Source organism: Plectropomus leopardus, chromosome 22, assembly GCF_008729295.1.
Source record: "Plectropomus leopardus isolate mb chromosome 22, YSFRI_Pleo_2.0, whole genome shotgun sequence".
Taxonomy (NCBI): Eukaryota; Metazoa; Chordata; class Actinopteri; order Perciformes; family Serranidae; genus Plectropomus; species Plectropomus leopardus.
In genome coordinates, this window is record NC_056484.1 from 14,825,247 (window position 1) to 14,929,546 (window position 104,300).

The 104,300-nt window shown below is 39.7% G+C and overlaps 4 protein-coding genes across 4 annotated transcripts; 2 read left to right on the forward strand and 2 right to left on the reverse strand.

The window, feature by feature from the left end:
- Positions 1-1,151: 1,151 nt before the first annotated feature.
- Positions 1,152-72,956, forward strand: LOC121961500 (proton myo-inositol cotransporter-like). The gene is made up of 10 exons (XM_042511507.1): positions 1,152-1,783; positions 15,160-15,319; positions 16,721-16,926; positions 46,229-46,337; positions 64,101-64,264; positions 64,347-64,467; positions 68,532-68,657; positions 68,815-68,933; positions 69,680-69,832; positions 71,178-72,956. Exons 1-10 carry the CDS (start codon positions 1,213-1,215, stop codon positions 71,402-71,404), a joined length of 1,956 nt encoding a protein of 651 aa, XP_042367441.1. The 5' UTR covers positions 1,152-1,212; the 3' UTR covers positions 71,405-72,956.
- A 1,964-nt stretch (positions 72,957-74,920) lies between these two features.
- LOC121961100 lies at positions 74,921-76,874 on the reverse strand. The gene is made up of 6 exons (XM_042510963.1): positions 76,817-76,874; positions 76,692-76,740; positions 76,509-76,536; positions 76,313-76,407; positions 75,327-75,978; positions 74,921-75,201 (listed from the first exon to the last, which is right to left on the reverse strand). Exons 3-6 carry the CDS (start codon positions 76,516-76,518, stop codon positions 75,032-75,034), a joined length of 927 nt encoding a protein of 308 aa, XP_042366897.1. The 5' UTR covers positions 76,519-76,536; positions 76,692-76,740; positions 76,817-76,874; the 3' UTR covers positions 74,921-75,031.
- Positions 76,875-76,962: 88 nt separating this feature from the next.
- Positions 76,963-80,372, reverse strand: LOC121961706. Its single transcript, XM_042511767.1, has 7 exons — positions 80,315-80,372; positions 79,222-79,354; positions 79,071-79,128; positions 78,843-78,951; positions 78,610-78,701; positions 77,215-77,342; positions 76,963-77,140 (listed from the first exon to the last, which is right to left on the reverse strand). The coding sequence occupies exons 1-7, from the start codon at positions 80,370-80,372 to the stop codon at positions 76,963-76,965; spliced, it is 756 nt and encodes a 251-aa protein (XP_042367701.1).
- Positions 80,373-81,616: 1,244 nt separating this feature from the next.
- LOC121961364 (ATP-binding cassette sub-family D member 2-like) lies at positions 81,617-99,885 on the forward strand. The gene is made up of 10 exons (XM_042511320.1): positions 81,617-82,710; positions 84,137-84,317; positions 85,189-85,310; positions 92,214-92,376; positions 93,099-93,193; positions 95,163-95,308; positions 96,576-96,721; positions 98,828-98,912; positions 99,314-99,439; positions 99,681-99,885. Exons 1-10 carry the CDS (start codon positions 81,766-81,768, stop codon positions 99,883-99,885), a joined length of 2,214 nt encoding a protein of 737 aa, XP_042367254.1. The 5' UTR covers positions 81,617-81,765.
- Positions 99,886-104,300: the final 4,415 nt, after the last annotated feature.

A 104,300-nucleotide genomic window follows, 5' to 3' on the forward strand; every position in this document is an offset into this window, starting at 1 on the left:
TTTCAGTGTGTGTGTGGCATACCTTGACTGTGTATGTGTGTTTATTAAGTTAACATGCAATACTGAGGTCAGTCCTACAGAGGGCAGCCGTTTTCCTATTATGCCATAGGCAGCCTGTTTTACAGTAACAGGTGAAGCAAGGTGATATGAAGCCTATTACAAATGTGTGTCACCATTAAAATCTATGTTATGTAGACATATATCTATGAATATGTTATTCTTCAAGTTTTACAGATGCTTTTGTTAATTTTCCACTCTAAAATCTGACAATCTGATTATACAAAAAAACCTACAAAACGGATTGCCTTGAAAAATATAAGTAAATAGCTATGACATTTAATCTTGATTGATGTTTACTTTATATCTAATTGTAAGGTGTACTTGAATTTTAGTTACATTTATTTAAACTTTGTGAAGTTTTAGCAGCTTTGTTGAACCAAGTTTACTGCGCCATGTATCTATATTGTCCTGGTTGGATACTAGTCAATCATATTTGTATATTCCTAAACATGTTAAAGAACAGAACAAGCGAAGTCAGACTAATTTGATCTATTGAAGTTGCTAACACGGTTTCTTTTTTAGTTGCAACAACTTGACAAAATGAAGCAATTACAGCTAAATTTCAAGTGAAATAAAAAACATAAATGAAGATTTATAGTTATATGTGCTTTCCTTTTTTTTCCCAAGCTTGTGCCCAAGTAGATATTGTCATTATTTTCATAAGGCCTATGCATTATGATCAGTATTGGCCTACAACAGACTTGTCTTTTTAAACTGCTCTGTATTTCGGTTGTTAGTGCATTGTATTGCTTTCCATTTTTTGTGTAAACTGTCACGTTTTAATTGAATTGTAGCACACTGAATGCTCTCCACTCCAGCATCATGCCTCCAAAACATTTCTTTGCGTCATGCCGACGCTCGTAGTGACGAGCTGCTCCACTACACTCCTCCTATCTTACCTTTCCTCCCCACTCCTCCTCAACTCTCCCATCAGCACCACAGGGATGTGATACACTGACACACAACGAGGCTGGAGAGCAACTTTATTCAGCAGCCAGCGTTATATTAGGGAGTGGTTGTGGATAGCCAACGCGGCAGTTAACTCCAAACTGAGGGGGGTGGGGTGGGTAAATTAGTTAAGTGTGTTTTTGTTTTCTTTTCCTGAGACATCAAATACAACTAAGCAGCCCTGTCCTGTGTTGTATTTCCCATATGTCGCGAAAGCAGGTCGACCATGACTACAATCTCCGTAGTATGAGCAACCTGATGGGCGAGCGGTGGAAGAAAGTGAGCGACGGAGGAGAGCGGAGTCTCATCAAGGCTCCGTCCAGCGCCAGCATCAGCAGCCAGGGCGCCTCCGCCGCCACCTCCACCGCCGGGGCTCCGGCCGCACCGAACCCCGCTTCCACCGGGGACCTGGAGCGGGCTGCCCGCAAGCAGTTCCAGCAGGATGTCACGCCCGGCTTCGTCTACGTCCTGGCCGCGTTCTCCGCCCTGGGGGGCTTCCTGTTCGGCTACGACACCGGGGTGATCTCCGGGGCGATGCTCCTGCTCAAGAGGGAGCTGGACCTGAGCGCCCTGTGGCAGGAGGGGCTCATATCAAGTACTGTGGCCGCGGCCGCCCTGTCTGCCCTGCTGGGCGGCTTCCTCAACGGGCTCTTCGGGCGCAGGGTGTGCATACTGCTGGCTAGCTTCTTCTTCACCGTCGGGGGGATCGTGTTGAGCACCGCCCCCGGCAAGGAGGTGCTGCTGGCGGGGAGGCTCATCGTCGGAGTGGGGCTTGGTAAGACATGTGTTCAACATGCTCCCTGTCCCTTCAGTCTGTCACTGAGCCAGGTGCTTGTTTGAACATTTTTTTTTTTTTTTTTTACTTTTCTAGACAAATTTGCATTTTAACCTTGCAGATTAGGGTTGTTTGGAAAGCAAAGTTAACTTGAAACCAGTTAGGGACTGTTTGTTATTTATGAGCGGGGAGGGGTTGGTGCTAAAACTAAAACACTCATTCCAAGTTGTCAAATATCGCCACATCGCAGTACAGTTCATGTCTACATATGACACCCTAGGTATCCTCGTGCGTCTGTTGTTGACCCTCCAGGACAGCGAGTCAACTTAATCCTGTTAAATGCATTTTGTCTTTTCAAAATACACTTATGTTTTCACAGGAAATGCACATTACCTTTTCCTAAATTACTTAGTAAAACACCTAATTTATGTTCATTTCCTGCACCTCAACCATGTGGTTAGGTTTAAAACAAACAAAAAAAAAGGTTTGGCTCAACATTGATAGTGGAAACGAACATCAGCTCCCGGATGAAAGTCCAGGGTTAGCCGGACCCATCCATTGCTTGTCCCGCCCACCATATGGTAACTTTCAAGCTCTGTATATTAGGCCTAAGTCATTACCGTCAGTGTTTTAATGTGATGCTGTCCAGTGGCATATCATACTGCTGCGACAGTTGCTACCCCACTAACCAGCGGTGTAGAATTTTGCTGTGAAATGTTGCATCCAGCCATATTTTTAACTCATGCCAAATGCTGGTGTGCTATATCGGGACAACAGGTGCTGTCTGTCAGCATATGACTCTGCAGCGAAAGGTTCTATCAGGCCACATTACTAACCCTATGGCAACATATCATAACGCTGCAAAAGATGGCTTTTGGTGTTGGTGTCTCGCGCTGAAACCACTGACAAAGCAGCAGGATTCAACGACTTTGGAATGAGAATGGGTGGTGGAAAACAGGGGAGGCATTTCAAATATTTTTGAAGAACCACAGAGGCTTTGATGTATTTTGATTTGGCCTAGGGGATGGACATTCAACTTTAAATTATTATATTTTATTTTTATTTGACCTTCATACCCTTTTAACATCAGCATGTGATTTTCAGCTTTTAACTTAGGACATAGAACATAGACTGTAAATAAAGATGGACCACGTGCCCCCACTTACCCCATGGATGTATTATTTTTTTCTTTGGAAAAATTTATTGGCAACATGACAGCTCCCCCAAAGTGAGGGAATTCAATATCTATCGCCCCCTGGTGTCTGACTGCAGTACAGGTCCTAAGACCCGCCCTTCCATGTTAGTGAGTGGGCATAGGCTAAAATACAAAGTTAAAATACATGCCAAATAATTTTTTTCCCAAAGATGGTTTCTGTCACTGAAGGTAGTTATCATCACCATGATGTTTGTTCAAGTGTTTGTTTTCATGATAAGTTCGGTTTTGATGATTTATTAATTTATACAAAAGGGGGCTTTTTCCGCAATGATTGACATCCGTGACAGCCAATCCTTGCGCTCGCATTCAATGGAACCGCTCATGATTGGTCGGACGCGTGTTCGAGCGGGAACTCCCCCACCGCGGATATCGCTACTCCGCCGTACTGCGCAGATTCAAGGGTCTCAATCACTCTCGCAAGATGGCAACGCTCGTACCCGGGACTTTTTGGACATATTAACCTCACTTCAGCCTAGCGGGGGTAAGTGGGGGCGCGTTGTCCATCTTTATTTACAGTCTGTGACTTAGGGTGAGTTTATAAAATCTAATATTGGCTTCCTTGCCAAGTTACTAATGTTATCCTGGCTGCTGCTTCCACTGTTGAGTATGTTACAGTTTGTTTGGTAAAATGGGCACAGATAGCTCATTGCATTTGGATCCATACCTAAATTTGGGTTGAAAATACAAAAACATGGTTATTTATGGTGGGGGGTGGTCATGCATTTCTCAAGGAAAAATATTTTCAGCTCCAGGGAGAGTCATGATGAAAACAAACAAACTTACAGCCACCAGTCCTACAAAAAAAGTACAGTCCCTTGAGTTATCTCACCCCACCGGCAGCACTAATGTGATACTGTATTGATTTCAGCATTAACTTTCCCCCTGCACTTGCTCCCATCACAGAGTTCAGAGGTCACAATCTTAAGTGCACCTCAAGGTCTACCATTTCCCCCCACATGTAATGGCTTTGGTTTACTTCTCTCCTCTCTGCCTCTCTCTGCCTCAGGCCTGATATTTGCAATTACTCACAGCTTCTAATTACACAGCGCGACCCTCTGCCTGCGCAGGCTGCATGCCACTGGCTGCTACACAACTTGCTGTCTTTATTATTACCATCATTAAGATTATTATTTGATTTCGTTGGGTGCCATTTAGCAATAACTCTGAATGATGAATGAGATATTGTCGCAGCACGCCCAAAAGGAAGATGAACCTCAAAGTACACAGGAGACTTTCAGTGTCAACGAGGTCGCCTTAATCAGACTCTGATCTCAGAGTTACATTTATCTGATTGGCCCCATCCCTGCTTCCTACCCTAGAAATGCACCTTTTCACACTCCCTTCCTTCCTTCCATGAATATTTCTCACTCTCCGCTTTCTCCCCTCTTGAATCATCCCCTCTCGCTGCTCTCTGCATGCTTTTACATGCAGCGTGCCTTTTGATCCAAATTCAATGTACCCCAAATTATTTATAGTGGCTGCTGTTACTCATGAGTCACATCCTCAGTGGATGGGGCTGTTAAAACTGGCTTTCCAGGCTGAGCACCACGTCGATGGCACTCTGCTTTGAGAGTAGTGAGCGCTCGATCTCCTCAGTGATATGTGGAGGAATTGCACACCATTTTCTCTCCTAAATCAAACACTGGGATAGGAGATATATGAGAGGAGGATTAATTCTTTAATAAACACAGTGTAGAGCACTGTGTTCCTCTACAAACTAAAGCTCTTAATCACTGATGCTTGAATCAAGATTTGCCTTCAAACCCCTTTTAGTACTATTTCGAATTCTTACTGTGACAAATGGCTGTAATTATGATTCTTGTTGTGTGGTATATAAATCAACCTTTGTATAATTAGTATATGTTCATTTATCTGGCACCAGGAATGATGAATGTTTGTTAATTTTCCCTCCGGAGGGAAGTTTGTGAGGGCATTGCTGTTGGATAAATGGCGAGAAAAGCTGGAGATAATGATTTAAAGGGAAATACCTGGATTGCTTCTGTCTATCTGATTAGCATTTGCATAATTAGTTTTAAATGCATGATGTTTGCAGCGTGAATCGGTTTTGTTGTGGTGATAAAAGATGTCCAAAGTAAATGAAAAGCCTAGATGTGAAAGTAAAGTTTGTTTTGATATTAGGTGATTGACAGGATGTGCTGATATGAAAACACTCGACTCGGTGCAATGAAACAGCGCCTAAAAACTTTGACAAAATTAAATTAAGGCCTCATGTTTCCTGTGATGGGTGATATACCTACAAGTCTGTGAAAAATGTTGTTTTCTTTTGAGAAGAATTAAACACATCAGAGAATGACGAGACTTGTGAAGGGTCCAAAATGAGCCCTAAAATATTCAGATACACTGTATGTATACTCATAAAAACTTAAATCAGCTTTACCTTTTCTTAAAACAACATCTAAGCAAAGGATCATCTCTTTCTGAATTATAACTCTCCAAAAATGATTTCTTCTGTCAACTAGAGAACTCACAGGGAATTTTACAAAAATAAGCATGACTCCTGGTAGAGGGAGGGTTCACTTTTTCTCATGAAAATAGATACAGTGTGCAATTAGAAACATGGTTTTAATTTGACCATTTTTTTCCAAAACCGGATTACAGAAATGTGGACATGATTTTAGAAAATATCTGTCCCATATTTAAACCTGCCCGCCCCCATCCATCATGTCCATTCGCACTTTCCATCTACTTGTTTATATTTTGCATGTAAAGCACTTGAATGACACCTTATAAAGATTAGTGAGTTCTACTCAAAACTGTTGACTCGAGCATTATCTTGGCTTGAGAGGATACATTTGTAGCAGCCTGTGTGACAGCAACACAGTCGCCAGAAAAAAATGTTGGTAATGCACATTTCTACAGAGCACAGATACATTCGAATTTTGAAGTCGTGGATGCATTGAAAAGTCTAATTTCAACAACTCTGTGGTTAGGTTTACATACAAAAACCACCTGGTTAAGTGTAAGAAAATATCATGTTTTGGCTTAAAATATCTGGTTGCAGGGGCACAATCCTGCCTGTAAACCATGTCTCGGTAAAAATTCAACCAAATTTTGTAGCACTATCCCTGCTGGAAAAACAGCGATGGGTCACTCAAAAAAGCCCACATTTGGTGCCTAAAGAGCTGCTTGTAAACAACAATTGCTCACTAAAACCGAAACTTTTTTGTTGTTGTTGATCTTGAGCAGTGGTCTGCATTGGTCTATAACTTGGCAAGCAGTTGTAAGATATTATATTATATAAATTTGACATGCATTTTTCACAACTTTCCAACTTTTATCTACAGAACAATCTGTCTGTTAATCATAAAAAGTTATAGATTAATCGATAATGAAAACGATTCTAAGTTGCGACTCTACACCTTTACTAAGTTATGATTCAGGTAATTTACACATGCCCCAAATGTTGCTGCTTTCATCCATTTAAGAATCTCTGGTGCTGTTTTGATTATGTAGTCTTGTTGTGTGCTGTTCAGAATGCTTGCATATCTGTTGCTGGTGGAAATGGACAGTGGTAATTTTCTACCACACACTTTTTGGAAAGATAATTCATGGACAGTCACCAACCGCTTTTTTTATGGAGATGGATGCCCATCAGAAGCCAGTTTTAATTTGAAATACAAGCTCATAATGGCATGTACTTCGAAATCAACCCAAACAATGTGCCAGTCTTTGTTTGTTTAAAGCCACCATTAATGAGGGAAAGACAGAAATATTTCCACAAATTTAAATATATAAATAAAAGATGCCTTTTCTCGAAGAACATATGAAATTAAGATTGAAAATGCTGCAGCAACACTTTATTTACATACACAAGCTTAGGTTGTTAATATGTGGAAGAACCTAATCACCTGGTTCATTTCAGTCGTTATATTGTCAAGTGTCTGTTTCAATAGAAGAGTCCCCTCCCCTTCTGCCATCGCAATCTTTTCCCACACAACCATCTTCATTACAAGCACGCACGGGCCGGCCCTGATAGATAATGAAACACATTCTGGCACCACAATTAGCTGCTGGAGACGCTAATAAAGCAACATTTTTCATTCCAAGCAATTATTCCAGCCAAGCCCGTCACCTGCACACTCATATTAACGTGACTGCTGGAAAGCCAATTGCTTAGCATTTCTGAACTGAACTCGCCAAAAAGGTCATCGCAGCTGTTTGTCAAACCCGGAAAGGCCATATACCACTAAACCCTGCCTTGCTGTATTTCTACCCAGAAGCATCTGCTTCGTCTGCTGCTGGCCGGTTATTGTTGATCTGACCTTTGCCTGAGCTCAGCGACTGGTGTGCGTTATGAGCTGCTAGTCTGAGCAAACAGAAGTTATTGAACCAGACTGGATTATGTCCTCTGTTTTTCTTTTGATGAAATGAATCCTTGTCAGTCCTTTCAAATTCAAAGATTTTCATGCTTCACAGTAGATTTGTAGAAAGATGTTTAAATCTTGGAGGAAAAATTGACTCGTCTGTCTTGGTGTGTGATATGTGACAAGTTTTGAGTTTTTATTCCAAACTGTCTTCTGGTTGGTTTGTGATTTCTTAAGCAAAGCAAGGATGACTTTTGAGTGACTGAGATCATGGATTTATAAAGAGAACTGGAACAGCATTTGAGCCAGGACTCTATTCATGCCTTTGAAAGATGCTCAGTGTCACATGATGCCAAAATGTTAAACTACGGCTTATTAAATTACCCGGATGATCGGCACTGTTTCCGTATCATCGGGCCCATAAAGCAGGGGTACTAAGACTTCCACGAGCTGAGCTGGCTACTTCTGGTTTAGCACTCAGCTAACTTGAGTGGGGGATAAAATGATTTAATCGTGTGGCTTTTTTTAGACTTTCCAAATGTTATTGGACCAAATTGATCGTATCCTAGGGACATGTGTCATTTCGTGAGGGTTGTGATGCTCAAAAAATGTATCCACAGATTTACAGATGTGTCTTTCGTCATGTCAGTTATGGAAAGTATTTTTGGACCCAGTGCCATCACATGATGGGTCCTGAAGTTGGTTGGTCACTACAAAACTTGGCTCTAAAGTCTGGTGCACTTCTTTGGGGTCTGGCTGGGATACCTGAGCTAGCAGTAGCATCTACAGCCAACTAGCATTTTTACTGCTGCAGGCTTTATTGCAATGTTGTTGTTGTTCTCATAGACCATACTGGTGGCTTGATGATGTTGTTTAATAATTTTTAATTAAAAATGCAGCAGTGTCATTAATGCTACTAGCTCACATATTAATAAATTATATGGTGCATATTTTGAAGGCAGGTTCCTGCTGGTCACCAACATCATTAAACACTGATATTTGGCTCGGATTTAGCTTATGATGTCAGGTGATCAAATTCAATGTCAGAACGTCTAATGCCAACCTCAGTTCGACGTAGAATACTAATGACAGATGTTGCCTGTATTATTTTTATTTTAAGTTTTTAAGCATTTAAATAATCATCAACCTGATTTTCAGTCCAACCAAAATTTAACATCTGGCCAATGTAAGAATCCAACATCTTTCTGATGTCATACTGACATCCACTGCCAGCTGGTTAGCTTTCAACAAGTCTGTATGTACTTGTTTCTGCATGTTTCAGATTGCATTGATTACATTCAAATTTGTCTTAGAACTACATTAACTTTACTCTATTTTCTCTACCATGTCATGTGTCAAGTTCTTAAGACTTATTTATACTCCCCTTACATACAAAAATTGATATGATCATAAGTTTAACAGACTAGTTTTTCTGGTGCCAACCAGTGAGGGTATCGATGTTTAACCTAATTCTTTCTTTCTGCCATTTTTAAAATGTCTTTGTTGTGTGTCCCCTAAACTACACTACACTACCCCTAAGATTATGATGGTACTGCTCTGTTTCATCCATATCCATTAGCTTTTAGAAAATTTACACAAAAATAGGTTAAATAAATGCAGAGTACGGACAAAGTGCTCCATCCATGTTCATATTTGCATCTAATGTTGAGCCTTTAGTGTTTTTTTCAAGAGTCTCCCTCTAAAATAATGGAGTCTCTCTGTGTGGCGATGGTTAGATTTAAAGTGTTGAAATGGCCATGAAATGTTTTGAGAAATCTGCTCTGATGCCTTCAGCCTTTTAGTTAGTCATAATCCATTCCCTCACACGTAGGCACATAAATGCACAAACATGAGCATGCACCCTATCAGTGTGTGCATAATCGTGTTTTCTGGCTAAATCATCTAGCAGTCGCAAACGTTAACTCGTTTTGTCCTTGGAGACAGTCGATGAAGGGGCCGCATGAAAATAGTGCAGTTAATTACATTGTGATAACATTTAATTATCACCTGGAGGTTTGATAATTAATTGGCTGGTTTATATAATGAAGTCACAATTTTCATCATAACTAGGTGGAAGCAAAGTGTAGACTTAATGGGGAGTTTATGCGCATATTTTAAAGTCAAGTGTTCAAGAAATGAGATGTTTTTGGCTTGACATTTGTGCATTTTGAGAGTTTTTCCCCCCCAAAAAATGGTTTATAAGAATATGAAGTCATTGAATTAAATATTTTGCAAAGTGAAATAACATCATAAAGACCTCCAAAATTGGAGTTACATGGTACTTTATGAGATCATTTGTCTTTAGATACACATATGTGCAGTGGGCAAAACCCAACATGAAAAAAAAGACACACTTGACTGAATCTAATGAAGAGAGGGCACAACCTCTTACCCATCTGAAAGAACAACAGCTTTATTTGGGGGATTTTTCTCTTTTCCTCATTCCACATTTTCAAGGATGCTCCATTAGCCCCTAATTAGCTTCCTCCATCACAACCAGCTACTTAGTACCAGAAAATGTCCTGCCTGTCTCTTACATCACAGTGATGGAGGCTCTAGTGAAGTATCTCCCTCGTACTCTGATCAAGTGAGTCAGTCTTGAGCTTTGTACTACGTGCCTAGAGGCTGCCTTCACAAGACCAGACGGATTCTTTGTTTAACTGTGCTGTGCCGCTCTGAGGCTGAGCCTGACCAGACGATGACTTTATGAGGGTGTGTGTGTTTGTGTATGTGTGTGTGTGCAGAAGGGAGGCTGGTAGCTGTCCCCTGGTGCTGAAAGAAGAGCTCATTAACGAGAGAGGGAGCACATTGCAATTGTGTTTGTGAGGGATTCACATTCAAGCAAGTGCAGAAACCTGGCCTTTGGTCGAGGCTTGTTTTCAGTGCAGCTCCAGTGGAGAACTTCAGAGGAATATGAATGTTTGAGTCGGCTTTATTTGTATCAAAATAACGTCACTTGAATCAAAATATGTCCTCTATGCAGTTATACTGAGAAAGGACATGAACAACACAAAATTAAGTCTAGTTTGTGTTTCTAAGATGGTGGCATAGTGGCACATTTTACTTTTTAGATTTGTCACTATCATCAGCATCATGACACACCATGAAAAAAAGAGTTAAAATTACCACCCTGCCTCAGTTATATGCCTCCCCCAACTGGTTAAGTTTCAGTTTGTGTCACTAATTCAGTATCAGACCAAATGTCTCCCCTTCTGTTCATTAGTTATGATGTTGAATAATGGCCAGAAAACTTTTTTTGCAGAATATTAGGATGTCACAGTGAAGTCGACCTTTGACTTTTGGATAGTAAATGTCATCACTTCATCATTTTAACCTATTTCTGTGAACTTTGTGGCATAAATAGTGTATGAATTCTTGCATTATGGCAGAACATGTTTTGTGAGGTCACAGTGACCTTAAACTGCCTAATTTTAACTCAGGTCATCCTTGGGTCCAAGTGAACGTTTGTGCCAGATTTGATGAAATTCCCTAAAGGCCTTCTTTAGATATTAGGTTTTTTAAAATGGGACGGACGGACGGACGGACAAACAACCCGTAAACAATGCATCCGGTCTTTTGTTACAAAAAGATTTTCATAATTGTGGCTGCACCAGCTATGGGTCATGCAAACTTTGCTACTAGCCATTTTTGGTGTGAGATTCAGGAAAGGTGACCACAGAAATACATAGTACATCACCAACAAGGAATGACAGCCTTGAAAAGCTTTCCACTTAAACTTACTGGAATTTTTCTTTTTAAATCATAAAAAGAAAAACCAAGGACATAATGTATAAGTGAAATTATGCTGCATTTCCAGTGCATGGTGCAGTATGGGTCTACTCAGTTCAAATGTCTTTGAACTTTTTTGTTTTTCCATTAGCAAGTTGTGGATAGCATCTGCTACCTTGTACTTTTTTTGGTACTTTCTCAATCAAGGTTCCAAGTAAGCTGAGCAGATACTAGATACTAGAGGGTGACGTTACAAAACTGCAAATCACTGATTAGTCAGAGACAAATGTCACTTGCGTAACACCGGAGATCTTGCACAACCCCACCATTTTAAAATCGCCAAGCTACCATGAATAGCAGCAAGTGCAGGCGTTTCTCCGTTTGGTCACAGATGAAAGAATCCAGTGAGAGCTGGATGAGGCAACATGCATTGTGTCCCTGGTACCAAAAGTGAGTCGAGTCGAGCAGTACCATGCAGTTAACATTAGGCATCAGCAGTAGCAGCCTACAAATGAACAATACATTCTGCATTTTAAAAGCCAGTGCACAATGTAATGACTGTGATGCTGGACTCCCAGCCGATAACACTTAATTTCAAACAGTCAATAGACTGAAGCAGAACTGTACAGTATTTGACCTTTTTACTGGCCTGTAATAATATTAGCTTTAATGGGCTCTAAGATATTTTCCCTGTGACCACCTGCAGCAGGATGTGAAATGGAAATGATCCATTACTCAGTAAATACATCAACATCAGCTGGAGTATCTCACTCAGAGGCATATGGACTGTGTGTGGCAGCAGGCATGGCTGGATGGAGACAAGCTGATGCTACATATGGCTGAGAAATATAAAACATGGAGGGACACTATAGCCAGAGTCCGGCTGTATGAGGTGAATACAAACAGAGGCATTACAGCACATAAGGATCTTCAGGACATGTTTATGTTAAGTGTGTTAAAATCTGTGCATGTGTCCATATGCCTGTGTTCATCTGCATAATGTCATCTGAGTAAACACCCACAGTGCAAACACACACACACACACACACACACACATAGTCTGAATGTAGCTGTCAGATAAAAGGAGCCCAAACAGATTTAATGGCTTTGGGTGTTTGCTGTCTCCACTGATGAATTGCTCTGTAGATCATTACACTCAAACCTGACAGTTATACTAATATAATATACCTAATTTTAAGCATTCTGGATCAAACTGCATTCTGTGATGTAGAGTAGCATTTATTTGAGGAAAAAGTGTAGCACTAGGTCCACTGTTGTTACTATTATTGTAATAATAAAAGATGATTGGAGTAAATTCTTCTGTGCTGGCGACAACAATAGCTAATGGCATTATGTTTTTGGGTTGTATGTCCATATGTACGTGTGTACATGCATATGGACATGCGTATGGATGTACGTTCATCCATCCCATCTCAACAACAGAATATGTTTTTGATTTGGCACAAACGTCCTCTAGAGCTCAAGGATGAACTGATTAGAATTTGGTGGTCCGAAGTCACTGTGACCTCGCAAAATAGGTTTTGGCCATAACTCAAGAACTCATATGCTAACTATGACAATATTTCAAACAAATTTCTAATAGGATAAAATTATGAAGTTATGACATTTTATGCCCGAAAGGTCAAAGGTCAACTTAACTATGACATCATAATGCAAAATCACTTTTTTGGTCAATACTCAACGTCATAACTCAAAAGCAGAAGGAGACATGCTTTTACATTTACATTACATTTAGTCAGATACTGAATTGGTGACACTAATCTTGAGTGTCTGCTGATTGTTTTAATCTTCTGTGCTGCTGGACTGAAGATGTGTGTAAAAACTTTCACAGTTTAGGTATTGCAGCTTCTTTGGAGCAACATCCATATTTGAAGCATTGTCGTCTGTCATGGCTACATGAGTCTAGACAGATGTAAATATGAGCTGCAACTTGATTGGTTTGTGAAGGAACACAACTGCAACAAGGTTTTTCTGGTTTTAATAATGGATCATTACAAATCAGTAAATCAGGAGAAGACATACATTATTAATCTCTAAAGGGAAATTCACACATGCACAAACAGGATCTATACACATGCATCAAATGGAAAAATGTGAAAGCAAAGGGGCTGCCTATGGACAGGCAAATTGTCACCTCTCCAGTACTGTACTCTGTAAGGGGACCTGAACTGGCAACCCAATTCGACTTGGTCTAACTGAACTGGGATCTAATAAGAGGTCAGGTGTAAGGGGTACGTGACAAAACTGGTACGCTGCATTTACTACTAACATTAGTTGTTTTAAAAGTCCTACCTCTACAGTTAACTATAACATAGATGTTGGGTTTCCTTGTGTCTGATTTTCACTGAAATCTCTCAAAAGCTTATGAATGGATTTACATCGAATTGGCCCAAGCAGACAGGCTTCATGCCAAAGAGCAGTTGATTAGATTTCGGCGGTGATCTGGATCTCAGATTTCCGCCCTCAGATGATAATCCTTTTTTTTTAAGCCATAACTAAGATGAAGACTTGACTCTAAATCCTTAGGGTATGTTTGCACGAGCAAGAAATCAATTTAAAGACGCAAGAGAGCAGACAGATATCTCTGGGTGTAACAGCAGTCTGGAGAGCTGCACGGCGTTGGCAGAGTCGAGGAGTTCCTCTCCTCTGAGCATTCACTGAACAGTAAACCGGGCGGAGACTAGAACAGAGGGCTTTGAATCATGACTGCGAAGTTTTCTCACAGTGCAGTGTGGGGAAAAGTCTTTTGTAGTTAACGCTCTGATGTTGTGTACTCCTTTAGGAAATGTAACAGTGCTTTGAAATGTTGATGATGGTGATTTTCTTTCCCAAATCGCTCTCTCCTGTGGAGGTTTTGTAAAGAAAACAACAAAAAAGAAGTGCTCCTCACTCTTGATTATCGATTTCCCTTCCCAGAGCTGCCACAGTGTGGTGCCCGCTCGGAGACTGGTTTTCCAGCAAGTGGTTGCCATAGCAACAGGTAGCCACGTAGTCATGGCGGCCGACGAGGGCAGGGTGGTGGCAGCAGGGGGGTGTGGAGGGAGAGGTGAGGAGGGGGGTGTACAGAAAGCAGTGGCAGACTATTAATAGAGCTTATCAGGAGCCAGCTGCAGAAAGCTGAGGTCTCATGGCACCTTGTCAGATACATCCGAGGCAAACATACTGTTTGTGTACTGTAGTGTGTGTGTGTGAGTACAGGAGCGTGCATGTGACTGTGTGTGTGTATTTGTGCGTGCAAATGGATGTTTTCCAGATCACAGCAGTGCAGAGACCATTACTGAGATGGACTATACTTTTTGTTGGGGGGTCTTGGCCCCCCCCCCCCCCCCCCCCCTGTCCACATGATGTCAGTGTTGCTGTTTGTTGAGTCAGGGTCAAAAGTCATTACAGATAGTTGACATAATGATAATCAACCATACTTGTAATGTTAAGGTCAATCACTTCGTAATGGACGTGATTTTAAAGTTGCAGTTTCAAAATCTAAAAATCAGTCCTTTTTATAAAGGTAAAGAGACCCGTGTGGACCAGTCAGGTCACACTACAGACAAGCTGCAACATCCAGCGCTGGAAAATGAAGCCCACATGAAGTGCCAAAAACTGCCCAACTTTACAGCAGAATAAACATGTTTACAGCCTGATACACAAAAAAGAAGTTTTGGTCTCTAAAGCTAATTTTTCCCTTCAGGATAACTGTACAAGGGGCGTGTTAACATTATTTTTGGGAGCATGTTAGCATGTTGATGTCAGCATTTTTTCAAGTACAGCGCCACAGAGCAAATAGTGTGTGTGTTAGTGAAGCTTTTGAAGATTAAATGTGTTAATAATCTAGTCTGATAATATTTAGAATAACGTTGTTATATTTTTCAGAGGGTTAAAGTCAGTTGATGAAGATGTTAATAAAATGTTTTTTTATCATGGTTTAGCTCATTTGCTTTAATGGATTCATATCTGGTACATGTTTTTATTTATGTCATAATCAAGCCTGTATTTCCTTTGAGAACAGGCAACATCTGCTGAACACGGCACAATCTCTGAGTCACCGCCTGCTAACCGTCACCTCTCCATCTCTCTCCTCTGCTGTGTAGGTATTGCCTCTATGACGGTGCCGGTGTACATCGCTGAGGCCTCTCCGCCCCACCTCAGGGGTCAGCTGGTGACGGTTAACACCCTCTTCATTACCGGCGGGCAGTTCACTGCCAGCCTGATCGACGGCGCCTTCAGTTACCTGCAGCGCGATGGCTGGAGGTCAGACACACAGACACACAATTCACACAGAAGATGTATTAAGTTACAATTTAAACTAATACAGGGATACATAATATAAAATGCCATGTTATATGTCGTAGTAAACACACTTTACACTTTACAGAGGCTGCAAAGATTCTTATCTCCTGTCATGATTGATGGTCATATAGTCAGATGTATGAACGTCTTTTCTTTGGGTTCTTATCATATCAAATGCCAGAAAAAGTCGGGTTGAATCAAACCGTCATTCAAAATGTCAACACATGCATGGGTCAGCCCCTAACATTTGCCGTGTGCTGCTGTGCTGTACATCTGAAAGATACAGTATGCCACTTTCTCCGCTTTTTTTTTTTTTTACCCCTTTTATCGGTTCCCTTCTTCCCTCTTTTCTGCTTCTTTTCCTGCAGTCACACTGAATGCACATTTACAGCCTCTGGAGCGTGTGAATGTTGAGCTGCAAGATAAGAATTGTCCTTTTTGCAAGGATTTGCCTCAACCACAGTTCTGATTGAGATGGCGGCGATCATTTAGAAGCTCCTAGATTGCTGTGATTCATACATGATAATGGCTTTTAGGAGACACTTACTGAGTTTAGAGTATGAATGTTGTCTGACTGACATCTTTGCCTGTGCAGGAAGAAAGCCTTATATGTCTGGCTGTTTACCTCAGTAAAAATATATGGATTTTTGTACTCTCTTTAGAGTTCTTCTACTTATACCTCTAGAAATAAAGCCCCTTAATTTTTTATTATCATCACAGTCTTTTCCCCCCTTATCCCTCTCTCTTGTACCCTCTTATTTTTTGCCTTCACCATGTAATATTTTGGATTTGTAGAGCAACCCTTTTACAGAATGCGTTGAACCCTGATTTTGTGCACAAGTGAATACAGAGAGGCAATTTTCCTTTCAACATAATAGTCTAATGTATCAGTGGTTTTCTGGTATTAGAAAACAACACCTGAGTGATCAAAGTGTATGTTCATATGTGCCCGAATAATTACTATTTTTACAGTGTATGTGATATTTTAACTGCTCACAGGCAACATGAGTATTTTTTTTTCCCTTTTTTCAGCACTATCTGATACATTCAAGGTCAGATATACATGCTATTTGTAAATGTTACGGTTATTTTAAGCAGAATGAATAATAATAAAGCCTTGACATTTTTCCCCAGTGTTCAATTGTAATGAAGTAAACCACCTGATGCTTGCTGGCAAATAATTCAACACAAAATAAATGCTTGGGAAATCTTACTGCAACCTGTTTCTGTGATATATGTTGAAGGCATTGTAATTTGCGTTGCATGCAAAGTTTCCCAATATAGCCAAAAACAAAAAACATCTAGATATGAAGTTTCTATGATTGTAATTTAATTCCACTCTCCTCCTCCCTCCCTCTTCAGGTACATGTTGGGTCTGTCGGTGCTCCCCGCTGTGCTCCAGTTCATGGGATTCCTGTTCCTGCCAGAGAGCCCTCGCTGGTTAATCCAACGCGGGCTGACCCAGAAGGCCCGCCGCGTGCTCAGTCAGATCCGAGGCAACCAGAATATCGACGAGGAGTACGACAGCATCAAGAACAGTATCGATGAGGAAGAGGACAGTGGCGGAGGTAAGAGGAGGGGTACCAGTCCTGTTTACCTCATGAATCTGTTGTCAGCTCTGCAACTCACGCTTAACGAGTGCAGGCTGCACCTTTTGTTTGCATCTCCTTTGATGCATGGCGTGGCATGGTGGTACACGGCTGTGAGTGGCTCTCAGTTGATGATCACTGCTGTCAGCTGCATGTTACACACATCTCTACCACTGGGAAGCAGAGCCGAACACTGCCAACCAAGTTGCCTTTAATGACTGCGAGCTAATAAACAAGGATGTAAACAATGAAGGATTAAAAATATGTCTGAGATCAGCTTTGCAAATGAGGAAAGAAACGCTCTTAACTTGTGTGTTTGGTGTCAATACACACAACCTGTTTTGGTAAGAGGCATTGTAATATTTGTTTGCTTACACAAAACTCCATGGGGTACCTTTAACATCTGACTGACATAAAAAAAAAATACAATGTTGAATGTCAGACTTGTAACATTTAATATAGTGACAGAATGAAACAGTTGTTGAATATGTGTGCACCTTTATGATTTTTGTTGAATTTTAATACTTTTTAACAGCTAGAAAGTGTCAAAAAGCTGTTGTCCCATTCAGAAATGTTTGGACTAATACCCAGATATCTTAGTTCAAATGTGGTTGAAAGGTATCATAATTACAGGTACATGTTATGAAAAATGTATACAGCAAAGTAGTTCAGTGTCAATGAGGTGTAACAAAATTGAAACTCTATCATCACCTCTTAGGGTAAAAAAAAAAAAAAAGCCTGTGACGCAGTTTTTTTAAGGTGTTTTATTGGTGTAGCGTAAAGTGCTGCAGGTCAGAGGTCACTAATAATAACACAGCATTAGATAACATCCACAGCAGAGGCATACAGAGCTGTGGGAGTCAAAAGATGATTGGAAACATGTTTGAAAGGGACTGGCTAATTCCTGGGATCATGCCATTAACACCTCCCAGCTGACACAGTCACCCTGAGCCTTGAAGGCAGCAGCCTCCTCTTCACTCACTTTGATGTTCTCCTCAGTGAGCAAGGCTGATTAGACAGTTCATGCTCCCCTCCTGCTGTGTGATGAAGTCCTTCCTACTCAAGCAACAATAAGTCATTCAGCTGCTCCGTTGCGTTCCCTTGACTCCCGCCGTGATGATGGCGACCTGCCAGATCAGTGCGAGCAGTAATGTGGCATCTTTTCTTTTGATTTTCTGTTGACGTGGTTTCTCTTTTGTCCGTCTGCTCATCTGCGGTGGCTTTCAATGCTCAGGATATCTTTCTTCTCTTCCTGTGCGACACTGAATGTTTCCTCCTGCAGCAACAGGTGTTAGGAGCAGTTTATTGTTGACGCTTTCATGAGCTGGATGTTTGAATCAAGGCTCAGTTGTTCGGACATAATCTGATTGGATTTTGGCTATCAGTTTAGATCTAATCTTGAAAATTGATCATTCAAAGGGAAACAAGGATTCCGATATCGGATTAGATCTCGTAATCAAGTTGTGGTTTGGACCTGAATTAAATATTCAGAGCATGTTGTTCAAAAAAGGTTTTAATAAGATTGTGACACCTTTAATCCAAAATAAAAGAAATGGTGGATACAGGGTGGAATTCAGAAACAAAAATCTAATAAAACTAACAAATACTTATTTATTTATATTTTGCACTTGATTTGTTTAGCTTTTATAATGATAAAGTTGATCAATAGATATTAGGCGACCTCTTTCTCTCTCTCTCTCTCTGTCTCTCTCTCTCTCTGTGTCTGTCTCTGTCTCTCTGTCTCTGTCTCTGTCTCTGTCTCTGTACCTCAGACCGGACAGTAAAACTAAGCAGTTCTTATCAAGTATAAACCAAGTTTTGGTCACTGTATTTGTTATTTCTCAACTATAATGTCTTATATTTCATTGGACTGTTTGGCTGTGATAACAGAATTTGTGAACAGGGTGCCATCAAACCAAAACTAAATATTTATGATAAAATATGAACCAAGATTCGGTTAGTCCATTGCTAGTTCTTGCCTTAAATGTTTTCAGGATGATAATTCGGTTTACACTTAAACTGTAATTTAAGACTGTTTGTTACCACCCGGCCGCCATATTGTTTCCTGTGTCAAACAGCCAAACTTGCATTGTGTCCCCCATCTGCAGGAGTGTCCATTGGTCCAGTACAGTACAGTGCAGTGCATTCTGGTAGTTGTCAATTTTCTACCTCATGAGCAAAGCAGATGCCACTCTTCTGCATAGACAGCCTAATTTTATGAAAAGACCATCCTCCCAGCAGTGAAATACTTTTTTCATTATAGTAAAGTGAAAGAAACATATAAAGGGTTTTTCCTCCATCAAATAAGCTGTCAATGTCCAACAAAAATGTCTTCATTTTAACTTTAATTTACACTTTTTGTCACCATTCTATTTTCTGCTCTTAAAATCAAAATACTCAGAGTGACTCCACCCTTTAGTTCTTTGCATAGCTAGTAGCCTACATTTTGATATGTAGTCCCATAAAGCACTGCTTTTCTGGATTTGTTAATTTTGAAAAGTTTGTTTCCGGATCAGGGCGATTTAATTTTATGTTTCTTTCTTTGTAAAAGCGACAGAAAATTAAAATGGATTATCCGATCCTGGATATCAAACATTTTCAAATCCAGATCATTGTGATCCAGATTACATTTTTTAACAGCTTTCAACAAGGTTATTCAGTGCTGTAAATAGAGATCCTGAGTAGAAAGGTAACTATACAGAAAATGGAGGAGGTCAATGTGATGAATCAGATAGAAAATACTTTCTTCATGGTCAATTATTGTGTGAGCTGACCTTTGCTCGATTGCTGGGATGCTGCTGTTTGGTGCAAAAGGCTTTGTCAGTGTGAGCCGACAGTATTGAACGAGGTTGTCAGAATGACGGCCGACTGAGCTTTATTAGCCATTATTGCTGTTTCATACCACTTGTGACAGAGATGAAATGTTCTTCATTTCAAAGGCTGTATGTGTGTGGTACACTGCGATCTGATCCTGCAAATCTTTACCCACCTCTAATCTCTTTTCAATCCTGGCTCTCACCGGTCCACATGCACACGTTTGTATTTACGCACATTCCATCACGCTCTTTATCTGCCATCTGTTTGTGCTCGTGTGTGTGAGAGAGAGCAAGAGTGAAATACAATCAAATCCACAAAAGAGAGACATAATGCACATTCACATGCACAGAGCATATGGTGTCATAATTGCTTTGTCGATTTGAATTTGAGTCTAATCCCAAAAAACAGTTATTTACTCTGCTGAAGCCTCACTGCAGCTTTCTGGGGCCTTCCTATCCAAAGTCTAGTTATTTTATTTTTTTTTGTCATAAGTTGTCCCTTGAACAGATGTTAAGTTATCTATTAAATTAACAATAAAACAAGCAACATTTAACATCATAACAGATGAAAGCTGTTAAAACATCAGACACACACAGAGGATAAAAGCTAAAAGAATAAAGGTAACTGACATGCAGATTAGGAAATGTTTGGAGGGTGGTTTGTTTGTTTTTAGCTTTTCCAAACCTCCAAACACAAAAAACATGTATAGGAAATGGAAATTGATGTGATTCATTGATTGTGTATTAGCTTTAGGGTTAGCCGCAAACATTAGCATGTATGGCTAAAATACGCTAGCTTACAAGTAGATCCAGTAGCCAGATCCTCGATGGTAGCAGCTATATATGTGAGTGTAGATTTTTGATTTAGGGAACCAATTTCATCAAAAAATTGAAAATAAAAACACCAAAACACAAGTTTAACTTGCTGTGCTTGTCTAAGTATTCAAGCTAAACGGCTAAGTTGAGTTGGTACTACAGAGTATCTATTCACATTTAATCCATTGGTTTTAAATGTTAGTTCACAAGCACATCTGGGTGAGAACGGCGGGTTTTAACCATGTTAAAAACAAGAGGCAAAAGCGCTGCAAAACCAGGGAAGCCCACTGCGGGGCTCTGTGGCCAGCGACAACTTCCCAGCGAGCAAAAATTATCACTGCATGCTGAGCTGCCACAATATTTTCAGCGTCTGGTCTATTTTATGTTTTTGTATTATTTTACTGCTAGCTTCGTATCACTGCTAGACAAGCTAGATACACACACGAGCTGACAGACAGACAGAGAAAATTAGCTCTATGTGTGATTACAAAAGAGCAGAACACACAATTGCGATTTAGTCCACTACGTCACCCCTGGAGATTGATCAGACATTACATTTTTTTTGTTGTGTCTGCACATTGTCTGTGTCTAAAAGTTTGTATGTAAATGTTTTTGTTTTTGTATATGTGTATTACTTTCTCTACTGAGATTACTGTTCATCTCAGCCTGTCTGCAATGAGTAGAGCCAGGAGAGTAATGCAGGAAAAAAAAGACAGAGTAGTGGAATAACAGGCAGGAGAGGACAAGTGGGCAAAAGGCTGACAGAAAAGTAGAAGGAGAGGAGAGGAGAGGAGAGGAAATTGGATTCATCCTGCGACTAATCAACCTTGACAACAGAGAACACCATGTCTCTGGAAGGAGCGGCATCCATGGGTCCCCTGAGTCCATGTGGCCTGCCGTGAGGAGACGCCCTTATCTCTCTCACACACACATAATCACACACTGATGTATAAAAACACACACAGGCTGCTGAGTGTCCCTCTTGTGGGACTCTGTGTGTGTCCAGCAGTTTCCTTTTTTTTATTGTAACTCCTGTAACTCATCGCTGCAGTCATCATCAGTTACTGTGCACCACCAGAGGCACAGCAGGCAGCCTCCTCACACTCGCTGCTTGTTATCGTGAAGCCAGCATTTAACACTTTGATTCGACACAAAATGTGAGTATTAGCCCCCATGTACAGGCTTTTATCACACTTGAGTTTGCTTCATTTTTTGTCTTCTCTGTAATTCCAGTTACCATGGCAGAAAATTGAACAATGTCTCTGGTTTCTCGCGTTCCCAGTATACTGCATCGTTCATTTGGTTTTGGTTAGAATGATGATGGAGCTGGAAGATTGACTTGGCAGCACGCCCATTGCACATTGATTGCAAACATACCAAATGAGTTCAGTAATGTTTGTTGCTTTTTACGGAACTCGCTAACTAGCCACTTTCCAAACTGTTGCACTAAAACTTGACATTGACTGGCTATTTCTTTTCAAATGTCCAAATGTATTTTACGCACTCTGCAACCTAATTGCCCCAAGTTTATGCTGTTTGATCACTAACAGCAGAAAATGGATGTGTGGTTGTGATCTGGCTGTAAATTCACTGCTTATTGGTCAAGGCCAGATCCACGAGCATCTATTAGACTCAGCATGTGTGGTGTGAATCTCCACTTAAAAAAGTGAAATGTTGCAAACACTGACTATCAAAATAAAGTGTTAGCCTTTTTTCCTGATACTAAATAAAAAAACAATCACTGGAATGATTAAACGCTATTAAATTAAAAATACTTTTAATTACAGCATGTGTGGAGCTCAGAATCAATAATAAACCAACTTATTTTCTGGATTCAGCTTGGGATATAAAAGATCCATCATAACAATGCCAAGTTGATTTGGAAGTGTCTTTGAAGATTTGCTGTCTGGTGTCAAGAAACATGCATCAAAGATTTATTTTTACCAAGCAGCAGCTTCTTGGCATGAAACCATCTCTGTATAATAGAAAAATCCTACTGAATTCCATTCATATGAGGCTTGAAGGCAGCATTTCACAGATTTTCATCTCTCTTTCAACCTTTATTTTGATGGCAGGAGTGCAAGCAGAGGGTCAGAATTGTGGCCCATCAATGCAGTGCAAGATTGCTTTTACCAACTTACTGCAGTCATGACAAACTTTTTAGATTTAAAGGTGGGGTGTAGGACACTTTAAGGCTGTTTTATTTTGAAGTCTCAGCCCAATATATGGAGGTTTTTGAAACTTCTAACAGATAAAACTTTGCGAAGAATCAGGCAGAAAGGGCAGACACGACATGAAACAACATGATTTGACCTTTACCGTTTACTTCCACTCTGCAGTAGACAGTGTTACTCATGTCTCTGCTCGTTCTCTCTCCCAAACTCAGTGCGGTTCTTATATCAAAGTGTTGGTCTCAATGTCCCTTATGACTAAAGTGAATCTTCTGTTAATGTGTGACAACCATCTGTGCCACATCATTTCATGCCTGCACTACTAGTATGTTTGCAATTTACACGCTCTTTTTAGGGCTGGCGTATGACCTGGAGACCAGCTGTCTCCTAGCAACCAGACAGACAGATGGAGAGGACAGAAGGATTGATAGACAGATGGAGAGAGATTTATCAGGAAGGGTCAAAACTATTTATTTGGTTAGCGCATCTCCTAAATTGGCTCGCTCATGGTCCAATCTGGAAAAAGTAGCAAAACAGTGCACACCATCTTCAGAGAGAATACGCCTCAGGTTAGATGCTGCCTTCAGGCTCGATATGAATATTGAAGTACCATTGTTTCATTTTCTAATTTAAAATGAGCAATTGTTTGGCATTAAATGCCACTTAACAGAGAAGATTGGTGGTCATGATGATGTATAGCCTTAGAAATGAACCAATAACATAAAATATATTACAAAAACAAAGAAGAAGAAAAGCTGACTAAGAAGAAAAAGTAACCAACTTGAAAACATGAATAGCTCTATCTTGAGCCAGTGTTTAGTTTGTCTATTGTAGGCTACTGTAGAAACATTGCAGGGCAACAAGCATGGCCATTTCTGTAGATGAGGACCTGTTTCCTATGTAGATAGGAACAGCTCACTCTAAGGTAACCAAAACACAACAATTCTTATTTTCAGGTGATAGAAAATATTCTTATTATTTCATAGTCCATTTCTGCCAATATACCCCCCTAAATCCTACAGGCTGGAACTTTAAATATCCATTTCTGCTCAATGGTAGATATGAAGACATGGACAGAGCTTTCTGTTCGTACTCTGTGTCCGTGTCGTCTGTACTTCTGCACGTTTGCAGATGAAACAGAGCAGTACCACTGGATATCTTGGGGGTGGTGTAGTGTAGTTCAAACAAAAGCATTTTAAAACTGGTGCAATGGAACAAATCAGTGATACAGTGAAGGGAAATATCCATCCACATGTTGTGGTGTATTAATGGCGTCACAGACCAAAGCTGTTTGTAATGCTGCCTCAGTTAAAAGGTACACTATTGTGACCTCCTCCTTCATCTCCATGTTTGTTGCTGTGTGAAATTTTTGACTGTGATGTACTTAAAGGGAGTATAAATGAGCAGGAGTTTGCAGGTCCTCCTTAAGATGCTCTGACTCTCACATAAGTGGGAAGAAGGCACTTGTTAATCTATCTTAAGAGTGTCTGAAATTAGGATGCTTTTAGGGACCACCTCTTCTTCTTAAGAGTGTTCGTAAGATTGATATTACAGTACAATCATATTAGCTTGAAGATGTTTTTGTAAAGTAAAAAAAAATAAAAGAAAGAAAGAAAAACAAGCTCAAATGATTTTCTGTCCAACATGATAAACAGTTGCACAAACATGACTGTAATAAACATTAAAGGTTGCAGGACAATGTGAAGGCCACGATGTGAGTTGAAAGAATAGCAGGCGTTCCATCAATTTGTCTTCGTTGCCCTTTAGAGTACTCATTAAGTCTGCTGTTACACTGCAGCCGAGGATTCTCACAGGAGAACCTGGTTCAGTCCATAGTAAACCTTTTTCCCCTGAAAGATCTGCTCCTTTGCTTTGAAATACTCCGCTGTGATTGGCCCTTGGCCCTTCTTACTGTGGTCGGTGGCTCTACTCATCAGGACTTTCAGACGTTAACCTGTAGTGTGAGTGTGTGTTTGTGTGTGTTTTCTCACCTGGAAAAACAAAAACGCACCGTGCCCCTTTGCTGACATGTCGGTTACCATGGAAACAACACTTCTCACTTCCCAATTCCTCTCCCCTCAGACGATTAGAGTGTGAATAAACCTCCTTCTCTCCCTGATTCACACACACACACACACACACACACACACACACACCCATGCGCACTTAACACATCATGAATTTCTTAAGGTGCAAACAGCCCAGCGGTCAAAAATATGGCAGGGATTATTTTAGAACGAACAGCTCAACACATATGTGGCTCATCACCACATCGCTATCATCCCCTGTCACAGTCAAGTCAGTATCCTATTTAAGGCACAATGTATATGCAATGCAGTAGAGATTTGGCAGCATTTGTTTGCATTTGTACTAGAAAGTATTTTTTATGACTTTTATGAATGGAATAGCTCATGAATGCCTTGAAGGAATTTCATCAAATTTGGCTCAAACGTCTACTTAACGATGGGCTGATAAGAATTTGATGGTTAACAGTCACCTTGCATCCGTCTCATTCTAGTGGACGCAAGATGTCAAGAACCACTTCAGAATTTTTTTTCAATTCAAAGAATTACTTCGATTTTTACAGTCAAATTTTAGGTCATAGTGACCGGACAAAACAGGTTTTTGGCTATAAATTAAGAAACTGTGCTAAATATGACACATTTTCACATGAAATGTCAAATAGGATGAAATGGTGAAACTGTATATCAAAAAGGTCAACTTTGTTGTGCCATCTGTTATTTAATGTCTTAAGAACAAAAGAAGTGACATTTGGTCAGATTCTGTATTGGGGACACTTGCCTCGGTGCCCATTTTGCAACTGCTCTAATGGTATAGATCGTCTGTGCTGCTGGGTCGAAGATGTGTGTGAAGCATCCATGTTACACAAAAACATACACTTATGGCCCCGTCATATTTCTTATTTTTGCTCCTACCCTACTTAGTTTTCAAGTGACCATATTTGGAAACTGTGAAGGAGTGAGAAGTAGATCTGACTGAGAAGCTGAGGAAACTAGAGATTTTGTTATAAAACATTGGCCATCATATATATATATGTATTTGGTGCTTGTGCATGTCACATATAATTCAGGTTGTGGACCCAAATGCAGAATTGCAGGCAGGTTGTATTAAACAAAGAGCAAGCTTTAAGAGAGCTTTTAGCTGTATAATCTCCAAACAAGCAGGAAACAAAACTCAAAAGAAATACTGATGAAAACTAAACTGAGAACCAACCATGAAAACAGTAAGGAAACCAGCAGGGAACACAGTGAGTAACACAACGGTGACAGAGGACAAATTGACAAAGGAAGTAATCAGAACAAGGCACAGGTGGAGCAGGTGGGGACAGCGGTAAAAAGAGGGAAGCGCAGGGATTGGTTAACAAAAACAGTGTGGCAGGGAACACGAGGGAGGAGAAAACCAGGCTAATACAGAACAGGTGTGCAGGGAAGAGTCTGGGAACAGGGAAGGACAAATGAGACTGATAGAAGACAGCTGTGACAGAAAACAGGAGGGAAGACCTAACACAGGAGAAACATTAAGGGACAGTGAGAACAGGTGAAGACTGTACAACTAGCGAGGGACAGGTGAAACTAATCAAGGAAACACTAAGGCGGGAAAATGTAAAAAGACAGGAAGTAAAACCAGACATGACACATTGGGAGTGATATACTAAAACAGGAAACAGAGCATGTATAACATGAATAACATGAAACAAGGAAAAACATAGCAGAAAACCCTAAAACAAAGTTCACAATATAACAGAATATAAACAAAAACCTACACTGTAAAAAATGTCCCTAAAATGAACAGCGAAGTGCTGTAAAAAGTAATGACATCATGAAGATGTAAATAAAAAAACAAAGAGACAGTGTTCAGTTTATAGTCATATTTTGTAAATCACTGAACCAAACAAAACTGTTATTTTTAAAGTAAGAATATGTTGAAATGATGATATTTCCTTGTAGAATTTACAGATTACTGTATCTTAAACACAAGAAAACTGTAATACAAAAAGAATAGTACAATTCTGTTAAAATCACTTGTGACAACGTGTTAAAATAAGGGTTTTTATCAGGTACAAAGGAAGAATTTGTATTAAATTTTACCATTCATATGTTATACTTTACAGATAAATATGTAGCCTACGAATTGATTTTTATGGATTTTAAAACATTTGAGTGTAACATTTGAATGTTTCTTAAAACTTGAACTTTCCAATTGAACTGATAAAAAAAATAATTTTACCTACCCATGACAACTTTTTGAAATCGAAAGAAAAATACTAATGAATTTTTAATGTGTAGGTTTTAAATTCTTATTTAATTTGAGGGGTTTTACATATAAGGTGGCTGGTGATGGAACTGCAGAAATTTGTATTTGTCCTCCAGATAGACGGTGTAAATTTTACGTTTTAAAAATATTTTAAATGCAACAGTGATTTAAGGCAGTTTTAAATTATAAAATGTATGGGTTGTTCTGTAAAGTTGTTTACATATTCACTGTATAACTATTCTGGCAACCAAAGCTGCCATATTTTTCCATAAAAACAAAGGACTTTTTTTTTTTACAGTGTACCCCTAGATGTGAACTTATAAATGGAGGGATAAGGGGTGTTTTTGGATTGATCCTAAATGGTCTTCACAGCATATATTATATTACTTTGGACAGATGTGCATGTAATTGGCACTTTTGACTGTTTGAGGTACACTTGGAGACAGTAACTCTGGTTACACAATAAGGTGACCTTGTTGCTTGCTTAAATTGACAGATTATTTTCCTTCCTTGTCTTGAAGCTGGTGATTTCCAACAGAGAATACTGTGAATGACTTGTTGTATTTTTGGTACTTAAACGTCAGGCTTATATGGAAAGAAAGATACAGAGACTCTCTGCGCCTCCTTCATCTTTGGAAACTTGCTCAAAGATGTGGTGATGATGCGGTGTCAGCCCGAAGTCAGTGTGCTCTGATTACCGTCTATTCAGCCTGAGAGGTGCAAAGGGGAAGACATGAGGAGAAGAGGGGGGAGGAAAAGCAAGGAGAGGGAGGAGGGGGTTGAAGAGAAAGAGAAAGTGAAGTGGAAAATGGAGGTGTTGGGTGCAGCAATTATGATGGAGAAGTGATATTGCAGCAATATTGCAGACCAATTGTGTCAGCTGTTATATTGCCATTCTTCGTGAGAAACTTCATAATACACTGTATTGAACCCATTGATTTCTTTGGAAGGCTTGTTTATAACAATTCTTGTTCCAAGCAACACTGAGCAGACACAGATGTAACCTTACAAAAACAAAGGTCATGAGTGGACGTGAGTGATGGAGGCAGTAACAAGCAGCACACCACTTTACCTACAGCTACATGGCATGGGGATTTTCTTTTCATCGTACAGCAAACAAAGTTAAAGCAAAAGCCAGACACATTTTGTTTAATTATGGAGAGAGGATTATTGTTAAATAAAATGTTCAGTAGACTAGAAGGAGAATATGTTTTCTACGTCAAACAGATGACTCCTCTTAAAGCGATAGTACACCCAATGTCCATCTCTTGAGTATGAAACACTCTCTGGATTTAAAAGGCCGCTGTAAAAAATGACTACCTTCATCATTGTTAGAATTCCTTATTTGTTGTAACTAGGATGAGTCAGTATATAGATATTATATCAAGATGTGATATGTGACTATATATTATCTTAGATTTTAGATATTGTTATATCAAAAGTATGGTCTTTTACTTGTTTTAACCCTTTGAAACCTGAACAAATTGGTTTCTTTTAAAAGAAGGCAAAGGCAACAAGTCATTTAACGACACTCGGCCCAAAAAATAGCAAAAAAAAACATAGTAAAAAACATTATTAAAATACTACCTTAAAATAAGCACACAAAGAAAGAGTAGCCTTGGGATCTTTTTTGCATGTCTTTTGCATCTTTCTTTCTCGCGATCACCTGTTTCATCTATCAAATAAAGGTGAAATTAATGGAGCTGAGGGGAATCCAGAGTTGGGTTATAATTCTCTGTGGGCTCATCATTACAGTCATCCCCTTTCATATGACATATACTCATTTGGTCCATTGTGAATGTGACATATGAATTATTGCGGCTGTAAAGATGTGGCGTGCAGCTTCCCTTTAAAGAAAGTTTACTTTCAGTCTGCTTATCCAGTCTGAACAAATCAATTTGATTTGAAAAGGACAGATGAAAGAAATCATTCAATGTCAAGCACTTTTGACAGCAATTTAACACACTGCAATCAGGGATTACATAAGACGTCTTGGTAGGCAAACAGCCACAGGCAGTGTTCAAAATGAGTGGGGACATTGTTTAAAAATGAATACGGCTTCGTATGAAAGCAGACAATATTCAGACTGATTTAAAGTTGAGACTCTGTAACATTACATACACGATCGCAACATCAGTCGAGGTGCGGGAATTAAAATGAATTTTTTTCAATTGTTTGTGGTCCAAAGCAATCTCCTCCTTAACCTGCTGTTCTGTTTACCGCAGCTTGTTTTTAACCAACTGTTTCCAGGTAATCAAACGGTACACTGCGTTAGCCATCAACAAAGTGTGCTGCATTTAAGTCCCTGTTTATATTTCTGAATAATTAATTTTTATGCCATTGCCATCGCTGCTTTTTCTCACTAACACACAGGCACAAACATGTTGCACACACACCTGATGGATGTCTGAGGGAGTTTTAGCATCTACCTCCATCGTAGTCCTTATTCTCCCACTGATCATTAATAATTCAGGATATTTGAGCATTTCATGAAACTGCGCTGCTGCTGTGGGCCTGTTTAAACCCACCAGGAAATCATAATGAGACCAGGGCTACACACTGAGGAGAAAGTGTTTGGAGTCAACAAGCAGAGAGTTCAGTATCTTAAATTAAAGCGTAACTTGTCTGTTTAAAATCTAGTTTTCTTTATTGGTCAAAATGGAGCGGAACAAAAGGTTTGAGGGATTATTTGGGGAATTCAACTTGTTACAAAAAATCTAGCATTACTATACACCGACCTTGGCTGCTTCGCTCTCAAATCACATTTAATTGAATGTAAACATGCTAGAGGCCCTGTCTTCTCTGCTAATCTACTTTTCAATAAATATGCTTTCTGCTCGAGTGCTTTTCATTCCCGCGCCTTGTTCCGCCCCTCGTGCTCGTGCGTTAACAAACCCAGTTCTGACAAATATGCTCACAAGGGCGAAAAGAACAAATATTTTGATATATGACTATTTAAAACGACATATTTCCGCTTGTGGTGTCGTGAGTCTGAACAACAATGAGCTGATTGCGGGAGTTGCAGGGTTGAGAGCAGGAAAATGAGACCAGAGTCCCAACTGGGAAATTATTGTGGAGGCTGCATTAGCAGAGGATGCAAAGCAAAGCGAGCTGCTCCTGATGAAAGCAGAGCGGGGGGGATTAGGGAATTATCTTTCTCTTTACTTCAGTAATTGGTTTCTGTTGAGGCCCACTTGTAAGTCCAAAAACAAAAGCATGAATGCCTTTAGCTCCTGATTCAATATTTTAATGTTGTTACAAATGATCAATTGACTATTCATCAGATGCAGAAATTCATTGATCTGTATGTATTAGCAGGCATTTGTAGGTGTTGCTCAGTGTTAATTGCTTTATGTTGAAAAATCCATACACTCAATGCATGTTGAGGAGCACGGAGATTGCTTTCTTCAGCAGAAGAAGGTGAGCTTAACATTTCTGAGAAGTGGTCGAGAAAGACAAATCAGCACACAAATTTGAAAGCCAATAGCTATGAATGAGTTTCTGATGATTCACTGATGAATCTGGTAATGCATTTTCATGACTAAAACAGGATTAACAAAGAAAAATTGAGCTTTAAAGTTTGAGGGCCTCGTTGCATTACAACAAGGAAGAAACCATATTGTCAAGAGGAAAATAAAAGATGAAAAGAAGAGTTTAACATTATGGATATATTTTGGTTCACTTCTCTCAACAAGTAAGTTTTATCAAAGCTCGGATAGTCAAGAAATAGATTCAAAGGTGCCTGAAAACCATGCAAACCAAACAAAACCGTGACAACAAGTCCGACAATTTGATCCAGGACACTAATAGACAATGAGATGTAGCGGGGGCAGTATCCATTCCTTTTTTCATTCAAATTAAAAGTGGGGAATATTGCCATGTGAAGGTTATTACTCATCGTCTGCTAACTTGGGTTGTCAAGCAAGACTGTACTTTAACTTAAAAAATCAATCTTTTCTTGTCTTCCTGCACCATGTTGTTGGGTTTGCATGTTTTTGTTGCCTTGATGGCTAGAGTTAAAGTGTCCCCACCTTTTTCCATTTAGCTTCCAGTTGGCATTTGGCATTTCAATGCGGAGCTCAGAGCGAGGGTAATTGTTTCCTTTTTTTCCCCAGTCTTTATGCTAAGCTAGACAAAGCTAAGCATCTCTTGGCTCCAACTGCATGTGTTTAAATTTTGTTTAAAAAGTCAAAGTGAAGGTCCAAATCACACATTTTGTTGTTAATATTACCCCAAAGATAGATCCCTTGATGAAAACAGTTGATTTTGGTAGGGTTCTGCCACCACACGTTTTCACCACTCACTCTTAGCAAAAAGGCAAAGGCGGGTATTGAGTTCATCAGAGACTTTATAAAGGTGTACTGTCAGTGTGCTGCAGTTCTTCAGCCTTGAATAATCGTCACTCTTGTCAGCTCACAATGAGGGAACAAGAAACAAAGATTTTAAAAGGATCCACTTTCACTTATTTGAATTGCAGGGCTCAGTTTAATTGAAATAAGGGCTACTTTAACACACAGCAATGTTCTTCTGAGGATGCTATTCCAGGGTCCCAGTTTCCATGTGCAAAGACAACAATGAACCATGTGACTCATGCAGAGATGCTTTATTTAATTTCAATACGCTTGTTGAATTGGTATCTTTCGGGTACAGAGGCCCCAATGAGCCCTGAGTGAAATTAACAAGCACAGTAATGGTTACGACTGAAATGTTCCGTCTGTAAATGTGGTTTTATTAGGTCGGTAAATTATCTTTGGCTAAACTATTATCCAAGTAGGTTTTAATGGGAAACTGCGAATTGAGAAATTCAGATGATAGAGGTAAGAGTGTCTATGCTTCCCGTTTGCCCCAAGCTTCTCTGACTCACACTCTTATTTCTTCGGATGTGCGTGTGTGCGTGCGTGCGTGCCCCTAAGGAAGACCCCTGTCATTTGCATTAGGGCAGGTGTGCTGCTGGGATGTCATGAATCTCAATAACTCAGTAGATTGATTACCAGCAGACTTCCAAATGGCTCCTGAGATTTTATTACTGGCCAATGGGAATGGATAGATGGATGAGGTTGTTTGTGTGTGTGTGTGTGTGTGTGTGTGTGTGTGTGTGTGTGTGTGTGTACAGGTTTGTGAATGCAACATTTGTTATTAGAATATATATTATATATTGAATCTGTGTTAATTTTTATGATTCTGTCTCTAACCTGGCAGTATTACACTTTATAAAGTTAGTGTCCACACTGCTGAATCATTACAAAATTAGATCAACTCGTATTCTCAAATGTAGCCAATTTTGAATTTTAAGGCAGCCCAGACACCAAGTTTTTTGTTTTTTTTTTACTTTAAAACAAATAGTTTTAAGTGCCAATGAATTTTTACCAGTCACATGACTATTTACTTTATACCTTGACCAGCTGATCTTGTGCAAAACAAACTAAACTTACTGCTTGTTGCTTTGACCATCAGTAGTAGTTAATGGTAAGACTGCTCTAAGACTATGGCGGTCCTTAACACCATGTGTTAGATTGAAAGATTATTAAACATTTGCTGAAATGCATTGGTTACAAGCATGGACTATGTAAAAAAATGGGGGTGGCCACTGTGATGTCACACAGTGTCTGACTCACAGACTGCAGCAACGCCTTGCAGACAGCCTGTCACTCAAGTGGCTACACCCTAAAATATGCTTAACTTTGAGCCTTAATAAAATGGCTGTTAATGTGTAAATTCCTCTATTGGCCATAAAGGAACTGCAGGTTTTGGCACAGTGTGGAGTTACTCTTTAAATGAAATAAAACAAAGGAACATTTTTCACTACTAAACTAAAAATAAATCAAAAGATATCTGTGATCAGTTTAGGTTACTCCCTCTCTTTGTATCTGTCATGTTAGTTTATCCGTACACACATTCACACATCCTTTTTTTAAATACCTAAGTACCTTTTACCTGAAACATAAGAGCAGTGAGTGCTAACAGCGTTGTTTTCATCACAGCGGCACAGTTGCCTTCAGGAGACAAATCTCTCTAAGATCTCATCGTCTCTTCAACACACATTTGTTTCCTTGTTCCACATTAAAAAGCCTCGGGCCATCTCAAATCACTGAGCCAGCACTTCAGAGGTGCGATAAGAAGTTTGAAAGGAGTGTTTCAATCCCCCTCTATCTCACTGCTACAGCTGGTATCTCTCCACTGAAACCAACTTTTGTGCTGTTTCTTGTTGAATCTAAATAGAATCCTTTTTCTCCTCATCTGTATCTAAATGTCACTTTGTCTTTTTCCACAGATTGTTCTGGGTATTTGCTTGAATGAATCAATCAGACATTGATTTGTTTACTTAATGGTCTTTTTTTTGTTTGAAGAAACGCTGTCTGTGCACTTGGTGAACCGCTGCCTCTCCGCTGACTGCATCGTCCAATTGTTCGTTAAACCCACTCAGTTTGTCTCAAGGCTGCTCAGACGAGAGGTGCGGGTGACTCAGAGAGGAGACGGTGTTTAAAAAGATTTTGACAAGATCGAATGTGAAAAATTTCTCTGCCACTGTTGACTCCTGGTGAATTTTTCGGAGCAGACATGAGATGATGCTAAATATGTGATAGCAGCTGAAGTAGTATCTTGATTGGGAAAAGTTTATCTCTGTTTTTAGGCATATTTAACAAGAAAGATTTATCATTTTACCTGTGGTTATATAGGATGCCAGTTTAGAGGTTCCCTAATGTGCTATTTATGCATCGGTGCAGTAACATCTGTCTGATTTATTTGGTCTAAAACAGCATATTTAAGAATGCATGCAGTTAAAACAGCAGCAGGTTAAATATGGATGACAGCCAGCGAACGGCTGTTTCCAATGACAACAGATCCTCTCTCCCCCTGTGGCTCTGAGTCTTCTTAACTCCCAACTTTGACAGCAGCTAATTTTCCTTTTTATTCACCTTTCCTGTCCTTTTCTTCCCTGTCCTATTTTTTTCCTTTCTTTTCTCTTTTTCATTCTTCTCCTCTCCCTTACTCTTGTTTTTCTTTACCTGTCACTCCTCCTCTCCTTCATCTTCCTTTCTTTGTCTCCTTTCCGTCGCTCCCTTTTCTTTTCTCTTCCTTTCTCCTCCTTTTCTGTGATACTTAATCGTCTGTCACAAAGAAAATTGGAAAAACATCCAATAAACACTGCGCATTTAAAACACATTTTACGTAAACAATACACACATAAAAAAGAACTAAAACTTAAAATTCAGTTAAAACTGTGCTTTCATTTCCTCTCCTTGACTTTATTTCATTTACTCCCTTTTTCCTCCAAACCTTTCCTTTCTTCATTTCCTCTTTTCCTCTCCTTCCCTCTGGTATAGAGAGTAGAAAAATATTATAACAGTTAAAAACTGATAGCGACTCTGTTTTAGAACCAGATCAGATTAAAATCGCAGGTCACACCACCCAGCAGGCATCAAGGTAATCTGTGCACCTCTTCAAATGCAGATCACCTGCTGCTCAGCACACTCTATTACCAGTGAGCGTCTCAGAAACGCTGACGTCTCCAATCACTCTGCTTTTGTGAGTCATGTTTGGTTTTGCTCGTCTTCTACACAGATTGGACTGACTGTCTGCATTCAAAATACGTGCCATCTGTTTAGTGATTGACTTTTGACTTGAGTGGTAAGACTCAGCAATCACAGCCTCCTTTGTAGAACTGATGTAGAGCTGACTGAAAATATTGTCAGCATTATCCCCCACTTATCATTTCAGCAGTTTTATTCTTTTGTTTACAGCTTTATTTACACTGAAATTCAGTGCTACCGAATGTAAATAACTGTAGGATGTAAAATACTCTGCAGGACAACAAGTACACGGAACAAATGTGACATTAAGAAATACAGAAAGATGCCAAGGTTGAGACAAAAAAGCAATAATATACTTCCGCAGACCATACACTAATAACCAAAAGAGTTCAACTATAGGAACTGCCATCTGCAAATAACTAATAATCCTTATAGAGTTAATGAAGATACCAACCATCCAAGACCTTGTTAGGAAGGAGGACCCATTTTTAAGTATCTAAACCCCATTGACACTTTACATAGTTTTCTTTGGTGGAAAAAATAACTTTTTTTGTGTCATACAATTAAATAAAGCATAAAATAATACATTCTGATAAATATTTCAGAAGCATTTATTTTAAAAGACAAGCTCCAACCAGCCGTCCCTTTTTAAGGGACCCCTAATCAGAACTGGATTACTGTAGTGGAGGGTATATGCAGGTATACAGGGTCTAGACACCTCTTTTTGTGTTTCTAGTTTATAGTATACCAACCTAAAAGCCCAAAATCCATTTGAACATATAGGGAAGTATACACTCAACTCAAGTTACATAGTATTTAGTCACTAGAATAAACAAAAGAAAATGATGGTAGATGATAGGGCTTTCCTGAATACCATTTTTGTGCCTTCAAAGCTTAAGAAACTTACCAGAAAATCCGATGCAGCTTTAGTAGGACCTAGCACAACTGCATTTGTGTGTGTGTGTGAGAGAGAGAAAGAGAATGAGAGGTAAGAGAAGGTGGAAGGTGGACTATTGCACTCCATGTTTCTGCACATTGTTAATAACTTGAACACCACAGATCTTGCCGCATCACTAGATCCAAAGCAAACGCTTCTCCACAGTTGCCAGCCACTGGTAACGGCCTGCATTTCTTTTCAGCTGTTCCTCACTAGACAGCCAGTTTAATTGCTTGAAGTGAGAGTGAATAATTGCACTGATGACATTGGCCTTGTTCGTGTCTGACACCAAAAAAAGAGAAACATTTGAATACTGAGCTGGACGTCCATTAACATGGCAAAGATTGAAGTTTCAAAGCATTTAGGTCAGCCCTCATGAATGATGTAATGAAGAAGTGAATGGATAGATATTATTGCTTGATGTTCTTGTCTTCTATTCCTGGTGATAAAATGGGACACCAAGTCCAGTAGTATCTTGGCAGCTGGTGAGTCTACTCAACTTCTAAATACTGTGTGTGATGTGTGTTTAGGCTATAAGTTGCTTAAGGTGAACTGACATATAGTGTGCTTTATATATTTTTATAGAGGGGGGGACCCAGACTAGTTGACTTTTCAATGATACGATCTGAGGAGCTTGATTGAACTGCCAGCCATACAGCTGAATCATCGCAGTTGCAGGAAAGTGTGGTTATGAAACAAAGGATTATTCCATTCGGTCTATATGGGGGTGCTGAATGGTTGATTTTACATGGAATTGCTTGGTTTCTCCAAATAAATCATCATTTATAACCATTTTTGGTATAATCAAAGCACTCACATAAGAACCTAGCACTAGCAGAGCACAGTTTGATGTGTTTTTAGTCTGTTTTTCTGTCTGCCTATTGATCTCCTCTTCTTCATTTCCGTACTATGCATGGTGCCACACCTACACACGCACCCCACATGCACCCAAAGAACCCAAAGTGCCTATTTACACCCCTGTATAAATAGAGAGGCTTTAGAAGAAATCCTTGTTCCTGAGAATAATTTTCTTTAGTCAGAAAATTAAATGTACTGATTAGACTCATCTAGCTCAGTGGATTCAAACTGCGAACAGAGACAAAAAAAACCCACCCATGAGTTTGCCTGATTACTAAGTACAAAAACTAAATATCTGTCCTTTAACCCTCCCACTCATAACCTGGCGCGAGCTGCACCTTTGTTAAGAAACTGTGCAGTAAAAGGAAAATGAATAACACTTGTCAGCAGTCTTTAAACTAACCCTGATGAGTTTGTGTGGGTCACCGTGCTGCAGAAATAGCAGCGAGGAAAAGGGAACAGTGACGAATAGCAAACAAAAGAGCTCTCCACTCCTCTGCTCCCCTGTAGGTTTTAACCAGCTCCTTAATAATTGAGCGAGGAGAGTTGTGCAGTGGCAGATCTATCATGATTCCCCCTGCGCCTGTCACAAGCCCTGCATGGAAAGATGGATATTGAACCAGCCTCTTTCACACATTTTTTTTTTTTTGCTAGGGCACTGGCAGGCCAGCTGAATTATTTCACCATTTTAAAATGTGATAATGAATTTCAGTCGGCGCATGACTTGGCTCAGACATAGGAAGAAAATCCCCATATGCCAGATAAGACGGGATGTGTGCAAAAAAGGAATACAGTATTTAAATATGTAATTTGTGTGTATATTTAGTTCAAAAGGCTGTTTTTTTCACAATGGCGTATCTTCTGAGCTATTATAAAATGCATATCGCAGTGTGTGTATGTGTGTGTCCAGAAAAATAGTCTACTGCAGAATAACAAGATAGAAAATGGAAAGTGTGTGTGCATAGTTTTCTGTGTGGTGGTGTGTAATACTATTTCCCTGAGGCCACCAAGATCCCTCGGTTCTCTCTCTGTCTCACGCACACACATGCTTCTTTCCTCATGTCCCTCAGGACTAACTACCCACCAGTTTTGGGTCAAACAGACAATAGTGGCGGATTCTTGCATAACATTTGTTTAAACATGCAAGGAGTAATTGCTGCAGTTTACCCACCGAGCTGTCATTGTATATTGTGTGGAAATAACATGCTCACAAAATGAAAAAGCAAGTTATCCCCGAGCTTTTTGCTGTGTTACTTTTAATTAATGACGGACAGTTGGAGCATCCACAGGGAAAGATGTCTAAATGCTGAATAATAGAAATCTCAGTTGGAAAATCAGATAGAGTTTAAAAAATGAATGGCGTGTCTTCCTCTCAACCTCAGGTAGCTCTACTGGTATGATTTGATTCTGGCTTATATAACCAAGCAGGAGGTGACATTTCGACACTTTTCAAGCCAAAATCAAATACTTCCTTGGCTTTATCACTGCTCCCATTGCTTTCTCTGCTATTTTCCTCTATCTTTCTGCCTTGTGTAACAGTCTTTCCTTTGGACACCAGGCTTCAGAAATGGACACAAACAACACGGCAGACTGACAGGCCATCTCCTGCGCTCTATTGATCGATTCCTTTGATGTGATTAGTTTCAAACTGGAGAGATGGTGGTTTTGTTGACACTCCGAAGCTTTCAGAAACAGACAGCAACTCCCTGAGAATCAAAGACGCGATCTTACCAGACCTCGTAGCCTACTCCTCATCTCTGCTTTAAGGCTCTGGGCTCAAAACTAAATTAGTCACTACTAGCACCCAAATTTCTGACTGAACTGTCATTGATTGTGTTACATTGTGGGAATTTGTGATGTGATCTTGTCCCTGTTCATTATATTTTGACACTTGGCTATACATATCTCAGTGCATAAACATAACATAACAAAGCATATCATTATTTGTTAAGTACTAGATATAGTGTCCCTTTGAGTGATGTTAATTAAATAAAGTAAAATAAAATAAATATATGAGTCTTCCTACCCTAACATGTTATAGGCACCTATTTCCACCATTTATATAATTTTAAAAAAGCACTGAAATCTGATAACATTTTTAAATCTGGTACCATTTTTGGTTGCTTTTTTTTTGTTTGTTTTGTTTTGTTTTGTTTTGTTTTTAAGTATGTGTTTGTGTGCGCGTGTGTTTGTATTTGTGTGTGTTTTAGACTCCACTCATTCATCCATCTATCCATCCACCCGTCTGTCTGGTGCTCAGCTCCTGGCAACCGCTGGCCCCTCGGTGCCCTTAGATAAACACAGCTGCTCCCCTGCATCTGCAGACGCTGACAAGATTTGATCAGCTCCACTTAAAATGCTGTTCCTGCCTAACGCTACAGGTCCAGGGTGATTCTCATTTCTCCAGGAAAGAATCAATCAAAATTATGCCTGCTCTTCAAAAAAACCTATCACTTCCTCATTATATTACCAAAACAAGAGGCTGTTCACATCCATAGGCTTCAGACGTGCGCTCCCTGTGACTTTCTCGTCCAAACTGATACAAATATCGCCTCTCTTACAGGTGCTGCACTTGACAGATTCTTCTTCAGCTGATTTGACTTTTTCCTCTTAACATACCATGCCTCCACTTGATGTCAGAGTGGTCCAGTTGATATAATGGGCTTTCAAAGAAAACAAAAATAAAGGATTCCTCAAGTGCTTCAGTGTGCTGGAAAATATCATAGGAGAAAACAGCAGGAAGGCTCCTTATCTCTGAAAAGCACAGAGTATTTATGAAACACTGAAGGACTGCAGTTCATGGTGCTGTAACCTCACGTTAGTTCAGTAAAAGAAATCTGAAACCTTTACTTGCACAAAGTGTAGAGCCTGTAAAAATTACACAAGTGGCCAGTTTGAACATGGAGAGAATATGTTATCTGTAATAATAATCCTTCTCATTGCCTTGGTTATGAGGCAGCACATGTAAACAATAAATGAATAACTTTATTTCAAACCAAAAGTTAAAACATATTATATACAAAAGTACAGGGTCCGAAAAGGAGTAAGTAGAAGTAAAACATATATATCTCTACCCCTTTCTCACTTTTTTCCTTTAGCTCATTTATTATTTCAATAAATTCCCAAATTTATTTACAACAAGGGTACAAACAACCATCCCCAGTTTGCTTACCACCCAATTAAATAAATGAATAACTACCCCAGGTTTATTTACAATCCAAATATCCCCCAGTGTTACAAAATAAATAAATAGTTAAATAACGTTATAAGGAATTTAGGCTGACAGAGCCCTCTGTCTTATTAACAGCATTTTTTTTTGTTTAAAATGTGGTATAAGGTGTGGTCACCATGTAGAGGCTGAAATTCATCAGGAACATAATAAAAATAGTTTATACACAATAATATTAGTTCATTTGCTTCCTTGATAAGAGCCAGGTGAAAAGGTTTACATTAGGCTCAGGCTGTATCTATTTTCTCTTGACTTCCTGACATTTCACTGGGGTATACAGTGTATGACAGTATTGTGCAGGCAGGTGGAAAAGCTATTTTAATTGAAGAAAACTGGCTTCCAGGCACATGAGATATATATTAGATGGGCAGGCAAAAAAGGGAGAGGCAAACAGGCACAAACAATCAACAGGGACATCCAAAAATGCAGGGAAACCACTGGGAAACATGAGCAGGTAATCTGTAATCTATCTGTAAGTAGGAGACAATAACTGCAGAAGTGAGAAGAGGTGAGGAGGCTGCAGCACGTGTGACGGACAGGTGAAAGTAATCAGGGCGGGGCGGACAATCTAGAAGGTGGGAAAACACAAAAAGATGAAAAATAAAACCAGACATGACACATGAGGAGTGAACCTGCAGAATAAAACAGGAAACAAACTGAACATCAAAGAACACGCAAAACAAGAAAAAGACAAACCCAAAACCTCAAAATCCACAAAATAAAAGACACGCATCAAAAACCCAAGATCATGACATAACTCGCTGTGAACTTGTAATTTTTACACTCTGTCAACCTCTTATGAACATTTAGACAGAATTAAATTAACTATTTTATCCTGTTTCCAGTCTTTAAACTGTCTCCTCACTGTAGCTTCTGATTTAGCATACAGACATCTCATCTAACTCTTGGCAAGAAAGGAAATAAGCATATTTACCAAAATGTCCTTGAACATGATGTTATTTTTGTAATAAAAGCTTTGCTTGGTGTAGCTTTAGGAGAGTTCGAGCTTGATTACATGGTGGCCATTTAGTTGTAACATTAAAATTTTGTAAACAGCAGATTCTTTGTAAAGGCTGCTTCTATAGCTACACAGTGATAGACCTAATCCCTGCTCTTCATTAGTCCCGACCCTCCGTTCTGATCTTGACAGCGTAGAGTGCGAGGTGTCGTGATCCTGCTCTGATGAGGAAGCAGAGGAGAGGTGAGATAAGGGAGACGAGGGGAAGTATGGAGAGGGAATAATTAGAGGGGAGATGGGGGTTGAGGTAGGAGGGCTGCGGATTGCCTGTTCAGGCTTCAGTCCTTGATTGCAGCTCTCCCGGTTATGTAAGTGAAGCCCGCTTCCAGCCACTTACTCCCTGAGGACACGGTGATTGCATGGATAGAAAAAGCTATTCTCTTATAGACTTTCCTCTGTCTGAGTAATTCCTCCTGTGCTTCCATCTGCTGCCTCATTTGGCCACTTTGTTTTCTTGATTAGCCTTTGTTCGGCACCAGCTTTTCCCCCTGTATTGACCAGTGGATAGATATGCATTTCACTGATTTGCAAAGGAATTATGAGGTAATCTATGATCGCAAATACTGTGAATAGATGGTTTCAGTATTTCTGGAAAGTGAGCCCTGCTGTATATTTAATTAACTGGCACGTGTTTGAAACATGAATAAAAAGAAACATCTGACAGGCCCAATGGTGCTAAACAGGCGCTCTAATTGGCCATGGGGGCTGTTGGGGTGTTTCCTGGAAGCAGGTAGCTGAGGAGAAGAACTAATTGGAGATTCCTCCAGTGAATATCAAAGAGGAAGAAGAAGAAGAAGAGGGACCTCATTCTCATTAAAAACACATCCCAGGCTTCCCCTACTCACTGTACAAACAAACTGTGGTCTTTTGGTCTTAGAGTGAAGCGATCAGTATTTGCAGGATTGAATGCTGGCAAGATGTGAAATCAAAGGGGATCCGTGCAGGTAGCGACGGCAGCGGGATGATCACAGAGCTTGTGTGGGTAGATTGACATAAGAAAAGGGAGTCACGGCTTTGAAGTTAGCTTTGTGTGCTGTCTACATCTACGTTTTGTGTGTTTTACTATCACATTCAATGCTCGTCTACACCTGAATACACCCTGCTTGAAGTCTTAAGCAAATAGTGGTTTTCCAATGCAGACTGAATGAATTGAGGCAGATACAGTTGGAAAGATTCAATGTGCAATACTGACGTGCAATTACTGCAGTGCCGTGAGACTTAATCACTGTGCTTGTGGCTCGCTGGTTGCTCGCTTACTTGTTTTTCATTGCCACCCTTCTTTTCAGTATCTCATCTGTTTAAATTACAGCTGGGTGGTGTTCAGATGAGGAAATGAAGCTGTGTGTTTTGTGAGATTGTGCATGTATGAATGTATGAGCACATCTTTTTGCATAGAAAAACGTACACTGAGAGAAATGGGGGAAAGATTTTGCGTCTGTGTGACTGATTGTATCTGAATGCGTTTATGTGTGTTTGGTTGAGTAAATTTAGCTGTTCTTCAGACGGCCGTCAGCTCTACACTCTCCTGATAGTTGACTTCGGCCCCATGAATCCTGATTTCCCTGTCAGGTAATCTGATAACAGTCCTCTGCTCTGGTCTCGAGGGATCGACCAATCGCAGTCCACCAAGTTAGCACCATGGAAATGGCTCAGCACATAAACACATCACTTCCTCTTCACTGTCTACTGTTAGAGCACTCCTTCACATTAAACCTTGACTTTGGCAGCTGGAACTGAAACATACAGTAGCTTATTGACAAGAAAGCAAGTCATTCCAATCACTGATTAGTTACAATTGTAAATTATTACATAGAAGATACATTGAAATTTTACATTTTAACAACACTGTGGTTAATGTATGATTGGGTTTAGGCACAAAAGCCACATCGTTATGGTCAGTAAAAGATCATGTTTTAGTTTAAAACACTAGTTTTTTTGGGAAATGCAGCAGTCTCTTGGTAATAAAGCAACCACTTTTGTGGTCTCAACCGTATTTCATGGCGGAAACGCTGTAAAGTGTTGCCATAAAACACTCAAGATTGATAGCTAAATAGCCAGTGAAAACACAAACTGATATAGGCTACTACACCACTTTAGATATACAATAATACCGATGAAAAATACAAATTTAACATTTCTGTTGTTTTCTTAAATGTACTATGCTCAATTGGGCTGATCATTTTCAAAAACAAGCTTTTATAAAACTGTATTTGTTAACAATATCTTCCCAAGATATTTGTAAGCCATGCAGGCAAAGGGACACATTTAAACCCATTATCAGTGCACAATGGAAAAATTTTCTTTTTTTTTTTTTTTTTTTTTTTTTTTTTTACAAAAAACGGTCAAGTCTGTCTACATTACTGTATATGGCTGTATAGTTTTTACGTAAACACCCTCAAACTAGAGCCATTTTTTTTCTTTTCTGCACAACTGTGTCGAGTGGGTGGATAGTAACATATGGTAGGTGGAGGTTGTTAATTACTATATTATCATATAGGCTTTACCAACATCTGGGCTGCCATTTGAGAGCTCTGGAATTTATATTAATCACTTTGTGACACAGCACTAATTACATTATAGTTGCAGAAAATAAGCATGTCCCAGGTTGCAAGTACTGCATAATTTAAGTGTAACCTGTGATAGGATCCAAACATTTGGTATGAATTTATGTTTACCTCTCATAGTGACACTGAATTATATAATAAGGCCATATTGCTTGAATGGCATTTTGTTTTCTAGTTCCCTGTTTTTGAATTCATGCAAATTTTGAGACACCTCTCTGAGTGGTTTGAGAGTAACAAACTCTGTCTCGTGGAACAGATGATATACTTGCATAGAATGTGTATTACATTATGTCACTATTAGTAATGTAGGAGTCTCAGTTTAAAGTTTATGTTAGTCATGATAAGTAATACAGTTAGGTAGATTTCCTGTTTGGCCAATCAGATCTGGTGTACAATTGGTTTGATTTTATGTAAACCAGCTGAACCGGCAGGTGTCATTATGACCCCTTCTGGCCAACTGAGAAAGTAGCCTACATTAGCAACCTTTGCCAATGGCGTCATGATGGTAAATCCAACTTGTATAGCAGTGCAAATAAGCAATATGATAACATGATTAACATAATATTATGTTTATAAACAGACTAATGGAGCTACTAGTGTCAGACTGGCTATAAGCCTAGCACGGCAACATGAAAGAGATCAAATTTCAGTCGAGGTGGGTGAGATATGGCAGAGTAAGTTTCTCAAAACAACGAAAATTGCACAGATATGATGACATTTAGGCTGTGTGAGGGATTTATTAGTATTTTAAACTGAAATCTTGTGTTTTAAGCTGAACTGTCGGACGCAGTTTGTATTTATTCCTGTCGCTCGCTTTGAAAGTGCCACAACGGAAGAGGAGGGCTGATTTATGAAGGCAAATGAGAACTTCGATCTATTTGATACCAAGGAGAAATACCAGAGAGCTCTGATGTTATGTGATGCAACTTGATAGTCACATTATGTTCCACTTGGGAATCTCAAGTGCAACATCTGGCATTAAAATTCAGTACACTGGTCCCCTGATCCTTGGCTTAATATTAAACTAGTTTGAAAATGTTTACACAGACCCAACCCTAGTTAGTAATACAAGTGCAGTACTGTGTGAGTATATAGAGATGAAGCTGAGGTCATACGGCTAAAGTTGTGTTACACAAAACTTGATGGGTCTTTTTGTGAGTGATGCATTTCCATCTTTCTAGCTGAATAACATTTACCTAAAGGAAATAGAAAAAGCCTGTTTATGTGGGACACATTTATATCAAGAAAAGATGTTAAATTTGAACTTAATTATGTATTTGACTGCTTCAGAGTGTGTTTTGAAAATTGCCCGTCGTCTCTTTAAAGAGGGCGAGAAGCAGCTTCTGCGGTGAAAATGAATTGGTGAAAGTTAAAAAGCCTATTTCAGTGCTTTGGAACTGAAAGGAATCAAAGACGATAATGTCCCCCCAAGAAGTCGGCCACAGAAAAGGAAGACTCAAGTGTGTTTTGTGTGTCAGCAGGAGCCTCCTTTTACAGAGTCTGGTCGGCTTGTCAAACTGCTAAAGGAGATGTTCACTGGTCCAGAGTCCTCCCACACACAGCTGCTCCCAAATAATCAGCCTGCATGTGTCATTTCATATGTGCAGGCTCATGCATCCATGTTTATGATATGTTTATATGCGCTCGTATTTGCACAGTCACTTGTGTATCCTGGCACACAGTTGTACCTGTGTGTCCTTCCTGTGTGTGTTCAGACTTGTTTGTCTGATCTTTTGGCAACGTATGCATCTCCCTCTTTATCCGACAGCTCCATGCCTGTCCAGCAACACTCTCATCCTATTAAGACTTCTCCTCCCAAAGGAGCCGCTTGTGTGTGTGTGTGTGTGTGTGTGTGTGTGTGTGTGTGTGTGTGTGTTTTGGAGATCACAGTCTGGGCTCTGTTGCTAAGCCAAGTGGGACTCTGCGAGGCTAAAGCCTGGTGTCAAATATTTGTTTCATCCCAAACTGAGATTTTCACCATCTGAAAAATAAATAAAAAGGCAGCTACTGTGCAATGCTGATCCTCAAGAGAGACATTTCTTTTTACACTTTGCAGCAGCACCACCACAGGGAGGTCAGAAGTCCAAGTAACACAGCGGCATCCCTCGAGCTAACAAAATTTCAGTGACTTGTGTCAAGAAATGTCAGCAGGGCAGATGGTTTTTGTCACAGAAGTTTGAACCTCGGTCTTCCAATTTGAGGACAGTATGACTCATGTCAGCCTCCCATATCATAAATATGCTATGAATATATGAACATGGGAATTTATCAGCTTACAGAGGTGACAAAATGGAAAATTTCTCCATGTGTACTTTGGAAATATAAATATATTTGGAGTTTAATCCCATTTAAGTGAATGTGGGGTTTTTTATTGCATTAAAAAAATGTTAAACATTTTGTGAAATATGCTTATTTGCTTTATAACCCAGATTTAAAGATGGATTCCAAAATAAATCTGCAGATCACTATTTAACACATCATATCGTATTTGTTTAATCTGTGCAAAAACCGAAGTGTGAAAACAACAAGCTGTGGTTTTATTGGCAGTTATGTGTCTGGAGTATCACCTTTACATCATATTAAAAATATAGACATGAGAGTAGAATTGATCTTTTTCATATCTCTCGGCAAGGAAGTGTCTCCTACATTTTATGGTTGTCTTGTTCTTTCTCACATTTTATGTTGTGTTTTATGTTGGCTTGCACCCAATGACCTTGATATAAATGTCAATAAAATGTGTAACTGAACCATGACTGAAGCACATTTAAGAGACGCAAAGTCACACACGCAAATCTGATTAAATCATGAAGGTGTTTCAAAGTCATACATGGCAACTTGGCCTGTAAGTACTATAAAGATATTTAGAACATTTTCAGACTCGGTAATCAGAAACATGGTATGAAAAAGTTGTTGCAATACCAACCCTTGTTATTATCAGGGGTTTTGTTCTTCTTGGTGGGTGGCTGATTTTGGAATGAAACTCGATTAATGCCTCTGTAATTTTTGCAGTCAAGTCATGCTGAGTTTGAAATTAATTTCTGCTGTGCCTTTGCTTGTGTCTCCAGATGGCCCTGTGATCTGGCGGATGCTGACCTACCCCCCGACTCGGCGGGCCCTCCTGGTGGGCTGTGGTCTTCAGATGTTCCAGCAGCTTTCGGGAATCAACACGGTCATGTGAGTGAAAGCAATCGCCCTAATTTTACATCAGTCGTCCAGAATTATCCTCCTGATTGGGCCATGAGGACAGACTATTCAAAACTATACAGAGTCTGCCCATCACTTCTAAACCATGCTCATCTTAGTATCCCTAGCTGCATTTATGCCCACCTTTTTGCCATAGATGTGTCATGAAGTAAAGGTTTTGAAGTCCTGCCTTTATGTCAGACCAACTGAATTACTGCTTAGGTGCTATGCATGTTGACCATTTAACTGTTTTATGCACCTCAACAGATAAACGATCAGAGCCAAAGCAGTCGAGAGAGAGTTATTGACTGAAGTCACATTCACAACAAGCATATCTGAAGAAGTCTCGTATCGTAATGTTTTAGTTTATTTTTGCTATGTGAGGGTAAAAAATCAAACTCTGGACTGCACCACACCAAGTCCAACTGAAAATGTTCAGCAGTAACAATTTGACTGGACCAATGATGTTAAAACACTGAAGAGTACAAGGTGTTATGGGTAACAGGAGACTGAAGTAGGACTACACCAGATTCTCTATCGGATTGTGTACCTGTTTGCACATGCAGGTAAACAGAGGATGTACTTGACAGTCTGTTCTGAAGATTATACTTTGTCATTTAGTCTGATTTTAGAAAGCTTGAGAATGGGAAGTAGCCCTTCCCAAGTCCCACCCCTTTTCGCTCTGTGGTCCAGCAACAGTTGAGCAACTGTGAACCCAGGCAGCTAAAAATGTTAACGGTTAAAAGATGTTGCTGGAGGACTGCCACAGTCTTCAAGGACACATTATATTGTTTATAGTCACACCTTGTGTTGGCTAATGTTAGCCAAGGTCAGTTAGATTTGTTTCCTCCTTATTTCTGTGGTAATGTTAAATATATTTGGAAAATGACAGGTAGGTTAGCGGTTGATATATTTTAAGATGAGGTTAATTTAATAATTTGCCAGAAAATATCGAGGCTAACATTACTGTGTTTATATTGTATTATCTATACATAATATATAGTATATGCTACGTGTCACCTCAAAGTAACCAATATTACTTTCTGCAGTAAAGAGAGACCAACATCAGATCAGCACCATGTTGTCACAATACTAGAATTTATAACTTCGATACAAAACCGTGCTATATGTTGATATTCAGTACCATTTTTGTTCACAGGGAAAAATGTGAAATTTGGGGCAAAATTAGATTAAAAGATAAACAAGACTATAACATGATGACTTATTTTCTTGGTTAACAGCAGAGAACTGCAGAATTACTAAATAAGAAGGAGTGAAAAGGCTCAGCAAGTAAGGTATATTGATAGTGCCGAAAATTAATATCAAAACAGTTTTAGATATTCACAATTGATATGTATCTGTGAATCAGTATTTTTGAAAACGCTAGTGTGTAGTCAATAATAAACATGAAGACGAATTTACTGAACCCAGAAGGGGAAAAGAGCACACATACAGTATATCTGGCAGTGTAGGATAATGTTGACTAATAGTTTTGTCTTCCTCTGTTTCTACTTGTCCCCTTTTGGCTGAGACCAGAGTCCTTAATTTGTGTCGTTTTGCCTTAAAAGTTGACATCTTGAATATATCTTTCTATAACATTCTGTAGTGCTCGATGTCTTTTTCTCAAAGCTATATTGCCTGACACCCTGGAATTATCTCATAAACACTGAAGCAACTGGCTAAATGAAACAGATTTGTTTTTCTACTATAATTCAAGAAAAAACAGTGACCGTAAGGGCCTGTCATGTTAAGACAGACAATAACACTAACTGTAAAAATGCAGCCCTATTATTCCTTTTTAATGACCAACAAAAAATGTAGCTCAACTTTTGCCAGCAAGACAACATAATCTATTTTTCTACCCATTATTGATGGATTAAATGATTGTTGCAAAGATAACTTTTCATAGTCATAGAACCTTGTTTTATTATAAACTGCTATGCGGCTTTAGCATCTGATACGTCTTGAAACTCATAGATCTGTTGCTCAAATCCACCTTCTTGGATTGTATTTCATCTGTTTCACATGTAACTTGAAGCAATGACGTAGCCCTTTGCACGTACGCATTACCATCACAAAAAATGTACGTGTGCCACTTGAGGCTCTGTTACCTTTATCATAGAGTCTGTCTTGTTACTGGATCATATCGCCATTGAAAAGGAAAGTTCAAGTGTGTTTTTATCTTTCTGGCCCTCAGGGTTAACCAAAACAAAGGATGATACATGACACTGAATGTGTGTGTCACCAGCCGTCCCTTTCAACACAAGAGAGATCTAGACAGATGTATTTGGTTTAGTGGCACAATATTAAATCATAAAACATTTCTTTCATCTTTCATAACACACAATACACCGGGGACCAGTAGCCTCATTGCATCAGTGCCCACTTGTCTGCGCTGGCACGGACCACCTTTCCTCTTTTATTCTTTTTATCTTTTCCATCTGAGGAGATTGTGTCATCTGTCTCTGTCTCACCTCCCCTTTGAGATGAACTATATTACAGGCTCTGTAAACAATCTGTGGATATGTGCTGTTGCCTAGCAACCGTCGGAGGTGAAAGCGATAGGATAATTGTGCGCTTGCACGGATGTGTAAGTCTGCACGCACGTGTGCAATTTAATGCACGAAATGTGACACTATGGACTTTGGGGTCTGCACATGTGCACCTGTGTGATTTGTATGTGTGGAGTGTGGACCACGTTTGTGGTGTGTGAGTGATGGTATGGGCACTTGCATACGAGTTGAGATGTGAAATTCAGCTGTGGTTAGCAGAGGTGACACACTGGATCTGTCACAGATCTCTTTAAATAGTGTCTCACTCACTGGATGCCTGCCACTCTTACTGTATATTCATCTTCATGTGCTGTTGCCACTAGTGTGAACAGCAGAGGGGACAAACTAAATCTGTCACAGCTCCGTCCTTATCCGCCTTTCACTCTCTACTTGTGTGTCTGCTAGTCTTTCTGAAAAGGTCTGCCTGCTGGTTTATCTGTGTCAACAGTGACCCATTTACACCGAGCATTATTACATCTTTGATCGAGATGGACTCTAGATTGTGGTTTTTACACCTGGCATTAAAATCTGCCTGCCCTTTCATTCGCAAAGAAACCCCACTGTGGCTTCCTCAGGTGATAATTACATCCTTCAAAATTGACATTAAAGATTCATCCTGCTGACAATTGATTTTTGACAATAATGTCTCAGTTTGAGTTGTTTGCTTTGCACAATTTACTTGTTTTATCTCAACGGTGCCAGAAATATATCAGAATGACAGTTTATTGTTTATCACCCACACAGGTGTTTACAGTTATTTCGGCTAATTAAATCAGCCAGTTTAAAGGTGAGCAGAGATTTGCTGGCGATTACATGAGCTCAACATCCATCTAGCATATAAGTATAAAATAACAAATACTGGTAAAAACAATGTTACATTTCCAGAGGTGTCATACCTTCACATGTGCAACACAATTAACAGGAAAGCGAAGAAAATGTCAAACAAGCACAGTCTTAACGTGTGCACACACACTGCTGATGCTGCATTTCTGTCATATCAAAGTCATTTTTCTGACTTTTAAAAAGCTTTCACATCAACTTCTGGATTTTTCTGAAAGCTCAGATATTTAGGAATATGATACAGAAGTGCTCGAAAACAAAGCAAACCAAGCAAAACCACTGTGACAACTCGGACACTTTGACAGTTGATCCAGGACACTAATTGACAACAAGGTGCAGCTGTGGAGGCAGGCAGCTGGTCACAGCTTATGAGGAGATGACCCACAGGTGTGCAGGACAGAGGATTTACACCACATACTAAATACAAGCACTTTTTCTATGTGTGGCACTTTGAGGAGATTTGATTCTTTTGCTAAACCTACGTAACTTTACATTAAGTACAGATTTTAATCAGCTGAGAACAAATTTGTGTCATTCTTTTTATTCTTTTTTCATTATGTCTTTTTTTCTGTCAACAAAATATCTTGTGTACTATCCTGCTTTGGGTTATTTTCTGATCAATGCCTCATCTCAGAAGTACAAAAAAGTAAAAAAAAAATAAAAAAAAAGTTGTCTGAAGCTAATGAAAAGCCTTATATTTTATTACTCTTATGCAACAGGAATACGTGTCTCAAAATATCCTGTTTGCATAATATATACATATGGTGTCTGTATCAGTGTATACATGCACAAACCTTTTCAAACTGCTTGTTTCAGCACCAAAGGAACAGCAAAAACAAACAAATGAAAGAACATAGGGCTCTCCTTCTGTACTCAATATTTCTTGTCCCTTTTTCTGTGCTCCCTTATAAATCTATCTCACCCTCCTTCTGCCTGTCCTCCATCTGATGCTCCTCTACACCTTCCTCCACCTCATCACCATCAGTGTCATCTCTCCCTCCGCCCTCTTCTTCTTTCCTGTGTCCTGTCCTATCTGTCTTTTTCCTTCCCTTCCTGCTCAATTCATCTCTCTCCATCCTCTCTCCTCTCTTTACCCCCGCCACTTTGTCAGCACAGTCTGCTGACCCACCCTGACAGGATCCAAACACGCAGCAGTCCCCACCAGCCCATGGTGACCTTTGCATGCTAGATTATGTGACTAATTCAATCAAAACTGGCTAATGGGGAGGGGTACTGTCTAATGTGACTTACTGCTATACCACATTTCTCTGCGTTTATGGATGAATAAAGAGGGAAAGGCATATAAAGAGGAGGAGAAAGAGTTAAATAAAAAAAGGAAGTCTCCACACAGAGTGCATCCATCTTTTTTCTATCTATGTATGTAATCTATATACCCATCCATCCCTTTATTTGTTGGCAGGCAGTCAGGCAGCGAGGCATTCAGGGACACCAACTCATGCGAGCAGAAAGACAAGCAGACCAGACACAGCACCTGACACTTCTTTGGTTCCTGAGAGATGTATTATTGACAAATACATCTCTCATCACACAGGCTTCGCTGACCAAAGTGTGTGTGACTTTATGGGGTAGCATGTGCGTGCGGTCGTGAGGACAGGGAGGTTATTCATATAACAAGCAGAGAGTAGACAGAGAGTGTGCCTGACATATGAGTTCAAATCAAACTGCTGTGACAAAAAAAGTGTTATATTCTGCAGTGTTCAGTTCTGATCATGTGTATGGTAAAGAATATCATTTTATGTGCTGTACACAACAAAAATATAAAGCAAAAATTGGCCATACACTAGGTAAGAGGTTAGCTAGCTACCTAGCCATGCATGGCTCTGTAGATTTCTATGGGAATTAATGGCTGGATTGCCACAAAATTTAGTTTACATATTCGTCTCCTCCTCTGGATGAATTGTCATAACTTTCACGATGCCTTAACTTTTCTTCTAGAGCCAAGATCAAGTCAAGATTTTTATTTGTCCAATAGAGACAGAGCATTTTAAATCCCTCCAGAGAGAAAAAACAATCTGTCGTTCTTCATTGACTTTGTATTGCATAAATGTGCCTCCTGGTCATTTATGTCTGCTAGCAAACAACAAAATATCTAAAAGCTTTTGTGTGATTGAATGCACCACAAACAATGTAAAGAACCCAGAACTGAGTTTTTATCAGCTGCCGAACTGAAAAACTGAGCTAATAAGAGGACAAAAGTGGATACAGAAGTTAGGGATCGGCAGTGAGAATGGGGGGAAACTGTTAGATCCTGACACTTAGTGTACTGTGAGCAGCAAGTATTTTCCTAATTTTTTCAAAATCTTGTTTATACAAGTTTTGGTTTTGTATGTGTTTATTAAGTGGGTTCATGCTCTGAGTTCTCCAGATATTACACTGTTCCAATGACATATGTAACTCATAAAACCAGTCAATTTACCTACATGTCTGCTAATTGTTTGTAATTGGATTCAGTGCTTGCATGTTTACTGGAATATCATTGCTGAACTGAGAGTTTGGATGAAGTTCATCTGAACTTATCTGCATAAATGCATGTGATTAGACAGCACACTGCCACCACTGAGAAGCTCATTTGCATGCAAGTTTGTGATGTGGACCTGCACCAAGTGTAATTTGCAAACAAGTGTGCAGCTGAACAAACACTGATCATCCGACCGACATCTCTGAGTGAGGTTGCTGTTAATTATGTTGGGAAAGAGTAACTTGATAAACTTAGATGATTAAATGTTTATGAGCTATATGACATATCATGTTGAGTATAAGTGAAGGAAAGAAGGAAAGGATCTCAGTAGAGACACTGTGATGAGCAATCATAGGAGTCACACCACTCCCATGACAGTGGCCTGGTTCATTGCAACTCTGCTCTACATACAGCCTATCTGCCACAATTTCCTCTCTGACAGTCCGCCAGCCTCTCTGTCACCCCTCTCTTTCTGCGTACCTGAGCCATCCAATTTAAAACATGTGAACTATGAGCACAGAACAAGCATGACAAAAGTACTGAACTTTTGACCAAATTATTTTAGTGATTTGTGGATGAAAACTACATCTTTACTCAATTAGGCTATGATATTATTACATTTAACACTATGCTAAAATAATAATATAATAGTATTTGTACCTGAATATAAAACTTACAACTTCTGAGTTTAACAGCTTTGACCATGACACTATCTATGCCATATATTGAAATGGGAATTTGGAAGTGTCATATAACGTTAGAACACACGAGGCATCACCATTTCCAGGTTTCACAATATATTCGTGGGTCAGTACAGTGAGGCACCCTGTGTCTGATTTAACTGCTGTTTTGATTGAATATCGTTGTACAAAACAGATCGTGGAATACGATTACAAGCACAAAATATTTTGTTTTGTACTCCACTGAAGGGAAGGCTTCAGTTGGAACAATGTGTTAATATAAGCTCAAATGTACCCTATTGTGTGAGCATATTTGACTTGGAGAAAATAAAAATCTGTGAACTCCATCAATTCACTCCTGTCAAGTTCCCAACTTGAGAGAATAGACTGTTACAGCAGAGTGGCAGACAATATGTGCTGTCTAGTTTAGTTTGCAATTTTTTTTTTTTTGCCAGTCTGCCAGCTTACACTCTCTGCCCTTTTCCTTCTTTCTCTGAGCCAGCCTGGTGGTTTAATCAGGAAAAGCAGCTGGGGACAGGGAAAGAGCGAAGCTTGTCTCTAAGCCCGGCTGATTTACTGGCTCCCCAGACCTCCTTTATATCTCACCGGCTAATAGGGCTAGCCTGGCAGCTTCACACGGGAACAAAAAGGCAGGTGGTAAACAGGCTGGCAAAGAAGCACACAGGATGAGAAACAATGCTGGAAAAAACAGAGCACTGTCCATTATGACTAAAACATACATACCAAAATGATCGTACAACGGCTCGTATAATATCTGTAGAATTAACACACAACTAATAACTAAGTTACTAAGGTTAGGCTTAGACAAGTAAAGTTCTGAAAGTTAGATTTAGGCAAGTAAAGTCACATAGTTTAGGATTATCCCTGTCCATTCCAATGGACATTGAATGATTGAATGAAAGCTTTATTTTAAGCATCACTTTAATTATTGATATGAATTAATTATTCATGAAAAATTGAAAGAAATATCACGTTTTTTGTTGGAAAAAGGTCTATTAAGACCATTTATTGTCATTTTTTCTATTAGGCGATTTCTGCATTAAGATTCATTCAGTCCATTAGAATGGACAGAAAAAAAGCACATAATAAGGCATCCCAATCAGAAGAAATATTTTGCTAATGTTTTTGAGTGCATTTAGAGTAGAAATTAATCATTACATTTGTGTGTGTGTGTGTGTGTTCTTAACATAATTGGGTCCTGAACGGGTAAGGAAAAGACACGTGTGGGGTTTTTCGGTTTAGGCAAGTAAAGTTTGGTAGGATAGTTTGAGGAAAGTGAGGTTACATAGGTTAAGTTTCAGAAAATAATCCTAGTGACAATAAAGCTTGTAATAACCTAAAGAGCACACCTGCCTCCTGGGGGAAAGTCCTGTGTTGTTTGACTCATCCCCCTCCCCAGCCTGCATCTTTAAGCCATCTTTTGGTCTTTATACTACTTCTGTCTTTACAGTCAGCAGCACATTGGTCACGTGATTGCAGCCTTCCCAATCCCTGGGATACACACAAATTACTGGTTCACGATTACTTCTTAGATATGAATTGTGCTGCAATACTATTAGGTATATGTACAGAGCATGAGAGCAGTCTGACTGGGAAGGACCAGGGGGTACTATGAGCCGATCTAAGAGGGCGCACAGGCTCATAAGGAGGTAGTAGATCGTATATATAGGCTATTTGAAGCCTTGAAGGTCAACAATAACACATTTAAAATCAGTGCATAATTAACAGGGAAACCACAATATATCATACAGACAGGATATGATGAGTGTGTGTTGTTGTCAGTGGGCAGTTAGGTGTTTTGTCATTGACACAGGCCAGTTGGCCCTCACAGATGGTCCCACAGACAAATGTCATGTTGGAAATGTCACAAACCGCCAGTTTTTACATGGTTACTCTGCTGGCAAGCCCGCAAGTAGCTGGCAAAGTCCACGCTGTTGTGTGTGCGTGTTTGTTTGTACGCATGTTGACAGAAATGCCAAAATCTACAGTTTTTTTTTTTTTTTTTCTTGTGTGTGTTTGTGTTTTCAAGCGTTCATAAGCAGCTTAATCACACCAACCTCCTCCACTGTATCCAGTGGAGTCGCAGTCAGATCCTCTTTAATGAGAAATATTCTAATTTTCCCTTTAATCAAATGCATATGGAAACACATTACCCCTCACTTCAGCACAAACATCTCATTTGCTTAACAGCAAGATGTTATTTGTGAAGCTTGCTTATTCTTCGGATGGAGTGGTTTTTACAGTGTGTGTGAAACAGACAGTTAAGCAGATACAAAGTCTCAATCCAAAAAGCCATGTATAACAGAGAGGGAAATGATGAGGCTGATGCATATTTAAAGTTATTTAATATTAACCAGCACACATTTTTACTTACTGATTCTGTGCATGGTTCACATCTTTCTCAATCTCATTATTTTGTTTGCACCTCTGAAGGCAGGGCAACTCACACCTTTACCATTTGTATAAACACATAGTATCAGTATCCTCACATCATAAACCTTTTTTCATGGGCGACATTTTGACTCGTTAGAGTAAAAACATAATGAAATTCATGGCTGAATTCCATATAGCTGCTTTAATTTCATGGTCCTGGTACCCAGCGCCGGCATTAGGGCATATCTGTAGAGAGGCCATGTGATTTAGATGGAGGGACATAATGTCCTTGGTTTCAAACCATTTTTGTATATCTATTTTTAAAACAGAATATTGCCACTTCTAGTTTTTTTTTTTTAGTTACCATAGCTGCTCCAGTTTCTACCTGTTTGAAAACTGTCATGTTACCTGGGTGGACAGAGACGTCAAATGTGCTGGTACCCTGCCTGCTGGCTCACTGTCTCTCTGGCTTGAATAAGTAGTTGTTAGTGTTATCAGTAACACCTGTGCTTTTCCAACTGTGGCAAGTCGAAATGTCTGTTGTGAAAAAAGGTCCATTACCAGCATTTCTCCTCCTCACTTCAGCCTGTGCAGAGGTGCAATCAGTGAGGATACTGAAAACAGCTGTGTACATGTGCAAGGTCCATTTAAATACTGTAGACAAGCACAAGTCAAAGATCTACAAGAAATTAATGTATTTCAGGCAATTCGAAAAAAGCCATATTTCATGAAAGTGTAATGGAATAAGTTCACCAAAGTTCACTAAGGTTTAATTTTACGCAAAAAAAAATATCATTTGCTTCGAGTTGAAGATGTCGATAAATAGGCTGTACAATCCCACACAGTCCTAAAAAGTTAAATGAAAACACCTGAAACCAAGTTAACCCAAAAGTGATTTAGCAGGTCGAGTTTGGTTAGGACACTGACAGCAGTGCTTATACAGTTTGTTGTTCCTGCTACATAAAGTTTCCTTGTGTTTGCTGGTGATATACATGTATTTGTTTTACCACTTTCTGGGGTTCAGCCAGGTAGAGCAAAGTGTGTTTTCATTCTGTGGTGATGATGATAGACATCTGTAGACACTACATTTTGTGGTGTGTGTGTGTGTGTGTGTGTGTGTGTGTGTGTGTGTGTGTGTGTGTGTGTGTGTGTGTGTGGTTCTGAATCACAGCCTCCAATCTGTGTTGTACCTATTTGGGCTAGCGTTTTTGTTCCAGAGCATAAATGTGACGCAGCTCTGTGTTCGTATGCATTCATTTGAAAAATAGGCCAGTTCCCATGAGAGTCTCTATCTCTGTGTGTGTGTGTGTGTGTGCGTGTGTGTGTGTGTGTGTGTGTGTGTGTGTGTGTGTCTCTTTCTCTCTCTTTCTGTCTCTCCAGCCACACATATTCCTGTCTGTCCATTTGTTCTTGTTTTCACACCCACATCCCTCCTTCTTTATTTTCTCCAACATTCATTCTACCTCTCGCCTTTCCATCCTTTTCTCACTTTCTTCCTGCTCTCTCTCTCCCTGCCTCCTTCCGTTTCTCCGCTCTCACACCTCGTCACTTAGTCTCTTTCTTAGTGAGTCGGTCATTCGCTCACACACACAAGCTCGTTCATTTGGACCCACTCACTCACTATTGGCCCACTCACACACACACACTTACACTCATTTGCTCTCTTCTATTGTTGCCTTACAGTGCGTCCTTCCCTCTAAATCCATACTATTAAGTTACATAATGAGATCAGCGTGCCGTCAATAAGTAGCACTCTGTCTCTCTTAGAGCGCTTTGTTTGAGAGACGAGGAAAACCTTTGCGTTAGTTCCTTCACACTCTCACACATCCAGGTTTGTCATCACTCACTATTAAGTCTTCCAGCAGCAGCATGACCTTTTTTCTTTTTTTGGTAGAAACTAAAGTACCATACCAGTGATTTTAGATGTTTTAGCAAATGAATTACAAATAATGAAGTGTACCATTTTAATACAAGACACAGCGACTTTATGATACATCATCAACCGGGGGGCGGGGTTTATGACCTGTCCTGCAGCCAGCCACCAGGTTGATCAAGATGTTTGGGCTTCACTTTTGGGGAGCTGTCATATTGTCCGTCTTTATCTATTATCTGATTGGGACAAATTCCATTTTGGGGGTATTTATATGAAATAAATATAACTCATAAAATCTTTTGATGTGGTTTATTTTTTTAACATAAAAACTTGCTTTGTGCCAGAAAACCTTGTCTCACATATTCAGAATTACAAAAGATGTGTTGAAAGCCATCAAAACAGTATGTACTGACAACATTGGTGTAAAAAAGTAGTTATATCACCTTTGTTTCAAAATATACTTTATGTGAAAATGTTGACCCTTTAGATATGTGTCCCAGATTTTGTCAGAAACATAATTTAATTAGGCATTAAAGGGGTTTTCTACATCCTAAGGACTCCTGTCTCACTTCCTACTTCAAGGTGTGACTGGCCAAGGCTTTACAACCATCAGCCACTATCGGAGATAGTTTATAAAACTTCCCAAGCCACAAAATCTGCCAAACTGATACATCGGACAACCACTAATGAGAAGTAACCGTAGTAGAGATTTTTCTTTGTTCCCGTTTGTCATGAAGGAAACTTAAGGAATGGTAGCCAACAAAACCTGCATGTATTAAATGTGCCAATCCTCAAATTTACTTCATCTTTACATGGACACACAATTATAACATAACTTACAATAATGTCAGGAGTTGGTCCCCGTGCAGTGAACTGAAAACAATCTGAAAGGAAGTAAAACAACTCTGAAACTCTTGTTTGCCGCTTATTGCTGATTTGTAGCTAAAAAAAGATGCAAATCCACAGTGTGGTCCTTTAAGACCACACGTTGTGTACTCCCAAGAGTCAGCAGCCTCTAAGACAATCCAGTAATGTGTCAGTAAATGTCAGCCATGAGTCAGCGGCGTCTGCAGCCATGTGAAATGGGCTGAGAACAGCGGGGAGCAATCGAATGCAAGAGGGAGATGGAGTCGAGTGAAAAAAACATGTCTATTATCTGTTTAAATTGCCTAAATGAGAAACAGCAATCGGGCCTGTGTTCAGTTTATAAGTGCTTTACTCGTTGCTGTATCTGCAGTGCAAATCACAGCATTTCAGTTTCCAAATGTAATGTAGAAAGAAACTGACAGACTTGCCAACCATCTTAAACATGACAATATTTGGCTGGAGACTGGTTTCAGGGATTTTATTTATTCCACTTTGAGCTGGTGTCAGGTGTAAATGACTACCTGACAAGTTGTGCTATGAGAACTAAACACCTAAACGTTCCGGTGAAATGTGTATTTTCTTTTCACTCTCTCAACCCTTTTGCTCCCGACAGCTACCGCTATCTCCGTCCTCATCCCTCCACCTGTCCGTCTCTTTTCTCTCCTTCCAGCTGCATCTGTCTCTCTGACATCTGTGTTGTCACTCTCCTTTAATGCGCTGAATGAGAGATTTGGAACAGGAGCGTGACAGGAGTGTGGATCCACGTTTCCATTTTCAGACCGCGGTCAGGGCCAGATCACACCTTCTCGTGTTCCACAGGGTCTCTTATGTAAAAGCCGGTGGGTGTTGTTTGTGCATGTGGGTGTGTCTGTGTGTTTGTAGGACAGAGAAAGATGACATCTCTGTTGCTCAATGTGTGTGTATGTGTGAGAAATGGAGTGTGAAACTCCCCTCAACCTCACTGATGTACGCTTTTTAACCACACAGGGGAAGACGATTACTGTGCGGAGGTCTAATCAAAGTGAAATTACTTCAATTCAGTGTGATAATCATGGATTATTACAGAGGCAGTGTGATTCTGACCACTGAATATGTTATTACTGGATAGAATTGCAAGCTTATTTTCCGCACTGTAAATGGTTCTTGATAATAGGTGTTCTTATTGAGGGTTATTTCACATACAAAATATAAAATGTGAAAGATTAATAACCAATATGCAATTGAAGAGATGTATGTTTCATGCAGGGTCACAACACAGAGCGACATTTGCTCATTAATGTGAAATTGGTGGGGCTGGTAACTACTCGTAGGGCAAGTCAGTGGCTGGCAGGCAAACTGTTACAGGAGCTCTTAATTATATTCAGAACAGTGATTTAGCAGCAAACAACTATTTGCCAAGTAAAGATACAGCGGAGTAATCTGAGAAGATAATGTCACACTACCTCTGTGTGAGTACAAATCCAACTTCTCTGTTCTTTGTTGCGGTCAACGGTCCGGCCGTGCATGTGTGTTAGAGTCATAGACTGTATAAAATTGATTCTGTTGACTTTCATCAAAACAAACAAACACAACTGAACTCGCTAACACTATTAACATGCTTGAAACCTCAAGAAACTAGTCGGTGAGATCATTGCAAAATGAAAACAACTTGGATCTCAACTGATGTAGTTGAGAACCACTTGAGTTCAGTACCAACAACCTTTCGGTTAATCCTTTTATTTTTTGTTAAAATGGCACTCTCATATAATTGTATGCACATTGAAAATAAAAACATCTGATCACAAAAAAACTAATACACACGACTGCCACTTGCCGGTTTGAGGAGTATATCCTCTCACCCAGGCGCAGAACGTTTGTGCTAGTTGTCTGTAGGTTTTAGTCTTTCAGGTGTGTTTGGCAACTTTTTGGCCGAGACACAGGTGACATGAGGTACAGCAACAGTTGGCCTTCGTCGCCACTAGTTCTTTGTTGTTGGTTTGTTGTGTCTTGGCCCATAGGGCCATATCGTCAAAGACTGCTCTGCGTCAGAGATTGCAGAAATATAGTTTTTGAGAATTATATCAGACATCTGGAACTACCCCAGAGGTTTGTTTCTTTCAGGTTCTGCGTGTCTGCCTCCGAGTGTTACTCGTCACTTTGCACTTTGTGTTAATAGTTGACAAGTAGTGAGGGTTTCAGACTGAGAGGTGTCACTTTCTATCAAGGGTGACAGCTTAAACCTGTCCTGTTCAGGCTTCCAGCACTGCAAACAAAACTTAGTCATCATTATCTCAGTCAATTTTATGAAAAAAAAATACACACAAAAAAACCCCAAATGACACGAAAAGTTTGACTTGTTTACGTCACCTCAATTTAAATGCATTTCCAACCTAAAACATTGTCAGTATGATTCAAGAGTGCATATTTTTAGCAGGAAAATAAAAACAAAACAGACTGCCAGAAATTAGCAATGTGCCATTTTGAAGAGTTTTAACAACATGCCAAAATAAACAGTGAGCACTCTGTGCCACAGTGTTGTGTGTGTACCCATTATAATGATGCATTCTCGGGAAAATCTCCATGAGCCGACTGAGCAGCGGCACTTCTTCATGCAGTGATCTCCAGTACTAAAATTTCAGTTTGTCTCCAACTGTTTTTCCCTCAACACTGAGATGATGAGCAAAACAAAAAGCATGCTCAAACCTGATGCTCTCTGCGGATCTGTGAGGAGACACAATGAGCACAAATGATACTGCATGCATTTTATTCAAGACCGTCTCTTGTCCTGCAGTCTCCTGTTACTAGAATAACAACTTCACAGGAGGACACAAAGTATACAAGACTGTAGAGGATGGATAATTACAGTTATCAGGTATTAGAGAGGCTGAGGTTGAGTGCCTGTTTCAAGTCCAGGAGGCAGTTTCTGAAATGCTTTTGGCACACTGGTCAGAAAAATCATCACTTTGTTTCTGCAGGCTGTTCACAGTAGTTCAAGTCAGAGGTGTGTGTGTGTGTGTGTGTGTGTGTGTGTGTGTGTGTGTGTGTGTGTGTGTGTGTGTGTGTGTGTGCGAGAGAGATGCAGGGCTGGAGATGTAACACAGCAGGCTGCACTGCTGAGAACAGAAATTGTTTTTACTCCCGTCGCTGCTCCGAAATCAACTCATTTCTTCTGTGTACTTTTGAGTGTCTTCACATGCATGTGTGTTTGTGTGTGTGTGTGTGCATCCATTCAGCTCGTGCATTTGCTGATCTGTATATATACTTAACATAAATTTAAACACTTTTGTTTGCTCCCATTTTTCACAGGTGCAAGTGAAAGATCTCTGACTATTTTAAAGCACTCAACAGATACATTTCTCTCAAATTTTGGTCGCAAGTTTGTTCAAATCCGTTACTGAGCAGTTCGCAGGCCTTTCTCATTACCACATCCGGGCATTTGGACTTAACTGGTGTAGATGCGGACTTTGAATTGCAACAGCTCTTTTCATCCACGAAAACACAAGTAAAATGCAAATGCAGATTGAGAAAGCTAATCCATCCACCTGACAGGTGTGGCCTATCAAGGTGCTGATTAACAGCATCATTACTACACAGCTGTGCCTTGGGATGGTCACAATAAAAGGCCACTTTTCAATGTGCAGTTTGATCACATAACACAATGCAACAGATGCACTAAGTTTTGAGGAGGCATCCCGTTGACATGCTGACTCCAGGAATGTCCACCAGAGCTGTTGTCCATGAATTTTTCACTACCATTAGCTTTCTTCAACACTGTTCCAGCAAAAAAAAATGTTTTGATCCCTTTATTCACCAATTAGTGCATACACATGTTGCCAATATGGACATACTGACAAATACAAAAAAAACAACAATAGATGTAGGGATGTTGCAAATGAACAAAACACAAGTAGTTGGCAGATAAACAGGGGACACTGAATAAGGAAAAGAAAAAAGAGAAAAACTAAATTCAAAATAAGAAAGAAGACAAGGGGAAGGTAAAGCAGAAAGTGGGGAATGTAATGGGGTGTGTTGCCTTGCCTTGTTTGAAAAGTATACTGCATGCAAGATTTCTTGTAAGTTCTCCTTTTGGCACTGTTTCTGTGAATTTGGCAGTACATCAAACCGACCTCAAAACTGCAAAGCACATGTAGCCACAACCAGCTCAGGACCTTCACATCAGGCATCTCCGTGTTAGGCGAGCTACCTGAACAGCTGATGCAACAAGTGGAAGAATTTCTGAACAAACTGCATCACAGAAGCTCATCTGCATGCTCATCGTCCTCACCAGGTTCTTGATCTGACAGGAGTTTCTCATCGTAACTGATTTGTGTGGTTGTGAGGCTGGTTGGATGTCATGCCATTTATTGAAAATGACATTAAAGACAGCTTATGGTCGTTAAATGAGCACTCAGTTCACAGGGAACAGCATTGGTTGACATTCCTGCAGTCAGCACGTCAGCGACACACTCCCTCAAAATTTAGGACACCTGTGGCATTGTGTTGTGTGATGGAATTGCATAATTTAGAGTGTCCTTTTATTGTTACTGTTTAGCAATGATGTTGTTTAATCATCATCATCATCATCATCAATCATATGCCACACCTGTCAGGTGGATGGATGGATTTGAACAAATTTGCAACCAAAAACTGAGAGAAATATGTCTATTAAAGCATGAAAAAGGTCTTAGATATTTCACCTAAAACCTGTGAAAAATGTCAGCAGAAACAGAAGTGCTGCATTTATGTTTTTGCTCAATGTGTGTGTGTGTGTGTGTGTCACTCAGTAACTTTTATCACCTGCCAAAACCTGCGCTTGTCTAGGTCAAGCTTTTAAAACCAGAATTTCACGCCAATTCATCTCTTTTCCGTTCTTGTCCTGTCTGAGTGGATACCATGACAGAAAAGTAAAGAGTTATTATGCAAATCCCTCAATTGAATGTCTTTGCTTTGGAGAGAAGAGCAAGAGAGAGAGAACAATTCCTTTTGAAGAGATGAAAAGCAGAATGCTAATTCTGAGTTGCCCGTCGAGACGCGTAGAGGCAGACAATGCGGGAGACCTTTTTAAAATTTTATTTATTTTATTTTTCTTTAACAAGTTTTATCCTCTTTGTTCTTGAGTTGCATTCTCTATGGGTTTACTCTGTTTATATACAGCATTTTTGCATACCTCTGTGGATAAGAATCAAACTCATGATATCCATAATGGCATCACGGATAGAGTCCTTGCAGGTGTTTGTGCGGCCACCCTGTTTTTGTGCCTCTATTGTAGTTACACAATATCATAATTGAAGTGGGAAATGGACCCCATGCAGGTGTCTGTGTTGTTGACCGCAGCCTGTTTAGAGTTTTGTTGATGATGATTGGAGGTAATTTGCCTACGTGGAGCAACACGGTGCCAGAGTTGCGAGTATAATTAGACTGCATGAGAACAGGCAGAGAGTAGGAGAGGAAAAGCCATTGAAAGTGACTGGCAAGAGACTATTTATAGCAGATCGCTAACTGTCTGCAGATGAGAGGCTGCTGCTCAAGTAGAGAGGCTGTGATTGGTGGATGAGTGTTTGGCTCTCAAGAAGAGAGGTTGTGGTTGGTTTGTTGACTTATCTTGAATAATGATGTCATATATTATACTTGTATTATATCATTACTGCAAATTGTATTTAAGTTGTAAGGATCATTTTTGTTACAAGATAATCATCTGAAAATGACCACAAAAAAGAACAGTAAAAAATAAAACAACACAAAAATGCTCTAAAATGTGCTAAAAAACCAAAAAGTATTTTATATATGTCATTATATTTTCTGTAACATGATTTTAAATACAAAATTATTATAATTAAAAATATAGTTTTGGGGAATTTTTCCCCTTTTTTGATACTTCCTTCCTTTTTTAGTTTCAAGGTTACTGCTTAGTGGCAGAGCAAAATCTTTGCGCATTCGCGTAGGCACCAACCACTTCATACCCCAGCCTCTGGGATTAGAACTGCTTCTTGTCTGCTCTCCCCCTGATTGAAATAATTGCAGGCGGCGAGCGCACAGCGGTTGGAAAACAGCTCTTCTCATTCTTTTTTTTTTGGACTTTGTGACTAACAGGTACTACAGCGCCACCATCCTGCAGATGTCAGGAGTGCGAGATGACAGATTGGCCATCTGGCTGGCTAGTCTCACCACCCTCACCAACTTCCTGTTTACCCTGCTGGGAGTATGGCTGGTGGAGAGAGTGGGGCGCAGGAAGCTCACTTTGGGCAGCATCATAGGTAAGTCACTCAAAACACCCACATCAGGTAACAGTGTCTAAACAATCATTCTTGCATGTTATGTGTGTCATTTTTCGGACAGGTACATGTTTGAGTTTGACTCTGCTGGCCATTGGTTTCCTGCTGTCAGCCCAGCACACTCCTCCTGTCACCTTCCACCCATTAGACCCAGCTATGGCCAACTCCACCTGCTCCAAATACCAGTGAGTACATACTAGTTTGGTTGTAAGCTCCTTTAACCCTTTGAGACCAAAGCAAATTGGCCTGACTTCTTTAAAAAAAATGGAAAGAAGGCAATGACAGAAGAAATGACCCAAAAATTTGTAAGAAATTAGTTAGAAGTATAAGAAATGTACCTTAAAATTGGTAATAATAATAATAATAATTAAAACATTTTAAAAAAGAAAAAGAAAGTTATAAAAAAAACATGGAATTGACACTGACAAAAATGCTTAAAAATGTACAATTCTGTAACATCATTTTAATATGGAATTATGATCATTATAAACATAGTTTTTTACTTTTCCCTAAACATTTTCCCTAAAGATCTTTTTATTTCTTGCAATATCGTGGGCATTTCTTACCAAATTGCTCCCCATATTTTTTGGAGAGAAATCAAATTAATTTGCTCAGTGTTCAAAGGATTAAATACTTTTGAAAGGCGTCTGAAAGCAGCACAAGAAAATTGATGTCGCTCCAGGTTTAATCCACAATGGACCCACTGCTGCTGGCTCCTCTGCTATGAAACAATGAACTCTTATCGTCTCCCTTTATTGCAAACCATTCGCAAAAACTAGCTGTAGATGTGGGTGTGTGGCTGTGATTTAAAGATTACTGTTTTGTTCCCCTCTCTACTAGCTCTTCACCAGGGTTGATATTTAGCGTCATTATGCACCTGCTGTCACATTATGCACAGGTGCAGGTGAAAACAGAGAGCTATGGCAAGACTGCTATTCACCTTCGAGCACTTGGGCTCTTTGTAAAAGCACTCAATACTTTACAGCGTCAGAATATCAATCCCGAGTGCAGCAGAGCACACTCAGTGTTGGAGAGCTTCACAGGATAAAACCCTTCTAAAAGAATATCTGTGGGGAAGATATTGAAGGTTTTCACAGTTACATTAATACAGATCTCCACATAAAAATTTGTTTCAGCCTAAGATATATATGCAAAGTCAGGGCTGAAGGTCAGAGTTGTGCACTCTACCCACCAGGATGATCAGTCTAGAACTCAGAGCCTGTATATTAGAAAAGGACTTAGTCATATTGTTCAAGACACAACATTTATTCTGTGTTTACTCTGATTTAGTAATAACAGGATAAAACTAGAAAATTGCGCTCAGGAGAGAGCAAGCAGCCACCTGGGAAAACCATGGCCTCTCTCGACAATTCTTGTAATTCCAGCAGACACGCTGCAGCACAATTCAGAAGCACAACAGAAGCTAATAATAAAACCAGTTTCAGCCACTGCACCCAGGACATGGCACCTAACTTCAGTGAATCACAACGTATCAGTTATGGAATTAGGACCCCTGTACACCAACGCTTTTTGTTTAAAGCTTAAAACACGAGGCGCCCCTTAGGAAATGCTGAGCTGGGAGTGTTTGAGAGTGCTTTGGATGCACCATGTTTTTTCAGTGTCTGTTTGCTATGGTTCGGAAATATCTGCACAAAAAACATTTCACCACAGGGTACAAGTACTTGCTTACTGAAAGGGCTGAAGCAGGGATGGGGAGAGGATGGACCCACTGGTCTGTGTGGTTCACGAAAGAATAAAAATTACTAATACATCTACAGTATATTAACAGATTTCCACTCCATTGTTGTTTAGTACTTGTTTTTGTTCAGTGTGACGGTTTGTCTTTGCAGTATGTGCTGATCCTCCACTGTGATTTAAGAGCTGAAGTGACATGACAAGTGCAGCGTTTTACCCAAAGTCGAGGAAGAATAAGCGCTCAGCGCCTCGTTTCAGCTGCTGCTGCTGTTTGTAGGGCAGCATAAATATACCATGCTCCCGTTGCAAAGCATTTAAAAAAAAGGCAGCCATGGAAAGAAATTTGCTTTGGTCGACACACACACACACACTTAGCCAAAGACATGGTCCTAGCTCACACCTGGTGGAGATAACAATAGGTTGTCACTGCAGTCCTGTAAAGATGCTCAGTAAATTTTGTTCATGTCTATATGATTTTATTATCTGCCAAACCTTTGGACGAAATCAGCTACAATTCACTTCATTGTCACCATTTGTAGCAAACACACACACACAGGCTGAGAGGGTTTTCATGTAAGCCAGAGATCAGAAGCCTCAATGTCTCAATTTACTCTCACTTACAAAGATGAAGATGAAACCTCGTGTGCAACGACAGTCTTTCATCACAACAACAAACAACGTCTAATGGACTCGCTGCCCAGCACCCACACACTGAAACACATACAGACACAGGCGTGATTTGAAGACATGAGTGCTTTTACCACACTGTAGTGCCTTCATTGAGTTCACTTTACTCCATATGAGCCCACACATCCCCTCGCCGACCACGGCGGCATCGTAGGAACACCAGAGCCACCACACAGCTCTCACACTCAGTATGTGGCTGGGACGTCTCATTGAAGGATGTATTCTTAAGGCGTGTCCTGTGGGGGTTTGACTTTAGGTTACCCCTCTGAAAAAATGATGTAATCTCTTGGATATATCACCTTTATTCTCTAAACCGCCTTAGTACCTGCTTGTCAGTATAATTTCTGTTCATGCAGTTCACAGTGATTGTTAGCAGAAGACACCAGTGACGTTTTTCAAAACAACTTGGCATGTCGGGGCTTCAGGAGACTTGGATTACTTTGGACGACCAATATGGAGACACGTTGTCATTTTATTATGTATTTTTTTAATGTTTGAATTAGGGTCACCATTTGCTTCAATTGTTGTACATATTACAGGGTGTAAGCTGCCCAAAATCTAATAAACAGCAGGACAAAGCTGTTAATTTTCCCCTAAACATTGTTATATTTATTTATAAAAAATAAACAGTAACATCTAGGACACAGTGCACCTGGGAATGTTCCCAGGGTCCTGTATTCCCCAACTCAAAACCTCTTTATATGAGGAGACCGTTCCAGGGTTTTGTGTTCTCAGCCATGATTTTTCCTTGATCATATGTTCAGTGATGTTTCTCTGAGTTAATATAGTGAAATCAACCACCTACAGCTTATAGTCTACTGATGTACTCATTGAAACCCATGCCATGCAACGTTGCAACAATTTGCAACAAGATAGTTTTCTTAACTAGCACTGATATCTCTGCAGTGGCTGAATAGATTTTTAACATTCAAACTGCTTTTGAGACATTCCTATCCTTTTGTTTTTCTGAAATTTGAACAGAAAAGCTGGCCCTCACCAATCTCTTATAATGTTAGTTTATATCAAGATCAGTATAATCCTGGAAACATGAAGATGACTTGGTGCAGCTAACATTAATGCAGATAAAGACACTGTTTAATCCATTCCTTTGTTCACTCATGAAGCCACGATCAAGGAGAAAATGCATGGCTTTGCTGATACATCAATTATGATATTTTATTGAAAGACCAGTATTTACATTTTCAAACTGCACTCAGCTGAATCTAAGCAGTTGCATGTCTCACCTTCCCTCAGTATTTACTTCCTGCCAGTACGAGTACCTGGATTTATTTTCGTGTAGTTGACCTCAGTGTGAAATTAGAGCAAGGTGTCCTGCGCACAGCGAGGCAGCAGCCGGCAAAAATAGACCTCTGAAACAAAACACTCACATTTCACACACTACCATCAAGATCACAACGACAACAAACCTGATGGAACTGCATGGGGAACATAGTGCGGCCTTGCGAAAAATGTGTTTGCCTCTTGCATGTTGACTGCCTTTCACATTACTGACTATGGCACAAGACAAAGACCTAACAGAGGACTAAGACAAAATAAAGACATAATGATTGTAAATTCCACTCCATTTGTATTTTGCTCTTAATTTATCACTTCCTGCATGTGGGAAAAAAATCCATACATTAATTTCATTTGGGTAATGAGGGAGATCTCAATTAGAGTCTCAGTTTGAGGGAGCTGTTTTCTGTTATAGTTCCATCTTGTAAAGTAAAATTAGGCAGATTATTAATTAGAGTGCAACTCAGTACGATTAAAATGTGTTTTAAATGTGACTTCAGGAACGACTGTACAGTACAGTTGATTTTGCTTGGGGAAATTATAGCTAATGTGTGTGCTGTTTGTCTCTCAGGCTGTGTGAGCCGTGCATGCTGGACCCCGGATGTGGTTTCTGTTACCGTGAGAACGGCTCAGTGCTCCTCACCTCCTCCTGTGTACCGGTCAATAGGGCCTCCACCGAGCGAGCAGCATGGGGCAGGTGAGTCACAGGATGCCGCATGCGTATGTGTACAGGGGGCATTTTTTTTATATATAACAAAGGATTAGAATAAATATTTAGCGTTTTGATTAGTGACACATTTCACCTCAAATTGGAGTGATAAACAAAAGCCAATGAATGTGCCTCCTTCTTCCAGATGCTCCAACTCCAGCCTGATGAGAGATCAGACCTACTGGGCCTACAACTACTGTCCCACCTCCTACTCCTGGGTGGTTTTACTGGGACTGGTATCTTACCTGGCTGCCTTTGCACCAGGTAAGAGATTAAGCCTGTGTTTTTCTGTCTGACCTTCACTGTAATGTATTGGATTTAAGTTTTGGATTTGTTTGCAGTAGGAATTGTCATTGAAGTATCATTTGTATCCTTTAGATTTGCTCCGCATTGCTATGTTAAATTTACTCTAAACAATGGTGTGATGTTAGTGTAATTAGTTTAAAGGAGCTGTAGACGACATTCAGAAGATATCTACAGTTGAAGTACATAAATGTGTTGCGCGACATGCAAACGTGCTCTCTCCACTGGTCAACAACGATGAAATTGAGGACAGTTGACCAAAAAGCCTTGCCATGTGGCCTCTCTTGCTTCCACATTCATCTCTCCAAGCTTCTCCGTTCTTGAACAAACCTGCTGGCGCCTCAGCCTCACAGGCAGTGCAAAGCGGCGAGGATCTCTAGCCAGTGGAACACACACTCACGCTCACATGCACTAACATACACGCATGGCGAGACCATCCACCAGAACAAAGAACAGAGAAGCTCAGATTACAACACACACAGAAGAAGCATGACTTCATTCTTTGCTCAGAACAGCATTACTCTATTATACATTTACATAGAAAATAGCTGGTTCTTTAGAGGTTCCTTCCTGACTGTGGAAACAACACTCTCACCACAAAGTCCATTATGAAGCAGTTCTGGAGCTTTCTGTCATCTCACATATTCTTCCTGTTTAAACTTGTCTCATAAAGTACTCCGACAACTCATTTTTCACCTCTCTCTCAGGGATGGGTCCGATGCCATGGACCATCAACTCAGAGATCTACCCTCTGTGGGCGAGGAGCACGGGGAACGCCTGCGCAGCCGGAGTCAACTGGACCTTCAACATCCTGGTGTCTCTCACCTTCCTCCACCTGGCTCAGTACTTCACCTACTTTGGTCAGTTTTTCTACATCTTTAATTATTTATTTTTTATGGAAAAAAGAGGAGGAGACAAACTGAACTCCTGTAATATCGATCAGAATTAACAGTCTTGTCAGCAACTGTTACCAGCAGCCATCAGTCCTGTCAATCTTTACACAAACCTTTCAGCAGATCTTGTGTAAGAGGCATATTTTACATCAGTGATACTATACTAGCCTGCGGGACAAATCTGGCCACTGATAGGGTGCCGGGTGCCCCACCCCCCCACCCCAAATATTTTCTAATTCGCAATAAAAATAAAGTGATTGACAATGGGAATTGTTTTTGTACTTTTAGTATACTTAAGATGCCAGAGTTCATAAAACAACATCAAAATACAGCTTGTTTGTCAATAATAGTGACAATGGAGGATCCTCCAGGCCCGCCGACAGAGGTCTTAGTTAAGCCCCTAATGTCCTAGATTCGAGAAACAACCTAAAATCCCAGAAACATTCAAAAATCCTAGAAACAGCCTAAATCCTAAAATATGTCCTGAAATCCAAGGAATGTCCCAGAATCCTAGTAGCATCCTAAAATCCTAGAAACATGTATGAGGCTGCTACGACTGGCCCCTGGCCTCCAAGCAAAGCAACTTAAGTATCTCTTTCATGCGTCCTCACGTCAACACCAGCAAGGAGTTGACAGCTGATTGATACCCCGATGTGTTCCCAACCTTTACCCCTTCCATACATCCTCCGTCAGTGTGGCTCAACAGGAGGTTTCTCCTCAGACAGGAAGGAACTGACCTTTCGTGGAGCCGCCTATCGATCCATGAGCGGTGATTGTGGAGGCATCTGGAAACGCGGCGGGTTAATGATCATTTCGTTCATCCATCTATCTGGTTGAAATGAATTGTTCACGGAGAACAAAAAACAGTGTCAAAGCTGAAAAAACATAATGACGCTGCCATGGAAATGTTAATGGTATTTAGCATAATGTACACTTGTAACCTAAAAATGTCATTCTGCTTCGACAAGAAGAAAATAGAGGTCAGGAAATCTCATTAAATCCGTGTCACTGTGTCTCCATATGAATCCTTGTTTCTAGGTACGTCTGTGTAGTAATGCCTTTGTGACAGGCGCGTGTTATTTTCTACTTTAAAGCAATATTTCAATGAGGTAAAAAACATTCATTTTCAGCATGCACAAATCTCCATAGAGATCCCTGCCCCCACGATCCACGGTCATCACTTGTTTCTTTTTCTGGACATGAATTAGAACGAACTTGTTTATAAAAAGCGAGACAGCTCTTGAAAGCCGTTGTTTTTCGTTGTAGGTGGGCGTCCTTAGTGACAGTGTGTTCTTTTGTTTCGTCCTCCCAGGAGCTTTCTTCCTCTACTCCAGCCTGGCCTTGCTGGGTTTCTTCTTCATCTACGGCTGCCTGCCGGAGACCAAAGCCCGCCGTCTGGAGGAGATCGAAGCACTGTTCGAGAACCAGCTCTGTTCCTGTGGCGCCTCCGACTCAGATGAGGGACGGCAGGTCGAGTACATCCGAGTCAAAGGTTCAAACTACCATCTATCGGACAACGACGCATCAGACGTGGACTAGAGAGAGTTTCGGTGTTTTGGTTGGTGGGTCTGTGATATTTTTCTTTTTGTCGCGTGAAAGCTGAGGAGCCTCTAGTTACCAGTCGAAAAGACTTTTGCTTGTAATGTGAGTTTACATACAATTCAGCCAATTCAGGAATCCAAAATCAATGATTTAATAGCAGAGGGAGTTTTTGTTGTTTTCAGCCTATTCTCTGAATCAAGGGTGAACTGACGCCAAATCTGGAGTCAAACTTGCTTTAATAGACAGCTGAATATTAAACCAGGCACCACAAATATCTCAATTGCAAAAGGCTGAAAGAAATTTTTCACCAATAAAATGACCATGTTGCATATTAACTGCTCACTCCCGATACCTTAGTGCCTCCATGTGAATGAAGAATCCAAAAATGGTGAACATTTGACATGAAATTAAACTGATCAGAGTCTGCGTTTAACAACAGCAAAAATATATCAAAACATCTGTTTACACACGTGTGTTTGGACTCAATATGAGCAGCTTTCAACGCGTGTGTGCCTGCTACCCGTCAGTGTTTGATTTTATGAAACTGTTTTATACTTTTTTTTTTGACCCAAAGTGGCGCTTGTAGGTTTTTTAAAAGTGGTAAAATCCCTTCAAAAATAGACTCCTTTCCTTTTTGGATTCTCCATTCACCATGAAGGCATGCAATGAAAACAAAATTTCTTTACATATTCAAGATAACACAGGTTGAGTTATTCATGTACAAATGGTCATTTTGCGGGTGAATTATTCCTTTAAACTTTTTCACTCATAACGGACTCTTGGACAGGAAACATGACTGTTGAACACACACTGCATGTACAAAATACAAGGGCCACTTCCTCTCTTATGAAGTCCAATAATGATTATTTACTTTACAAAAGGGGCTGCAGCTCAGTATCAGTAGTATGTTCCTAATATTTTGTACATTTGTTGACTAAACAAACGCTATGATTTACATATGACCTTGTACAGCAGTAAACACAACACAGTCATTTTATGTCAGAATACCTTTCCATCGAGAACTCCAAATGTGGTCTTGGGAACCAGGTTTGTGCGTCCACAAACTTTTGATAGCAGTTGTAAGTTGTCGTTGACCTGTAGTACCATCATGCCTTTCTATATGAAACAGTTACATGTTGTTTAAGCTTGTAGCATAGCACACTTACGCCGGTTCCTCATCTGATGACAGTCCTAAGTTGTGGTTCTGATCTTTTTTTATGAAAAGCAAACACCAGAGATGTACAGTATATTGCTCAAGTTTCGAAAACTTGTAATGTCAGTTGGTGCCTAAACTAAACCACTCACCAATCTAGTAGCAGTTCTGATGCTATAGTTTATATTTAATTATTTATTTATTTAAATATTTCAACAAATTAGTTTAGGATAGTCTATGTTAAGTTTCAGGCCTGCAATTCCATTGTGTTCTTGCCTCTAAAAATTGCAGTTTTTAACATAGTACTATGGAGAACACAGCCTCGGGTAACTCTATGGCACGTAGGCTGCCAAAAACCTACATTGTGACTCCCGGTTATAAACCCGAGTATTAAACGTGGCCCATAAAGTAAGTGGAAGACTGAAACCATTAATAATTGAGACTTCACTTGTATTTTAGGTCACTTTGTTCTGAACATGATGATATTAGTGCCTGTGTATTGTGAGGGTCCCTAATGACCGTTTTCAGTCCAAATCCCCGATGTGGATGTATTATGTCATGCTATGATAACTGGGTCTACATTGCTTTTTTTTTATTTGACATGTACATATTTGCATTTTACATATGAATGGGATGCTTTTTTTTACTTTCATGTATTTTGATTTTTGTCTTCCTCCACAGCCTTATGTACAAATAGCAAAGCATATCATCTGCGTGGTTCTCGTGTCAAAAGTCGAGGAGTAGGCTTTAGCGTAATCTGCCAGTGTTGTTTTGTAAAAATTGTAAAATTGTGTGAGGTTACACCTTGTTAGTCAAATACACATAGGTTTTTGTGTAGCAAAAGCTGTTTGAAAGTAGACTACAAAGTAACTTTGTGTAACAAAACAAAAACAGGTAAATAAATAAATAAGGCATACTGTGTCCAAAGAACAGGTGAAGGACAGCCCAAAATTTTGACGAGTCCTAACACATTATGAATTATTAGAATACTTACTAGAATAAGTACTAGAATACTTTACCCACAAAATGACTATTTGTATATCAGTTGCTCACCACATATTATGTTAACTTCATGACGAAATCTTTGTGTTTGAGTTGAGAATCCAAAAAAAGGCAAACATTCTTCATAAATTAAAGTAAATGGGGTCTACGTTTAACAGCAGAAAATGTCTGTTGAACTAAAACACATAGGCGGAAGTGTATAAAATTGTCAGGTTTTATGAAAAATGCATGTGTTTGGGACATACTGAGTTTATGTCTAGGTAAATGAAATTTTGGTTGTACTGCAGGAGTTTTAAGAGACTTCATAAGCAGATGTTTTGATAAAGTTTTGCTGTCATGAAATGTGATTACTTAAATTCATGAGGAATGTTCACCTTTTTTGGATTCTTCGTTCGCCATAGAGCCATGCCAGAAAAAACAAAGTATTCTTTCCAAAAATCAACACAACACATATATAAATATAACATATCGTATACAAAAGGTCATTTTGTGGGTCAAGTATTTCTTTAATAAGATGAAATACCTCTTTTTAATAAACTTTTCAAACAATAAGCCTTTCATCAAATGCCGTGGCACAACGTAATGACATTGTCAGTAAGCCGTGAAAGCTGAATGAAGTAGAAGCTCAAAGTATTGTGAGATTTTTGCTATTGTCGCAGTGTCGTATTCATCTATGGACACTTATGGAAATGATTCTTCAGTATAAAAGGAAAAAGGACCATATTATCATCATAAATGGCAAGACAGTGATAAAATGGCTAACAAATACCCATATAAGAAAAACCTACGACTTACACAATCAAAACAAACCACATGGTATGCTTTTGAAAATAATCAGCATTTGTCCTTTACTGAATGGGCTTGTTAACCCTTTCAGGAAAAAGGGGGAAGAAATCGCTGACAAAAATTCAAAATGTGAAGGTTTTGTTTTATCTGTCATTTTCATTTGGTCCAGGACTGACCTGTTTTCTATTGAAAGTATTATTATCTGTAAAACACACGCACAGATGACGCTCCATAACACAGACCGTGTAATAAAACTTGTGTTGACCAAATATTTAACGTGAGTCGTGTTGACACTGTCCTCCGCCCACTGTGGGGACATTTCATGTGTTCTTCTGGTGAAATGGTTGCCGATTTTTTTCTATGTGAACCAACTACGTATGTTTCTACAGGAACTACAAAAACACCAATAAAAAAAGAGTGCTGTATAGTATCTTTGATTATTGTTGGAGCTGTATATGTTTTGCTAGAGTTTATATTCTATAAAGAATAAATATCTTAATGAAATCTTAACACTTGAATATGTATACGGGGAAAGAAATAAAATTACAAATCAGAGGAACGCTTTGGGGTTTTATTTCACACTTTGAAGTAACACTTTGAACATTTTTTGTGGTTAAATGTGTTTAAAACAATCTATTGAATAACAGGCATGTTTTTTTTTTTGCAGGTTTCATCCGTCCACCTTACTTCCTCTGCTTGAGCAGGTGCAAAATGTCAGCTATTTCCTGAAGTGTCTCGGCCTCTTCTGAGAGTGTGTTAGCCCCGGTGGCAGATGTGACCTCCTCCCTCACTTCGTCTGAGAGGTCTTTTTGTCGTTGTGCTCTCTCATCTCTGCCCTCTTTGTTCTCCTTATCTAAATCAGAAATGAGAACGCAATTCCCTTGTTTATTTCTGTCTATTTAAAAACAAAATGCAGAATTTAAACAATGAGAATTTTTCATTTCTACATGAAGTGCCAAAATTACTTTCATGTTATACCTCTGCCATCAGTGATGCTCACATCTACAAAAGGGTTTATGGGTCTCTGTGGGATCACCGGGCCATAACTGCCGTTAGCAGCGCATTCATTTATTGAACCTGACGGGGAACCAGCCCTGGATTTCTTCTTGGTCCGGGGTGTATGCTTCCCTCCACTCCTCCCCTTCGCTGATGAAGGTGTGTGAGTACTCGGCTCCGCAGTGGTGTCACTCTGCCTCCCTGTGGCTGCGTGCTGAACTGACACATCAACAGGTGGTGGTGGTGGGCACAGGTTGTCCTCAGCGCTGCACTGAGTTGAGGCATCACACGCCACAGCTGTGTTGTCGTCAGTTTGAGTTCCTGCATCTCGAGTATCGTTGGATGTTTTCTTGCATTTGCACAGCTCTGAACTCTGAGTTTGAGGAGGTGTAAACTGAGCTGTGTGGCCTGTCTGTTGGCTGTTAGATCCCAAGTCTTTACGTGGAAAAGCTACATTCTCCATCTGGTTGTCTCTGAAGTTAATTTTGGGTGTCAGGAGCCGGCTGGGAGCCCTGGGGTTAATGTGCCTTTGTTTTGGATCAATCTGTGAGCTCAAGTTTGGATTTACGCTTTCTGCACAACAGCCTTGGTCCATATAAAAAGCCTGGAGACGTGGCTCACAGCACTCTTCATCCTAAAATACAGTCAGAAAAGAGAAACATAACATGTTGATGTTAGATAAAGAGAACATTATTAACTGATGTCAGGTGAAACCCAAAAATAGTTAACTATTGCTGACAGGTGCTGGAGGATTTTTGCAGAGTGCGGAGTTCCTTCTGCATAAGACAAGTTAAATGTATGAGTCTGTAAGTTTACACTGAATTTAACTTAAAACAATGCAGAAATGTCACAAAATTTGGACTAAACTCTACTGCAGATTTAACTGTTTTTTGTCTAATACCACGGTGATTGTGCAGTCACAGTACAACAGCAAGATGGACAAAAGTTCCAAGTGTAGCCTAACTTACATCATTTGAGTCTGAACTGAGGTAACCTGCGTGACAGGAGTAACTTGGCAAGAACTGACAGCCATTCATGAAGTCTTCTTTGTGTTCATGATGAGCTGCAGGATTAAGAAAAAAACACCTATTCAAGTTATTGTCTTTTCCGAAGGCATATACACAATAGATGGGTAGCTTAATTGGAGATGTTTGAGACGCTTACGAAAGGTCATGTCGGTGCAGTTGGAGAGCTGTGAATAAAACAGAATTAACATGTAAAACTGCTCAAATCAAAAGAGCACCCCATTTTATTTTCTCTCAGTTAAATGTTGGTCCCATGGCAGTTATAAACTCTACCACTAGGTGGCATTAAAGATTTTTAAAGATTTTCATTTAACACACTCACATGTAGGTCAGCACCCTCCACTTTCACACACTGTGAGTCGGGGACAGTTCTGACAATGGAAATGAAGAAACAAAATGATGTATCATTGATTATAAGGTGATAATATTTCACGTGTAAACACCTACTGTGGCGTTGAGGATTCGGCTGGTGTTTCATCTTCGAGATATATCTTTAATTTTCCTTTCCCATAACAAGCAACTGAAATCAAATGTCATGTTAACCTTAACAACAACAGCAACAACAAAAAACACGATTTGGTTATGTAAATGTTTTAATATTCACCCTCTCTTTCACGCTGCTCACTTCTGAAGCCCCTGAAGTAATCTTCCTCAAACTGCTGCTCCGTTTCTGACTGGTTCAGAGTGAAGTCCAGCATGGGCTCCTTGTCCGCCGGCTGGCTGAGAGAAAAGGTGACCTCATGTCTTGTTTGGTTCCTGGCATCTGTGTTGCTGTGATAACACACATGTGATTTGAATGGTTCTAAAATGACAGATAATCCATCAGATTCTAGTGTTGTTCTCACGCTGGCTCCGAACTTCTAAACAGGGACTGGGCCGCTGTGGGCGTCTCCAGTTGGTAGAGGGATGGGTTTGGTCCACAGGACCAGGGGACGCCGTTGCTCATACCTCTGGGCTGGGAGAAAAGCTGAAACTAGCAAAATAGAACAGATTGGATATTAAAGTTGCATCATATTTCGGAAGACACGGTCAAATTTGAATGCTTAAACCTTCGCAAGAGCTCATAGTCAGATCCCAGCAACAGTTGCTATACTGCAATGACCAAAGACGGGTCTAAAATACTACTTGTGACACATCTACAGACATGAAGAAATAGCCGATTTAAATTCAATCCTCCATTTTCAAAATTCAGGAATTCCACTGTATGCAGGGGAAATGGTAAAAAGTTTATTATTACAATTTAGTTTCCTATTGCAATGAGCCTAGTGCCAAGAGAGTCACTAATTGGATCATAACTTTTACTTTCCCCATGATTATCTCCTCCGCTGTAGTTGACAACCTTAGAATTGTGGTCTAAATTATACACAACCAAAATCTTTTCAGATGGAGGTCTCTGAAAAAATAATTCATTTGTATCAATTTAGGGGTTCTTAACATGAAAAATGATGAAAACCACTGTTCTATGACAGTCCAAAAATATGAATAAACATGAACAACTCTCTCCCAAATCCAAAAACGAAAGTGCTGAAACTCAAATTTGTAATGTCATAGGGTAGAAAGTCTTGAGCTGAATTGGATAAGATTGATAAAATGACACTGAGGGCACAAAAGCGAATGTTCTGGGTATACGGGCACATAATATGAATATAATATAGAGTCACTGAGGGGTGAAACACTCCTTCTCGGTGGTTGCAGCAAGGACTACAAACCATCTTGGCATCCAGTATAAGACTACAAGACCCACAGTGTGAAAAAAAAGGCAGTCAGGACACTGATTGCTGCTCAGCTGAAACAAATCAGCTGATTGCCCTTTGTGAGGGAACTAAAGAGGGGAACTCAGTGCATGTGGAGGAGACAATGACACACAGAAGAACAGAGTTTTGTTTAGCCATGTTAACCTGTAGGCAGAGAACTAGAGTCTTTGAATGACATTTGCGATTTTGTTTCAACTTCTGTCTGCAAGAAATAAGTTGCCCTGTTAAATACACTCAATTTAAGTTGGACAGCAACGTTTGACTGTCTTCATTTCCTGCACCCACACTTCCAACTAAAAGCTGACTATTGTAGAAAAATGTATGTTTTAGTTTGCACATTTTACACACAGTGGAGTCAAAACGGTGCCTCTGAAGCTACATGTGGAGTTTAAATGGCTCCCATGTGATAAATGTGACTGCAACCGTGACATAATGTGGTAATATTGTGAGATATTCCTTCAAAAAATAATATTCTCTTTTCACTACCTTGGTTTGCTCCAGCCCTGAGGTGTCCCAGGGTGGAGGGGAGCAGTGCGGAGGTAACTGCGTCGGACTTCTTTGCTGCGGGGGAAACATTCCTGAAAAGACAATTTGATTTGTCCTAAATTTAACATATTATATAAAATGCACTCATGACGATTAAAAATGTACAGTTACCATGTGCAATTTGGTTCTAGAGAGTTTGTTCTATAAAAAAAATAAATAAAGTGCAACACCACCTTGGCCTGAGGACGCTGATGAGGAGAAGGGGCTCAGGGGGTCGGTTATTAGTGGCAGGTAGTCAGATGCACTGTTGTCTGAGAAAGCTGACTCCAACACTGGTGACAACTGGGAAACAGAGAAGTAAGAGACTTGTAGCCGGAGGGTCCGTCCAGCTGTCATCTGTAAACACAGATCCTTTACGAATGCTTTCTAGAGTCACGAAAAGCCGACTGGAAACAACTAACCTGCCGACACTTGAAGCCTTGTGGAATAACATGTTTTCTTTCTCTCATTTTTGGGACACTAGACACAGATTATACATAATGAATAAATGACTTTAATTTGATGATACTGACAACATCAGACCTGACAATATAAACCAGACTTCAGCTCTACCTGTACGGAGGCTGACCCTCAATGAGACTCAGCTGTGATGGAGAGCAGGGACTCATCGGGAGCACCAGGGGCTCAGTCCTCTTCTGCCGGGATCCTCCTTTACTGCTGCCAAGAACTGCTACTTTTGGAGGATCTGAAAAATACAAACATTGTGTCCTTACATCTTTTGCCATATGAAAGGACTGATAGGCATTGGTGGATAGACCATCATAATACGAGCCAGGTCACTATGGGTCATCGTACTTTCTAAGCCCGAAATTCTTAGAGCTAAGTGGAATTTATTACCTATACATATTTAACAAATTCGAGGGAATAAATAAACAAACACTCAATCTAAAACTAATAGGAGGGACGTAACAATATGAATTAGGGGTGTCACAATACACAGGTATATGGTTGCCTTTTCAGTTTCTAGTGACTGTAATTGTACACTTTTGCGCAGTTATGGTTACAGACTCTCTCTTTTGAGTGTAATTCATTTGCAAAAATGAAAAAAAACAATAAAGAAAGCTTAAGATGAATTTCACTGATAGCACTTTTTTTTTAAAAAATTGTCTATAAATTTAATGCAAAAATAATGCATGTAATGGAAATATTATTATTGTGATTTCTTTTGGCCAAGATAATCGTGTAGAGAAAATCTAATATTGTGCCAGTGCTGATTAAAAAAATGCCACCAATATAATTTGCTCTAGGATCTCAACCAATTAGTTTGTTTGATAACTGCCAATCTATGTTTGTTTGTCTATTGTTTTGTCTATCTGTGGACCCCAGGAGGATTATTAACCACTGATGCATGCAATAACTGTAGTTGGAAGAAAGATAAACTATAAAGAAATGCAAAACATTGTTATTTGATTATTAATATTTAAATAAAATATGCTAATATATATTATAAGCTACCTGCTTAGCCTGCTTATTTTTTAAAAGTTTTCCAACATTTAATTTGTTTGACAAAGGCCGTACAAGGGAGGAGATTACCTTTTTATTAGTTTCTTGAGCTTATGTAGACTTCCCTTTCAGCTTCTTAAGTTTGATTTCGGGTATTTTTTTACTTATAATGTATCTGTCTGCGCTGGCTGTCAGTTCTCACCTTTAATTTCTTTCTTAGCAGCAATCTGATTGACAATAAACAATGTCACCAGGTCCATACTCCCACAACTGCTGCTTTGAGGGGATGCTGGCACAGCTAGTCCAAATTTTTTCATCCTCTGTTGCATTTTTCTCTTTTCAAAAAACTCCTAGGGGGAAAAAACAGCAACACCAGAACATTTAGGTAGACACATACAAATAAATGTTGTCTTTAAAAATCATGAAAATTTGATTTATCTGTCTCACTCTCTGCTTTTTTGCATCACTCTTCATCACAACCCTGCTCCTGCAATGGGAATCATGAAAACATTAAGGTGAGCTAGCGTAGCTAAGTTTAACATAATTTAGCTCCTAAGCTATAAACAAATTATCTTACCTTGAGCCCCCAACCCAATTCATTTTTCAACAGCTGTAACTACCACAAAAGTTACGAGTTTCAGTGTAGTGAGTAACAAGAAAAAACTTTACTTAAGAAAAGTAACTAAAGTTAAGGGGAAACTGGAAGCTAGCTTAATGTTTTTGCTACATCTCTGTTTACTGGCTAAAGCTACTGTTAGAGCGCGAGGAACAACCACTATCCTGTCACGCGCCACTTGTGCTCATAAACGTGTATTAACGTCTTTTAATCACTTTTGTACAAGCTGTTAGTGCTTCATGGTGCTTCCAACGATACATTTTTACTGTATACAAAATTAATATGTAGTTTTGCCCTAAAACATGGACACTGTAAAGTACAGTAAATACAATACAGACAGATGGTGACGTCCATCACGCAACCAATCGTCTTTTGACCGGAGGCGCGACCAATGAAAAAGCGTAGGGCGGAAATAAAGAGCGTCAAGTTAACGGAAAAACTACAATTGTGTCCGGAAGTTAGGAGAATTATTATTATTTTTATTTATTTATTTTTTTGTAAATAAAACCACACACTTGACAAAGCATTATAATGTAGGGAAAGCTGAGTTTTGGTGAGCTTTAAAAAGGCATAATAGTTTTAAAAAAAAGTGGAATAATTTTGGAAAAAAAGGAAAATGTGTAAAACACTAGATTTGAAAAAATATGTTTATGAACAAATTCAATTCAGTTCAGTTTTATTATTTGTCCCAGAGGGCAATTTGTGTTGCAGCAAGGGTAAAAACATAACAAAACATAAATAATATGACACAGGAACATACAACAGATGACACTGATCGTTATTTTGTTTTCTTGTGTATATTTCAGTTGAGGATTTATTTTGAAAACTACAAACCGGAAGTAAAACATTTGTAGTTTTTATCGCTTGACGCTGGTACAAAAAAAAGAGCAGGATGTAGCGGTACATCATGTATCGCGCTCGCTTCACATCAATCCTACCAGCAGAAGTCCTTCTCTGTATTTATGTCGACGCGGTGAGTCGGGTTTGGGGGATGGGTGTAGTACGGATCGTCAGCAGAGACGACTAACGGTTGAAAAATGTCCAACATCCTCGATGCGGCGTCCAAAGTAAAATGGGACCGCACGGCTGCGGCGAAGCGAGCCGTGTTTCTTGCGGCTGCCGCTTACGGGGTCAAAACACTGTACCCCATCATCTGCAAGCAGCTCAGCAAAAACAAAGCTCCGAGGAATAATCGCAAAATATCAAAGGCGGAAAACGGCTCCACTTGTTCGGTAAAAACACGGATATGCGCCGCGGATCAGAAGAAGACATCCCCCGGGGTAAATGCGGAATTTTTTAAGCAGATCCTCGAACTTGGTAAAATCCTCTTCCCTAAGCTTGTGTCCAAAGAGCTGGGTTTGCTCTCCTTGCACTCGGTGGCGCTGATATCCAGGACGTTTTTGTCTATTTACGTGGCCAGTTTGGATGGAAAGATAGTAAAGACGATAGTGGAGAAGGAGCCCAAGAGCTTCATCATCCAGCTGATGAAATGGCTCCTCATTGCCATCCCGGCCACGTTCGTCAACAGCGCCATCCGGTACCTGGAGTGCAAACTGGCTCTGGCCTTCCGCACGCGGCTGGTGGACCATGCCTACCGGACCTACTTCACCGATCAGACCTACTACAGAGTCAGCAACATGGACGGGAGACTCGCCAACCCGGACCAGTCTCTCACCGAGGATGTCATGATGTTTTCCCAGTCCGTGGCCCACCTCTACTCCAACCTCACAAAGCCCATCCTGGACGTGATGCTCACCTCCTACACGCTCATACAGACCGCCAGGTCCAGGGGGGCCAACGCCAGCGGGCCCACCCTGCTGGCCGGGCTGGTGGTCTTTGCCACGGCTAAGGTCCTGCGTGCCTGCTCGCCCAAATTTGGCAAGCTGGTGGCCGAGGAGGCTCACAGGAAAGGCTACCTGCGCTATGTGCACTCCAGGATCATTGCAAATGCAGAGGAGATTGCTTTCTACAGGGGACACAAGGTATGCAGGGCCGGAGGCGGACATACAGGGATACTCAACCTGCTTTGCTTGGGGGCCACTTTTGCAAAATGACTGAAGGTCAAGGGCCAGCTGCAGCAACCACAGATATTTCTAGGATTTTTGCAACATTTCAAAGATTTTAGGACATTGTTGTAGGATTTAAGGACATTTTCTAAAATGGTTGAAAGATGTGATTAGGATTTTTAGGACGTTTCTAGTTTTTTTTCGGATGTTTCTAGGATTTTTTGATAAGGACATTTCCAAGATTTTAGCACATTTTTAGGTTTTTTGCACATTACTTGAATTTTAGGACTTTTCTAAAATCTTAGCACTTTACCAGGGTTTTAGGAAATGTCTAGGATTTTGGGACATTAGGGGCAAAGCTTGGACCCCTGTCTGGATGGTGCAGGGAATCCTCCACTTTTGATAAACAGGCTCCATTTTGACACTGTTTTATGCGCTCTAGCACCTTACGTATACTAAAACTACAAAAACAATTAGTGTGAATCACTTTATTTTTATTTAGAATCAGAAAGTGTTTGGGAGGCCACCTGGCTCCCTATGGGGGACCAGAATTTGGCCCGCAGGCTCTAAGTTCAGTCTTGCTGATATAGAGGTTGCATTTGTTGCGGCAGACATGCAGCAATATTACAGCCAATAATATGATCGTAATTCAATTATGAGCACTCACAATAGAATACAACTACAAAGCAAATCTATATTCACCATTAAGAGATCATTATTAGACCACATGACCCAGTGTCACACACACAGTCTGAACGCCCACATGGATCGGTTAACTGTATTAGACAAATATGAACATTCAAAACTTTCTTTGCTATTTCTACAAGTAAAATCTAGTTGTAAACATGAAATATGAGTATGATTAACTAAATCCAGCAACAAAGTTCAAACAGTGTCATAACGTGTACATGAGTGTAATCTGATTGATCTTTGCACACCAGCAGGAGCTGATGATGACTTCAGTTTTATGTTTTAATCTTAGATTAAAGGAGAACACAATCTAAATTCATGTTTCCAAAATGCACTGGTGGAATGTGATGAGGTACATTTACTTACTGTACTTCGGTTCACATTTGAGGTACTTGTACTTTTATATTTTCTTTTCATGCCAGTGCATACTTTTAGTCCGCTAAATTTCACATTGTACTTTTAACTTCACTACATTTATCTGACGGCTTAGTTACAAGTTACTTTACAAATTGAGATTTTTTTGCATCAAAAAACATAAGAAGAGTTTATACAGTTTTGTTCTACATTAAATTACCAAAGAGTTTATACAAGTACAGCTGATTAATCAATTATCCAACTGACAGAACAGCGGTTATTTTTTTAATACTTAATACTCTTGAATGCATTTTCTCAATTCTACTTCCTTTGACTGAAGTAACATTTGCATTTGCAGGTGGAGATGCGTCAGCTGCAGAAATGTTACCGGGCTCTGGCGGACCAGATGAACCTGATCCTGTCAAAGCGTCTCTGGTACATCATGATCGAGCAGTTCCTCATGAAGTACGTGTGGAGCGGCAGCGGGCTCGTCATGGTGGCCGTGCCCATCATCACAGCCACCGGCTTCGCTGACAACAGTAAGAAGGCCTTGAGGTGGCCCGGTTTGTCACAGGGATCTTGTATCTTGTGTGCAGTACACTTTTTTTGCACCACTATAATCATTGTAAGCACATTTCTCAGTACACACGAGGGTCATTAGCACCTCCAAACCAACAGCTACTGCTTCCAGGGGCTGATTAGCATGTGTGAGAACGGTATTTGCCTCCCACACATCCCTGATGACATTTCAGTTGCATCAAAAATAAAACGATAACTGAGTCTTTGTTGTCTGCTGAGCACTACTGCTGTGCCATTGTTCCAGTGTCACTGCTGATATTTAAATCACTTATTTCCATGCTATTCTAATGCTCGCAGGTAGTGTGAGAATACTTTGTCGACGCTCTCACAGCGAAAAGACACTATTTCTTCAGCTTAATGGAAGGTTGATCAGTGTTGTTGCTTAAATTTAGTCGAACCTTATTTTCGGTGATGCCGAACATGAACGAAGACATTAAAAAAAAACGACAAGCAAACAAGTAGGAGTTACAATAGCAATAGCAAAAAATAAAAATACAGGATAACAAACATGTTATGGTGTAGAGGTATAATTTAAAAAAAATACACTCAATTAAAACAAGATCTAAAATAAAGCATTTAAACAGCCCCAATGGTGAAAGAGTGTCCAAGTTTAAGTTCCTTTTCAGATTATTTCAGGTGAATTGTAAGAGTGACAGTTTTCCTAGTTTAGCTCTGATTCGGGGAATGTGGAGCAACAAGCTATTTTTAGACGCAGTACCAAGATTTTAGAGTGAAAAGAAATATAAAATAAATATGTCTGTAGTGCCAGAGGCTCTTACATCAGTCGTCTCACTCTCTCCTCTGTCCATTATCTGTCTTTCCTCTGTCTAGAAACAGCAGACGGGCACACGCAGGTGATGGTGAGCGAGAGGACAGAGGCTTTCACCACCGCCCGTAACCTGCTGGCATCAGGAGCCGACGCCATTGAGAGGATCATGTCCTCCTACAAAGAGGTGAGGACGCCACATGCTGAAGTACATGTAGCTCCGCTGGAGGGAAGTGTGTCTTTGTCTGAGAGGAACCACTTCTTCTTCATTTGAGCTTTCTATGTCTCTGTTTAAGAGGTGTTTCACTTCATATTTCAAAATAAAATGCTTCTTTCTTACTGGATATACCAACACAAAGAGTGTAAAAACAAACAAACAAACACAAAGTTTCATCACTGCAAATACAGCTGATTGACACATACAGGCTGCAAGACAAAATATGCATCACCTATAGCAATATTGGGATTGCAAAGCAGTTGTTGTTAATGTGGGGCACTTGTGTGTATGTGCATGAGTGTGTGTTTATTTGTAGTTCATAAAGAAGACACAGGAGAGAGGAGGACTGAAAAAAATAATGATAAATATAGAAAATACATGTTGGTAATAATAAAAGTGATAAATAATAGCAGTTCAGATTTATAAGCCTATGTTTTATTATGTCATTTGGCTTTTCAACCCACCTTTGAATGCAGCTGTCTTGATAACTGCATTGCACACTTGTTTAGAGCAGAAAATAACTGGTTAATTAAATATTAATTTGTTGTCGGGCAGAAAATGATTCGCGAATTGTTTTGATAATCAGGTAGTCATCAAGTCATTTTTCAAGCAGAAAACAGCTTCTTCAATGAGAATATATTTGGCGTTACTCATTTTTTAATTACATTTTTAATTAAATCTATTTAAATTTTGGACATTTCAAGGCCTCACTTTGAGATTTGGGAAATTTTGAAGAATTTTTCCAGTATTTTTTTATTATATTTTTTTTTACATTAAAAAGGCCAAACAATTAACCAATTCATCAAGAAATGATTCCTCAGATTAAACAACAACGAAAATATTTATTATTATCATTCATCATTATCATTATCCAGCTCACTACTGATGGTCGTAAGTTGTGCAGCATGTTTAATACAATATTATATGCTATGAATTATGGTTTTACTGTAATTTTGTCAGGCTTAGATATTCACATGATGGACAGATGTATAAGCATGAGTGGTAAGGTCACTTCATTGGCCCGGGTTTGAACAGACAAGTGGTCGGACAGATGGCTGGCTGGTTGGATGAATGCACAGATTGGCCGAACGATTGACAGATGCGTACTGTATATCCACCTCTCTCGACTCTCCCTGTGTGAAGCTTACCATGCATGCACGGGAATTTACTTGAGCACTGACTGAAAAAGCAAAGAATCGCTGAATGAAAGGCCTCGTTCATCGAGGGCCAAATCCCTGATCTCTCGTTGCATTTTAATCCAAAAAAAATAGCAAGACCCATTCATGCATTCTCTCTCTCCCAGGCTGCATTTTGAAGTCTATAAGAGGATTTGGCTGCAGCACACTTGTGGTGAAATTGCAGTACAGCTGGTTTCTACTTGTCTGCTTTTGGGATCTACTTTTTCAAGTAATTTCCTTGGTAACATGCGTGGTATTTGAGCAAGGGTCAGGTGAGCTTCTCGTCTTTATGTGCTTGTGGTGAAGAGGTGGAATCTTAACTTGTATAAGAGTGCTAGTGGGTTGTTGTCCTGCTTCTTTAAGTGTGAGTCACTCCTCTCAAAAACTTCCCATTGTGCCACTTCACTCACACCAGAATTCGCAGGGGCAGGCACACACTAGCCTGGTTTTAAAAATATACAGAAGGCTCAGACTGCTGTAAACACGAGCCAGTTCCAAGAGAATCATTTTATTTCAGTCACGTGCAAATCGGTGGAAGAGCACACTGTCACGACTGTCATTTTACTGGGAGTCTCTGGCTCCATACACATCCCTGGAGGATACAAGTTTTAGCCTGCATTCAGCGCTGGTCTGAATGTGTGTTGAGTACAGTGTCGTCACATGTGCAGCAGCAAGCCCCTGCAAGCAAGGCCACGAGATGTGCAAGAGAGCGCGTGTGCAATTTATTAACAGGCAGCAGGGATGGAGCACATTCCTTTAGCTGTATGCCTTTGTCATGCCTCCAAACAGTTTAATATGAGTGCACACTGTGTTTGTTTGTTGTGGGAGTGGTTAGATGGCCCTATGACACGTACGTGCTCAACCGAGTTTGTTACTCATCTTGTAGACTCTGCTTTTTTTATTGTTCATGGAAGGCCTTTGCTATCCTCGTCTGGAGTTAAGCTCTCCGTATTTGCTTTCTGTGGTTATTGTTGTTTTTTTCACAGATTTAAAATTTGTTGTCAGTGATGATATGTAAAATAGTTACATCAGTGCAGCATATTCGCATTTAAAGTTGATCTGAAATTAAAAGGAAGCAAGTGTCAAATACGAATGAGGCTAGTGTTCTCAGCACAGTCATCAACCCCCGTTTCAAGCATTAAATTGGCAGTCCGACGAGGAAAAGGAACAGATGAGATGAACCAGCCAGCAGCCAAATGCTGGTAAAATATGCAAGTGGCTGTTAGATTTGCATCACTCACCAGCCAAAAGAAACAATGGTAATCTATTGAGTGTCTAGTAGAGTTTGGAATCCACCAGCCACAGTGGCCGGTGGACAAAACCTTGACAGTGAAGCTGTTTTTCTTGAGGAAAAAAGATGTGACCCGACCTGCGGCATTCCAAATTACTAATAACTTAAAGAAATATTGCTTGCAATAGTCCACCTTCTGTTCTCTCCCTCCTACACACATGCAGTGGTGCTAAGTCCCACCAAAGTCAGGTTTGGTTCAGGTGTTTGATAAGCGCCATATATGAATATGATTACTATTACCCACACCACCCCATGTCTCATCACAGCCTGTCGAAGCTTCAAATATTTGCAAGTAATAATCACTGAAGCTGTGAAGACCCTAAAATGGAATTCGGGACAGTGCAATCCAATTTATTTATTAATGTGTTGAAGTAAATATTAGATTTTTGACACGCAACTGAGTGAAGTTTGTCTCCTGATAAGTGCTACATACTTTCCGTGTTGCGCACAGCCCAAAATTAATGTCTGCACTGACTGTATTCATGCTCAGTTTACAGTACGTGATTTCCTGTCCCACACTGCAGTCCAGTTGGTGGCGTATGCACCTTTAGGTGGTTTTCTAAGAAGAAGCAGAAGAAATCAAATGTTGGCATCTAGTCCTGAAGAGAGGTTGTGCGAGTAGAACTGCTGTTGCCCACATTAATATTATATGTCTTTAAAGGAATACAGAAATAGCCAGGACAGGTGGAATGAAGTGCGGATCGGTGTGCATGCTTGGTACACCAGACCGACGGGGACCTCGAGTTATAGTATGAATGGAACTACATGAGGTCTGCAAGACTGGTACAAAACTGCAGCTGAGTCCGTGTGATGTTTTAGACTGCATTAGATGAGCTGCAACAATCAGTCAATCAGTAAATCAGCGGAAGATGAATGGCAACTATTAATATCTGATAATCAGTTTAATGATTTTTTTTAAGAAAAAAAGACAAACATGCTGGTTTCATGGTGTTTAAACGTTAGAATCTTTTGATTTTTATGGATGATAATATACTGAATAGCTTTGTGTTGGTTGCATAAAATACAGCATTTGAAGACGTTCCTTTGGCTTTAGGAATTTACGCAGGGCATCCCATTATTTTCTGACATTTTATTGACAATACAATAATTGAAAAAATAATGTGCAGATTCATTAACAATGAAAAGAATCTTTAGTTGCAGCCCAACTTCAGATATCAGGAAAGAAACTGAACAGAGACACTTTTATAAGCATCAGTTCCTGAAGATTGATTCTGCTGCCACCCTCATGTCACTATAGGTCAGCCAGCAGTGAATCCTGGTGTTTGTGTGAGAGTGTGTGTGTGTGTGTGTGTGCGTGTGTGTGTGTGTGTGTGTGTGTGTGTGTGTCCAGAGCTCTTTCCTTCCCGTGGGGCTTAGCCTAGCTGTGAGTAATCCTCCATCTGTTGATCTGTCAGCCCTCACTTTTGCATCTCTCTCACTTTCCCTCGCACCATGTGCTCCGACACTTTTTAGGCAAATGGGATTGAAAAGTTATCAAATATTGGTCGGATTTATCATGAATCTGCTTATATATGCTCAAGAACCACTGCAGGACACACCTGTTTACTGAATTTAGCACCTTTTTTGGAGCCCTAAGGTCTTTTGGACTTCTTAGGCACAATGTTGTTTTTATTTGTTGTAAGAAAGGTTTTGCATGTTTCAGCTGGTAGTTTTGTAGCTTGTGATAAACACACTTACTTCAGTTGGTGGTGCAAGGATAGGTTTGGGGGATAGTTCTTGTAAGGATTATGGATATTAATTGTTATTTTGCACAGTATTTGCATACTATTTGTTTCTGCATGAATGTGTTGCAAAGGATGGATTCCAATAATTTCAGAGTGGGCTGACCACTTATTCTATTGCTTTTCCCATGTATAAGTAGAGAGACAAAATAAAGATGGTTTGTGGGAGTTGTAAATCAATTGCTATTTGTAAATCAAATAGCAATTTCGGCAAATCTGACAGCTAGCACATAAGTCATTCCAGTATTCAAAAACAAAAAGATAAATGCTGTTAATAGAGCTATAAATGCTGTTTGACTTTTGCCAGTAGCCAAAAATAGCCCATTTTCAATTTATGATAATATAAAAAGCAAACTGCTGTAGTGAATAATTCACTGTAATGCATATCTGTGAAGCACTTATCTATCAATGATTTAACAACTATCAAAGTGATGATTGTTTGCTTTTAGCGAAACACTTATGGATCTATTTTCAATAGATTTGTTCAGAGACGAGAGAGAGAGAAGCAAACTAACAAAAGGATGTGACTAACCCTGTTATATCACTTGTTTTTGTATCTTTAGATCCATGCTGAATAATAGTAGAAAAATATCACTGTTATGATTACAAATTTTACCTTTTCTGAGTTGTAAAGGGCCTGTTGTTACGTTTGAAGGTGGAAAAGTTTAGGGCTATATTTTACCATTAACCATTTTTTTTATTAATGTAGATAAGGGAGGCTTTTGGTATTTCTTCCATACAGCAGAGGGGATCATGTTTTATTATCTCTGATCTGCTATATTTCAATAAGTGGTTGAAGCTATTTTAAACATTTACATTTCTTTCATTTTACACATTCAGTCCTCCACTCTTCTCCTATCTGTCTCTTCTTTTTGCCACATTTCATTTGTGTTTTGATTCTTTCTTCTTTGAGGCAGTCACATCTCTAAAGCCGCACATGGTGTCCAAGAATTCCCAGAATTGGTGTTTGTTTTTTAATACAATCAAGCTGTGTCAATAGCCTGCACTGTCCCGCTGCAGGGTGCAGCACTGAAGCCAAAGCAAGAGGGTGATTTATCCTGTTTCATTCCTCTTTATAGTGCTTAGGAGTTTCAGAACACTATGCCGCTTATAAAGATATTTGTTTTGCTCCTTTTCCTCGTATGCCTTAATGTATGTTGTGTTATTCTTGTGTCAACACCATTTTGTGCCGTAAAAATCATTTCAGTTGCTTTTTTTCATCTTCCAACTGTTATCACATTTTAATATATTCTGTTTGTTTTATCTTGATTTAAATTTTTTAAAATACTTTTTCATTGACCCATCTATCAAAGACTACTGCACATTATGTAAAGAAGGTTTTCAGGTGTGTGTGTGGTTTTGTGTGTGTTGCATAGTGAATTTGTTTGCTTATGCAACACACTGTAAACAAATGCAAAAGAACACACAGCTCTGAGAGATTATATTTGATCCACGAGTATACAGTCTAGAAATTACAGTCCAAACAGCAGATTCACAGCAGCAGCATCTGCTTTGTATAAATACTGTTATACATTATTACCCGCTCACCGACACAAACAAGTGTTTCCAACCATTGTGTTGTAATAGATCCATTACATTTAGCAATTTTAACTATTTATCAATTATTTAAACTGCTAATTGTATGTTAGCTATCTGTTTCAACCACTCATTACTTTTAGCTATTTCTTCAAAATATCCATTCCTTTAAGCTAAATATTTTATTTTAGTTTTCACTCAGTTAATTATTTCAACCATTTATTTATCCATTACTTTTAGCTGTTTCAACCATTAATTACCAATATTATTTTCAGCTAACTATATTTATCCTTTGCTTTTAGCTAACTATTTCAATGTTAGCCACCCCTTTTAGCTATTAGCTTATTAGCTTATTTCTTACTTTAAATGTATCAGTTACTTTTAGCTAGATATTTCAACCATTTATGCATTACTTTTAGCTAACTATTTCAACCATTTTTAAATTATTTTTAGCTAACTATATTTATCCGTTGTTTTTAACTATTTCAACAGTAGCCAACCCTTTAAGCTAATTATTTTGACTTATTTTCTTACTTTAAATGTATCCATTACTTTTAGCTAAATATTTTAACCATTTTTGCATTACTTTTAGCTAGCTTTTTCAACCATTTTTTTTCCTTTCAGCTAACTGTTTTAACAAAAGCCATCCTTTTTATCTAACTATTTCAACCATTTGTACATTACTTGAAGCTGACTATTTTAACATTTCCATTCATCCATTATTTTTATCCATTTTAACAGTTTAGCAATTTAGTTAACAATTTGAATTATTCATTTTTAGCTATTTAAAGCATCATTAGCATTACTTTTAGCTTACTGCACACCCCCACCTGCTTGCTACAGAAAACATAACAATAACTAAACTCAGTGGTTTAAGTGTCACAGGTGACTCAATAAAATAATTTATAATCACATTGTAATTGCTATTTTTTTCAAGTGATTGGATGCTCTACAATTTTTGCCTGTAGCTCTGGTGTGTGCAGAATTCCCCCTGGTTGAGAATCACTATCAGCACGTGGCCATGACCGTGACCTGTATCATTGCCTTATCCTCTCTTGGGTCACCCTAACATTTCTTTGACTTTACCCAGTAATGACCTTTGACCCCATGTGTGTTTGTTGATCAGGTCACAGAGCTGGCGGGCTACACTGCACGGGTCCACAACATGTTTGTGGTGTTCGAGGACGTCCAGAGGGGCGTTTACAAGCGCTCCTCTGTGTCAGCCACAACTGGAACAGAGAAGAAGAGCAAGCCCGAAATGCACATAGATGGACCACTGGAGATAAAGGGTAGGTCTTGTTCTGCCCTGCACACACCAGCACTCCCTCCTGTGTTAAAATAAACTGAAAGAAAGAAACAGGTTGTCACATTTGGTTCCTGTTGCCATGTTGGGCAAACTTTTACCACTTCTGCTGTCTGAGTAAGCTAGTTTGGTGGTTAGTCACATTGCATTGTGTGCACTTAAGTAACCCCAACTAAAGCCAAACTGTAGTCAGTGTTACAGTCAGTGTTACATCCACTGTTTATTTTTTGCCTGTATTTCCACAATTATTTTCATATTCAAATTAGTCCTAACAACAACTAAACAGGAAATATTCACACAACACGTATAAGATACACTTTTAGTTTCTGCCCACATTTTATTGATATGATATAACCAATTCCTTATGTGGAGCAACTTGCATAAGCATTATAAATTCCTAGATCACTAGCAGGATATTACGCCCATTCAACAGTATAAAGGGCAAAGGTTTGAATCATTGCATAAAAACATTCTTGTGTAAATGTCCGTTTGACCCCAGAGTGAATCTCCTGTTAGAGAGCACAGTTAAGCTAAGAGATAAGTGAAGTGGCAAACAGGGATTTGTTTATTTGTAACCCCATAATTCCTGCTCTGTAGGTATTATCCCATTCATGGCCATGTTTGTACATCAACAGTCTAATCCTCAACTTCTGCTCTTATAGACTCATTGTGTTTATTTGTCTGTCTTTGTCTCTCTTGTCTCGTCAGGTGAAGTGATAGATGTGGACAATGGCATCGTGTGTGCGGATGTCCCGATAATTACGCCGAATGGGGATGTGGTAGTGTCTTGCCTGAATGTCAAGGTGAGACAGCTCCACTCTATTCTCTTTTGGGCATTTGTATTCTGCCATATTCTTGTTTCTATGAACCAAATCACTGAGATATTGCACTGAAAATAATCATTTACACAACTGGGGATTGATTTCAATTACGGAGAAATGTCAAATATTTCTGATGTAACTGAAGATATATACAGTATTTAAACCCAACCAATCTGCTTATTTTATGTACTGTGTTGCTTCTTTGGCATCTTTGATAAAATAAATCTATGGAATCCACAATAGGTCATTTGAGAGATTTGTGTAGATCCAATGAGTTTTTGAAATGGGGTGCAAGGAGAGTTATGGGGATCTAAATGGGGTCAGTTTTTTGACTGCCTGCTGTTTTTTTTAGCTGCAACGTAGCTGCTGTTTTTTTTGTGCCCTGAACTGATTTGCTCTTTACATTATTTCTGTTGCAGTAAGACTACATTAATTTTAGAATGAGTTTATACCATGATGCTAAAAATTCAAAATCCACATTTTAAAGCTGATATAAAAAATTAAAATCTTTGTCAACTTTTTCACCCCTGATGAGTTTGCAACTCTGTTTTTATGTATGCGACACATGTTTTGGACGCAGAAGCTGAAAACAAAATTGTGATTCTGTCTACTATAAAGCTCTTATCTGCTGTACTCTTTTCTAGTTAGAATAAACTTCAACACATGAGAAACAGCTAGATCATTTAATCCCTATTTCAGCACCAAACTCCACTTATTACACATTAATGGGAACTGATATATTTCCAGGTGCTCAGTTTCAAATGTTCACCAAACCCTTCTCTACCATCATCCTTCCTGAGGGTTTTTTTTTGGTCTGTGTGGAGTTTATTAACGTTCATGACGATCCTCTGGAGTCTCATTAAGAAACAAATATATCCTTTGGGTGTCAACATGTTGCTTCCCCTAAAGCCTTTGGCTACTGTAATGAGCTGGAGAGGATATTGTGGTGCTTAAAATTACAGATAAGGGCTGACAAAAGAGTAAAGTGGTACTTGTGGAACATTTGAAATTATTAACAGGACATGTAATGCACTGTGTGTCATGTCTCTCCAGAGGGGCTGCCTATGGATAGACACGCACTGTCTACATTTTTATCCTTGTAACACTCACTGCATGTTCTGTTTTTTTCCCTCTCTGAGCCTTGCTTTTCAGCTCCTCAAAGCTGGCTTTAAAGTTGATCTAAAAGTGATGTCAGAACAATGTGTCTTTGACATATAGCAGTTTTAACAGGTGGTTGAAGCTTTAGCGGAAGATCAAAACCTCCCTGGCCTCAATTTAAAAAAAAAAAGTTTCCTGTGGGTACAATGCTTTTGAGTAGCGTTCAATGGCTTTGACTGCTGATTTGAGGTCAATACACCTGCAGATACAGAGCTGGTAGACAGCAGGAAAATCTGTTGACACTGTGCCCAGAAGGTTAACACTATATATAAATATAATGCACCGAATGTTCCTTCCTGTTTCTCATAGCATAAATATATAAGTGAAACTGCTTTTATACTGTGTGAGACTGATGGTGTTAAGCATTGCATTAGATATAGATTCAGAACATGACAATAAATGTAACTTTTTTTTTTACCCTGCTGTTTCCTTTTTATTTTGATCGCCTCTGCACTTTTTTTTTCCATTGCCACTCCTGCTCCGTTACCCTGATAGCTGCAGGCAAACTAGAGGAATTTCGTGACATCTCCAAACAGTTTTGACTTCCAGCGATAGCTCAGAATGATTCATTCTCAGAGCTGGAGAACAAACAACTTAAAACGCAGTGTGTTCTGTTAAAAAAGCAAGGATCTCTGAGGAGAATTTTGAAACTTTTCCTGTGTTGACATTTCAGATCTTCTGTGTGTAATGTTGAGTCATCATGCGCTGTCTCTCCCCAGGGCTTTATATCTTAATGTTTCTTTTAATTACACTGAGGTTCTGTTCATTCTAATAAATTCCCTCTCTATTTCAGGTAGAAGAGGGGATGCACCTATTGATCACGGGGCCTAATGGCTGTGGGAAAAGCTCTCTGTTCAGGATCCTCAGCGGCTTGTGGCCCGTCTATGGCGGCCGCCTATACAAACCCTCGCCTCAACATATGTTCTACATCCCTCAGAGGTACACACACTTTCACACATTACTTATTCTAATATCCCAGAGCGGTGAGTTGTAACAAAGCAACTGCTGGGTTTGATCGTTGTACTGGTGAGCCTTCCAGTAATCTAATCCATTGTAACAGGACCTGTGTGACTGTGTGTATGTGGCTTACTAAGAGAAACCAGAGCTCTGGCCACTGTGAAATATTTACCACCCAGACAAGACTTAAAATACTTTCAATTACAATACATTTTTTTATTAAACGTCTCTTGGTATTACGGTCATTGGACAGTAAGTTAAGCATTATTAATAAAAATAGAATGGACAGAAATGTCGTTTGACTACTTGATGTGGTCATTTGATTAATACAAAAGAAAATTGTTGTTAGTCGTTACGGTGACAACACAGATCACTGGTACTGTAAAGTGTGTAAAAATCACTGGTTTAAGAACTCTGTGTGGCGTATTCTTACGCCTAATACAGCCATAAACTAGGGGTGGAAATTAGCACAAGCTGCAGGCCAAATCAATCAATCAGACTTTATTTGTATAGCACTTTACATACAAGAAGATTGTAACACAAAGTGCTTCGCACAGTGGTCAAGAAACTGTGCATTTATTTGAAAAACATATATTAAGTCCTGTTGACGAGAGGGACACTACGTGCACGAAAGGTCACCTGAATCTTCTGAACTGTTAGCTGGCTGAATAAAATAAGCTATTTGAATATTCCACCTTCGGCTCTGAAAAATGTTGCCCAGGCTGGAACTGAACAGACATACTCGATTAATTGAGAAAATAATCACGTAATTAATTGATGGTGAAAATATTAAATGACATAAGGAGTTAGAATTTAACATCTATCAACGCTGCATGAGGAAGACCACGTAATCTTCCAAAAAAGGGCAGCAGAGGGACCGTAGCTGTTAATCTGAACTGAACCCGTCTGAGACAAACCATCAGCTGTAATCTTACCCAGAGATACTTCGAGCTGCAGACTCAGCTGACTCCCCCCTGCAGAGCGGTCAATATTTTATGCATAGGATGAGACGGCCACCTGGCAGCTGTAAGAGAATCCAACACGCCGTCTACAATAGATACAACAGGAGTGTAATGGATGTCTTTCTCCTTAAGTTCTTGTTCTTAAAGATGTGCCCTTTTGTACAAATACACCCACTTTGTGAGGTCTTCAGCACTTAATGAAATGACAAAGAAACACTCAGAGGATAAGGTTTGCGTGTGTGTGTGTGTGTGTGTGTGTGTGTGTGTGTGTTTGTGTGTTTCTCCAGGCCGTACATGTCCATGGGTTCACTGCGGGACCAGGTGATCTACCCAGACTCAGTGGAGGACATGGCTGCTAGAGGCCTCAGTGACAAGGACCTGGACACCATCCTGGACATTGTCAACCTCAACCACATTGTCACCAGAGAGGGAGGTAGGACATTACTAAATACAGTTTAATAAGATATAGAGCTGCGTGCCTCAAGTAATAATAGGAAGTTGAAGAAAATACAAAAAATACTTGTGGGAATAATTTCAATTTTTTGAACTTTCTTTGTATTTTTGTTTTCAGTTTGAAGAAAAAATAAATAAAAGAACAAGGGAGCCAGAAGTTGGTATTTAGCGGGGTTGTTCAGCTACCCAGACAGCAGGTTACGTCTCTTAGAGGATGTAGTCCATTTTGTCCAAATGTAGTCTTAAAGGGAAAGTTCAGATTTTTTAAAGTGGATAGGTGCTTATCCATAGTAAGTGCAAATCATACAGTAAATGTCAACTGGCGTGCCCTCAGTTTGAAGAAAGCCGGTTCAATATCAGTTCAATTGTACACTATGTTGAGAATATCTTCACAGCTTTACCCTTCCATCAGACAGCCCATTACACCTGGGGAGCCTCAGTTTCCCCTCTGTGCTCTCATCAAAGGCCCCAGACATTTTTGGCTCTGTGAACACGGGAGGTGCTAGCCTTCCGTTTTGCAAGAGAGCACTATAACAGCTTCATTTCCCTTTAGAAATGGCATTTTGGCATTAAAGTAAAGCAGAGAAAATATTTTAAATATAGCGCACATTTAAAGTGGTATGGATTTTTTTTAGTGGGGCTTTTTTAGGCTTTTTTAATACGTTTTGTTGCTGACCCCTCCACAGCAGCAGATTGCTTGGCCTCCATGTTGGTCCAGCCTGCTTCTCCAAACTGAGGGTGTGCCAACTGGCATCTACTGTAATTCACTGACTATGGATAAGTACCTCGTCAACCCCAGTTAAAAATATCTGAACTGTCCCTTTAAGACAAAGGGCTTTGACGGTGGGTTTGCCTGCAGACCTCCTCTGTATGATGGCTTTCTCGCTCGCAACCAAAAGCGTTTTAAAAAGGTTTTCATCCTGGACCTGAGTTTGTTCAGGTTTTTGTATAATGCGACAACTATGACTTCTAATACAATAACGTTCCTTATGTCTTTATATTAGAGGGCAGTCCCGAAATATAGTGGTCTGCCATTGACAACACTACCTCCAACATTCATCCTTTTCCTCAGCACCCAATTCTACAAATTTGATTTTGGTGTCACAAAATACTGTTTGATGTTTTTTTTAGCAGGATTCCCACCAGGCTTTTGAGTCTGACCCTCCCAAATATCACTCCAGTTACCCTCAGACATATCCAGGCCCCATTCCCTTTCCCATTTCTGTTTGACCTGAACAGTAAAACAATTTCAAATCATTTAAATGTTTGCAAAAATTTGCCCCGCACAGGCGTGCAGGTTGGCTGATGTTTTGAGAACAAACAGACTCAGTTATGTTCGTGTGTACCAGCCACTAACTTGATCTTATGCACTTGGATATTTCTAGTATTGCCTAAACTTCTGTCTGTGGCTAATTGGCAGCCGCTCTCCTTTCGTTGCCAAACAAACAGGCCTTTTGTTGTGCACCAATTACTGCACAAAGCTCCGAGCTGCCAGAGGGTTTAATGTATGAATGGCGGCACTGTGAAAATGTTGAGAAAGGTCTTGATCGTGCAGTGCGATTAAACATATGCAGGCACGGATCATCAGTCTCGGAAATTGGCACACTATAAGATAACTGCAGAGAATTTTCTGTTAAGTCTTTGAAAATGTCACAGGAAGATGTTTGACTGTTAGTCAGTGCAGCTCGACTCATTAACCCTTTAAGTAAACATCAAGTGTCTTTAAGTGCTGACTGATGGCAATAACAGCTACATAAAAACAGACTGTAGAGTCTCTCTGTTTACATTTGAATTATTCATTGCACTGCTCAAAATGTACTTTTGATTATGTTTTTTTTCTTAAAGCCTAAAAGATTCTATAAATGTCTCTATCATAAAATAGGTGTATTCCATTTCTTAGACTAGATTTCATAAAAGTTTTTGGATCCCATCAGGGTCTAAATGCTGTTCCAGACATCCAGATGTAGATAAAAGTAGAAAATAATTCCTCCAGGTTTCTATAATCATAAAATATCTCTATTTTTTTTAAAAAGCATCTTGGTAGCAAGTGTTTTCCAGGCTGTGTGACGTCTTGTTTTGCCTCCAGGCTGGGACGCTGAGCTGGACTGGAAGGACGTGTTGTCAGGAGGCGAGAAGCAGAGGATGGGCATGGCTCGCATGTTCTATCACAAGTAAGGAGAAACAGCTGTGTGCCGTCACACTGAGGACAGTTTACATCAGTTTTATTTCTGATGTCTGCTGTAGGGTGATCATAAAGATGTTTTTTATGTGTTTTTTTTATTGTTTTTATGCAATTATGTTGATTATTGAGAGCTTGGGGATCCAAGGATCCAAAATGTCTGTGATAACGGACAATAAAGTATTATCTTATTGTATCATATCTTATTGTATCGCATCGTACCTTACCTTACAGCATTAGCATGTTAGCATTGTCTCAATGAGCATGTCGCCATTTAATTGGCAATTTTCTTACTTTGCACATGTAGATGATATCAGTTATTAATTGCTCTCATGATTAGTTATTAACTGGATTGATACCAGTTATTTAACAGTTTCCCCCTGTATGCTTCAGGCCTAAATATGCACTGTTGGATGAGTGTACCAGCGCTGTGAGCATTGACGTAGAGGGAAAGATTTTCCAGGCCGCAAAGGATGCTGGTATCTCTCTACTCTCCATCACACACAGACCCTCACTGTGGTAAGTCACATCTCGTAAGATTTTTCAGTCTATTTGATAACAGGGGCGGGACAAAATAACATGGTAATATATTGTGTTACTTATTCCTGAAATTCTTTATCAATACAAATATCAAAAATGCATATTCCTCACATTTCAGCCCGTCATGAAGTCGGAAATTCATCGTGAACCCCAAATTAAATCATGTAAAACTGCTGTTGCTCCCTCTATCCTACTTTAAATTCTCCCTCTCCACCTCCAGGAAGTACCACACCCACCTGCTCCAGTTTGACGGCGAGGGAGGCTGGCGCTTCGAGCAGCTGGACACGGCGACACGCCTCTCCCTCACCGAGGAGAAACAGCGACTTGAGACCCAGCTTGCCGGCATTCCCGAGATGCAGCATCGACTCAATGAGCTCTGCAAGATCCTGGGAGACGACTCTGTTCTCAAAACAGCAGAGGAGTGAGACAGAGAGAGGGAGGAGGGAGGGAGGGAAGGAGGAGGCCAGGAGGGGGAAAGAGTCATCAGGGAAAAGGAAGAGAAGAGGCTGGTGGAGGAGGAGGAGACAATGAAAGAAAAAGAAAACTGTAGGGTTATTGTTAGTGCTTTTTCAGGCTTAGATTGTTTTTGCTTGTTTCGATTTTTTTTTATTTTGCTCCAAGCCTCTCCCGATAATGCAGTAGAGCTCCAGCCAGTCTTTCAGCTCCCCTTCCTCCTCTCCCTCCTCCTTTAATCTCTCCTTTGCCCTATTCCAACCCGACAAGTGGCAGGCAGGAGACTGAAGTGGATCCACAAGTATTATTCCCTCTTTAACGCACATTGACTGCATTTATAGGTTTTAAATGTTTGATTTTAGCGTACATCGTTTCCAAGATCAACCAAGTTGCTACAAATCAAAGTGGCACAAATCCAGATTAACCAGGGTAATTTATTTGTTTGTTTGTTTTATAGCACTTTACTCTGCTTTTAGAGGGCTGTTTCTGTTTGTTGTGGTAGCTCACAGTGAAATAAGGTGATAGCTGCATTTTAGCTGGAGAACTTTTAATATATAGAGCCACTTAATATGTCCAAAGCAGTATTCCACACCCAGTATACTGGGCTGTGCTGGATCCGCATTTGTCATAACAATTTAGCCGTAGACGTTAGTTTTTACTGGACTTAACATGACTTCTTAGTCTTGAGAGGTCAGAAGAGACTATTTTTCAAGATGTCACAATATGCCTTTGTTTGATTTCCTGTATCTAGCCGCAGTACAATCCCTGTCATACCTCATCTTAGCCCGTTTTAGGTTTTTACAGACCCGCTCTTGTAGGCTCAGATGCAGACTCACATGTGACTAGCGGGGAAAAAAAAGCCCTTCTGGGGTCTATTATTAGAGCGATTATTGACGCAGGTCTGACTCCTAAACTATAGGTTTCTGGTTTATTGAACAAACACAATGAGCTGAAGAGGCCCGCTTCAAAGGAAGAGCAGCAAAGAGCAGGCGGACTCTGGTAGTCTATGAATAGACACACATATAAACTGTATGTGGACCAACAGGCAGACACTCAGACTATGTAACTGTCAGATACACGCTGTCCACGTGTTGCAGGTGTCCCGTGTTGACACGAAACACACTCGTGTGTCTGCTGTGTGTCAGACGTCTGCTGGCTCTGTGGATCCTTTTGAGCCTGTTTAGATGAAAATTATCACATGATGTTAGCAGACAGACTATACTTTGGCTATAGTCTTCAGTTCTTACCCATCTAAATTGGAGTATCTTTCAAAATAACAGTGTGTTTACATACACTTATATTTTCTGTAACACTCCACGTATAATTATGTTAAAATATATGAGGCCTTATTGGACTATACCTGATTTGTGTATTACATAATAGGGCTAATATATAGCAGTTGAACAGTTCAAAGTTTTGTTGATAGATCGCTGGAGCTTGTTGAAATTTCATATAGAGTGCTTCATTCGATAGGTTGTTTTTTTCCTTCCTTAACCAACAACTTACCTGAAGTTGTAATACTGTGAAATTAGTGATGACATCTTTTATGGAGAAGTCCTAAACGCTGTGTGATTTCACGTGGTGGTGGTTCTACGCTGTGGTTGTGGCTGTTTCTACAGTATGTTCCCCTCGTGGTTCAGACCTGTGTATGCGCTTACTGCGACCTTCATAAAGAGTCTGAGGAAAAGTAAATAAGGCCGTTTTGCCTTCCAGATTCTACTGTGTTTAAAATGAAAGGGGATCATGCATTTATTGTGCCATTCATTTACAGTCTTTAAGATTTCACCATCTGTTTCACAAAGAGTTCCCATGTTTTTGAGCATTTATACACACAGTTGGGCCTGAAATTTATCAATCAATACATATTTTGACTATATGTGTATGTGAAGGGGGTCACGTGTAGTGATGAAGGAATTATCACTCAACTCTACAGTTCCCGTCTATGGAAGCCCATTTCTGTCAATGTGATGAAAAAAAAACAACTTGTTAATCATTATAAAGAAAAACTTCCCCAAAAAAATAATGAGAAACTTTCCCAAAATATGACCTTATATCTCAAAGTTATCGCTGAATATATCAAAATGTGACTTATCTTGAAGTAATAACATAGTGTTTGAATATAAAGAGAGCGTTTTTAAAATAAAAATTTTATCAAAATAGTGAGTTATGCCTCAAAATGATGACATACTTTTTGAAAATCCCAACTTATTGTAAAATAATGATTTAGTACCTGAAGGTGATGAGAAATGTTCCCAAAATGTTGAGTTAGTCTTTCAAAAATAATAACCTATATTGAAATAATGACTTAGTATATCAAAATGCTGAGATATATGAAAAATCATGACTTTCTTATAAAACAAGGAGAAGCTTTCTTAATATTTTTGATTCACCGTATGGTCAGCCTAATTCAAAATATTGAGAAAGTTTCTCATTAAAATGATTAACATATTTTTTTTTTATCACATTAGCAGAAATGGGCCTCCATACCCCTACACTATGGAGCTTTGTAGCAACGTTCAATAAATTGTTTCCTGGCCCACAACTTCACTATTTTGGCTTACTTTCACCACTCTTGTGAGGCAGTTTTCAGCCGTAGCAGGCAGCAATACAGATTAGACACATTTGCATTTCTTTTTTGGGCTGTGTGACACAACAGTCCCCCTTATCACAATCTGTTAGTTAGTGACAGAGACACTTAAATGTGTGTAAGTCCTTTGACAACATGAATATGGTGAAATCTAAATGTATATGTATGAATGGTCCAGATGCCACCACAAACAGGAGAATCACTGGACGTCTGGCTTTTTTTCCCACACTGACTGTATCGCACACTTTGAAGCTCTGAGCGACTGGTACTGTGTAATATCACGGGTTAGATCACCACTATTCTGTAATGATACCTCTGTTTGGTCCAACATGTCTGTGTTGCAGAGATCAGACAATCAATCACATCATCAGCAGAAGACAAACAAGTGCACTGCTATATTTTAAACTACACATTGGCTTTTTATAGTCCGCGTAGAAATATGAACCATTCCCTCGTTAGGCTGAGCTGTGGCTGCATCCAGGGTGTCTAAAAGTGCAACACGTTTTCTGAAACCTTTGCAACCTCCCCTTTTGGGTTTTACCGTTCAGTTTAAGACTTGAGCTCATTTGGATGCAGCCCTGCTCTGTCAAGATGATGGCAACAGAAGGAAAAACATAGATTCGGACCAGAGAAGAAAAAATAACGAATTGAACATGTAGATGTCAATGCATCCCTTTAATATCTAAAGGGAAAAACAAATCACGCTTTCATTCGGTTTGCAAGAGAGCCTCACAGGCATCGCTGCAGGGCTTGAATATGGCACGGCGAGCCTTTTCCGACAGCTTTCTGACCTGAAATAAGTTATCTTTTGTGCCGTCAGTCAGGCTCTGTTGACAGGAGGCCAGACGAGCCGCTGAATGACACAGAGTCTGCCAAGTGACACTGGAGCATGAGGTCAGCACAAGAGCAAACAGTGCCTGACAGTCACAGGCATGACCAGAGCTTCAGTAGCTATAAAGTCAGAAATAGGACGGGATAATAAATGATGAGGTGCCATTCTGTGAATATGCCTAAACTTTCAGTATAGATTTCTTTTTGTCAAAATTGTGTGTTGTTATGAATCTTCTTCTGGCTTGAGTCATAGGGTGTTTTTTGGTGCAGCATACTCTCTCCAAAGATTGCATGTTAGTTGGCTGATTTTTTTCTCTGATCACATCCCCCAAAAAATACAGCGACATTAGCAACTAGCAAGGCAACATGGGGCAGGTGGAACATTTAGCTAGCAGTTACATAGCCAGGTGATCCCCTCAGGCAGGAGTTGGTGGTTAGCAAACAGAGCTTAAAGGAAAGAGTAAATATTTAACTCGCATGACTTTAGATAATTGTGATGTTGATCTGCTTTCTGCTGTGTAAATGGGCCACTGTTTGTTAAAAAAAAGTTAGCAATATTAACAAAAAGGATGTTTATGCTGTTACCAGCCGAGACAGGAGCGCTTGGTTTGTTTTCACCTCTGAGTCTGTGTGTGTCATCACGGCAAAATATGTTCCTACCATTGAAGCAGTTTTGAGTATTTTGCCAGGCATTTCGATTTTCTGTGTTAGTCATCACAATCGTGCAAGATGCAGAGAATGGGAGGGTGGAAGTAGGAAGTAGGAAAGTGATCATTCTCCTTAAATTTAGCTTTTTTAGTGTTAAGCTTGTGTTCATTGCATCCATGCAACCAAAAACAGTTACTGCAAGTACAATAATATTATAACTTTTTAATGTTGTAGCTGCCCTAACTGCATAAAACCTGAGCAATTTGGCTTGATTTCTGTCAAAAGCATGGTAAAAAAAGAAAAAAGGGAAATGAGCAATGA

Bases quoted from the DNA above. Each gene is read 5' to 3' on its own strand.
- LOC121961706 (XM_042511767.1), bottom strand. From the start codon at position 80,372: ATGGACCTGGTGACATTGTTTATTGTCAATCAGATTGCTGCTAAGAAA. The intron at 79,355-80,314 runs GTGAGAACTGAC...TGTATTTTTCAG, and splicing joins TGCTAAGAAAGAAATTAAAG to ATCCTCCAAAAGTAGCAGTT. The intron at 78,702-78,842 runs GTGGTGTTGCAC...TTGTCTTTTCAG, and splicing joins ATCAGCGTCCTCAGGCCAAG to GAATGTTTCCCCCGCAGCAA.
- LOC121961364 (XM_042511320.1), top strand. From the start codon at position 81,766: ATGTCCAACATCCTCGATGCGGCGTCCAAAGTAAAATGGGACCGCACG. The intron at 95,309-96,575 runs GTACACACACTT...GTGTTTCTCCAG, and splicing joins ATGTTCTACATCCCTCAGAG to GCCGTACATGTCCATGGGTT. The intron at 99,440-99,680 runs GTAAGTCACATC...CTCCACCTCCAG, and splicing joins ACACACAGACCCTCACTGTG to GAAGTACCACACCCACCTGC.
- LOC121961100 (XM_042510963.1), bottom strand. The intron at 75,979-76,312 runs GTAAGTTAGGCT...ACTGTATTTTAG, and splicing joins TCAGTTCAGACTCAAATGAT to GATGAAGAGTGCTGTGAGCC. The intron at 75,202-75,326 runs GTATAACATGAA...TTTCTGATTTAG, and splicing joins GAGCATCACTGATGGCAGAG to ATAAGGAGAACAAAGAGGGC.
- LOC121961500 (XM_042511507.1), top strand. From the start codon at position 1,213: ATGTCGCGAAAGCAGGTCGACCATGACTACAATCTCCGTAGTATGAGC. The intron at 1,784-15,159 runs GTAAGACATGTG...TCTGCTGTGTAG, and splicing joins CATCGTCGGAGTGGGGCTTG to GTATTGCCTCTATGACGGTG. The intron at 16,927-46,228 runs GTAAGAGGAGGG...TTGTGTCTCCAG, and splicing joins GGAAGAGGACAGTGGCGGAG to ATGGCCCTGTGATCTGGCGG.